The 144,179-nt window shown below is 43.1% G+C and overlaps 2 protein-coding genes across 5 annotated transcripts in view; one reads left to right on the forward strand and one right to left on the reverse strand.

Moving 5' to 3' along the window:
* Positions 1 to 1,323: 1,323 nt before the first annotated feature.
* Positions 1,324 to 74,556, reverse strand: RBM25 (RNA binding motif protein 25). 3 transcript variants are annotated; one of them, XM_073610120.1, is made up of 19 exons: positions 74,335 to 74,556; positions 62,407 to 62,521; positions 55,320 to 55,369; positions 52,639 to 52,806; positions 50,988 to 51,054; positions 41,526 to 41,686; positions 40,545 to 40,733; positions 37,143 to 37,205; positions 36,955 to 37,041; positions 33,342 to 33,622; positions 32,865 to 33,039; positions 24,823 to 24,912; positions 24,663 to 24,736; positions 13,707 to 13,857; positions 10,605 to 10,932; positions 10,196 to 10,470; positions 4,993 to 5,091; positions 4,288 to 4,335; positions 1,324 to 2,911 (listed from the first exon to the last, which is right to left on the reverse strand). In XM_073610120.1, the coding sequence occupies exons 2-19, from the start codon at positions 62,504 to 62,506 to the stop codon at positions 2,819 to 2,821; spliced, it is 2,499 nt and encodes an 832-aa protein (XP_073466221.1). In that variant the 5' UTR covers positions 62,507 to 62,521; positions 74,335 to 74,556; the 3' UTR covers positions 1,324 to 2,818. The 3 variants fall into 3 exon arrangements, with proteins under 3 accessions (XP_073466221.1, XP_073466222.1, XP_073466220.1); XM_073610121.1 differs by having other exon boundaries at positions 50,997 to 51,054; positions 74,331 to 74,556; XM_073610119.1 differs by having other exon boundaries at positions 74,331 to 74,556.
* A 35,325-nt stretch (positions 74,557 to 109,881) lies between these two features.
* Positions 109,882 to 144,179, forward strand: part of ZFYVE1 (zinc finger FYVE-type containing 1) — an 82,867-nt gene continuing 48,569 nt past the window's right edge. The window contains exons 1-4 of one of the 2 annotated variants that reach the window (XM_073609295.1): positions 109,882 to 112,385; positions 120,998 to 121,502; positions 127,284 to 127,498; positions 130,587 to 130,693. In XM_073609295.1, coding sequence (XP_073465396.1) covers positions 111,894 to 112,385; positions 120,998 to 121,502; positions 127,284 to 127,498; positions 130,587 to 130,693 — 1,319 coding nt within the window. In that variant the 5' untranslated portion in view covers positions 109,882 to 111,893. The remainder of the gene's footprint in view (positions 112,386 to 120,997; positions 121,503 to 127,283; positions 127,499 to 130,586; positions 130,694 to 144,179) is intronic. The other variant, XM_073609294.1, reaches the window with a different exon arrangement.

Here is a 144,179-nt window from a genome sequence, read left to right on the forward strand (position 1 = left end):
CTCGCAAACAGGACTTCTTATATTTTTCTTTCAACAATAACGTTCTTCTTGCCACTCTTCCAGATTTGTGGAGTGCACAACTAATAGTTGTCCTGTGGACAGATTCTCCCACCTGAGCTGTGGATCTCTGCAGCACCTCCAGAGTTACCATGGACCTCTTGGCTGCTTCTCTGATTAATGCTCTCCTTGCCCGGCCTGTCAGTTTAGGTGGACGGCCATGTCTTCGTAAATTTGCAGTTTTGCCATTACTCTTTACATTTTCGGATGATGGTTTAACAGTGCTCTGTGAGATGTTCAAAGCTTGGGATATTATTTTATAACCTAACCCTGCTTTAAACTTCTCCACAACTTTATCCCTGACCTGTCTGGTGTGTTCCTTGGCCTTCATGATGCTGTTTGTTCACCAAGGATCTCTAACAAACCTCTGAGGGCTTCACAGAACAGCTGTATTTATATTAAGATTAGATTACACACAGGTGGACTCTATTTACTAATTGGGTGAATTCTGAAGGCAATTGGTTCCACTAGATTTTAGTTAGGGGTATCAGAGTAAAAAGGAGGAATACAAATGCATGCCACACTTTTCAGATATTTGTAAAAAAAAAAAAAAAAAAAAATGAACCAATTTTTTATTTTCCTTCCACTTCACAATTATGTGTCTTTTGTGTTGGCCTATCACATAAAACCTCAAAATACATTTATGTTTTTGGTTGTAACATGACAAAAAGTGGAAAATTTCAAGGGGGTATAAATACTTTTTCAAGGCACTGTAGCTGATCACACTGTTATTGTCCCTTTACCACGATCTGTCCAAAGGATACAGTGATCACAAAGCACGCCCGATGCCCTCCCAGAACAGAGCTGCGCTTCAGGTTAAATACATTTTCATAGAGAACCATATGAAATGTTATTGGTTACATCCAAGATTCTCTTATTGCACCTTTTTTAAAAAGATTCTATCCATGGGATTTTGGGGCAAACTGTGCCAGAGCTTGCTGCTTGGCCTTGCCTCCTACATTTTTATTGACTTGCCACTATGATGGGCAGCATCAATGGCCCATAGGAACGCGCAGGACACAGAGAGGGGGATAGGCAAGTTTCCGCATTGACTGAAGCTGTGACAGAAGGATTTGGGTGGCTGCTGCATGTAGGTGTCTGCACTTCATAACTGCAGCCGCATGCTCCCCCTTCTCCCAGGCAAAGTCTCTAACACAGAATTTTTTGTATAATTGTTTTAAAAAAAGGTACCTCTTATGATCTGCTTGCACTTGGTACGATTTTCAATCCCGAATTGAAAACCTTGTAAGACACTAAGCCCGCATATCAAATATATACACTTTAATGTCTGAATTATTTACAGAGCGAGCCTTTGATGGCTTAACACAGTTTGCAAATGCAAGGTATCTGGCAATCATAGATCACAGCTTCAACATTTCAGACAAACCGATGCCTTAAATACAGAATAGACTGTTATCGCAGCAATTACAAAAACAGCAGGTCATGTTCATTTGTTAATCAGTCCCAATGGTGAATATTGGTCAGATGTATATTAACCCTACACAAAGCTACACCAAGATTTAGTTTTGAGTGGATGGGAATAACTGAGTGCAACCCCTAGTATATATCATGACAAAGATAAGCAGTTATGCGTGTTCTTCAACAGACACTATTGCTCACTAGGAGAGCAACACTGAACTTACATTCAAAAGCATGTAGGTTATTTTTTTTATACATAATGTATAATGCCAGTGTTTTAAAGGTTTTATACATTTTCAACCATGTGCTGGATTTTTTTATGGCCTTGCTGAGAACTTAGAAATGTGCTTATGTGTTCAGCAATTATTGCTGATATACTTGAATCACACTCCTATACAGGTACAATTAAAATTAGATCAATGCAATCCCCTCAAATGTTAAATTGCTGCAGGATAAGAACATACATATAAAAAAAAAGTTTTATTGTTGGACAGCATGTTTTTAGTCTGCAATTAGCCAGTGCAGGAGTTTATTAAATAATGGACAATAAAAAAGGAATAAAACATTAGCACTGACAAAAGAGGGATGTTGCATCCATTTGTCACGCGTTCAAAAAGGTGCAATATGATAGGGCCTGCCAAATAGAAACTCAGCTTTTTATATGGGATATGGCTTACTAAAATTAAAAGGTGGGAAGGCAGGAGATGGGGGTTACTCGATAGCAGGAAATAGGAGCTCCCATGAGGAATTACAGATGAAAGCTTTTTTGTCTCCCTTTCAGATATGGGACCATAAGAAAAATATTTACAGCACGATACGGAAAAAAATTCTGCCAGGTAACCAGCCAGCCATGCCCATTTGTACAGAAAATAAATGTAGGTAATTTTGCAGCAATAAATATAGAAAAAGAAAAAGTAGACACTGACTTTTGTAAACCTAAATTTACAAGGAGATCAGCCATTCATCCTGCTGTTATCCAATAGGTATATAAGTGCAAACAAATTGCAAAAACTGGGTATTTTAATATGTACAAGAGTATGGACAAACATTGTTACCAGAGACAATTGTACAGCAGCTGAATATTTTAAACCGTACCAGTAAGCCACTGGTTTATTTTGTGCACCTATTCTGTGGTCGAAGATAACTTTAGTTAGGAGAAAGCTGAGAATCTAGAGAGAAAAACAAAAAAAATCACAATCCCTACAAATAAAAACAAACGTGTCTGATCACTTTGGAAAGTATCAATGACCTTGCTGGAATCTGGGACTGCAGTATACTGTTCAATGTTTTGTAGGCCCTAAGAGCAAAGGTTTGATGGTACCCAATGCATTTTGGCTAGGTTTTACTTCACAAGACCGATTTTCTTTGCTTCTGTTTCATAAATTAGTAACCGCCACATTTTCACTATGAATACTTCAGCTTCTTCATCGAGGACCTGAAGGAGAACATAAGATAGTATCAAATAAAATAAGGTCCAAATTGCAGAGAACACTGATGAAGTCAACATTGCCCAATCTGGCTTTAACAAAACATTCTCAACTTCTGTTCACAAAACATAACCTAAAAACTATTGACAAAACCATTCAACTGTATCAAGCAGCTGTTTTAACAAGCTAGACCTCAGTCAATTACCACTGTGATAAAAATTTCCAGTTTCCTTAAAGTGATATTAAAGGCTATGTTTTTATTTTTTACAAATAAGTCATTTACCTGCTCTGTGCAGTGGTTTTGCACAGAGCAGCCCGGATCCTCCTCTTTTTGGGTCCCTCGCAGGCGCTCCTGGCTCCTATCCTCCAAGCAGCTTGCTATAGGGGCACCTGAGCCACTGCTCTGTCTGTTCACTCAGACACAGAGCCACAGCTCGTCCCCCTTCTCTTCATTGGCTCACTGACTGACAGCAGCGGGAGTCAATGGCACCCGCTGCCATCTCAGTCAATGAGGAGGGAGAGTCCCCAGAGAGCAGAGGTTCTCCTCCACATCGCTGGATCAAGATGGAGCTCAAGTATTAGGGGAGCTGGGGAGAGCTGCTGATGCATCAAGGTAAAAAAAACCTTCTGCCTTTATAACCATTTTAAGGTATAATTTTCAGGAGAGCATTTAACCTCTCATTTAGAGAACAATACTTGGGCTTCTATGCTTATTGAAACCTCGGCGCATAGCATAAAAGGAAATTTTATGCTCTTTTTGTTTTTTCTTCTCCTAAACACTTACTTTTACAATGCATTTTCCAGGTCTAACTGCTGATGCCAGGCAACTTGCATTTTAAGGAGTCCTGCAAAAGCAGCTCTCATGTGTCATGTGACAGGTATAACTTAATGATTTAGGGGATTAGTGGGAGGTAGGGCAAAGGGTTTTTAGTACTCATCCCCAATCTTTTGTCCTAAAGCCCTGGCGTGGTTTTCAGTGGTTCTAAAGGGACTAACAAAACAGGGGAGAAATAAAGTGTGTGCTGGCAGTGGATTACTGAAGGGATAAGTACTTGCAGGTGACCCCAATTCCTCCTATTTATCTACCCTGACCTCCTATTTCACTTTAAAGGATATGGCGGGATATAGCTATTTAAGAATGTAATAAAACAATAACTTTTCCCCCAATGCCAACAATCACCAGCACTGGTTGTAGTCATTTACCAGATTGCCATTTGGCAAAAATCAAGATTATATCCTGTACAAGGTTTTAGAATAAAAGTACACCCGTAGTTTAACGTGGCGGTCCACCTATATAAACTGTTTAACTTCTCTTGACAAGAAATATGAACTGGAGGGAGTTGCCCAATTTATTAAATATACTGAGTAATAAATGTGTACTCACCATTGCAACATCGTCCAATATACTTTGTGGAGAGCTGTGTGCCATTACCTAGTAAAGAACATTGAATTTATTAGTTGGAACATATGACTATAATAATGTGAGATTTACTGCAGAATACAAAATAAATTCTGCAAAAAGGAATGAATAACTGTTTTGTACATATGTACTACTACAAAGCAGATTTCTTTGGAATCTTCTTGAACAGATTAAACCTTTACTTATAAAATAAACTTATACAAATTGAGCTTGACACTGGAATAATGACCACTGCGATTTTCCAATATCTGCTTTTTAAAGGTCAAAACAATGTGCTTATCTGAGTACTATTGTGCATTTTCCTTTTTTACAGTTTAAACACCCAAAGTAAAAGATAAAAAAACAAAAACCTAAGTTGAGTCCTGTAACAGCACCAATGCCCTGAACTGAATTCTTACCTGGGGAACTATCTGCATGGAGTTTCTATGCAGTCTCTATATCTGCATAATTTTTAGGTTTTTCAAATTCCTGCTACAGTACAGATACCCGTAAAATAACTGACCTCCACTTCCAGTGTGCCTGTCGAATTACTATTAGGAACACTAGACGCAAATTTCTTTATGGCAAGGAAATGCAAATGGTCTCCATAATCTCTTATCCTTTTTTATCAGTGCTATATAAAAGAGTGAATCTACATTAGTTGACCCGCACAGGTTTTAAATTCCTTACCTTTGAACATACGAAATCAACCAGCGTGGCTTCTTCTTCACCAATGTACTCTATGATTTTCTTATTGATCCAAGGCCTAATTCTTCGCTCCATTAATGTCTGAAGTAGGAAGACATTGTGTGTTATATAGATATAAAACTCACAAAATTAGTCCATGTATTACAATTTCTCTTTATACATTACACAAAATACTGAATGTATGCTACTCCTTGTACATCCACATCCCACAACTGTGTTAGATAAGTACAGTAAAAAATGCAAATCTGACAGGACTTGAAAGTACACACAACTTATTTTTTTGGTTTAGCTGTGCATGAGAGATGTTAACCTAATGTAATTAGTTAAAATGTGTGCAACGGTATTAAAACCATGCTTGTACATTGAGTTTGTAATTCTATATGGATAACACAGCAAAAGAAAAAATTTGATGACTTGCTTTTTAGATCTGTTCTTGGGGTTATTTGGGGCGCCGATTCAGAAAATTGCATTAGCTAGACTGTATCAGCTTTAGTTTGTTAGATATGGTCAAAATGATATAACCTTTTTATTTCAGCTTTTGAAAAGATCTTGATCAACGTGCTCTTCTGTTACCTAGTGTTTTTGCACACAAGTTAGCAGATATAGTGAGTGTTTACATACTTCCGACTATAATTTGACATTGAAAATGCTGAATTCCAAAGTCCAAGGTAATAGTTCTGATATAGGTGGTGTGTATATATTGCCACCCGTATCGTTTCATTTTTGCAGATTGAGCATTGTAGAGGTTATAGCTACTTCCCAACAGTGCTGCCTGAATCACCCCAGTATATTTTGCCATATTTATATCCTGATTTCTGATGTGTGACCAGACTCAAAAACTAGAGCGGATAGGGAATTTGCCATTTTTGGAAACAGCAGGTCAAATATACCCAGGAACAGGTCTAACATTCAAGGCACCAAAAAACATGTGTTGGCCTGTGTAATCATTACACAATGGTCTGTAGTCCCTAATGACATGAAACACAATGCTCCTTGTCACCTACGCTGTCCAAGCTTTCAGTTACAAGTCAGCAGAAATAGGACATGGTTATGAACTTAGTCTGAGTCACAGATCTGAACACTTGCTACAGGTCAGTGACTAAATTATAGTCTGAATTAAAGTGAGATCCAGGCAACTAGAGTTGTCAGAGAAATTCACCATCAACGTTTTGTGTTTTTCAATATAAAAAAAGCCTGATTCCTCTACAGTACTAATTATAAAATGTATTAAGCAGATTCTCGGTTTCACATACAGTGGGGAAAATAATTATTTGACCCCTGCAGATTTTGTAACTTTGCCCACTTACAAAGAAATGAAGGGTCTATCATTTTTTATCAAAGGTGTATTTTAAATGATAGAGACAGAAAATCAACAAAAAATTAAATCCTGCGGCGCCCACAAGGTCCCTCTTCCTCAAGAAGGCACATGTACAGGCCCGTATGAAGTTTGCCAATGAACATCTAAGTGATTCGGAGAAGGATTGGGAGAAAAAGTGCTGTGGTCAGATGAGACCAAAATTGATCTCTTTGGCATTAACTGGACTCGCAGTGTTTGGAGGAATAAAAATGCTGACTATGACCCCAAGAACACCATCCCTACAGTCAAGAACATAGGTGGAAACATTATGCTTTGGGGCTGTTTTCCTACTACAGGTACAGGCTGACTTTGCATTGAGGGGCCAGTGGGTGGGGCCATGTATTGTAAAATCTTGGATGAGAACCTTTTTACCTCAGCCAGAACACTGAAGATGGGTCATGGATGCGTCTTCCAGCATGCCAATGACCCAAAACATACCAAAGGCAACAAAGGGAGTGGCTCAAGAAAACACATTTAGGTCATGGAGTGGCCTAGCCAGTCTCCAGACCTTAATCATATAGAAAATGTAGGAGCAAGCCGAAACAGAGTTGCTAAACGACAGCCAAAAAACCTTAAGGATTTAGAGAAGATCTGTAAAGTAGAGTGGATCAAAATCCCTCCTGAGATGTGTGCAATCCTGGTAACCAACTACAAGACCCTTGCCAACAAGGGTTTCTCCACCAGATACCAAGTCATGTTTTGCTTGGGGATCAAATACTTATTTTACTCACTGAACTGCAACTCCTTTTATAATATTTGTATCATGTGTTTTTTCTGGATTTTTAGTTGATATTCTGTGTCTATCATTTAAAATACATGATAAAAATTATATACCGTTAATTTTTTGGTAAGTGGGCAAACTTACAAAATCTGCAGGGGATCAAATAATTATTTTCCCCACTGTAGTCAGGGAAATCTCATTTAGACATTAAGGACCCAATTGATAAAAAGACATTACCAGCAGACTAAAGATGGCTCTGTAAGCCTTCCAGCTGCTTGAATAACAAAGTACAGATTAAACTGAAAACCTTTTGTTCAATACAATTTAAAAATTAAACTTTCTCCAAAAACTGCAAACGTACTGCCTATGAGAAGATGTTACAAGATGCATGCTTGCTATTACCTTCATTGATTTAAATTTCACATTAATCAGGGTCTGTCAGTCCCCAACTTCAAGAGACTGTTCACACTAATTGTTTTCAACACAATGCATTAAGACAGGCTATTCATTTTCAATAGACTACCAATGCACATAAACCAGGCAATGCAGCACTGCAGAGGGTTCACAAGTGGGCACTGCTGCCCCCTTAATGTGAGTTGGGATGCCAATTAAAATGAATGGCACTGCAAAACACAATCATGTTTGCCTTAGGGGCAAAGCAAGATGGCAGTTAGGGAAATTGTAGCCCATAACATAGCAAAATCAAATCAGAAAGGCAAAGAAGAGGTGTTTTGACTAATAGGTTAAAGTAGAACTATGAGCAAACTTCTTTTTTTTTTTTTTGGATAGATTTTTGTAGATCCCCATACACACTATTAGATTTTCTGCAGACTTTGGCCTTCAGATTTACCAAAACCATATAATACGAGGTCAGACCTTAAGAGTTTCAATTTGTATGCAATCAGGCAGGATCTTGCACTACATGGTTTTGGTAAATCTGAAGACAAAAATCTGCAGAAAATCTAATAGTGTGTATGGGGCCTAAGGGAGGGACATAACCCGTCAGATTGTTTTCGCCATCTGTTTCATTGCGGACATTTCCCTTCACTTCCTGTCCCAATATCCAAACAGGAAGTGAGAGGAAATCCATGCAAATTAATGGGAATTTCTTGGGGACCCCCAGGCCACCAGGGCTAGGCGAATCTCGCTAACAGGGGCACAGTGAGCAGTAAAAACGGACAAGTCTTCCAATCCCTCTCCAAAATTTAAAAAAAAAAAAAAAAAAAGTTTTGCCTTTAGTTGTACTTAACCACTTAAAGACCGCCCACCGCATATATACTGCGAAAGGGCAGCTCTATTGAGCGAAATGACGCACCTGTTCGCAGTTTCATGCGATCGTATGGGCGTGCGCCTGCTGCACGTAGGAGGAGCCGATGTCCACTGGCCACCCACGATTGCAGTAAACAAGGCAGATCCCCATTCTGACGGGGATAACATGGAGATCTGCTGTTCCTAGTGATCAGGAAAAGCGATCTGTGTTTTTCCTTTCAGAACTTCCCCCACGCAGTTAGAAACACACCGAAGGAACACAGTTAACCCTTTGATCGCCCCTGTAGTTAACCCCTTCCCTTGTCAGTGTCATTTATACAGTAATCAGTGCATTTTTCTAGTACTGATCACTGTATTGGTGTCACAGGTCCCCGAAGTGTCACTTAGGGTCAGAGTTGTCCACCGCAATGTTGCAGTCCTGCCCAAAAAAAAAAAAAAAAAAAAAAAAAACACACAGATCGCCACCATTACCAGTAAAAACAACAAAAAATTCTATCCCCTATTTTGTAGGCAATATAACTTTTGTCCAAACCAATATAAGCTTATTGCGATTTTTTTTTTTACCAAAAATATGTAGAAGAAAACATGTTGGCCTAAATTGATGAATAATTTAGTTTTTTTCATTTTTTTTTTTGGATATGTATTATAGCAGATTGTTTTTTTCAAACAGGTCAATCTTTGTTTATAGCGCAAAAAATAGAAACTCCAGAGGTGTTCAAATACCACCAAAAGAAAGCTCTATTTGTTGGGGGGAAAAAAGGACATCAATTTTATTTGGGTACAGCGTCGCATGACCACACAATTGTCAGTTAAAGTAACGCTAATTATGTTGTATAGAGAATATATGCAAAGAAAAATTTCAGAACTTGCTTTGGACTGACCCTATATGTGGTTTTAAAAATAAGGAAATGATATATTAGTTTAATAAGGAGATATATTTTCCAATAAGAATGTATACTGGTCTGAAATGATGAAATTCTAGAAGAAATATAGTGTAAAACAAAAGTAACGCAGTGCCGTATCGCAAAAAATGGCCTGGTCTTTAAGGGGGTAAATCAATCCGAGGCTGAAGTGGTTAAAGCATCTTGGTGTTGGATTATAATTAGGATGCCTATATTTAAAACCAAAATTGAGTTACTTTTTTTTTTTTTGTTTTAATCTGTACAAGGGACAGTACTTGCATTCGACGAGAAGTGTCCTTTTTGCTGGCAGCTGGTCTCTTAGTTGAAATCCTCCAAGCCTCCTCTTTAGGTCATAGGCACTCAAAAGTGCTGACTATGGCCACCCTTTTCACCCCCCTCTCCTCTGATAGAAGTTGCACTATAGCTCCCATCATTGAAAAGTGCTCTATGAATGGATAACTATTCACTTATCTGTCCATCCTCCAATCAGAGGACAGAAGATTACAACCAAGAGACCAGTCATCACCACAAGAGACACTTCTCATTGAATATAAGTACGGTCCCTGGTACTGATAAAAAAAAAAAAAAGTAAACTTAAGCTTAGGAGTGTTGGTTAATTATAAATACAAGAATAAAGTACTGCGATAGGCAAAATGTTTTTCATTTTGGAAAGAGTAAGGGGGGGGGCTTATAACCCCTATCTGTGTTTCATTTGGGAGATTTACCTCCACTTCCTATTCTCTAGCCAAAACAGGAAATGAGGAAATCCTGCAAATAAAGGGATGATTATAACTTGATATTAAATGAAAAAAAATATATATTTGTAGATTTTGATCCTCAGACTACTTTTGTAGATATTTCCAGTTTAGAAAGCTTGGCCAGATGAAGATTTCCATCAGCAATTGCTATGAGTAGCTGAAAGCAGAAAACACTCACAGTGTCTACAATGGACCAGTCCAAAGGATAAGCAAACAGCTCTGGTTTAGCTGTAGGTATTTTTTCAATAAGACTCTTGATATGTTTGCGTTTCTCTTCTGTGTTCACATTATTTTTGGCTGAAGATTTGTCATCATCGCCATAATCCAGTGGAACCAGTTTTCTTTTTCTTGGCACCTCATCACTATCTTCATCCTCAAATTTATTAAATACACTGTCTACTGGCAGTTTCTTCCTTTTTGCAACGTTTGGCTGACTCGGACTACTGGAGGCTCCTAAAGATTAAAAAAACAAAACAAAAAAAAAAACCAATAAGTAATGAGACTTCAATATTCAGAAAACAGCTGCAAGAAAAAGTCACACACACACACACACACACTAGTCAAGTACCTAGAAACAAACCACTCACCTAATTTGAGGCTCAGGCCTATTTTTGGCCGGTACTCCTCTTGTGGCTGCTGCTCTGGCGAATTTTCATGTGGAATGATGATTCCACATGGAGACTCATCCCCTGGAGAATTGGGGGTTGCATGTCCACTACCAGACGAGACAGATGGGGCAGAGCTAATAGGCCTCATGGTGGGCTTAAGGCAAGGCTTTGGTTCAGGCTCCTCCTCCTCTTCCATTTGTTCCTCAACTTTTACTTCTCTTACAGGTTTTTCCTCCTCTTCCTCTTCAGATTCTGGCTGAGGCTTAATCTGTGGTGGCTGTCGTCGCCTTTCTGCCTCTTGTTCCATCTAAGCATCAGGTATAAAATCAATTCATGCAGATTAAAATATACAAATGCACAAGCAAAATTCTAAACATTTAAATACTCTGCTGGTAGAAGACATGTCCAATGTCTCCATGTACATTTTTATAAGATACTTTGAACATGAAATACTTCAAATGCAGACATTTGGTACTTTTGATTCCAAATCATGCTTCCTAAAAGTACTGCCTTAAAAATAAAGATGCTTATTAATGTTCCAAACAGCCTCTCAGACAACTATAGTAAAAATGTAGAAAAGAGTGTGAGGGATAGGCCAGCCAGAATCTATGGGACATTGGCAAGTATTTTCTGGGGTCTAGCTCCACTCCATCCAAACAAAGGTATTAAGAGATAAAAATTGTATACTAATCTCTTTTGCAGGTTATCTGCAGCCTTGAACGGTCCAGTGCAATACCCTGTTTTTAAGTTATAATACCACTCCATGATTAGTCAGTCATGTGCAACTCTCAGGAATGACAGCATGAAAAAAGTGTCTACACCTTTGACGATTAAACGGTTCAAGGAGAGACAGAAAATTCTACACATGGAGAAGTTCGTCAAAGTGCTGCGAACATAGGAGAAACCTGTTTATGAAAAATATGAACTGGGAACAGTGGTTCTCCTCTTCTAGTCTTATTCACCAAATGTCTGACTGCAAGCCGTATATACTGCCAAACATAAAGGACATCAAAGAACTCAGAAAGGATCAGTACATACAAAAAAATGCTGGCATTTCCAAAACGTGCAAGTCAACCGGTTCCCGACCAGCTCACGCAGATATACTGCGGCAGAATGGCTCTCCTGGGCGAAATCCCGTATATATACGGCTTTGCCCAGAAGAGCCACCAGAGGGCGCGCGAGCGGGGGACCCGACGTGCGTGGCCGGCACACGCGATCACCGCCGGCCAAACGCGACCATGTGTTTGTGTAAACACACAAATGTTGGCACACCCATGCTGGCTCTCAGCATGGGTGTGCCAACATTTGTGTGTTTACACACACAAATCCCTGTGCTGTCAGAGGACAGAAGACAGATCATGTGTTCCTACAAAGTAGGGACAGGGATCTGTCATCTCTCCTAGTTAGTCCCATCTCCACACAGTTAGAACACAGTGAGGGAACACACAGTTAACCCCTTGATCACCCCCTAGTGTTAACCCCTTCCCTGCCAGTGACATTTATACAGGAATCAGTGCATATTTATAGCACTGATCGCTCTATAAAATGTCAATGGTCCCAAAAATGTGTCAAAAGTCTCTGATCTGTCCGTTGCAATACCACTAAAAATCGCAGATCACTGCCATTACTAGTAAAAAAATTAAAACGCCATAAATATTTCCCATAGTTTGTAGGCGCTATAACTTTTGTGCTCACCAATCAATATACACTTATTGCGATTTTTTTTTAAACCAAAAATATGCAGAATATATATTGGCTTAAACTGATGAAGAATTTAGTTTTTTTTTTTTTTTTTTAAATTGGGGGATATTTATTATAGCAAAAAGTAACAAATATTGTTTTTTTCAAAATTGTCACTTTTTTCATTTATAGCGCAAAAATAAAAACCTCAGAGGTGATCAAATACCACCAAAATAAAGCTCTATTTGTGGAAAAAAGGACACACATTTTGTTTGGGTACAGCATTGCATGACCGCGCAATTGTCAGTTAAAGCGACGCAGTGCCAAATTGTAAAAAGTTCTCTGGTCAGGAAGGGGGTAAAATCTTCCAGGGCTGAAGTGGTTAATGAAGCCTGGTTCTACTATAAGAAAACAGAGGATAATGAGCAGGAAGTGGTTCCCCACTTTTAATGATTAGCAAAGAGCTCAATGAATTGAGGGGAAGGATTTGCAGTCCTCTATGTTGTCATGACCATTATAACAAAAGGATTATAGTTTCTTATTAGGGCAGCACCTGAATGGCAGCTCCTCAAGTCAATTTGTAGAGAATCCTTTGGACCCCTTTACTTGGGCAAGTTCAATTCATAAAACTTGTAGGATGTGATGTGAAAAGGTGTCCAGCAGAGCCCTATTTTTTGGCACTCAATCATCTCAAGTTAGACTAATTAATCAACTTCAGTCACCCAGTAGTCAAATTGTTAACATCTATTCTGCAGAGGTCCCACCAGGCCCAACCTACAGTGAGAATATAGAACACCTAACTGTGGCGGGACACACCCCTGGTCTAAGCAATACAAAAGTTAACCAGGGCAGAACTGCATTCTCATCTTCCACGGTGGTAGTAAGTAAACACTATACTTAAGGAAGAACTTCAAGCTAACAGGGGAGGTTCTGTTTTAGGTTTTCCTCGCCCCCTCCTCTAACACTGATAGACATTCTTTTTTGTTGCATTGCACTGGAATTTCACACCCACCCCCCAACCTCATCACAGGTCCCAGGTAGCTGCAGGACCATTCATACAGTGCAGCTAGTGCATATGCAGTGTGAAGCCACAAGGAGTCACACCCGGCTTCCCACACTAAACATGCTGTCGCCGGGGACTGGCGAAGAACCGGATCGGGGGTGAGGACGCTGGATCCTTAGACAGGTAAGTTTCCCCAATAAAAGTCAGCAGCTACAGTATCTGTAATGGCTGACTTAATATTTTAAACAGGTTTTAGGAAAGAGGTGAAGAGCTTAAGTGGATACTGATTTAAATCCTAGCTTAGCAGGACAACAAATGAATCCAAGGTTCTGCACACCGGGAGGCGTTTTTGAAAATGAATGATAAGCCCTGAAAAAAAAAAATAACACAATACTGACTCTTTGAAGTTCAGCATCTGGGTCTGGGTGTCCTTCAGCCAATAACCTCTGTCTGATTTCCTCAAGTTCTTCTTTCTCTCGTTTTCTATCCCGTTCATCTGCTTCAATCTCCTTTTCCCTGTCCCTTAACCGCTTCTGGAGTGCACTCCCTCTACAATACAAGTACATAATTTTATGGAGGTGCAGTATTATAAAAGAAATAAGTTTATAAAAGGTCAACAGCTGTAAAAGAACCAGCAGTTGTAAAATAAAATTGAATGCACGCACATCCTACAGAAACGTGTATTACTCATACAATTCATCTTAGTAGGAAGAGAAATTCTAATACTTATGCAAATTAGGAATTTTGACTAACCTGTAAATTCACCAATCTTGGAGTACAGTACAGGACTTGTATTTACAGATTATAAGTTATATATTGCAACCTTCAGGTGACTGGATACTAGAAAAAACTAGGACGAAGCCTGCCCTTAGAATGTACCTATATAAACCCTGCCCACTTTGAGAGGCTTTAGTTTTTTAGCAAGCAGTGAGGAGAGATCAAGACAGAGGGGAGACACACTCAAGGGGATGGGCGTGTGACGTCCGCACGAGGGAGGAGCCCAGCGTCAGCTCTGGCGGAGGTGCAGCGACAGAGTGCCCGGATGCTTCGCCGTGTGAGAGACGGCTGAGACACGGTCCGGGCTAGGCACAGTGGCCGCTTCCTGGGCTGTTCCGCCTCGCCTCCCGTCCCCCCCCCCTCCCCCCGTCCCCCCCACCGCCGAGGAGATTGAGGAAGACGCCATCTACGGACCCCCCCTCCCTTCCATGCTGAGGAGCAGAGTTTAGGCTGCACACACTCAAGCAGCATATCGGGCAGATGATCTCTCTAGAGACTGACACCGTGAAAGACTCTGAGGCTGGGGATCCTAACTCAGGCTGAGATCCCGCGACTCATCACTGGTACGGTAGGGAAACAACGCATCTGATTTAACCCCGAGTCACATGTAATACAAATTGGAAAACTGTGGACAAAAGAAGCAATGATTGAAATGCTGTAAAACTAACAATATAACCCCGGTTTCTCAAACCCAGCACTAGCAGCTTGATTTCTGATTACCGCCTAACCAATGAACTGTGTTTTCTCTCATGAATACTAGAATGGAGTACTAGTAGGAAATATAGGAAAATAGAGGAAAATTAGAGGATGTCTAATTTTTCCAATATGGCTGGGTACTGATAACTTCCTTCCCTGGGGGGTAAAAAGTGGGCCAAAAGCCTGCTCTTCATTCCTACTTTGCCTTGTTTACTTTTTGCTGTGAATAAAACCCCATAGGCTATCTTTTATACAGAGGGGAAGGCCTGGAGGAGGCGGGGATAAGGGGGAGAGGAAGGAGGTAGTTGGGAAAGAAAAGGGGAATGTAAAAGGTACAGCAGCCACAGCAGAGGAGCAACTAAATCTTCCTTAAACTTAACATCCCCTGTGAATCGTACCAAGGCCAGCTGTGAGCGGGACCATCTCTCCCTGGACTGTAGACTGGTCGGACGGTTGGAGCTTTGAGCTTTGCGGACGACACGGGGCGGCGGGGTGTATTACCCCCCCCCCTTTTTTACTACCCTCTTCCCCCCTCCTGAACACCACACTGGGACCGTCCCACCACCCACCCATACATCGAGGGTTTAATAAAGGACAACTTCAGCCCTTTGGGCGGACATTAGGCCCAGGGCAAACAGGCCTGATCAAGGGGTAGCTGTAATCGGCAGCTGGAGGTGAAAGTATGAGAGGCCGCTCAACGCGAACAACTGAACCCCAGAGTACCAGAGATAGCCTCAACACCAGCTCCATCCAAAAATATTTAAAAGAAGCAAGCGCCAAAAGCCCTAGTATGGAGACAAAACAAACAGGGTCAAAAGATAAAAAGAAAGAGCAACAGAAGCAAAAAGGGGGCCAGGGGGACAAAGTCCGCGAAGAATCGGATATGGAGGGGGCATCTGTCTGGAGCTCGGCGGAAGAACAGGGGATAATGGCGCTCGTACCAAGTAAAACAGATCTCATTGAAATGTTTACTAAGTTAGAAAGTGTGATAAAATCTGAAATATCTAATGTCCGAGCAGACATGGGTCACCTCCTGCGTCGGGTGGAGGAGGTAGAGGAGGTCACAGAGCGCCATACCAAAGAAATCTCCGAATTAAAAGAGCAACTCAGCAAACTGCGGATTGAAAACCGCAACATGATATTTCGATTAGAGGAACAGGAGAATCAAAGTCGGCGACAAAACCTACGCATCAGGTCAATCCCAGAGCAACAGGGCGAGGATCTAGGGGAAAAGATGAAAAAAATCTTTAACCCTATAATGGGAAAGCGAATAGAAGAGCCCATCTTGATAGACCGGGTACACAGAGTAAGAAGGCCTACGCATGTAAAACAAGACTCTCCTAGAGATGTGATTGTTAAATTCCACCAATACGAAGATAAGGAGAAAATATGGAAGACTTTAAAGGGAGCCCCCCCCCATAATGTTCGAAGATAAAGAGCTACAGATATTTTCCGACCTCTCTGCAGGAACACTTGCCCGTAGAAGACAGATGAGACCAATCCTGGAGCAGTTAAGGAAAGCAAATCTCAAATACAGTTGGGGGTTCCCAACATCCCTGATTGTCCTAAAGGACGGCAGATCAAACAGGATGAGATATATGGAGGAAGCACGGGACTTCTGTGACAGCCTGGGCATCCCCGTTCCAGATATGTCTCAGGTTAAACTTGATTGAGAGACTCAGAGGACTAAAACACTAGAGTGTCTTGCTGGGGTGGTGGGGGGGGGGGGGGGGGGCGGGACGGTAGAGAGGGTTTTGTTTGTTTTTTTTTTTTTTTCCTCTCCCGGTCGCCCCCCCCCCTCCCCCCCTCCCTTCTCTTGTCTCTTCCCCTCTCCGGTTTGGTTTGCAGCAGGGGGAGCGCCTCGAGCCTTAAGCTAAAACGGGAGTTGGGGGGATGCTGGGTGGTGTTGTGACTTGTTGTACTTGGGGGGTGTGGGGGGGGGTGGGGGGGGGGGCGGGGGCTCAGGGGCGGTTCTACCGTATTAAGGAGACAAGATACCTCTCATACACTCTCCTCCATCGGGAGGGAGTGTAAATGCTAGAGTTCTCGTTGGAGCTTCACCCTGAGGAGGGAGTTCTGAAGATTGGAACGGGAGAAGTTCCAACCTGGGGGACTCAGGGTGATAATTCCACCACGGGGGGGAGGGGAGGGGGGGGAGGGTATTGGGTGGGTGGGAAGAGGGGAGGGGGAATGGGGAGGGTTCCGCAGGACGTGCTAAGATCAAGGGAGGACTCTACAGATGAACCAATCCCCAGTTATGCTGGAACTTAAATTTATCTCATACAACGTGAAAGGCCTAAACTCGCCCTGTAAAAGACATAAAATTTTAAAAGAGCTGGAACGACTAAGGGGAGATGTAATCTTTCTACAAGAGACTCATCTGACCCTTGACACTAAAATTAGGCTCTTCTCAACTAGGTTCCCTCAGTGGTTCTATGGGGACTCCCCTGATAGGGGGTCGAGGGGAGTCGCCATTGGGCTTTCAAAAGACATAAACTTCTCCCTAAGAGAAAGATTGGCAGATCCTGATGGCCGCTTTATCTTTCTAAAAGGCAACTTAGGTCCTAAACTGGTCACCCTAGTAAATGTCTACTGTCCCAACAAGAAACCGACGGTCTTTTTGGGTCAGATCTTGAAAAAACTGTCTGAGTTCGGAGAGGGCGTGGTGATCTTGGGAGGGGATTTAAACTTCTGTTTGGAACCGGAACTGGATGGTACGTCCCGTGCACAGGGGACAGGGAAGGTGTTACTCAGGGCTATCAGGCATAAGCTACACCAAAGTCAGTTAATGGATGTCGAGGCTTCAGCATCCTAAAGAGAGAGACTACACGTTCTTCTCCCCTGTGCACGGGACCTACTCCAGGCTAGATTATTTCCTTATTGATCATAGCCTGTTAGATTGGATCAAGGAAACAAAAATAGAGGTAATGACCCTATCAGACCACTCCCCGATCGCGATGCAGATTAGAATACCAGATGGGCAAGGGCGTCCCTATTCATGGAAACTGAACGAGGATCTATTGAGAGATCCTGAAATTATGGAGAGACTTCAAGAAGAGGCAGACTTTTTCTTTAAAGCAAACGACACGGGGGATGTGTCACCAGCCTTACTATGGGACACACACAAAGCCTATATAAGGGGTATCCTAATCTCAATAGGAGCAGGTCTGAAAAAAAAGAAAAGAGAAGCTAGAGGAAAACTGATAGAGGAAATCTTTTCCTTGGAACAAGCACATAAAAAAGCTAAGGGCCGGGATCTAGATAGCTACCATGCACTAGTTGCCAAGAGAGAGGAGTTAAGAGACACGATGGACCTAGAAGCCAAGAGAGCTATAAACGCTATAACCAGGAACAACTACTTCTGGGCCAACAAGCCCAGTAAACACCTGGCTAGGATAATTAGGAAAAAGAAAAGCAGGAACTTTGTGGAGAAAATACTTAGCAAAGAAGGGGCAGTAAGAGTGACGAACAATGCCATAGCAGACGAATTTCAAAAGTATTACAGGGATCTATACTCTCTAGGGCAACGGGGAGTAGAAGATTTATCTCGCTCGGACAGGAGTAAGGAGTTCCTGAAGGAGGCGGGACTAGGGGGTCTATCAGCAGAGGACAGGGAACTACTGGATAGACCTTTTGTAGAAGAAGAAATCTTGGCAGCATTAAGGGAGTCTCCGAAGGGGAAAAGTCCAGGCCCGGACGGTTTCACCTCTCTTTACCTCAAAAAAATGAAACATATCCTGGTCCCGAGGCTTTGCCACTTTTGGAATGGCCTTGGAACAGGAGGTGAACTGACAATAGAGGCCTTGACTGCTACAATCACACTTATTCAGAAGGAAGGGAAGGACGTCAGGTTGTGTTCTAGTTATAGACCAATCTCCCTTCTGAACGCAGATGTCAAGCTCTACGCAAAAGTTTTAGCAAACAGGCTTAAAGAGAAAATGATGGATCTTGTGCATCCGGACCAGGCAGGTTTTATCAAAGGGAGACAGTTTAGGGACAATGGGGTTAGGGCGGTGCTCCTATCAGAAGTATGTAAACAAGGTGGACCCCCAGCTCTATTCCTGTCAATTGATGCTGAAAAAGCTTTTGACAGGGTAGACTGGGGGTTCATGTTAAACACTTTAGAGGCCCTAGGGTTTGGTCAGAGGTTCATCTCCTGGGTCAGGGCTTTATACAGTAACCCGGCAGGGATGGTGAGAGTAAATAGGACTACTTCTAAGCCATTCAGGATGCTCAATGGAACAAGGCAGGGTTGCCCCCTGTCCCCTCTCTTGTTCGTCCTGACCCTTGAATCGCTGCGGTCTACCATCCGCAAAAATGTGGACTGTGGAGGAGTAAGGGTTGGAACGGAGGAGCATAAACTAGCGGCTTTTGCTGACGATATTGTATTCTTCGTTACCAACCCTAGAATAACCCTGCCCAATTTACTCCACATTATTAAAAAATATGGAGAAGTTTCGAATTTTAAAATTAATTCCAGTAAATCCGAATGTTTAAACATAAACATTAGCAAACAAGAAGAAAGCCATCTGGCCGCAGTTTTCCCTTTCCCTTGGAAAGAGGAGATGGAATATCTGGGGATAAAACTTGCCAACTCCTTCAATAGAATATTTGTAAAAAATTTTTTACCTATGCTTGACGATACCAGACGAGAAGTGAGAAGACTCCAGACCAGACCTCTCTCGTGGTTTGGGCGAGTCAACACGATAAAAATGAATCTAACACCCAAGATCCTGTTTAAATTTCAAATGCTGCCCATCCCTCTACCCGGGTATTTTTTGAAGGCCCTTAGGAGGCTAATAAGTGGGGCAGTTTGGGGGGGTAAAAAACCACGCATTGCCTACACAGTTCTTAGCAGGGGGAAGAAAAAAGGGGGAATTGCTTTACCGGATTTTAACAGATACTATAGCGCTGTAGTGCTATCTAGGATCACGGAATGGAACAAAAAAGACACAGACAAACGTTGGGTTCACATTGAACACTTTTTGAGCAACACAAATTTAGGACAGGCACTTTGGAATCCCCCAAAATTTAGATCACTGAGCACTCAGACATCACAATTAACGCAAAACACATTTAAACATTGGGATAGGATACACTGTAAGAACAAATGGTCATATAACTCACCACTGATACACATGAAAGATAATATTTTTTTCGAGCCAGGGAGGAGGGAGGTAGGAGGAAACTGGCTAAAGGGAGACACGGTTCAATTGAAACACTTTCTACACAAGGGGCAAATTCGCACATTTTCAGAACTAAGTACAGAATCTAATCTCTGGGTAATGAATAGATGGAGGTTTCTTCAGCTCTCCCACTTCATAGAGAGACTTCCCAAACCACTTAGGAGTATGGAAGAACTTAGACCTTTTGAGCAGCTCTGCATAAAGGAACAGACAGGAAGAGCAATAACACAAATTTATAGGATCTTGGGAACTGAGGAAGAATTGGAGACACCCCCCTATATTAAAAAGTGGGAACTGGAATTGGGGTCTCAATGCAGCGAAGTTGGGATAGAAAAGATTTTGAAGATGGCCCACTATGTAGCAACAGACACCAGAAGAACAGAAAGCCATTTTAAATGCCTTGCGAGATGGTACGCTACCCCAGATAGGGTCAGCAAAATGGATAGGACTAAACCAAACACCTGCTGGAGAGGCTGCCCAGTTTTAGGAACAATGGCCCATATCTGGTGGGAGTGTCCCGTTATAAAAACCTTCTGGGGAAAAGTACTAAGGTTAATAAAAGTCATTACTGGAATAACATTAGACGAGGACCCATGGGTCTGTCTCCTCCACAAGACCTCGGACTCGTTAAAAAACTATAAGTCTTCCCTAGTCCCTATTTTGTTGGATGAAGCCAAGAGACAGATATCCTTGAACTGGATGAATGTCTCGAGGCCTTGTACTCAAGACTGGTTGAACAGTCTCAATGATATATATAACATCGAGCAGCTAGACAAGGGAGGAATTGAACCTAAAGAAGAAGAGCAATCAGGGAGATGGGCCGCTTGGACCAAGTTCAAAGGGACTTGGGATTATCTGAAGGAGGTTGCTGATTTATCATAAGCTAAGGTATATGGACTCATACTCCATTGGACTAGCACGGTCCTGAGGGGGGGGGTAGGGAGGATGGGTTGGGGGGTAAGAGGGGATATTGAGCTTTGTTTAAAAAAATTTGACAGCGGTTTTGTTTGAAGACTTTTCCCCTCAGGGATTGTATTGTTATATATATACAAAATGATAAATAAAGAATAAAAAAAAAAAAAAAAAAAAAAAAAAAAGACAGAGGGGAGAGACCTGTGTCCTGTACACCAATATAAGGAATTTACATTAAAACTTGTCTTAATAGTACAGTACTTGTATTCATAGACCATGGGACATACCCAGGCAATAAAACTGAGGGGTGGACAACATAGCAACATAGAACTGCCAACAGGCCCACAAGAAATACCCAGGGGTTTAGAAAACCTGAACAAAATATGCCGATAACTTGAAAGACACTGTGGCCCATTCTTTAATAAACTGGGGCTCGAACGTCCACCTGTTAAAACAATGTGTGAACAGAGGATTTGTCCTCACTGAGAAAAAATACTGCCTTGGGGTAAAAAAAAAAAAGTTTTTGGTTTCAAAAAGACCTTGTGTCTTCAAAGCAAGAAAAAGTTCTTTACTAGAGAGCTGCTACCTTGGAAATATGCCTAAAAAAAATAGCAACCAAGAAGGCAACCTAAAAGGTCTTCAAGCAGAACGTCTCTAATTGGTTCAAAGGGGTCCTCTGAAGAACAGAGCACCAGGTTTAGAGGCGAATGTGACAAAGTCAAATAAGAGCAACTTCAAGTAGAAAACGTTTGATAAGGAATTGAGAGGCAAGAGGTTTCTGGAAGAATATGGATAAGGCAGAAACCTGTCCCTTAGAGGGTACTTAGGGTCAGCAACTGGTCAAGACTAGAATGAAGAAAGGCAATAATACGAGCGAGTCTATTCCCTAAGGTTAAGCCACCTGTCCTCGCACCATGCAAAGAATATCTTCCATGAGCGAAGGTAAGTCTTGCAGAAGTTGGATTTCCTTGTTCTTAGCAAGGTGGAAACAACCAAATCAAAACACACCACTTATACTTTAGGACTTGAGTTTCAACAGGCATGCCGTTAAGTCAGTGACTGAGCTGCAGGATTGAACAGGGGGCCTTGACCAGTAAGTCTGGCCTGTTTGAAAGCGGCCAAGGGTTGTTTTCCAGAAGTCTGAGCATGTCTGTGTACAATGTTCTTCTGGGACAAATTGGTATGAGAATCACTGGGACACTCCCTTTGTCTTGCACAGCAGTTGAGGGAAGGTCAGCAGAGGGAAGTCATAAACCAGTTCAAATCAAGGCCAGAAATATCCAGAGCATCTACTGTGAAGGCTAGAGGACCTCTGCCTTGGCCATGAATTGTTTCAGCTTGTTGAACCTGGAAGCCTGAATGTCCACAACTGCATTTCCCATTGAAACCTTTCTTGTAAAGGAACTGGTACAACCTCTCCTCGCGCCCAAAGTTGGTGCAAGGCAGTCAAATGCCCCTTCCTTAGGTCTGAAGCTGGCAGAGTTGATGGTAAAGAGAGAGGGGGAAATTATTTTTTGTATCCTTTAAAAAGATATAACATTCTTTCAGCAGTTAAACTACAGTCTTCACAGACTGCAGATTAAACCTTAGTACCCACATAGGGGTCTGCTTTGGTTGTGTGAAATTAGGCAAGTGCAAACCACATCAATTAGTGTGTCCACAATGGAAAGCATTTGGTGCAGGCCATACCTGGCATCTCATAAGCATCAGGGGAAAAAAAAATCCTCTGCTACAAAACCAATATCCTCAATACTTTCGTCTACATCTTTGGCAAAGGTGGTCATGCTTCTGATTCATGAACAGAGCCAGGGGGAAGAGAGGATGCTATAATTTCTAGCTTCTAAAACCTGAAGGTTCTAGTAGTGAGGAGGTTTAAGTCAGCAGAGGGGAGCAGAGGGGAGCAGTGTTGATATAGGACATTGCTTTAGGACAAGTGAACAGCTATCAACCCTGAGTGTTCTGTGTCTCCTGTAGGCCATCAACAGAATCCATGTTATTCTTCCCTTTTATCCTAGCTCCTTTGCACCTGTGTCGGCCATTCATAGTGAGGGAATCCCAAGCGGGTACACATGGTGTACGATTGCAGAATGGATGGCGTTTTTCATATCCAGAGAAGGCACCACTATAACCCAGGCACTTAGTTCCTGTGGTATTGCCTTTGTAAAAGATGGCTGCAGAAATGCAGCAACGAATTGAGTGTGTTCTCAGCATAACAGGCATGTGGAAACATGTATTCTAGGAGGCACGATGCAGTTACCTCATCCTTATGAGATAAAAAAAAAAAAAAAAAAAAAAGGTACAGATATAAGATGATAAAACTTCATACTTACCTGCTCTGTGGTTTTGCACAGAGCAGCCCCGATCCTCCCACCGGCAAATCTGGCTTCTCCAAGGGACCCCACAGCAAGCTACTTGCTGTATGGGCACTAGTGCATGCTCACTCCCAAGCCTTGCTCTGTACTTCCATAAAACAGGGCTCAGCCCCCATCCCCCCTCACTGGTTGCGATTGACAGCGGCAGAAGCCAATGGCTCCTGCTGCAGCATCTCAGCCAATGAGGAGGCAGAGACCTGGGAGAGCAGCTGCTCTTGTGCACATCGCTGGATTGGGTTAGTATTAGGGGGGCTGCATGCTGAAGGTTTTTTTTACCTTCATACATAAAGGTAAAAAACCTTCAGTCTTTACAAGCACTTGAGGTGCAGATGGGAGTGAAAAACACCAATATTAAATGTGCTTGTGGTGAGAAGCGCGAGACACAAAATGACAATTTTTTTAAATAAAGGGATTAACTCCCTATCCTCTGCTCACTAAACTGCAGGGTATGCTATGCCCTGCAAATTAGTGTTATTTAATTGCAAGGAATTATAGTCCATTATACATGGAAACCTTATCCAAGCCACTGGGCCTATTAAAAAGGTACAGACACCATCAGTCACACAGAGTATATAGCCCTGAAAGGGGTCTTCAGGGTCTGGGAACCATAGAAATGAACCACAGCCCTGGACCTGTAATAGCACTCTGTTGCTAACTTCAAATTGCCTTTTGTGCCAAGGTAAGCACTAAAATGAGGATCCAGTGCCCAAAGCAAACATTACAGACTGGCACCACAGTTGGAACCTGAGAAATCCTCTGTAGTACACACCGAGGGGATAACCGATCTAGAAACGGTTAGGTTGCGCAAGGTAGTAAGCAGTCAGTTGTTGATAGACATTTCAAGTGGAAAAAAAATTCAATGGTTTTAAAAAAGAAAGCGCTCTCCAGAGGGGAACAAGTCAATTAGGAAATTAGGAAAAAACTAGACCCTCACAGAGTGGGAGGGGTTATATGTGTAGTTTCTAGGGGTGGCCCTAGCAAAAGTTTTTGCCAATATCGAGTCGCCTAAAGGTAGCAGCATATAACCTCTGGTCTAAAAATACAAGTCCAGTGTGCTGTATGATTACAGTAAAAAGCTTTCTAAAGGCATTGAGCTGAACACTGTAAATGTTCCAGGATTGTTAAAAGTATTTTTTAATTCTTTTGACATCACTTCCATGTAATTAGCTTGAGCAATGTATGGTCCATTACAAAGTCTCCGATTCTGCATGTAGCACAGGACATTTCCTTTTTTGAACAAAATGGGTTTGAGGGTTTTTTCCCTTACATATGCAAAACGCTAGGTGCTGTGTAAAGCACCAATGAAGACAGTTACAGGCATTCTCCATAGCATAACATGGTTGTACTGCAAGCACTATATACCTGTTTATATAATGGACTGAACTGACTGCATGTAATTGTGTTAAATTACCTGTAATACTTTGGATCATCTCGGTCGTCATCATAATCTTCCAAAAACTCCTTCAACCTTTTGGCTTCTTTTGCCTATTATAGGCCAGGTAACAGAAGATTAGTTGCCATAAAACAAATTAAAATTAAGAACCTGGGTTAGACAACCTTACAAAACATACCATGTCCCTTCGTCTTTCCTCCTCCCTTTCTGCGTCTTTCTCGTAATCTCTGGCTTTTTTCCGCTCTCTGATTTCCCAGTTTTTGAGACGCTGAAAAACCAAGAGGCAAAATTTGTAAAAAAAAAACAAATAAAAATACACCCTTTAAAGTGCTTATAAAGCCTAAAAATTTTTTTACCCAAATGCATTTCTTACATAAGATGAAAAAGGTTTAGGCATCAGTATCCCTTCACCATGCCCACCTGCAGCTCTTCTCTCCCCTCAGTTCCTGGTCTCACTTGCATTGCTGAGGGAGGGGGAGCCACTGCCCAGCTACGAGGGAGCGGGGGTTGGGGGAGGGCGCCTGAGTCCCGTTGTCTGTCAGTAGATGCAAACAGTGAGGCACGGTGAGTGACCCCACACAAGTGCCCCCATTGAAAGCAGCTTTCTACGAGAACACTTGGTGGAAGGGAGAAGCCAAGAGCGCTAGCGGGAGAACCGAACAGAGGTGGTTTGGGGCAGCTCAGGTAAGTACTATCCGGATTACGTTTTAAAAAATAGAGAGATTTTACAATCACTTTTGGTGTATTTTCTTCTATCTACACAATCTTGAATTGTAAGTTAAGTACTTATTTTAAAGCAGAAGTATAGGAATTGAAAAAAAAAAAAATATATATAAAAAAAAAAAAAAAAAAAAAAAAACACAACATACATACTCATCAGTGTGATGCTACAGCTGCCCCACATCGGGTTCTAAGACACAGAAATCAGCATTCACATGATAACCACTGGTAACTCAGGTCTCAGTCTGCTCAGAGTGACTGTCAGTCATCACTCACCGCTCTGCCCCTCCAGCGCTCAGCCGTGCGCTCAGAGATGGAGCCAGCAGTCAGGCAGAAGGGTGGATCCAGACAATATGGTTGGGATCCTTCCAGAGCCTGAGGCAGCTCATTACATCTGCTATGAGAGGGCAATAGCCCACTATCAGCTGAGTCACAGAAGAGCAAATGTAAGCGCACTTCCTTTGAATCATAAGAGAAGTATGTCCAAAACAAGCTTTTGCCATACTTCTTTTTTACAGTGGGTATAGAAAAGAATCCCCCTCCCCTTTAACATAAATAACATTCTGTTGCTTTGCAGCCTGAAATGAAGACAGACATTTTTTGTTTTATCCAGCTGTGTAACTTATAACATTCAAATGAAAGATATCAGGAAAAAAATAAATTCAACAGAATCGCACATTTCAGTCCCTGGTAGTGCAACTGAAGCAAACAATCTGTGGGTGGCAAGGCACTATTAAAACATCTCCAGAATAAAGTTGGACAGGCACAAGTCAGGAAACGGATACAAACAAATTTCAAAAGCTTTATCAATGCCTAGAAGCACAGTGAAGTCTAAGAAGTGGAAGGTATTTGGTACAACACAGACCCTCCCTGGATCAGGATGAAAACTGGACAAAAGAGCCAAGAGGCCTAAAGCAACTCTGAAGCAGTTGCAGGAATTTATGACAGAGTGGTCATTGTGTGCATGTGACAATAATAATCACAAATTCTCCACAAATGTGGCTTGTTTGGGAGGGCTGAAAGAAAGTCACTCAAGAAAAGCCACATCCAGTCATGACTGAGCTTTGCCAAAACGCACCTCTAAGATTCTGAGGCAACATGGAAAATCTGAGTTAGATTTACTGGTAACTCATTTTCTAGGAAGTCTTCCAGGACAGCCTCTGAGACCTAGGGCTCTTCCCTCTAGACAGGAAACACGTACCCCATTCAAGATAAAAGGCGGTCCTCAAGGACCTTAGGAAGGCACTGGAAGACAAAAAACACAATCACCACAGAATGATAAAATAACGCCAGAAAAAACATGGAGTGGGAGGGGAATCCTGCTGTCCTGGAAGACTTCCTAGAAAATGAGTTACCAGTAAGTCTAACTCAGGTTTCCCCCAATCGTCTTCCAGGACAGCCGACGATTCTCAAGAACTTACCATTTAGGGTGGGACCACCGCCTGGAGGACCTTACATCCAAACGCCTGATCTTTGCTTGCAAGCAGATCCATGCGATAATGCTTCGGAAAGGTAGAATAACTGGACTAGGTCGCAGGTTTGCATATTTGCTCTGGTGAAGCACCAGCTCTCTCTGTCCATGATGCCGACAAGGCTCTGGTTGTGTGCGTTAACGGAGACGGGGTTCCCTGCCGGCTATACATTTCCGCAAGAACTAATTTAATCCATCTGGCTATAGTGGATATAGAAGCTTTTGGAACGTTGGGTGCACCGGCAAAAACTACAAATAAAGATTCTGACTTTCTAAACGCTTTAGAAAAATTAATGTAACATAAAAGACTTCTAACTAATTGAACAACTCTTCCTTTTAGCAGAAGTGAAATATGAAGTGGGTAAAACAATATCCTGGGAAATATGGAAGGCCGAGGATAACTTTGGGAGAAACACAGGATCTGTCTTAAAGTGGATGTAAACCCATTTCCTGAGATTTGAGCTAAGCACATACATCTGCAGGGTTTTATTATCGTTCTCCAAAGCCCCAAGTCCTGTGGCTTTCTCCTGCTCCGTTCTTCCAGTATCAGCATGATAACTTCTGACAAGTTCTGACCTTTGGTAAAATCAGCCTGAGTTTGTGTCAGGGCAGGTGCTATAAATAGATTAGCAGACAGCTGGTCAATTAGCAGCACAGCTCTACAAGTCTGCAGTAAGGCTTTGCAGCATAGAGAACCATAACCTTTTGGGCCAATAAGGGGCCAACCAAGATGATGTTGGTCTTCTCTGAGATGAATTTCCAAAAGAACAGAACTTCACTGGGGAAAAGGCAAACACAATGCTGAATCCCCAAGGATTGGCTAAAGCGTCTATTCCTATCGCCTGATCCCGCGGATCTAGAGAAAATAACTTTTCAACCTCGTTCTTTTGGAATGCGAAGAGATCCACTTCTGGTATCCCGTATTTCTGTACGATGGCTTCGTCCTGAATCAGCCGCTGATGACTGAGGAAGTCAATGAATTTTGAGACCCCTTGAGACTGAAGCCAACTTCAGTTCTGTAACGCAAAAATGCTGTTTGCGATTGCCTGCAGCCGCTGACTCCTCGTACTAATCGTGGTTACATTGTCCAAGCGGGTCTGAAGATGAGAACCCTCCAAGCTTCTTTTGGGGACCAAGTCCCCTGGGCTACTCTGCTTCCCCGATGCACTCCCCAACCGAAATGGCTGGTATCGTGGTTAGAACCTTTGTCTGCGATTATACCGGTCGGGTTGAGCTTGCTGCCTTTGGCCACGAAAGCATCTCCAGCTACTCGTTTTCATTTTAGATTCCAGGAAGGCCTTTTTGTCCACAGTACATTCCAGCACCTCCTCTAGGCCCGATCCAAAAAGATGATGCTGCAAAGGCGTAGTTTAGACGCCGAGTCCTCTGTCCATGTTTTTAGCCACAGGGCTCATCAGGCTGAGTTCCCCAGGGCAGCGAATCTGGCTAACTTTGACTGACTTTGCCAAGGCATCCAAGTTACCTGCTGCCTTAACCACTTAAGGACCGAGCCTCTGAGATTTGTTGTTTACAAGTTAAAAACATTTTTTTTTGGCTAGAAAATGACTTCGAACCCCCAAACATTATACATTTTTTTTCCTAACACCCTAGAGAATAAAATGGCGGTTGTTGCAATACTTTGTCACACCGTATTTGCGCAGCGGTCTTACAAGCGCACTTTTTTTTTTTTAAAAATACACTTTTTTGAATTAAAAAATAAGACAACAATAAAGTTAGCCCAATTTTTTTGTATATTGTGAAAAATAATGTTATGCAGAGTAAATTGATATCCAACATGTCACGCTTAAAAATTGCGCCCGTTGGTGGAATGGCGACAAACTTTTACCCTTAAGAATCTCCATAGGCGACGTTTAAAAAATTCTACAGGTTGCATGTTTTGAGTTACAGAGGAGGTCTAGGGCTAGAATTATTGATCTCACTCTACCGTTCGCGGCAATACCTCACGTGTGTGTTTTCATATGCAGGCGCTACTCACGTACGCGTTCGCTTCTGTACACTAGCTTGGCGGGACGCATTTAAAAAAAAAATTCTTATTTTTTATTTTAACTTTTATTTTTGCACTTTTTTTTTTTTTTTAAAAGAACAAAGTGTCACTTTTATTTCTATTACAAGGAAAGTAAACATCCCTTGTAATAGAAAAAAAGCATGACAGGACCTCTTAAATATCAGATCTGGGGTCAAAAAGACCTCAGATCTCATATTTACACAAAAATGCAATAAAAAAGAAAAAAATAAATTTTGTCATTTGAATTAAAAAAAAAAAAAAAAAATAGCCCTTTAAGAACTATGGGCGGAAAAGATGTTTTGATGTCTCCTCCGCCCTGCAATGGTATGGAAATGGGTGGGCATTGGCCATCTTCTCCTCACTCGTCTCCATACCACACATAGAAGAGGACCCGATCGCCTCCGCCGACGGCTCTGGTAAGCGGCGGAGGGCACTGGAGGGGGGCCCCTCTCCCGCCGTCGATAAAAGTGATCTTGCGGCGAACCTTCCGCAGAGACCACTATTATCGGAAACTGGCCTGCCCGCTGAAGACGAGGATACCAGGGTTATGGCAGCTAGCTGCTGCCATAACAAAGATAGAGGTGTGAGAGCTGGAGACACTGCTGGTTATACACCTCCATATGGCGGGTCAGAGCTTATTCCCACAGTGGTCTTCTCATCCCTTGTGTAGGCTGACTGCTTGATTGGTGATCCACATCCACTGTGTGCAGCTTGCAAGATACTTTTATTCTCCCCTTTCTTTTCTTTTGGCATTTATGCATCAATTTTGCTGGAGGTGTGGAAGCACTACATAACTGCTCTATGTAAAACGATCCTGGAACAGCACCTTGTGAAACACTTCGCCAGCTGGTCATCCAAGCAGGAGGCTGATGTCTTTTCCCAGCAGTGTGTCCTGGAGTATTCCTGTGATGATCCACTTCTACTAAGCCTGTTTTGACCCCCTCTGAGTAAGGGCGGTCACAGGCTTTTTGGTAAGCCTCCATTTTTACCATTAGGTGGTGGGCAGCACTGTATGGTGGAAAACTGATCCCGGATCCTGTATTGAATTTTTACACATCACATTTTTGGACTTTATTGATTTATTGCTTTTCTTAAGACTTAATATTTTTTGAGCACTTAATTACTGTTAATTTCTTATCCTTGATTGGAAATCATTTACTGTGGTTTATTAATTTAATTAATTGAATAATTGATCTATTATCATGCACATATGTTTTTGTCATAAGTCCAGCGCTGCACTTTCTATCTTTACATTTGTTCTATGTACCCTCATATCGGGGTTATAGTGCACAGCAGCAGGACCTTCTTCACAATTTTTTATTTTTAAAATCTTTTCCTTTTTTCACGCACTGAGCGCAATTCTTTTTCTTTATTTCATAACAAAGATATCCCTCTTCAAACAGCCAACATATTCCAGCGTGCGGCAGTCCGGAAGTGGTTAAAAAGCAGGTGGGAATGATTTTAAAATCTGTTGCCTTGAGGTCCCAGCCGACAAGTGTGGCTGAAGCTGGGAAAGCCAACACTCCAGATTTCTGTTAACGCAAGTTGCCATCAAGGCTGCTTTTAAGCTGACAGAGGTAGAATCCCAAGCTCTGCAAAGTAGGACATCTCCCCTTTTGTCCATCGGGTCCTTTAGAGCCCCCATATCAAAGGCCAAGTTAGATTTTTTTTTTTTAGAGATCTTGGAGAGGTGTGCTTCTAGCTTTGGTACTTTATTCTAAGGTTGGGAAGCAGCTTCCTCAAAAGGGAACCTTTTCCCACGCAGAGCTTAGCCTAGCCTCACAAACAGCACATTTTCTCTTGGGGGGCATCACCTCAGTCTTATCCTGGGCTTTAACCTATGTTAAGATATGAGACAAATGCAGAGTATTTAAGGCCCAGCCCTATCCCATTACACCTCTGTGCAGTGAAAAAACAAAAAGGTGCTACTGACAGCTGAGACTATACCTTACAGCCTATAGCCCAGTAAGAAAAAAATCCCCCCCCCGGTACCGCAAAAGGGGCCTGACCTCCAGCTTACATGAGAGGAGCTGGTGCCTGCTGTAGCAGATTCTCCTGCCTGTGAGGGTACAGGGTTGTCCATGTCGCTTCCTGAGTGTTTTATTGCAGCCTCGCTGGATCACACTCCAGCACCAGTAACCCAATTTCCTGCTGTCTGCGTCACTTTAAGAAGCCGGAACCACGAGCCTCCGGCGCCTGCTGATGACGTCACTTGGCCGGACTGTATGGCCTATGCAATTTCCTGTTTAACCAGCATGGAACACATAGGCCCCCCACCGGAAGTGACGCCACACTCTTCCTCACACAGCAAGGCATGCTGAGCCGGCCAGGACACACAGGGGGAGCAGGGAGTCAGCCATCAGCAGTCCACTCTCCCCAAGGCAGAAGATGCACAGCCCTGCTCCACTTCTCCAGGGAGGGATCGTGCCAGGCAAAAAAAAAAAAAGGTACAGATTAAATTTTACAGGAAGCTCCATAGCCAGCCTCTGTGACCTAGAGCTGTGGGTCTGGAGGGACCGCCTTTTATCTTAAATGGGGTACGTGTTCCCTGTCCGGAAAGGGGGAGCCCTAGATCACAGAGGCTGTCCTGGAAGACGATTAAAGAAAAAGGTGTTCTGGTCAGATGAGACTTAAGTTGAATTGGCCTCAACACGAAAGGATAGCAGAACTCAAATACAGCTCACCATCCAAAAAACACCATTCCTACAGGGGTGTTTCTCTGCAGCATTAACTGGAGAACTTATCGGGGAAGAAGGAAAAATGGATGGGGCAAAATACTGTCAAATTCTTTAGGAAAATCTGCTGCACTTTGCCAGAAAGTTATCAACGGGAAGAAGGTTTACCTTCCAACAAAACAATGACCCAAAACACACAGCAAAAAGGACCACAGAGTGGTTGGAGAAAAAGTTCATGGTTCTTGCATGGCCTTGTCAGAGTTCAGACTTAAAAGCCAAAAACTGTGGAATGACTTGAAGACTGCAGTCCAAACGGTCACCATCAAATTTAACTGGACTTGAGCAGTTCTGCAAAGAGTGTGCGAATATTACAAAGTCTAGATGAGCAAAGTTAGTAGAGACATATCCCAAAAAACAAAGGCCTTTTTCACACTCGGGCAGGGGGTCCGTTAGCTGCACTACAGGTGCTATATTTAGCACCAAAACGCCTGAAAAACGCCTCAGTGTGAAAGGGGTTTAAAGGCTGTAATTAAAGCAAAAGGTGGTCTTTTTCCAACTTCGTGATTCTGATTATTATTATTTTAATATTTTTCTGACAGGTTGGTGTTCTTTCACTTGAATGTTATAAGTTGCACTGAGTAAAGAAAGCTGCATAAAACAGTAATTATTTTCTATACCTACTGTAAACTAATATCTTCTACACATTTTCTACAGATTTGCCATGATACAAAAAGTAATACATAGTAATAAAAGTGGTTTCCAATAAGTTCCTGCATTCAGTTTTTACACAACCATTAGATTCTAAATTTTGTTTTCAGTGCTTGGAATACAGGTTAAGGTAATGCTGCTGCAGAGTTACTTTAGTAGTGTAATAGTGTTTAGTTTACCTGTTAAGGTTACATTTTAGGTTGCGTTTAGCACTCATTTTGTCACATTTGAATCCCTTGCTGTTATGACAAGTTCTGATACTTGTGAGTAATGCTGGAGCATTATGTTAAGCCAAGACTCCTCAAAATTTCCAGTAACACACCACTATTATGGGCTGTTTCACTGGCCAACAGGAATATGTAGGAGGAAGCAAAGGACACACAAGCTTCAAAACCACCAGGAAATGCCTGCCTAAGATGCTTTAGGTATGTGGAAGCACCTTTATATGCCGGCACTTTATTATATCTACCACAGTTCATAAGGGAGGGTTTAGAATTTACAACTCTTGCCTCCAGAAACCACTGTCCAACACCCTGGGTGAGGAACTAAAATGTTAGATTTTTAAGTCCTGTCCACTCTCCCCTGCCCCCTATAACTCCAAGACTTTTGCATGCGATTACCTCTTGATATGCAGCTTCCTTTTCACGCAACTTTCTTTCCAGTTTTCGACGTTCATAGGCTTCCTCTTCATCTTCTTCTCTGTCTCGCTTTTTCTCTTTATCTCTATCTCTATCTCGTTCTCGCTCTCTTTCACGCTCCCGTTCTCTCTCTCTCTCCCGGTCTCTGCTTTTCTCTCTTAAAAAAAAAAAAAAAAAAAAAATCAAAGGGGGGGTCTCACAATTGTGAATAAATAAGAAGCAAAACCCAGATAAAACCTCAAGTTTTCCTACAGACAGACATTACTGAGCTGGGCATGAATCCAGTATTGATTTCCCCACTACATTCAATCTGTATATTTAACCAGCATACATTTATAGCCATGCACATTATCAAAGCTTATGTGCTGTAGATAGTGAGAATGTCATGAAATCATCCCCCAGATACTATTCCATCAGGAACCACTGAACACTGCAATAAGCAATATTTTATGCCCATACCTTGATCGGCTTCTGTCTTTACTGTGGTCTCTCGCTCGTTCTCTCTCCTTCTCACGATCTCGTTCTCTATCACGATCTCTGTCTCGTTCTCGGTCTTTATTCCTATCACGATCTCGTTCTCGCTCTCTCTCTTTCTCCTTCTCACGCTCTCGCTCACGTTCTTTATCCCTTTCCCTTTCCCGTTCTCTCCTTTCTCGTTCCCGTTCTCGCTCTCTTTCACGCCGCTCTTTCTCAATTTCTATCCTCTCCTTTTCCTTTTTGCCCTTTTCTTCCTCCAGTTTCTATAAAAAGAGATAGAAAGTATTAATTCACTGAGAATGAAAGCAAGGGATCAAAAAGAAAAAAGAAAAAAGACAATCAAAATGTGTAGCAAAAAGAAAAAAGGCACAAGACTAGATTCCGTGCAAGAAGTAAAGTAGCTACAAGGAACAGCAATCTCCAACCATGATTTCTGTGAGGGGACTTGGGCTTAAATTAAAGCAGCACTTCATATTTGAGTGAAAAAAAAAACTGAAGTGATGTGCAAGCTAATAGATACTATGTGAATGAAAAATGACCGGTATTCAAGCATCTGCTTGTTTCAGTCTATTATTCAAAAAAAAAAATAAATAAATAAAAAAGCTAAACTATTTTATTAACAACTTAATATTGGAATGGGTTCTATTAAAATAATTTTATTAGAATAGAGCTTACCTGCTGAAGAAGCTGCTTCTCTCTCTGCAGCTGTCACTCTCCGATAACACTAACTGCTCTGGATTAAATCGTTTCCCATGGATAAGTGTGGTGGGTGCCATGGAAAAGTTAAAGCTACTCCTTCAACCAATAAGCTCAACTGTAATACAGCCACTGAAGCAAGGGAAATACTACATACGTAAAAACATTTGTGCTACCCAAGAAGTAGCCCAGCCTGACCTCTTAAATAAGAGAACCTGTAACTCCTATCTATATTCTCACAAAGAACAACCGAAAGGCAAGAGGAATGACCTGAGGCTCAATATGAGCTGGTCATATGATCACTATTAAATTGTACTGATGGATGAGATTTTTTAGTTATTTGCTTTCAGTTTAACACCCACTAGATCTTTTATTAAAAATGGCTACATAAAATGATCACATTTTGGAAGGAGGGAAAAAACAAACATGAAATGCTGCTTTGGAGCATATAAAAAGAAAAAAAAAAAAAGTGTGTACCAGCTAAGTACACAGAGTGGGGTCAAGTTGTACAAGAAAAAAAAAAAAATTGGTGGACATCGATTGAATGTAATGGCAACATTTACCTACAGCAAGACTAAGAATTTCAGCACTTACAAATGTTGGCAAAGCTCTTCACAGAGGTGATGCTAAACTTAGAAACAGTCAGGAAGGTTGGAAATCACTTGCAACATGGAATCTACTGGGGTAATCCATTCGTTCCATAGCAATGGCCAAAATATCAGTTTAATGTGGAAAAAAGAAAAACAAAAGTGTCTACGCCCAGAGTACCTTGAACACATTGGGAACAAGACATCCAAAGATCATATATTCATCCTGGTTAGCAATTGTTTGAATTAACTTACAGATGATGAGCTAGGACATGGCTCTCCAACACGGGATTAACTTTGCCTACAAGCTATGATTCTGGGAGGAAGAGCAAGTACATTTTCAAAGACAGACAAGACCATTCTAGGGCACAAATATTTTACACTTCATGGCATTTTTTAACAAATACTTAAATCCCTCCAATGGCATGTTTTTAAACATCACTGAAATGAAAATTTAAAGTAAACTACTGCAATACAAGCATAGCAAAACAAATTGTTTTTAAAAATAAGGCAATAAAATAAATTCTTTAAAACATCTTACCTTTATACCCAGCTGTATTCGGAGTCCAGGAGGAAATTGTGTACAGGTGAAAGGGACAGAAAGGTGAAGGCCTTCACAAGCAAATGTATGGGGCCACAAATGCAAGGTGGTTAGCATAGTGTGTTTTAGTGTTTTGCAAAGGTTACAAGGACAGGCATAAATGGCAAAGGAAAGGAAGGGAGAAGGAGAGTTAAAAGTACAAAGTGCTTCACACCATGGATAACCAAATTTATTTTATGTTATAGGTCTACATTAATCATTGCCATTTGGGATATTTTAAGCTAAAAAAAAAAATAAACTTACCTCTTTCAGATATTAAATTGAAAAGTTAAACTGAACCAGCATAATCAATACTTACATTACATGCACCAGGTTTCATGGAATGATCCAAAAATATTAGAAGGAAATTTTACCATCTAGGAACTAAAGGGTGATGTTAAGGGCTTTTTTGCAATTAATAAGACCTTCTGCCAGTCAGACAAAAAGCAGTATGGCAATCTATGGTAACAAATGTAAGGAAATAATTTGCTGAATATGCTACTAGGGCCCAATTAAATTTACTTGCACTTTGTTAAAGGAATGTGGGGAAAAGGGAAAAAACAAAGGGACAGGAAGTATAACCAGAGAGATAGAGGACTTAAAAACACTCTTACCTTATTGTCTTCAGATTCATCAGTGCTGTAAATGGACACCCCCTACATTACTGATACCCTGACAGCCCATAAGGAGGCTACAGTGTTATTTTAGACAGCCCTAACACAAACATGCAAAGGTTCACTGTGCTCTGGGAATTGGCTCTGGGAAAAATCACAACAGAGCATTTAAAATGAACAACCTATACCCCAAATTAATCAAAATGCCATTTGAATTATTTTCATTTATAAAACAAAAACAAATTTACATAATTCGAACCTTTGAGTGAAACTAAACCCTGAGCCTATAAAAAGATACCATACTTACAGAGTGCCTTTCAGGCAAAAACAGGTTCAAACACTACTATCACCAAAAAGTCACAAGATTTTCTTAGTTAATAAGGACATAAATAAAGCCATATCAATTAATGGACTCAAACTAAACAGAAAATCCTTCACTGAATGGGTTAAGGACACTGGGAGCCTACTATGTATATATTATACACTAGCAAAGCCAGTTGCCACTTTGCACATTTTTTTTCAGAGGGGGTATCCGAAATATATAGAATAAAAACAGGAGCTCATACTTACATTCATATTCCATGTTACTTTCCAAGCTGTGAGTTTCATCTTGCATTAGTCACCATATGATCTCTATCATAATGGTGGGGGTCAATGAATAGATTAGCTTTAAAGGGAATTTACAATTCTTCCATGCATCTTAATTGTGGCACATGTGGAAACCACTCATCTATTTTTAATCACTAAAATGTGTGTAAAAAGCTTTGAATTTTATCAGCTTTTTTTTTATCAGTGAAGTGTGATGGTGTTACAGATATGACAATGTATGGTAGTAAGATTAATTTAATCAAATGTTTAAATGCTGTATGTTTCAATTTGGAACACAAGTGTGTGAGACTGTTTGAATTTCTTGCGGCATAGCATATCAGCTGATAAACTACCATGAATTACTTTGTTCAAGCTGAACAATAATAAGAAAGTATATACATATACCGCTCAACCTCAATGCCTGCATTCATCTTCTCACATATAGGGATGATGCTTGTGCTACAACTATGTGGTTCTTCAATCTGAAAAAAGCACGTTCTTTTAAATGACAAAACAAAAGTGAAAATTACCTTGTGTGTATCTCTGAATTTACTGATCTCACGAGAAATAAGGTCTCTCTTATCTTCCTCCATTTCTATTGCATTTATGTCTTCTTGCTGGAAAAATTATCAGTGATTTTTTTCATTTAAATTTTTTATTCACTGGGTCTAACACAGAGACAGAGAGTTGAGGTATTAAAGTAAAAAAGAGTTATTACCTGATAACCCCTTTTCCAGTTATCGTCCAGGACTGTCGACAGAAGAGAGATGGCTCCACCCACCTGCAGGAAATAAAAGACTAGATAGTTTAAAAAATGGCCTCTAGGAGGCAGCAACCTCAGTAGTAGCAAGATAACTGTACTTTTAACCATAGAAATGCCCAGGACATCGACAATGCTCTAGTAGAGTGCTGTGATCCACAGGGGGCAAGGCCTGGCTGACAACAGTAAGTCACAGTGATTTCCATGCTATAGAGGCTTTCTATGCCCTTTTTTATTTGCTGCAACTGTTGAGCAGACTGAATAGAGGCTTTCCTGAAATGTCTGATATGCTTGACTTGAAAATACATCTGCGAACATCCAGTGAGGCAAACTATTTTTGGGTTTGCGGTATTTTCTTCAGAATGACAGTAAGGCTCCTGGGTTCTGTGGAATTTAGTGTCCAAACTGGTGAGGGAAGTGTGATGCATTTTAAGGATGACTGTCTTGAAGCAGGGCATAAAACCATACTTTCACTGAAAAAGCCTGGAGTTCAGACTCCTCATGCTGACATGGTGGCCAATAGAAGTCAGTTTCAGGGACGCCTCTTCCTTTCGTTCAAGAGAGCTTTTGGACATATGGTCTAGTATCAAAGAGGTCCAAGAGGGTATCATCTAACTCCAAGGAGGAGAGAGTCTGTGAAATGCTTTGAAGAATCTTATGATCATAATGTCTCTAGCCAGGTTCTGTCCAAGTATACTCATAATACTGTGAAAACAGAAAAAAGGAGAAAACAGACTTTGAAGGTTGCCACGATTATAGTGGCAACCTTCAAAAGTCTGTTTCCTCCTTTTTTTGCTCAATTATAACTGGATGTGGTGTCACGTTCTGCAATATGTCTCAAATCCCCCTTTTTTTTGTAATATACTCATAGTACTGCTACCTGCACTTTAAGGGTACTACTGATGGCAAGACCCTTATCCGGCTTCCCTCTGAAAGAAGTCTTGGGCAAGAGCAGTATCTGCTGGGTTGAATATGTAGTGCTTAGTCCAAGCAGAATACTTATTCCAAATCTTCCTGTAATCTACTGTGGCGACAGGCTTCCTGTATTACAAGGGGATGGGAATTAATTTGTCTGTCCTTTCTCTGAGAACTTTCCTTACACGATCTAGGCCAACAAATGTAGTTCCCTAATGTGTGGGAGTAAGTTCTGTTTTTGGGACGGGTCAAGTCTGAGAGAAAGGATCATTTGACATGTGCTGTAGAGCCAAGAATCATGTCCTCTGCAGACACAGAAAGGTTATTAGGCTTACTTTATAATTATATAGGCTGTTCTCCTGTACTACTTTGCCCAGGAGAGCTGCGATATATCCTACATGCTCAGGAAAGTCTATCTGTAGGAGGCCACAGCATCAGACTAGGAGCTGAAAGATCCCCAGGTGGGGCTGCCACCTGAGGGCTCAGGAGATACATAAAATAGTTCTCAGAGTCCTAGATGCGAGTTGCTATCAATGATTCAAGGCTTTTTTTTCGACACATCAAAGCAATAGGATCTGCAGTAGTTCTGAGAGATTTGATTTCTTCTTGGTGATTCAGGTATGTGAATGCTGTAGTGTTTTCTGAGAGAATCTGCTTGTTTCCTCCAGATCTTTGTTTTAAAGATAAACAGGGATTTCTCCACTGCTTTAACCTGCCTTATGGTTGGACACAGGGCTGAAAGCTGGGGCATACATTTGCCTTAAAGTGGATGTAAACCCTCACATATATCCAGTGAAGTGAACAGCCTCAGATGATACACAGAGATGAAAAAAAAATCTCCCTACATAGGTTTTACTTGTATATGTGCTGTCTTCAACTTTCTAGACTGTTTCGAAAGTGCAGGTCGTGTTAGAATTTTTTCTTCCTGTTCCACCACTGGGCGTGGATTCTTGGCACACGCTTTGTGACAGCTGATTGGAGAAAAGGCACACACACCCTCTCAACATAGGCAGAGGAAGGAAGAAATGTGCAGAGCTGTGCTGTGAATAGACCAGCTGTCTGCTAATCTATTTCTATGCACCATCCCCAACACAAATATCAGGCTGGTTTTATGTCGGTTGTCGGAAAGCTTGTCAGAAGTTATCATGCTGATAACAGAAGAACCAAACAGCAGAAAGTAAACGCTACCGATAGATGTGCCCAGGTCAAATTTCATGAATGGGGTTTACACCCACTTTAAAGTCTAAAAGATGTGCCCACTGGGAGCGCTGTACAAACTGTACAGCCATGGCCAAAAGTTGAGAATCACACAAATATTAAATTTTCACAAAGTCTGCCGTCAGTATTTTCAGATTTTTGTCAGATGTTACTATGATATACTGAAGTATAATTACAAGCATTTCATTAGTGTCAAAGGCTTTTATTAACATTTACATTAGGTTTATGAAAAGTCAATATTTGCAGTGTTGACCCTTTTTTCAAGACTTCTGCAATTTGCCCCGGCATGCTGTCAATCATCTCTGGGCGGGGGGTTTGTTCACCCGCCTCTTGAGGATTGACCTCAAGTTCTCAATGGGATTAAGGCCTGGGGAGTTTCCTGGCCATGGACCCAACATTTCTATGTTTTGTTCCCCAATCCACCTAGTTATCACTTTTGCCTTATGGCAAGGTGCTCCATAATGCAGGAAAAGGCATTGTTACTCACCAAACTGTTCTTGGATAGTTGTGAGAAGTTGCTCTGGGAGAATGTCTTTGTACCATTCTTTATTCATGGCTGTGTTCTTCGGAGAAATTGTGAGTCCACTCCCCTGGTTGAGAAGCAACCCCGCACATGAACCGTCTCAGGATGCTTTATTGTGGACATGAGACAGGACTGATGGTAGCACTCACCTTTTCTACTTCAAGGTTTTTTCTGGATGCCCCAAACAATTGGAAAGGGGATTCATCAGAGAAAATGACTATTCCAGTCCAATCCTTGTACCTTTTGCAGAATATCAGTCTGTCCCTGATGTTTTTTCTAGAGAGAAGTGGCTTCTTTGCTGTTCTCCTTGACAGCAGGCCATCCTTCAAAAGTCTTTGTCTCACTGTGCGTGCTGATGCACTCACACCTGTCTGCTGCCATTCCTGAGCAAGCTCTGCACTGGTGGTGCCCCGATCCCACAGCTGAATCAACTGTAGGAGAAGGTCCTGGCTCTGGATGGACTTTCTTGGGTGCCCTGAAGCCGCCTTCACAAATGCAGTGGAAATGTTTTTTTATGGGATTAAGTTCGTTTTCATGGCAAAGAGGGACTTTGCAATTCATCTGATCGCGCTTCATAACATTCTGGAGTATATGCAAATTGCAATTAAAATTTTTTTTCCCCAAAAGACAGTTCACTACCACTCTAAGCCTGTATCAGTTAATTCTACTTACAATGCAATGATAAAAAATAGTTAACCACTTACCGATAGTTCTTCTTTCTTATCCTTTCTTTTCTTTTTGGCATGTGAGTCAGCGTCCAGAGAAGGGGCATTTAGCTCACTGGAATACTCTTTTATTAAGAGTTCAATTGCACCTTTAATGATTCCATCTCGTCTTTTTGTTTCTTCGTCAAGGTCATCATCTTCCTCTGCTGTCGATTCAGGTCGGGGAGTCTACATATGAAAATAGACATTTCTTAAGGCTGGGTTCACACTATTGCAAATCGGATGCGGGTTTCCCTTGCTGAATGCAGCCATAACTGAAAATGCATTACTCATTAGTCATCACCAGCTGCAAATGGTTAAGAGAAAAGGCACCCATGGCTCAAAATCTTCGCACCTGCTTTATATGTTCTAGTACAGGGAAGAGGGTTAGAACCTGTAAAGTGCTTTCTTCTTAAGGGCTCATTCATACCAGATGCATTGGGGCTATGCTGGCTGCCATCACAGCCACAACATAAATAAGGCTAGAAGCCCTGCTAACAATGGTGTCAGTTCACACCACTGAACCACTGTGGTGTTCGCTGAACAAAAAAAAAAAAAAAAAAAAAAAAAGAAGTACTGCATGCATTTTTTTTTAGCACACAGATTCAATTCGGACAACTGCATCTCAATGCAGTTCCAATGAATGGAAATTATTAAAATGTCAGGAATATTTGAATAGAGCGCTGATGAAAAACGATAAAAAAAAAAAAAAAAACGTAGTGCACACCAGTGGCCATGCAATCAGCGCAGCTTGTTGGTGTGATCAAGTCCTTTTTGTCACCATCTTCCTGTTCCCCTGTACCATTTATTGAGCTGTTATCACAAATAAAATTAAAGAGGAACCTTCCCAGTGAAATGAGACAAAAATTGATGCCACACAGAAAAACTACCCCATCCTAACTATTAACAAAAAAAAAAAAAAGCTGAAGTTGTGTTCTATGGTCTCTATTATGCACAGGGGCAAAATAATGTGTTACCCACCCCGTTGGAAGCACGCCTGCTTGCTTTCCACTCATCCAACTGGGCTTTTGTCTTAGCATCAACCTTCACAAGAAGCTTCTTCTCCCCAATCTGCAGGTCATGAAGCAAACGCAATGCTCGAAGAGTGGATTCAGGTTCCTTATACTCACAAAACCCAAAAGCTATAATAAAAAAAATAAAAAAAACACAAATCAAAACACTCACAAATTAACAATATTTAACCACTTCCAGCCCAAGCCAATTCTGGCATTGCTCTCTTACATGTAAAAATAATAATTTTTTCTGCAAATATAATATATATATATATATATATATATATATATATATATATATATATATATATATATATATATAAGCAGAGACCCTAGGGAATAAAATGGCAGTTGTTGCAATTTTTTATGTCACACAGTATTTGCACAACAATTTTTCAAATGCGATTTTTTTGGGGGGAAAAAAAACGCTTTCATGAATTAATAAAAAGGAAACAATATTTACCCCAATGTTTTTGTATAATGTGAAGGATGAGGTTATGCCGAGTAAATAGATACCCAATATGTCACGCTTTAAAAAATTGTGCACACTTGTGGAATGGCACCAAACTTCCGTACTTAAAAATATCCATAGGCTACGCTTTAAATTTTTTTACAGGTTACCAGTTAAGAGTTACAGAGGAGGTCTAGTGCTAGAATTATCGCTCTTGAGCCAACGTTCGCAGTGATAGCTCACGTGTGTGGTTTGAATGCTGTTTACATATGCAGGTGCGACCTATGCATGCATTCCCTTGTCTGAGCGAGCATGAGGGGAGGCTTTAATAAAAAAAAAAAAAAAAAAGTTGTTGTTTGTTATTTTTTATACTTTCCCTTTAATTTTTTGATCACTTTTATTCCTATTAAAACAGTGGTTCTCAACCTGGGGGTCAAATGACAATTTGCCGGGGGTCACCAAATCCTGGGCTGTTCCTGAAGCCCGCTCTGCTCTCCCAGCCTTTTCGTGGCCGCCCAGAAGGGCTGTCCCTGGAGCCCGCGGCCACCCACTCAGCCTCTTCGCAGCCGCCCACTCAGTTCACAGCATGGCTGGGGGGCAGAGACTAGAGGTCAGCTAACTGGTGAGGAATGAAGTGGGTGGGGCTGGAGGAGACCCTATCTCCTGATTTCAGCATAGGTGTCACTGCTACGACACACCACAAAGTCGGGGACACAGTAAGTAACACTACCTGCGATTATAGTTGCCATTAAAAGTCCCCACTACAGTTCTCAGATCAGCAGATTATCTTAATCAAGAGCACCTAAGTTGGCTGATCAGAACCCCCACCAGCACTGCTACTCATCACATTACCCCCACCAAGGAGTAAGGGAAGGAATAAAATTAGAGAATACATGGAAGGGGAAGGAAAAGATGGGGAGGAACAAAGAAAAAGGGAGAGAGAAAGAATAAGAGAAAGAACAAGAAAGACGGCTAGAGAGAGGGATGGGGCGGGGCACAAGAAATTAGGACAGAGAGATAAAAGGGAAAGAAAGGAGAACAAAGAGAAAGAGTGGTACATCCTAAAATGTACCATAAGGGGTTTTAATACTGTACGAGTGGAAGGGACTCAGGGAGCGCTAAATGTCCGTGGGTTAGGGGCACAAATTACTTGTCTTGCCTTGGGAGCTGACAACCCATGCTACGAGAATAATTTTACTGTTAGGGGTCCCCACAACTTGGGAAATTTTATCACGGCACTAGAGAGGTTGAGAACCACTGTATTAAAAGGAATGTAAACACCCCTTGTAATAGGATGCGACAGGTACTCTTTACAGAGGACACGCTTTATTAGGTACACCTGTTCAATTGCTTGGTTAAGACAAATTGCTAATCAATCACATGGCAGCAACTCAATGCATTTAGGCATCTAGATGTGGTGAAGAGGACTTGCTGAAGTTCAAACTGAGCATCAGAATGGGTAAGAAAGGGGATTTAAGTGACTTTAAATGTGGCATGGCTGTTGGTGCCAGACTGGCTGGTCTGATTATTTAAAAAACTGCTGATCTACTGGGATTTTAACGCACAACCATCACTATGATTTACAGAGAATGGTCCGAAAGAGAATATCTTGTTGATGATAGAAAAGCAACAGAAACTCAAAAAGCCACTCATTACAACCAAGATATGCAGAATACCATCTCTGAACGTCCAACGCATCAAACCTTGAAGCAGATGGGCTACAGCAGCAGAAGGCCACACCGGGTGCCACTCCTGTCAGCTAACAGGAAACTGAGGCTACAATTTGCACAGGCTCACCAAAATTGGTGAATAGAAATTTGGAAAAACGTTGCCTGGTCTGTTGAGTCTTGATTTCAGCTGCAACATTCATATGGTAGGGTCAGAATTTGGTGTAAACATGAAAGCATGGATCCATCCTGCCTTGTATCAACAGTTCAGGCTGGTGGTGTACTGGTGTAGGGGATATTTTCTTGGCACACTTTGGGCCCCTTGGTATCAATTGAGCATCATTTAAATGTCATGGCCCACCTGAGTATTGTTGCTGACCATGTCCATCCCTTTATGTCTACAGTGTAACCCATCTTCTGATGGCTACTTCCAGAAGGATAACGCACCATTTCACACAGCTCAAGTCATCTCAAACTGGTTTCTTGAACATGACAATGAGCTCACTGTACTCCAATGGCCTCCACAGTCACCAGATCCTAATCCAATAGAGCAACTTTGGGATGTGGTGGAACAGGATATTCGCATTGTGCAGCCAACAAATCTGCAGCAACTGTGTGACGCTATCATGTCAATATGGACCAAAAAATCTGAGGAATGTTTCCAACACCTTGTTGAATATATGCCACAAGGGATTAGAGCAGTTCTGAAGGCAAAAGGGGGCCCAACCCAGTACTAGCGAGGAGTACCTGATAAAGTGGACGGTGAATGTATATATTTTGGGCATTTTCTCCCATTCTTTGCAAGACTTCTCAAGCTTCATCAGGTTGGAAGGAGAGTATCAGTGCAGAGCCGTTTTCAGATCTCCGTTTTCCGTCTGGCCACTCTACCATACAGGCCTGATTGGTAGAGTGCTGCAGAGATGGTTGTTTCTTCTGGAAGGTTCTGCTCTCTCTACAGAGAAACACTGGACCTTGAACTCTGAAGAACCTTTCTGTGTACCCTTCCCCGGATCTAGGCCTTGATACAATCCCCTCTTGGAGGTCTACAGACAATTCTTTGGCCTTCATGGCTCAGTTTGTGCTCCGACATGCACTGTTAACTGTGGGACCTTATATAAACAGATGTGTGCCTTTCCAAATCATGTCCAATCAACTGAAATTACCAGGAGGTGGACTCCAATCAAGTTGTAGAAACTCAAGGATGATCAGCGGAAACAGGATGCACCTGAGCTCAATTTTGAGTGTCATGGCAAAGGCTGTGAATACTTATGTACATGCGTTTTCGTATTTATTTTTTATAGGTTTGTAAAGATTTCAAACAAGCTTCTTTCACGTTGTCATGAAGCACTGTGAATACTTTCCAGATAGTGTGTGAATATATATATATATATATATATATATATATATATATATATATATATTATATATATATATATATATATACACACACACACACACACATATACACACACATACATTCCGTTAGGTCCATATATTTGGACACAGGATCAATTTTAGTTTTTTCGGGTATTTACCAAAACATATTCAAGCTATAGTTAAATAATGGATATGGGCTGAAAGTGCACACTCAGGTTTGAGGGTATGTACATCCAAATCGGAGGAAGGGTTTAGGAATTACAACTCTTAAGAATAGTCATCCCCTTTTTCAAGGGACCAAAAGTAATTGGACAATTGAATCAAAAGTGGTTTCATGGCCTGTGTGGGCTACTCCGTTATTTCTTCATCAATTAAGCAGGTAAAAGGTCTAGAGTTGATTCTAAGTGTGATATTTGCATTTGGAATCTATTGCTGTGAACCTACATCATGCATTCAAAGGAGCTGTCCATGCAAGTGAAACAGGTCATTGTAAGACTTCAAAAACAAAACAAATCCAACAGAGAGAAAGCAGCAACATTAGGAGTGGCCAAATTAACAGTTTGGTACATTCTGAAGAATGAAGAACACACTGGGGAGCTCAGCAACATAAAAAGGCCTGGACATCCACGGAAGACAACAGTGGTGGATGATCACAGGATTCTCTCTATGGTAAAGAAAAACCCATTCACAACATCCAGATAAGTGAAGGACACTGTCCAGGAGATGGGCGTATCATTGTCAAAGTCTACAATCAAGAGAAGACTTCACGAGAGCAAATACAGAGGGTTCACCACAAGGTGTAAACCATTCATAAGCCTGAAGAAGAGAAAAGCCAGATTAGACTTTGCCAAAAAACATCTAAAAAAGCCAGACCAGTTCTGGAAAAGCATTCTATTGATGGCTGAAACTAAGATTAATCTGTACCAGAATGACGGGAACAAAAAAGTATGGAGGAGGCTTGGAACAGCTCATGATTCAAAGCACACAACGTCATCTGTAAAACATGGTGGAGGCAGTGTGATGGCATGGGCATGCATGGCTTCCAGTGGTGTTTATTGATGATGTGAGAAAAGACAGAAGTAACCAGATGAATTCTGCAGTGTTTGAAGATATACTGTCAGCCCAGATTCAGCCAATGCAGCAAGGTTGATTGGACGGCGCTTCACAGTACAGATGGATGATGATCCAAAGACTACAAAAGCAACCCATAAACTTTTGAAGGAAAAGTGGAATATTATGCAATGGCCGAATCAGTCACCTGATCTCAACCCAATTGAGCATGCATTTCACTTACTGAAGGCAAAACTAAAGGCAGAAAGACCCACAAAGAACAACTGAAGAGAGCTGCGGTTAGAGCCTGGCAAAGCATCAGAAAGGAGGAAACCCAGTCTTTGGTAATGTCCATGGGTTCCAGACAGGCAGTCATTCATTGTCAGTAAAGGATTCTCAACAAAATATTAAAAATGAACATTTATGATTATATTCATTCGTCTAATTACATTTGAGCCCCTGAAAATGGGGGGATGGGGGGCAGCTCTGTTTACAAATGGTTGCAGTTCCTAAAATCTGTACTCTATGTTCAAACCCATGAATTAAAGATGAAAGTTTGCACTTTAAATTAATTTGGATTGTTTCATTTTCATTTTATTCTGGCGGCATACAGAGCCAAAAGTATGAAAATTGTGCCTGTGTCCAAAAATATACAAGTGTGTGGGTATATATATATATATATATATATATACATATATATATATATATACACATATACACACATATATACACACACACACACACACAGTGGGGATGGAAAGTATTCAGACCCCCTTAAATTTTTCACTCTTTGTTATATTGCAGCCATTTGCTAAAATCATTTAAGTTAATTTTTCTCCTCATTAATGTACACACAGCACCCCATATTGACAGAAAAACAGAACTGTTGACATTTTTGCAGATTTATTAAAAAAGAAAAACTGAAATATCACATGGTCTTAAGTATTCAGACCCTTTGCTCAATATTTAGTAGAAGCACCCTTTTGATCTAAAACAGCCATGAGTCTTTTTGGGAAAGGTGCAACACCTGGATTTGGGGATCCTCTGCCATTCCTCCTTGCAGATCCTCTTCAGTTCTGTCAGGTTGGATGGTAAACGTTGGTGGACAGCCATTTTTAGGTCTCTCCAGAGATACTCAATTGGGTTTAAGTCAGCGCTCTGGCTGGGCCATTCAAGAACAGTCACAGAGTTGTGAAGCCACTCCATTTTAGCTGTGTGCTTAGGGTTATAGTCTTATTGGAAGGTAAACCTTTGGCCCAGCCTGAGGTCCTGAGCACTCTGGAGAAGGTTTTCGTCCAGGATATCCCTGTACTTGGCCGCATTCATCTTTCCCTCGATTGCAACCAGTCATCCTGTCCCTGCAGCTGAAAAACACCCCCACAGCATGATGCTGCCACCACCATGCTTCACTGTTGGGACTGTTTTGGACAGGTGATGAGCAGTGCCCGGTTTTCTCCACACATACCGCTTAGAATTAAGGCCAAAAAGTTCTATCTTGGTCTCATCAGACCAAAGAATCTTATTTCTCACCATCTTGGAGTCCTTCAGGTGTTTTTTTGGCAAACTCCATGCAGGCTTTCATGTGTCTTGCACTGAGGAGAGGCTTCCGTCGGGCCACTCTGCCATAAAGCAACGACTGGTGGAGGGCTGCAGTGATGGTTGACTTTCTACAACTTTCTCCCATCCCCCGACTGCATCTCTGGAGCTCAACCACAGTGATCCTTGGGTTCTTCTTTACCTCTCTCACCAAGGCTCTTCTCCCCCGATAGCTCAGTTTGGCCGGACGGCTAGCTCTAGGAAGGGTTCTGGTCGTCCCAAACGAGCTCTTCGAGCCCTTTCACACTGGGGCGGGGGCGGTGGTAAAACGCCGCTATTATTAGCAGCGTTTTACCATCGGTATGGGCCCCTAGCGGGGCGGTTTTACACCCCGCTAGCGGCCGAGAAAGGGTTAAATACCACCACAAAGCGCCTCTGCAGAGGCGCTTTGCCGGCGGTATAGCCCCGCCGTCCCATTGATTTCAATGGGCAGGAGCGGTAAACACACCGCTCCTTCACCGCTCCAAAGATGCTGCTGGCAGGACTTTTTTTACCGTCCTGCCAGCACATCGCTCCAGTGTGAAAGCCCTCGGGGCTTTCACACTGGAATGAAAGTAGCGGCACTTTTGGGTCGGTTTGCAGGCGCTATTATTAGCGCAATAGCGCCTGCAAACCGCCCCAGTGTGAAAGGGCTCTTTAGGCTGGGTTCACACTGGTGCGACACGACAGCCGTCCTACTTTGGATCCGACTTTGCCCTGCGACATGAAGCCGGCATGTGTCCGACTTTCAATGAACGGGGATCCGACTTGGATCCCCGCCAATGCCGGCACTGTGTTTGGTATGAATCTTTAGGGGGGAACTCCGCGCCAAATTTTAAATAAAAAGCCGGCATGGGTTCCCCCTCCAGAGGCATACCAGGCCCTTGGGTCTGGTATGGACCTTGAGGGGAACCCCCTACGCCGAAAAAACGGCGTGGGGGGTCGCCCCCAATCCATACCAGACCCTTATCCGAGCACGCAGCCCGGCCGGACAGGAATGGGGGTGGGGACGAGCGAGCGCCCCCCCCCCCTCCTGAACCGTACCAGGCCGCATGCCCTCAACATGGGGGGTGGTGCCTTGGGGGAGGGGGGCGCGCTGCGGCCCCCCCACCCCAAAGCACCTTGTCCCCATGTCGATGAGGACAAGGGCCTCTTCCCGACAACCCTGGCCGTTGGTTGTCGGGGTCTGCGGGCGGGGGGCTTATCGGAATCCGGGAGCCCCCTTTAATAAGGGAGCCCCCAGATCCCGGCCCCCCACCCTATGTGAATGAGTATGGGGTACAGCGTACCCCTACCCATTCACCTAGGAAAAAAGTGTCAATTTAAAAAAAAACACTACACAGATTTTTAAAGCATTTTATTAGACAGCTCCGGCGGTCTTCTTCCGACTTCGGGGGTCTCTCCGGTTCTTCTCCACGCTCTCCGGATCTTCTGCCGGGCTCCTCCGCTCTCTTCTGCTCTTTTGCCGCTCTTTTGCTAAAGCGGAGGAGCCCGGTCTTCAATCTTCTGCCTTCTGCCTTCTGCCCTCTTCTCCTGATGTTGACACGACGCTCTCTGGGGCTAGAATGCTCTCTGTGCGCTCTGCTCTGACTTATATAGGCGGTGACCCCGCCCCCTTATGCCGTCACAGTCCCTGGGCATGCTGGGACTGTGACGTTTTAGGGGGCGTGGTCATCACCCGATGACCACGCCCCCTAAAACGTCACAGTCCCAGCATGCCCAGGGACTGTGACGGCATAAGGGGGCGGGGTCACCGCCTATATAAGTCAGAGCAGAGCGCACAGAGAGCATTCTAGCCCCAGAGAGCGTCGTGTCAACATCAGGAGAAGAAGGCAGAAGGCAGAAGATTGAAGACCGGGCTCCTCCGCTTTAGCAAAAGAGCGGCAAAAGAGCAGAAGAGAGCGGAGGAGCCCGGCAGAAGATCCGGAGAGCGTGGAGAAGAACCGGAGAGACCCCCGAAGTCGGAAGAAGACCCCCGGAGCTGTCTAATAAAATGCTTTAAAAATCTGTGTAGTGTTTTTTTTTTAAATTGACACTTTTTTCCTAGGTGAATGGGTAGGGGTACGCTGTACCCCATACTCATTCACATAGGGTGGGGGGCCGGGATCTGGGGGCTCCCTTATTAAAGGGGGCTCCCGGATTCCGATAATCCCCCCGCCCGCAGACCCCGACAACCAACGGCCAGGGTTGTCGGGAAGAGGCCCTTGTCCTCATCAACATGGGGACAAGGTGCTTTGGGGTGGGGGGCCGCAGCGCGCCCCCTCCCCCAAAGCACCAACCCCCCATGTTGAGGGCATGCGGCCTGGTACGGCTCAGGAGGGGGGGGGGCGCTCGCTCGTCCCCACCCCCATTCCTGTCCGGCCGGGCTGCGTGCTCGGATAAGGGTCTGGTATGGATTGGGGGGGACCCCCACGCCGTTTTTATCGGCGTAGGGGGTTCCCCTCAAGGTCCATACCAGACCCAAGGGCCTGGTATGCTCTTGGAGGGGGAACCCATGCCGGTTTTTTATTTAAAATTTGGCGCGGAGTTCCCCCTCAAGAACATCTGAGCACAAGTCGCGTGCCAAAGTCGGATCATGCAAGACGGCAATCCGACTTTGATCCGACTTCAATGATAGTCAATAGACTGAAGTAGGATCAAAGTCGGACCAAAGTAGTACAGGGAGCATTTCTAAAGTCGGAACGACTTGTGTCGGACCAGTTAGGACGGCTCCCATAGGGAAACATTAAATTTCACACGTCATGCGACATGAGCTCCCAATGTCGGAGCGTTTGTCGGACCAGTGTGAACCCAGCCTCAGGCAGTTCCTTTGAACTCACGATTTTCATTTGCTCTGACATGCACTGTGAGCTGTAAGGTCTTATATAGACAGGTGTGTGGCTTTCCTAATCAAGTCCAATCAGTATAATCAAACACAGCTGGACTCAAAGGTGTAGAACCATCTCAAGGATGATCAGAAGAAATGGACAGCAGTTACTGATTTAAATATGAGTGTCACAGCAAAGGGTCTGAATACTTAGGACCATGTGATATTTCAGTTTTTCTTTTTAATAAATCTGCAAAAATGTCAACAATTCTGTGTTTTTCTGTCAATATGGGGTGCTGTGTGTACATGAGGGAAAGAAATGAACTTTTAGCAAATGGCTGCAATATAACAGAGTGAAAAATTTAAGGGGGTCTGAATACTTTCTGTTCCCACTGTATACACATACATACACTGTATGCATAAATACACATTAGCATACATTCATTTTATGAAATACATACCTATGGAATTCAGTAACAGAAGAGGAATGAGGCTCATACATACCACACTTACCTTGAAGCTTCCCAGATGCTCCTTGCACACGTTTCCAGCTTAAAACCAAGCCGCATTTCTATAACAAAATTAAATGTGAAAAAATGCTTTTAAAAAAACCTAAATAACACTTGTCATGTAAAATAATAATGCATTGCTATTTATTCCAAAATGTTGTGAAACATGTACAACAAGCGGCTACTACTAAATTCAGTGCTTAATTCATACACTGACAGTCTAACTTAAAAGAACAAGTTCCCGGTTATGTAAACACTCCCAGCGGCCAATATATTTCTTTAACCACTTAAGGACCAAGCCTCTTTTTGAGATGTGTTGTTTACAAGTTAAAAACAGGTTTTTTGCTAGAAAATTATACATTTTTATTTCCTAACACCCTAGAGAACAATATAGTGGTCGTTGCAATAATTTGTCACACCGTATTTGCGCAGCGGTCTTACAAGCGCACTTTTTGGGAAAAAAATACACTTTTTTGAATTAAAAAATAAAATAGTAAAGTTAGCCCATATTTTTTTTTCATATTGTGAAAGATAATATAAAGCTGAGTAAATTGATACCCAATATGTCACACTTCAAAAATGCGCCCGCTCACGGAATGGCGACAAACTTTTACCCTAAAAAATCTCCATAGGCGACGTTTAAAACATTCTACAGGTTGCAAGTTTTGAGTTACAGAGAAGATCTAGGGCTACAATTATTGCTCTCGCTCTACCGATCACAGCGATACCTCACATGTATGGTTTAAACACCGTTTTCATTTGTAGGGGCTACTCACGTATGCGTTCGCTTCTGCACACGAGCTCGGCGGGACAGGGCGCGCTTACATTTTTTTCTTATTTATTTTACCTTTTATTTTAACACTGTTTTTAAAAAAAATTAAAAATTGTGTCACTTTTATTCCTATTATTCTTTATTCCTATTATTGTATTATTAATTTATTCCTATTACAAGGAATGTAAACATCCCTTGTTATAGAAAAAAAGCATGACAGGACCTCTTAAACATGAGATCTGGGGTCAAAAAGACCTCAGATCTCATATTTACACTAAAATGCAATAATAATAATAATAATTAAAAAAAAAAAAAAAAAAAATGTCGCTTTAAGAGCTATGGGCGGAAGTGACATTTTGACGTTGCCTCCGCCCTGCAATGTTATGGAGACGGGTCTTCCCCTCACTCATCTCCATACCCAGCAAGGGGTAACATTTGATCGCCTCCACCGCTGCCGACAGCCCCCTCTCCCGCGCAGATAAAAGTGATCTTGCGGCAAATCCACTGCAGAGACCACTCTTATCGGAAAGCAGGCCGAAGAGGAGGATACCGGGGTTATGGCAGATAGCTGCTGCCATAACAACAAAATTCCTCTTCAAACTTAGGACGTATATCGGAGTGCGGCGGTCCGTAAGTGGTTAAGAATAGTTTTGCATTAAACACATTATAGGGCTAAATGAGCATCAGTGCTATAGTGTTTAATTGAAAAAAAAAAAATGGCCTTCCACATAAACGGGAAGAAAAGTGCACTTGCTTACAGCAGCTACATGCTCGTTTCATCTTCTAACCAGTATAATTTATTCTTCATTTCGAATGCCCTAAAAAAGGTAAAAAATGCACACTTACTGGTGAATGTGTTTAAAACTTTACTTACTGCTAAAAGTTGTCTTATAAGCATATCAGAGGCTTTCTCAGAAATATTGCCAACAAAAACAGTGGTTGTTGGTCCGCTGTTCTCGTCATTTTCTTTGTTCTTAAGACCCATCAAATCCTTCCGAGGCCCGAGATGTTTTCCAACCATAGATACTGTGGGTAGCAAAACCTTGCAATAGAAAAAGAAATAAAGACCAATATTTTAACCACGATGGATCAACAGAAGATGCATTTTTTAATTTTACAACGCAAGCCAAAGAATGGAAGACAAAAAACTTGATCAGGCCGTTGAAAACTGGCCCAATGCTAGTTTATGACTAAACAAACATGGAAAAAAAAAAAAAAAAACCTCAAACAAATAATTTGCTTTGGCCAAGCTGGCCCAAACCATTTCTTTATCAATTGCTGTAGTTGCTGTCATTTCTGTATAAAACTGTATCAAGCATCAGGTACTTATAGTATACAGCGCTGTGTTCCCATCTGCTGTTGGAACTAAATAAAGCTGGGTAGACTGCTGCTCAGCCATTCACAGGAAGCATTGTATGTTATCAATACAATGCTTCCTCTGAGGCTGAGGTGGAGATCATGCCCTCATCCACCCACCTACCTCTCCACCTCAGCCAACCAGAATCAAAGTGTAAAACATGCCTGCAATACAAACGTATCTTCCACATGTGACTTGCTCCATCTATGAAAAGCTGTCACAGACACGAAGCATTGTGATAAATTATTTGTTCTACATTTGATGTGTACTTCTAATGCATGTAAACATAGGAAAACAAAGCCCATCTACACGAGCCCTAAAACTTCCATAGCAGACCTGCATCTGGTCAGCAGAGGAGACAATCTTCTTATAAGTAGACAACACCTACGCTTAGCTGAAAAACTGAATTATTGTGTGTAAAAGCCGTTTTGGTTGTTTCAGTGTACAACTGGCCCTCCATAACTGAATGTTAGTCACAGCTACGTTTAAAAGTTTTTAGCAGTGAGAAGTGTGTCAGGGTTTTCATTTCTGTCACCACTGCCAAAGAGTATCATTCTTTCTGTTTTGGTATAGTCTAATGAGTAGAAGTGCACCAAAATTTCGGCCGCCAAAACATATCGGCCGAAAACTATGTTTTCGGCATTCAGCCGAAAAAAAATTTGCTGATGGCACCGAAAAGGGGACGAGTTCTGCCCCGGGGGCCATACATTGAGGGGGTGTCAATCCTGGATGCTTAGAGTCCTCCCCTCCCTCCTCCTCACTCAGAGCCATGATCTTCCCTGTGTCACGAAGCTGAATTGTCCGGGCGGGCGCAGTAACAATGTCCCGCCTCCTGTGAAAGACCGCACGCTGATACAATGCCAGGACATTGAATCAGTGTGACGTATAACAGGAGGCTGGACATTGTTACTGTGGCGGCCTGGCCCAGGAAATTCAAACTCAGCTCCGTGGCACTGGTGAGGCTGCATCTGACAGGCACTGGTGAGGCTGCATCTGACAGGCACTGGTGAGGCTGCCTTGATCTCTTGTACCATGTCTGCAGTCTCTGACCATCTCTTGTACCATCATATCTGCTAGAGGTGCACCGAATGGAAGTTTTGCTAATACTATTAGCAGTGTGTTTAAGTAAGATTGCAGACATGATACAAGAGATTTTTTCTTGAGCTTTTCTTGCACTAAAAGGTGCCAATAATGGCCAACAATAAATTCATATTAATTTAAATTGATATTAATTAAAAAGTCGAATATAAATACATTTTTAAAAACTGTAATTTTCGGCTAAATGCATCCTGCATTTTCCGTTTCGGCACCAAAATTTCCATTTGGTGCACCCCTACCAATGACGACACCAAGCATGGCCGATTCAACGCCACAGTACTAAAAATTTAAAACCATAGAAATGTTCTACAGTCACCAACATGCAGTCGCATACCATTTCTGCTCAGACTTGGATTATGTTACTTTAGATGTCTTTATAAACTACAGAACACTTTGCCAGTACTGGTATGATGTATAAAAAGGATAGAAAAGCTGTCAGTAGTTTGCAATATTAAAGGATAGGTGTACATGCAGTCAAAAATCTTTTTTCATTTGGAAGGTGTAAAAAGGTTTAAACATTTGTTGGGTTTTACTTCTATCCAAGTAGCCTTTCACTACTCTACAAAAAAAAAATGCATTTTTATTTTGGTCCGATGCTGTTAAAGATTTCTTCACGTCTGGTTTGATAAAATTGTCAAGACAGTAGGTAAGGGGGGATTGCCAGATTGAGATAAAAACTGATGGGAGTTCTCTTTCTAAAAGTAAAGAAAGTTAGCCATACATTTAACCCTTTCACTGCCAACATGTGTCATACATCGGCAGCAGTGGGGGTTTTACGCATGCACCCAGCTGCTACAGCAGGCGGGAATATGTGTAAATCTGACAAGCGGACTGTCAGACGAAAGCATTTGGGCATTTGTTTCTGTGCATCTTGTTCTTATTTCTTGTCCACGGTACGATGCAGACAAGCTGAATATAAACAAACAGATCAATGTTTTCAGTGGTTTGGGCCTTTGGCAACTCTCAAAAGAGAAGATACAAGGGTATATTTTCAAAGCTGTGTGATATTGTTGGATGTATAATGTATTTTAAATGCAGTTAACATAGAAGTATCTTTAACATTTAGGACTGAGAGTATGGTACAGTAGAAAAAGACTTACAGTTGGTCCTGGAGCCATTAAACTCATTGGTACAGGAATCATTGGAGTTCCTATAAGAAAAAAAAAAAAGTATTTATATGAATACGTAAAAAAAAAAAAAAAAAAAAAAAAAGGCACAAAAATGTATTGCACTTTACGGGTAAAGTAGAATAAAAAATATAGTGCTTTAAAGGGTAATGAAGAAAATTTCAAAACTGGTTGTCCCAAAAAATCCAATATTGTATTGTATCTAATACTGAGTCCTCGCTTCTTCTGCAGCTTAATGAGAAAGCATAATGCTTAGTACCCATCCTTCTTATGAAATGGTGTATGTCCCAGTTGTCTGCAGGGGTCCCAATAAACGTTCAGATAAATCTCATGTTTTGTAAGGTTCACACTGATCTGATAAGTAGTGGTGCACCAAAATGAAAATTCCGCTGCCGAAACCTAAAATTCAGGATGCACTTGGTCGAAACCCTAATTGACGTTTTAAAAAAATATATATTTTTTACAAATGATTGAATTATATTCGACTTTTTAATATCATGAATTGAAATGAATATGCATTTATTGTCGGCCATTATCGGCACGTTTTGAAGCAGTGTTAAAAATCCTGCTCGCTGCTTTTTTGGTGCATATTTGGCAAACTGCACTAAACGCATCTCCCCACTGAAATGCATTGAAAATGCAAGCACGCATCAAAAATGCAAGTATGCATGTTTTGAGTCACATGAACTACGAAAAACAACCATAAGGTAAAATTGCTGGCAGTTTCGGCAGCCGTCATCAGCGCTTTTTGTCCTTTCGGCACAAGACTGAAAACCCTATTTTCAGTCGATAATTTTCCGCGGCTGAAATTTAAGTGCATCACTACTGAGAAGTGCTAAAATTGCTCAATTTAGGCGACTGCAGCAAAGCATTAAAGGATAAGTTCACCCCAACATTAAAATCCCTGCATCTACAGACATCCACGATCTAACACTAACCTATCTAACCCTGTAAAGAAGAAATGAGCATACATATCTTTTTTGAAGCCGGTCCGGTCTTCATCGACAGAAGCTCTGCAGATGACGCAACCGACAACGGCTGTGAAATTAATGGGGAGTGACGTCATCCATAGACTTACTATGGGGCTTCCGTTGTTGGCTGTGTCCTCTGCACCCGCCTCCACAGCGAAGCCGCAGCTGACAGCTCAGCATTGGATCAGGATGCATCGGCTTCAGAAAAGGTAAGTATACTCATTTCTTCATTACAGAGTTAGATAGTGTTAGACCGTGGATGTCTGTAGATGCAGGGATTTTAGTGTTAGGGTGGACTTATACTTTAGGAGGTAAAAAAGAAAAGAAAAAACACCTAACGAAGCTCCTGTCTAACTCTACTTTGAAGGTGGCAATGTTTTTCATCACTGGTATCAATGGATGAGTTGAAAAGCAGAGTTTTCTTTACTCAATAATAGGATTTTTATAACAGCTTACCTGTAAAATCCTTTTCTTTGAGGTACATCATGGGACACAGACCCATAGTAGTTACTATGTGGGTTATAGGCCACCTTCAGGTGATGGACACTGGCATGCCCTAAAAGTAAAAAGTACACTCCCTATATAACCCCTTCCACTGGTGGGTGGGAGTACCTCAGTTTTGTAGCAAAGCAATACATGTGTACCAAGAAGGGAGGGACCTCTGTGTCCCGTGATGTACCTCAAAGAAAAAGATTTTACAGGTAAACTGTTATAAAAATCCTATTTTCTGATCGTACATCACGGGGCACAGAGCCATAGCAGTTACTATGTGGGATGTCCCATAGCAATGCCAACTGAAGGGAGGGAAACACAACAAAGTAGGGCACCAAGAGACTAGAGGACTCATACTGCAGCACACTGAGCCTAAAGGCGATATCCTCATTATCTTTTACATCTACTTGATAGAATCTGGTAAATGTATGGACTGAAGGCCAAGTTGCAGCCTTGCAGATCTGAGCCATGGAGGCTTGGTGATGCACTGCCCAAGAAGCAATAACCCTGGTGGGGAGCGCTTTAATATGAAAAGGAGGAATTTTCCTCTTTAAACCATAAGCTTGAACAATCACTTGACGAATCCATTTAGAAATGGTAGATTTCTACACTGCCTGTCAACACAAAGAAAACATCTGTTTTACGAATCTGAGCGGTCATTTTCAATAGACCTTGATCGCTCTCACCACATCAAAAGAATGTAGTGACCTTTCTTCCACAGAAACGAGGTTCTGGAAAAAAATGAAAACCTGATACTACCTTTGGTAGGAATTCAGGATGAGGCCGCAATACAACCTCATTCTCATGAATAAACCAATATGGCTCTTTACAAAAAACAGCAGCCCACTCTGATATTCTTCTTGCAGAAGATATGGAAACCAAAAAAAAAAATTATATTTTTCCCCCGTCAAGAGGACCAAGGGAATATCACGTATTGGCTGAAAAGGCCACTTCCGTAAGCCGACAGGACTAAAATTAAGTCCCAAGGGTTATGGGGTGACTAAACTGGGATGACTAATCCGCGTTACCCCCTGAACAAAGTTACGAACCAGAGAGAGTGAAGCAAGTGGTCGTTGAAAAAAAAAGACCGATAAGGCCGACATCTGGCCTTTGATAGTACTCAAGGCCAGCTTCATTCCTAATCTGTAGGAATTCAAGGATCCTACCTATGACATATTTCCTGGGGTGCTAACCCCTGAATTCACACTAGGAGACATATGCTTTCCAGATTCTATAGTATAGGACTCTGGAGGCCAGCTTCCTAGCATTAACCAAGTAGAAACTACTGAAGCCAACAGCCCATGATCTTTCAGAATGTGGGTCTCAAATAGCCAAACCTTGCTTGCTTGATCCTGCGAAAAGGCGCAGAAGCGGCAGAACAGGAGGGAACGCATAGATCAGTGAAAAACAGATCCCATGGAAAAACTAAGGCGTCTGTTCCATATGCCATTGGATCCCTTGCCCTTGACACAAAGTTGTCGATCTTGTTGTTGAACCTGGACGCAAACAGATCCACATCCGCAATTCCCCATCTTTGACATATTGACAGAAAGATGTCGGGGTGAAGGGACCATTCTCCCCTGTCAATTCCCCATCCCTGGAATAAAAAATAGCTGACAGGCAAGGAATGTGGTTTTCTGCCAAAGATAGAATGTGATTCACCTCTTTCTGGGCCGCACGACTTCTCGTGCCCCCTTGGTGATTGATATAGGCCACAGCTGTGGCATTGTCGGATTGGATCCTGACAGGACAATTCCGTAGTCTGGGTGTCCAGGCCTCAAGGGCCAGGCGTACTGCCCGAATCTCTAGAATATTGATGGGCAAGGTCATCTCTGATTTGGACCATTACCTTTGGACAGATGCTTCTTCCAGGACTGCTCCTCAGCCCAGAAGGCTGACATCCGTTACCACTTTCCAGGTAACTGGTAGAAAGGATTTTTGCTTTTTTGAAGGTTCTTGGATATCAACCACCAATTGAGGCTCTGGCGCACATCAGGGGATAAATACATTGGAAAGTTCAGAGCTTGGACCCTTTTGTTCCAAGTTGACAGGATACTGTTTTGCAGCAGTCTTGAATGAAACTGCGCATAAGGAACGATTCTTCTTTGTTTTGAACTGAATCAGTTCCCTTGTGGAACTGATCCTTTCCTGGGGCAAAAAACACTCTTCTGAGCTGTATCTATGATCAGCCCCAAGTACTGCAATCTCCTTAATGGTTTTAAGGAGGATTTCTCCAGGTTGAAAATCCAAACTAGGTATTCCAGGTTGTTAACTGCGGTGACCAAAGATTGGTTTAAGCGGGCTACCGATTGATCTATTAGGAGAAGATAGTCTTAAGTAGGCTAGTATTGTTATACCTTGAGCCCTTAACCTGGCCAAAGGTGGAGCCAGGACCTTTGAAAACACTCAAGGTGCAGTAGCTAGACTGAAAGGCAGAGCTACAAACTGGAAATGAAGATTTTCCACCTCGAAGCGTAGAAATTTAAATGAGCCAGGAAAATCAGCACATGGAGATAAGCATCTTCGATGTCGATTGACGGCAGAAGTTCTCCCCCTTGTAGGATGGAGACTACTAAATCGGATTGACTCCATGCGAAAAGAACGGATATTCAAAAACCGGTTTAGATTTTTGACACCTAAAATGGGTCCGACAACCCCGTTTAGTTTTGGGACCGTTAACAGGTTTGAATAAAACCATAAACCTTGCTTCTTCCAAGGGGACCATTGATATCACGCTTTGAGACAAGAGATGATCCAAAGCTAGAAAGAGAGACTTCTTTTTCACTGGATCTCTGGGAACATTTGATCTGAGAAAACAAGGAGACAGAAACTCTCTGAACTCTAGTTTGTAACCTAGAGAAATTGAAGAAGCCACCCATCAGTCCTGACATTGTTCCTGCCAGACCCTTGAAAACTATAGAAGCCTTCCCCCCACTCGAGCGAGCGGGGGCGCCCCTTCTTAAGGAGGCTTTAATATTCTGTTTTGTGGGTTTCCTCCCCCAGGGCTTACTTTGACCCTGGGACTGACCCTGAGGTTTACCTCTTGAACCTGACAGTGGAGGCCATCGTGACTGCCTGGAGGCTTATGCCCTTGGCACTGGAGAAGAAGCACGTTTAAAAGAAAAAAAGCTTCCTAACCAGTAAAAGGGAACTTTTCTCATTAGAAATTCTTTGTATATACTTATCCAGATAGTCTCCAAATAACCATTCACCATAAAAAGGGAAACTAGCCAAGAGCTTTTTGCATGGCGATTCGGCTGACCAATTTTTCAGCCATAGGATTTTACGCACATGTACCAGCCCTAGCATGAGCCGTGAGGCCTGGAGAATAGAATCTATTATATCGTCCACTGTAAAACACAACGCTTCTGATATCCCAGCCAAATCCTGGGCCTGTTGATCAGGAATAACTGAGTACCTCTATAAACTGGTCCTATAAGGACTGAGATACTCTGATCGCTGCCAGCACTGACTGAACCTGCTAGCGAAATGGTTTTTTGTTTATTTAAAAAGGAACTCAAACGTCTTATCTGTTGGATCCTTTAGTATATGAGCATTGTCTACTGGACAAGACATGATTTTGTTTACAGAGGATATAGCAGCGTCAATTACTGGAATTCCCCATTATAAAACTCTTCTTCCATAGGATAAAGTATTGAAAACTTTTTCGGAGGAAAAAACTATTTATCTGGGTGCTCCCACTCAAAATACATTAGCTTCCATAGCCAAGAATGGATAGGAAAAACATGAATCAGATTGGGGAGGCTTTAGTGAACCCAAACCAGAAGTGGGCTCATCCACTGACTGCGTTACTGGCAGGAAAAATGTGGAGCGGACCAATTCAGTGAGAGACTGTACCAACAACCTTTCCTGTGAACCTGACACTTCCGTATCAGGTTCTTTGGAAGAGGAGGCATCAGCCTCTTCCTGGTCCTTTGAAAGAAATTCGTCATCTCTTGCTCCATGTTCCTCAGTAAGAGAGTCCTGAGCAATGGACAGGGACCTGCTACGCTTAGTCCCACTCTGGGATGCGATTAAGCATCAATCTTTTGCTTCAAACTTAAAACGGTTGAAGAAAAAACCTCCTTAGTAATATACACACAGGGGCTGCAGTGTTTAGAGCAGCTGCAACACTTGCCCCTCCTGATGGCTCACTTTAACCAGCTATATTACTCTCAGGGGAGGATGCCATCTTTACTGGGATGGATCCAGGCTTCCGTCTGACTTGTAAAAAGTCTTTCTAGAGCCCTTTTTGAGGTGTTTTGCACCCCCCCTTCTGAACATAGCCCGATGCACAAAGCAGAGGTACCATCAGAAGGAATGTATCCACTGCTTGAGCAATAGCCCAGCTCTGTCACTGCTATTAATGCTCGGCCTGATGCAGTAGTAAATGTGTCCAAGGAATGCCTGTGTCACCAAACTCTTATATGCAAACAAAAAAACATCAGTTTTACCTTAGCTCTTGTGCCCCTCCGCAGCTTGCAACAACACACATGGTGCCTTTTAAAAATATACCATCCCGCGCTGGACACCAACGCCACAATAAGCCCCAGCCCCCCCGCGTCGCCCACGGCCCTTCTCACCTTTTTTTTTTTGTGTTTGCCGCCTTTTTTTATATTTGTGTTTCTTTTTTTTCAAATCTTGCAGCACTCTTTCCCCACAGAAGAGGGGAAGAAAACCGGCACAGGGGGCATCTGTTGGGGAGAGGGAACCCCCCCAGCTATTTGGCCAGACGAAGAAGCATCTGCAGTTTTCAAGACACAGTGTGGGCTTTCTGAGCAGCATGAGACGGTGAGGGTGAGTGCTCAACAGCCCCCAGTGGTGACACATAGGCATGACAGCATTTACTACATTAAAGGAGACATTCATAAGAAAATTTTAAAAATTTCTTAGAAAACTCCACTTATCTTTCCCGCCGCAGGGTTTTCTGTGGTAAACCAAAAGACCCAATCTTCACCCTTCACCGTGGGTTCCGTTAAACCTTCAGGAGCTGGGGGATCCTCGAGGAAACCCACAATCCCGGACCTGTAATAGCACCACTTTATGGACTTAATACTAAAAGTACTGGATCCCGGGGTCCAGTTCCCTAAAAGAGAAGCGTTACAGGCAAGACCTCGTTTCTTCGGATACGAGGCCCGGGCACCATTCAATTCCGCCAAAAAAACACTTTGAATGGATCCGGCTGCAAGGATTGCTCCAGTGGAGCTCAGCACAGCACATCTTCACCTGTGACCAACACCTTAGACCAGGGGTCTCAAACTGGTGGCCCTCCAGCTGTTGCAAAACTACAAGTCCCATGAGGCATTGCAAGGCTTACAGTTACAAGCATGACACTCACTGGCAGAGGCATGATGGGACTTGTAGTTTTGCAACAGCTGGAGGGCCGTCAGTTTGAGATCCCTGCCTTAGACACTGGCGAAAAAACTGAGTTACTCCCACCAGTGGGAGGGGTTATATAGGGAGTGATCTTTTTAATTTAGGGCGTGCCAGTGTCCATCACCTGAAGGTGGCCTATAAGCCACATAGTAACTACTATGGCTCTGTGTCTCGTCATGTACGATAAGAAATGCATTTTGAACAACATGAAGTGTACTTACCAGGAGGTGGAGGGAATCCTGGAAATTGTGGAGGAGGTATTCCCGGAGGAAGAGTCGGAATCCCCATTGGGGGTCGATTCAGATGCGGTGGGTAAGACATATTAGCAATAGCAACCTATTTAAAAGTAAAAATAAGCATAATTTAAAATATATATTCATATTATACTGAGTCCTAGAAACAAAATAAAAGTTGTAAAAGCAAAGCAAAAAGTCTTGTTTGCATATGGTTAATTTTGCCAGAAGCAGAAATTGCCATCTCATTTATCAAAGTGAAATATTAGGGTGCATTCACACCTGCAAATGCATCCTGCCAGCTATTACACGCGCCCAGTGATTAGCCACGAGTGGGCAGCCCCATTGAAAGCAGCGAGAGGTTTCTGGCTTTTGTAAATTTATCGTGCCCACTCACCTGTCACATATCCAAAGCACATTTCTGTACACATACTGTATATTCCCAACATCCCACAGTTTGAGGGCTGTAGCCCTTTTAAAAGCTTTATAGTAATATAAATTGCATTATGCGCTTTTACCTCAATGATAAAAAGTTGATTTCGGTTAATTTTGAGATGCGTCTTTCATACTCAGCCGCATGTGCTTTTTCATGCTGTAATCGCATGCGAGTGATCGGTACTAGGACGAAGGTAGGTCTTTCAGATTATCTATTTGAACATAAATGATGCTGTGGTGTTGTAGGTGGCTTCACACAAATGGTTTATTCTGCCCCTTCCCATCCTTTTTCAGTGCCCTGATCTATTAAAATCTTCCATTAGCCTTCATCCCAGGGCTTCACAAAATGGAGAATCAGACGTTCCTCTTCACTCTGAAGTGGCTTGGAGTATTGGTGGTGACATCACTCCCAGTTTTACGGAAGAGAGTTTCAGCAGTGGATTGAACATTTCCATTACTCCACACTTGGGCTGTCAGTACAGTGACATTCCCCATTTGATTGGCCACAAGATTTTGGGACTGCATTGCTCAACGTCACAGCACTGCTTGGTGGGCATGCACTAGAGTTTTTTCTTCCCTTTCCCATGTGAGTGGATTTTATGCCTATTTTACAATAAAGTGGACATATTAATTTACTTTGAGCCGGACTTGTGCCACTTTAATTGGGACCCACCCGCTGGGACTGTCTATACTTTGATTTTCAGGTGCAGCACATTATGATTCTCAACGGCATACAAGGACATTCAATAGGCTGGAGGCTCCATGCTGTTCTGGGAGCACAGGTATGTAGCCCACATTAAAATATCCATATACTGTGGCTTCACATTACCACACATCCTGGTACTCTGTGCACTCCTCTTTGGTTTTGTTATCACTCTTCCGACTACAAGACTCAGTTGGCGTTTATAACAGCATAAGCACAAGATGGCCTTTTTATCCCCACAGACTGAGTCTGTTAGCGCCTAGACAGAGATTGTTTTCTTTCAATGGAGCTGCCTATTCTGCTGGGGTTCTCACATGTAATCGCCTGCAGAGTGCATTCATAGGTGTGAATGCACCCATAGACTAAGGTTCTGTGGACACCATACCAGCTAGCACCTGAGCATCCCATCCCAGTGTTTTAAAGTGCCAGGAGGGGAGCATATGTGCAGCATCCAGCTCTGCTACCTGCAGCACGTCAAAGCCTGTGGCAGGTTGCAACTTGACAGGGCTGAAGCTGCAGTGAGAGGAACTCATTTAGGGCCCTACATGTTTGAGAACAAATTCCCTGAATGCATGATATCTGTATTCGTCCTTGAACGCTTAGCACCCTGAACATAACTACCACCAAGTAAAGTGTTAAACCCCGGGCAGCGGGGCTGTACGCTGATCCTGTGCCTCCCGAGCACACTAAAACTCAGGGATGAGACACACAGATGCTAGATGCCCTGGGTGCAAAAGGCTAAAGTCTGCATTGGATTTGTGTGCTGCCAACCATCACGTCAAAAGATCCTGCTCCAAAGACCATCTAATGGTCACACATCTAAATCTGTCAGGTTCCTTACCAGGGGCATTTGAAGCCTTGGCTAAAGAAGAGGTACTGGAGGTTACCTATGTAACCCCAAATTACTGTGTGAATCACATAATGTTAATTATTTTCAATGAAAAACCTAAAAATGGAAAGGTGACTCAAATTTAGATCTACATGAGCATGTCGTTACCATTTACGAACACCAGAACTTCTATACAAGTGCACTTGCATTAATAAAGACTCAAACGGTTAAAACTATCGTAAGCAGAAAAACTGCGGGACACCAGAAAGCTGGTCAAAGATATAGAATAGGCTGAACATGCAATCATAATTGAATGGCAACATTTTCTCTTTATACCAAGTAAAGACATGTTTCTCTACTTTGTAGACCCCAACCAGCCAAATAAAACACCGCTAATCTCTCAATAGCCAGGTATGTCAAGCCTAATTCAGACCTTAACCACTTCAGCCCCCGAAGGTTTTACCCACTTCCTGACCAGGCCATTTTTTGTGATACGGCACTGCGTCGCTTTGACTGACAATTGCGCGGTTGTGCGATGCTGTACCCAAATAAAATTGACGTCCTTTTTTTTTCCACAAATAGAGCTTTCTTTTGGTGGTATTTCATCACCTCTGCAGTTTGCAGTTTTAATTTTTTGCGCTATAAAACAAAAAAAATATTTTTGATAAAAACAATATTTTTTACTTTCTGCTATAAAACATACAAAAAAACTTTCAAAAAAAGTCATCAATTTAGGCCAATATGTATTCTGCTACATATTTTTGGTAAAAAATCCCAATAAGCGTATATTGATTGGTTTGCGCAAAAGTTATAGCGTCTACAAAATAGGGGATATATTTAGGGGCTTTTATTTTGTTTTTACTGGTAATGGCAGCGATTTGTGATTTTTAGCAGACAAATCTGACACTTTTTGGGGACCAGTGACACCAATACAGTGATCAGAGCTAAAAAAAAAAAAATGCACTGATCATCGTATAAATGACACTGGCAGGGAAGGGGTGGACTACAGGGGTGATCCAGGGTCATCCAGGGGTTAAATGTGTTCCCTGGGAGGTGTTTCTAACAGAGCAATGGTGTGTTTTGCTCACAGCTGCTCCGTCTCGCCTGTGAACAATCGGCGGGTTGCAGAGGCCGCCGGACCTGCTAATTGGTTGGACACAGAGGGAGCGGCACGCCCACTAAACCGCGTCCACGAAATCATGTACAGGTACGTGATTTTGCGCACCTGGGCTGCCCTGCCGCAGTAAATGTACGTGGGGCAGCCAGGAAACGGTTAAAGTGGTTGTAAAGGTTGAAGGTTTTAGGCGGACCCAAGGTTCACACAATCATACACCATTGCAGTGGGTTGGAGAGTTTAAATACCTTGGGGTTAGAGTGTCTAGGGATGTCAGTCAATATTATGATCTAAACATGCTCTCCTTGCTTCGACTCCTGCGGGAGAAATGCCAGTCTTGGTCCGGACTTCCACTGAATTTACTGGGCCGTATATATTCTCAAAATGATCATTTTACCCAAATTCAACTATTTTTTCCGTAATAGTCCGATCTGGATATCGCAGATCTTTTTTCAAGAAATTGATAAATGCATCACCTCTTTTATATGGAATGGTGCTATACCGAGACTGGCAAAATCCACACTGCGTTCACCGACGCACCTGGGGGGTTTGGCCCTCCCAGACGTCAGGGTTTATTACTGGGCAGCAATGCTGGTTACTGTTTACTGGTGGTTTGAGGCGAAGAAGTCTAACGCTGCGGTTTGTGTTAAGGCAGCCTGGCTAGGCTCACTACAAGAGCTACAAAATCTGGCGTATAGAGGAACGGTAGCCTATAGAGATCTCCCTGCCCCGACTAGGGCGACGATAAGGGTTTGGATTGCGGCTAGACGTAGGTTCCGCCAAGTGGGTCGCTGGTCTCCAGTCCAGCCTCTCTGGGGAAACCCTAACTTGCCTCATTTTAGGTCAATACCAGATCCCCAGGTTTGGGCGAGATTCGGCGTTAAGACTTTAAGGGATATTATGCCCACGGGCATACTAATGTCATTCTCGCAATTATCCAGGAAGTATGATCTTCCTGGGTGGATGTTCTTTCGCTACATTCAGCTGAGACATGCGGCCAGGGCTCAATTCCGCACACCACCTGTTCTACAATTAGACCCCATAGAGAATCTATTGTCCTGTGAAGACCTGAAAAAGCCACTGTCGGCTCTGTATGGTATCTTGCTTCCAATTGACAGCGTAAAAATGGATAGACTCTGGGAACAATGGAGGGCTGATATCCCATCAGAGAAGAAGATTGGGAGGATAGTCTTGAACAGGGCCCCAAACTAGTTATAGCTGCAAGTGATAAACTTATACAAACCAAATTTCTCCACAGGGTTTACTTCACCCCGGTACGTATGTCTAGAATATATCCTGACAGAGACCCACAATGTCCCAGATGTTTGACACACCCGGGCACATACCTACACATGTTCTGGGATTGCCCTATGCTATCGACCTTCTGGGCGGAAATATTTGACCAGTTGAACGTTCGCCTTGAGTTGAATGTCCCTGTGACGCCTGAACTGGCCTTACTAGGTATACATGACTATGATCAGCGATCACACCACAGCAAACTGTTAATTTCATATTTGCTCTTTATGCTAAGAAAGAAATATTGTGTAAATGGTCCTCTTCTACCCCCCCCCCGGATATAGCTACATGGGAAAACAAAGTCAATGCTGCCCTCCCATTGTATAAATTGACGTACATCAATCGTGGGTGCCCATAGAAGTTCGACAAGGTGTGGTCCTCATGGGCGTCGATTTAGGTAATGGGATAATGTCAACAGAACCATAAGACCTACTAATTGCCCCATGCTCTCTTATGTCTCCCTGAACTCCATCCCCCCCACACACACACACACACACACACACACACACACACACACACACACACACAGAGCTTTGTTTCGTGTTGGTTTCCCCCTTTATCTCCCCTTTTTTGTATTCTCCCCCCTTTCACTCAGGAACTACACCCCTGAACAGGGAACTGGAAAATTTACTACTTTAAATACTGATTTATGTTTTTTCTTCTGACAATGATTTACGATGTATGCACTATGTGATATGGGTAATCTTGAAACAACTGAATGTGAACCTATAATATTGTAAATATCATTTTATACAATAAAGCACTCCTGGTTGGAAAAAAAAAAAAAAAAAGGTTGAAGGTTTTATACCTTCATGCATTCTGTGTATGAAGGTAAAAAACCTTGTGTGTTCTGCTCCCACAATACTCATCTGAGCCCCCCTTATGATCCAGCAATGTGCATGGGAGCCTCGGCTGTCCCAGGCCTCTCTGTCACTGGCTGAGACAGCAGCGGGATTAGCTCCCACTGCTGTCAGTCTCAGCCAGTGAGCCAATGAGGAGAGTGCAGGGGAGGACCGAGCAATATGAAGATCACGTGACCCTTTTTTTGAGAATCAGAAGAGTCAGTTCATCAAAGTAAAGTATCAAATGTGAAGTAAATACAGCACATTTGTTAAAAATTTTAAATACAGCAAAAAAATAAATAAACCATTAAAGTGGATGTAAACCCAATGTCATCCTTTCTAAACTACTGCCATAGGGGTTATCTATAAGGATATACATGCCTCCTGCATGTATCTTTACCTGTCAAATGTCTCCCCTCTGTTATGAGAGCTGAAAAACTGCATATTCTGTGGGTGGGTCTGTTGTCTGGAGCTCGGTGGGTGGAGTCCTGATGTCAGTAGACTCCCCGCCCACCTCTACACTCCCCTTGTCAATATGCATTTTCTCCTGTGTATTTCTAAGACTAAACTTCTGCTATGATCTCTAACATCCAGTGAAAAGACAGGAAAGTAACCACATGACTTCAGCATGCCAAATCATGCTGAGGTGTGGAACAGCCAATCCTTGCAGAGCTGCTGAAGAAAGGAGTGGGGGAGGGAATTAAAAAATAATGCATGTCTTAGGCTAGTGCACGAGATGTAAATCACCTGTCACTCACAGCAAGGGGGAGGATTTGACAAAGTTTTTCTCAGTTTGTCAAGATTTTTCTCACTGAACAATAAGAGGATTGCTCAGAGATGGATTAACTCTGTGTGGCAAGACTGGGCTCAAATGATAGGAAATCTTATACTCTACAGTATGACATAAAAAAAAAAAAAATTTCGGGTTTACATCCACTTTAAAGAGGAACTGCAGTCCGCTCACATAATTTGTAATAAAAATATCTTTGCCATTCTAAAGCTTCCCTCCAACCACTTTGCATATTTTCTATATACTGTGATTCTGTACTTGCCAATTATGCTTCAGAAATCTCCCCCCACTGAGTCTGGTGGCAACCATTTTAACTGTGAGCAGCTGAAACTGCTGCCTGTTCACTTCCTGGATTTACACACACACACACACAGAAAGAGAGGTACCTCCAGCTCTCATTGGCCCTCTTATGACTCATCCCCCCTCCCTTCCTGGCAAACTCTCATGAGTGTGAGAGATTGATAGAGAGCTGTGCATAATGTTATAAGCCTAGGCTTTTTAGCAGAAAAGAAACAGGAAGTGGGCCTGCATAAGGTATATACTGGCAGAAAAAAAAAGTGTTTTACTATCCAAAGTTAAAATAACAAGGGCAGATTTAAAGAGGAAGTAAACCCCGACTGTCATGGCACAGGCACTACAGAAACGGCACGATCGTGCCCTTTCTTCTGTGCGCATGCGTCGATGACCTCGGTGCAAGGGTATATGGGTAATATCTCCTAAACCGTACAGGTTTAGGAGATATTTCCAGTACCTACAGGTAAGCCTTAGTATAGGCTTACCTGTAGGTAAAAGTGATGTGTAAGGGTTTACAACCATTTTAATAGATGGAAAGTTGAAAAAAATGACTGAAGTTCCGCTTTAAAGTAAATTCACTAAAGCAGGGGTCTGCAACCACCAGGCCGTGGCCCATTACTGGGCCCTAGCGTCTCTGCAGCCGGGCCACAGTGGGCCGGCAGCGTGGCATTCCTCATCTGGTGGCAGGCAGCGTGGCAAGTGGGAATCCTCATCTGGTGGCATTCCTCACCTGGTGGCAGGCAGGGTGGCAAGCGACGTGCCTCACCTGGTGGCAGGCAGGGTGGCAAGCGACGTGCCTCACCTGGTGGCAGGCAGGGTGGCAAGCGACATCTGGTGGCAGGCAGCGTGGCAAGTGACACTCGGGACTCACACTGATTCTGCATTATGGCGAGCTGAACTTTTGCATTTATATTACAATGTAATATACTGTAAGAAATAATGTGCTTCAATCATTCTGACACCATACCAACCATGGTGCAGTGATGATTGAAGCGCCAACACCAGCTCTTGCCCTCTCCGGCTCCAAGGTTTTTAGATACATTCAGATAAAACAAACATTTTTACACCACCAGGCATCTGCCCCAACACTATGACTACATACGAACGTCTGTACATCTGACCAAGGAGTAATAACCAAACTTCTCTGCTTTATTAACCACTGCAAAGCCCCTTCTCCCAGCTTACACCTCCAACTGGGCAACTGACTTTGAACCTTACGTCGTGGACTGGTCAGACATCTGGCAAGCAAACCACAAGATATCGCTCTATCTTGGCCCTGGAAACATCCTATAAAAGCATTATCGAGATAATTACCTAGTACCAAATCGGATAGCAAAATATGTCCCGGGTTACCCGTCGGCCTGTTCTTCGGGGTTGCGGAGAGCCCAGCACAAACCTTCAAACTTGATGGACTTGCCCATTAGTGAAGCTTTTTAGGTGGAAATTTCCCCTTTTTGCCCCCACTTATTTGATAGACCTCTGCAACCTGACCCTCAAAGTCAGGGTCTACAGCTATCTATGAGATAAGCATGTCCAAAACCCAATAAAATCCTTGAATTGGGGGGGGGGCCTGAAAAGAAATGTTAGTTGTCCATAGCAACAAATACTACGGTTTTATTGCCAGTGTCACAATAAAAGATGTTTTTAATGGGCTGCTATGGGTTAAGCCCCATACACATGATCAGAATAATCGTACAAAAAATACTGCTTTCGAAACGATCGTATGATAATCTGATCGTTAGTACACAGCTTATGTCCGAAATTTTCTAAAAGGGACAAACATTTTCCCCTTAAGATACCAGGTCATATGATTTTAGTTTAATCAGTACAGCTTTTGTCCGAAAATGCAATACAAATACACTACATAGCTTCCAAATTTTTATTCTGTTGTATGAGAATTTTCATACATTAGTAACCTATTCGTTTTTGATATGAGATTAGCGTACAAAAAAAAAAAAAAAAAATGGACGATCATCATCTCGTGTGTACTAGGTATAACATGCAATAACATCATTCTATCATCATTTACAGAGTAAAATTGGTAGTAAACTCAGTTCTACCACTTGCACCTAAAGGCAAGCCTATAGTAAGGCTTAAATGTAGGTACTGTGAATATCTCCTAATTCAGAGTGAATGCAGCAGATGACGTTACCGGCGCATGCGCTCTGAAGGGGCGGCATAGAGTGCTGGACCTTCAGAGCCCCTACCATTTCTCTGCCTTCTGCTGACAAGTCCCCAATCCATGGGTGATAACACTGCTCTGTACTGTAGTCTCCATAGTACAGGAAACTTGTTGATGGCAGAACTAGCAGTTGAAAATAAAGGAAATAAAATGTGAAAAAAGACGACAAATGCAGCCACCACTTCTAAAGACCAGGAGTGCTGAAATACTATCAGTTTTTTTTCTTGGGTTTAGAGACATTTTAAACTGGTATTAAACCCATAATTAAAAATGTAAAAATGTAATGTAAGGGGGCCCAAGACTGTGTTGGGGAGGTAGGTAGAGGGCACTGTGATGGGGGCTACCTAGGCCTGTATTTGGGGGGCTGGGTAGAGGACACTCTGATTGGGGGGTACCTGGGTCTGTGTTGGGGAGGTAAGTAAAAGTCACTGTGATGGGGGTACCCCGGGCCTATGCTTGGGGGTAGAGGTCACTGTTATGGGGGGTAGGTAGAGGGCACTGTGATAGGGAGGTAGGTACCCAGGCATGTGTTGAGAAGGTAGGCAGAGGGCACTGTAATGGGGGTACCTGGGCTTGTGTTGGGGCGGTAGGTATAGGGCACTGTGATAGGGAGGGAGGTACCCAGGCATGTGTTGGGGAGGTTGGTAGAGGGCACTGTGATGGGGGGGGGGTAAAGGGCTCTATGATGAGGGGTACCCGGGCATGTGTTTGGGAGGTAGGCAGAGGGCACTGCGATAGGGAGGGAGGTACCCAGGCATGTGTTGGGGAAGTAGAGGGCCCGTTGATGTGGTTACCCTGGCATGTGTTGGGGAGGTAGGCAGCAGGCACTGTGATGGGGGTTACCCGGGCATGTGTTTGGGGGGGTAGGTAGAAGGCACTGATGGGGAGTACCCAGGTATGTGCTGGGAGGGTGGAGGGCTATATGGGGGGGGGGGGTACAGGGCACTATAATGGGGTACCCAGGCATTTGTTGAGGGTAGGTAGAGAGCTCCATGATGGGTAGATCGAGGGGTATCCGTCCATGTGTCGGGGGGCGCTATAATGGGGGGCTACCCAGATATGTGTTGGTGGGCAGGGGGCGCTATAATGGGGCACTATCCAGACATGTGTTGGTGGGCAGAGGGCACTATAATGGGGCACTATCCAGACATGTGTTGGGGGGGCAGAGGGCACTATAATGGGGCACTATCCAGACGTGTTGGGGGGGCAGAGGGCACTATAATGGGGGGCTACCCAGACGTGTTGGGGGGGCAGAGGGCACTATAATGGGGGGCTACCCAGACGTGTTGGGGGGCAGAGGGCACTATAATGGGGGGCTACCCAGACGTGTTGGGGGGCAGAGGGCACTATAATGGGGGGCTACCCAGACGTGTTGGGGGGCAGAGGGCACTATAATGGGGGGCTACCCAGACGTGTTGGGGGGCAGAGGGCACTATAATGGGGGGCTACCCAGACGTGTTGGGGGGCAGAGGGCACTATAATGGGGGGCTACCCAGACGTGTTGGGGGGCAGAGGGCACTATAATGGGGGGCTACCCAGACGTGTTGGGGGGCAGAGGGCACTATAATGGGGGGCTACCCAGACGTGTTGGGGGGCAGAGGGCACTATAATGGGGGGCTACCCAGACGTGTTGGGGGGCAGAGGGCACTATAATGGGGGGCTACCCAGACGTGTTGGGGGGCAGAGGGCACTATAATGGGGGGCTACCCAGACGTGTTGGGGGGCAGAGGGCACTATAATGGGGGGCTACCCAGACGTGTTGGGGGGCAGAGGGCACTATAATGGGGGGCTACCCAGACGTGTTGGGGGGCAGAGGGCACTATAATGGGGGGCTACCCAGACGTGTTGGGGGGCAGAGGGCACTATAATGGGGGGCTACCCAGACGTGTTGGGGGGCAGAGGGCACTATAATGGGGGGCTACCCAGACGTGTTGGGGGGCAGAGGGCACTATAATGGGGGGCTACCCAGACATGTGTGGGGGGCAGAGGGCACTATAATGGGGGGCTACCCAGACATGTGTTGGGGGGCAGAGGACACTATAATGGGGGACAACCCAGACAAGTGTTGGTGGGCAAAGGGCACTATAATGGAGGGTACCCAGACATGTGTTGGGGCAGAGGGCACTATAATGGGGGGTACCCAGACATGTGTTGGGGCAGAGGGTACTATAATGGGGGGTACCCAGGCAAGGGTTGGGGGAGAGGGCACTATAATAGGGGGGTACCTAGACAAGGGTTGGGGCAGAGGGCACTATAATGGGGGGCCACCCAGACAAGTGTTGGGGGCACCCAGACAAGTGTTGGGGGCACCCAGACAAGTGTTGGGGGCACCCAGACAAGTGTTGGGGGGGCAGGGGGCAATATAATGGGGGGTACCCAGACATGTGTTGGGGGTAGAGAGCACTATAATGGGGGGTACCCAGACGTGTTGGGGGTAGAGAGCACTATAATGGGGGGTACCAAGACATGTGTTGGGGGTAGAGGGCACTATAACGGGGGGTACCAAGACATGTGTTGGGGGTAGAGGGCACTATAACGGGGGGTACCCAGACATGTGTTGGGGGTAGAGGGCACTATAACGGGGGGTACCCAGACATGTGTTGGGGGTAGAGGGCACTATAACGGGGGGTACCCAGACATGTGTTGGGGGTAGAGGGCACTATAACGGGGGGTACCAAGACATGTGTTGGGGGTAGAGGGCACTATAACGGGGGGTACCCAGACATGTGTTGGGGGTAGAGGGCACTATAACGGGGGGTACCCAGACATGTGTTGGGGGTAGAGGGCACTATAACGGGGGGTACCCAGACATGTGTTGGGGGTAGAGGGCACTATAACGGGGGTACCCAGACATGTGTTGGGGGTAGAGGGCACTATAACGGGGGGTACCCAGACATGTGTTGGGGGTAGAGGGCACTATAACGGGGGTACCCAGACATGTGTTGGGGGTAGAGGGCACTATAACGGGGGGTACCCAGACATGTGTTGGGGGTAGAGGGCACTATAATGGGGGTACCCAGACATGTGTTGGGGGTAGAGGGCACTATAATGGGGGTACCCAGACATGTGTTGGTAGGATCTCCCATACAAAAGATGGGGTGAGCCGTGTGTGTGCCATGAACACCCCAGCATTAGTAGGGGACAGGGGGGTCTCCCACACTGGGGGGTGAGTGGACGGCCTGCCCCTCACACACACAGCCGGGCTGTAGATGGATGGATGGATTGGGAGGTCTTCCCGCCATGCCCTCGGTCCGGCCAGGTGGTGGAGGAGAGGCCTTTCCCCTCACAGACAATACACATTCCCCGCACACTGCTAGGAGGACAAAGCGGGACAGCCGCCCCTCTCCGCACCACTCAGACGCCCCGTCCCCCCGGAGCTCCCCTGCCCCCCGTATACGGGCACACTGCGGCCGCCAGACTCACTCACCTACCCCGGTAAGGATGGGGTCGCCTGACTGAACAGAGGGCTGAGCGCTTCTTCTCTTCCCTGAGGCTCCACAGGTCACCAGCGGGAAAGTTCGGTGTGTTGTCAGCTCCGGGATTCGGTCGGTATTTTGTCCTGTGAGGCGGGTCCCCGATCCACAAACTAGGCCGCACTCACGCCGCAGCGCTGCTCGCGAGGGCCAGCATGCAACGCGCGAAAGAGGGCGGAGAGCGCGTGTGCACTGGTAGGGGCGGGGCTACCGGGGCGCCATCTTGGAAAAGGAGGGGCAGGCAGAGCTGTGTGCTGAGATTGTAGGCATGTTAGTGTACATGGAATAACAACAGCTATGTATTGCCCATGAAGTTTACTTTAATGTACAACATTAGATTGATATTTAGGGAGAGCTTGAGGGGTGTCTATCCCCTTCATCTGAGATCGTTTCCCTAAGAAGAGGATAGACACCTGAGAGCTTGTCCTCAAAATTCCAGTCAGTGCAAAGAAAATGGACAGAACTCAGCTGAAGTACTGAAAAGATTTCTGTCCCAGATATTATACAGCGTGTTTCCTAAAAGAATGACCCCATTTCAAATAGTTGAAATTCAATCATGGATATGTTCCAGTTACCAACAACCTTGGGGATGTGAACTATCTGTGGAGATGACATGGCGGATTGGCAGATTATGCTCCAAGCTGCTTCAAAGAGTTCCAGAAATGCAGTCATTCTAGAAAATGCTTATAAGGTCATATATCCCGATGGTACTATAACGCCTGGCCCGAATAATTCCCCAATACCCATCAACCTGCTATCACGGATGTTGCATATCTGGTGGTCACTGCCATATGGCGACCTGACTGTGGATCCAGGTTTTACACGCTTTTATGAACATCACTTCATTCAGATGTAAAGAGAAACCCCTGCGAAGCCCTTCTCTTCCAACCTATAGAATCCTTATTGCGAGCAGAACGCAAGCTGGCAACGCACCTCTTTGTTGCGACCAAACTAACTATAGCGAAAGCCTGGAAAACTCCTGCAGTCAGTTGTGAAACATCGCATCAACAACACTATGGTCAATGAGAGATTAGCAGCTATACTCTCTGATACCCATGACCAGTTTCTACAAGTTTGGCAACCCTGGATATCCTACGCTCATCCTTTACACTTTGAACAAACGCTACTGACACTGTGATAATTTTAGATTAGGCACATTGCCCTCTGAGACCTCTCTCTCTCTCTCTCTCTCTCTCTCTCTCTCTCTCTCTCTCTCTCTCTCTCTCTCTCTCTCTCTCTCTCTCTCTCTCTCTCTCTCTCTCTCTCTCTCTCTCTCCGCTCTTTCTTTTTTTTTTCTTCTCTTTCTTACTTTCCTTACTCTTTTACAGCATTCTCACTCTTCTTCTTAACCGAAGAGGTCCTTCTCATACCATGTCTCTTTCTACACCTCAACTGACTGACATCCTCCCGGCTTAGCAGCCGAGAGCGGGCTATAACTCAGTGCCTCTCTTGACAGTTTTGAGGCTTGGCTGCCTCTAGCTCTTCTGTTTTTCGTTTTTTGTTTCTACTGATCATTATGCTTCTTTTTTTTTTTGAGAAATGCTAGAACACTACAGTGGTTCAGTTTACCTATTGTAATAATTTACTTACTGTAATTGCCTTTTACTCCATTGTATTTTGAAATTGAACCTCAAGTTATGTCACATGTATCAGTTTCTAATACTTGTCAGTCGGTTCTGTATACCTATGCTATTTGCTAATAAAAACCTTTGTAACAAGAAGATTTGGGGCCAGAATTTTTACAATGATTAGACAAACCACAGGCTTATCTATTCCCAAGTCCCCTCACATAGCTTTACTAAACTTCCCACCGGAAAAAACACCAAAAAAACAAACGGAGACTTGTTCTCTTCATCTTATTAGAAGCTAAATTGACAGTAGCAAAGGCGTGAAAACAGCTCAAGGTCTCCAGTACCTTGGCAAAACAAAAGATCTCATGGATCATGGCCCAGGAAAAGATGGTCAGTATTCTACAAAATACAGCCGAGAAGGTCAAGGCCACCTGGAAACCGTGGGCTGACTACATGCATATATCCCTGTCAAACACTTTAAGCTGATTTGAATCTTGCCAAAAGGGCTCTCCAGTAGAACATCTATCTAGTCTTTTAATCTATCCCCTCATTTTCTGAATCTCTATTTCCTTCTACTGTTTCCCTCCTTTATCCTCCTTACCTACACTCCTTTCTCTTTATCCAATTATCGAAAGGATTATGCGTTCAGGAAACAAGCTCACTATGTACTGTGGGAAAATACAAATCAGAGCAAATCCAGATAGTAAGTAAAACTATTCTCAACACCGTTCAGGAACAACATGTACAGAATGTAGTAAGATTACCTATAGATAGTCTAACATCATCCCCTGAGGGAAAATCTACAACATATTACTTTCAATACATTGATCGTTTACATACCTGGTTACCACCAAAGTCTTACATAGAAAAGGAATCCACTCGACATGCCACATCATTTGTATCTTTTCCTTGCTAGATGGAATTATGCTCATAGATACTCTTATGCCCTGTACGCACGGTCGGACTTTTCGGATACAAAAAAAGGACAGCCCGTCCGACAGACTTTCGACAGACTTTTGGCGGACTTGCGGCAGACTTTCTAACCAACAGACTTAACTACATACGATCACACAAAAGTCCAACGGATTCATACGTGATGACGTACGACCGGACTAAAGTGAGGAAGTTGATAGCCAGCAGCCAATAGCTGCCCTAGCGTGGGTTTTTGTCCGTCGGACTAGCATACAGACAAGCGGATTTCTGGGTCCGGTGGAGTTACGACGTAAAGATTTGAAGCATGTTCCAAATCTAAAGTCTGTCAGATTTGCGACGGGAAAAGTCCACTGAAGGTCCGGTGAAGCCCACACACGATCTTATTGTCCGCAGGATTTGGTCCGTCGGCGTCTGTCGGACCAGTCCGGTCGAAAAGTCCGACCATATGTACGCGGCATTACTATCTGTATTTGTATACCAGTATCCTACACTATGCAATAACACAGTTTGTATGTTTTTCAACCCTAATAAAAATCAATTGAGAGAGGAGGAGCTGCCCCTCACTTTGCCGCCACAGCTCGATCCCTTGAGGAGTGTCGGGAGTGAGGAGCCCTCTCCTCCTTCAGAGTTTGCAGATGTACTAGAAGCCTCATTGAGGGTTCATAGGATCTCGTTGTTTTCTGAAGCATTGTGTTATGCTATGTTTTTGTGTACCTGATGTAAGGAAACCCTTACACGAATACCTGTGTTACAATGCTTTCACTGAAAATTCAATAAAAACTATTGAAAACAAAAAACCTTTGTGTTAAAATGTGTTACGGTTACATAACAAATTACAAGCTATTAAAGCGGTAGTAAAGCCCGCTTGGTGATTTTTACCTACAGGTATGCCTATAATGAACCTTACTTGTAGGTAAAATGAATATTCACCCCTGAAGCAGCCGGTGACATCACCAGCCCATGCGATCAGAAGGTCCGCATACCGTGCTGGACCTTTAGAGCTTCATGCAGGAACCGAGGGCTCCCGCACGCATGTGCGCAGTGATGTCATTGCGGCTCCGGCCACTCAGCATTGGAGTCCATTAACCAGGATGGAAGACTGGGGAAGCTGTCAGCAGTGACAGCGCACCGCTGGAGGGCTTTATTGTAAAGTAAGTATTTCATTTTCATAATTAGCTTCTTTTTTTTTTTCTTAACTCTGAGGCAGTTTTCTACCGCTTTAAGTAAGTCCTCAAGCCATGTTATAAATGTTCTATGTTCCCCCCACCTGCTGCATGGATAAAATTTAGACGCTAGCTGAATTTGTCCCCAACGCATCTGAGAGTGTCTATTTCCACAGAAGTTACAGCAGCCATGATTCTGTTTTTGAGCTCATCCGAGTCAGTGGGTAATGGTGGAACATAATGTCTGGAGATCTTGGGAGCCAAGAGTGTAGTGCCAGATTTTGGGCTTTCATAGCCTCCAACCATCCCTGATTTCCAGGGACTGTCCCTAATTTGGAACCAAGTCCCTCTGTCCCTCTATCCTCCTCATTTGTCCCTCATTTTGGTCTGATCTATATTTGTATATAAAATGCACTTTTTTATCTTTCAAAAAAGTGCTTCCCAGTGCTAATAGCTGGTTCACACCGGGACGACTTGTCAGGCGACTTAGTCACCTGACAAGTCACGCTCCGTTCTGTACAATGGAACCGTTCTAATAGGAGCGACTCAAGTCGCTCCGACTTAGAAAAAGGTTCCTGTACTACTTTGGGGGTGACTTGAGGCGACTTGCATTGACTTCTATATAGAAATCATTTTGCAAGTCGCCGCTGCTGTCATGTGCAGGTCGCCTGAGGCAGTTGCGCTGCAAGTCGTGTTGCCTCAGTGTGAAACGGCTCTAAACCTTTCATTCAATTTCTAAATTGCTCTATTGTAAATTTCAAAAGCCAATATAAAAGAAGAGTAGTGGTAAAAAAACAAAAACAAAAAAACATTGCCTCAACGTTGGATACCCAAGTGTTTTTTTTTTTTTGTTTGTTTGTTTTTTCACCACTACTCTTCTTTTATAGTGGCTTTTGAAATTTATAAATAGAGAAATTTTGAAATTGAATTGATCTGTCTTATGCTGGCAAATATGTACATTAATTTACACACAGAGCGGTGGATTGGCCCGCCCCCTGTAGATCTAAATTTATCTCCCTTTAAGATGCAGGGGCAACATGGACAGTTGTTAACCCCACACTTATAATTACCTGTAAAATCCAACCAGGTTCTCCTCTGTGTCTTAGAATGAAAATCACTGGGAGATGGAAATCTACCTAGAGAGGGAGCCTGGCGAGAAACTATCCTAATACCCCTGGATAATATCTTAGCATAGGTTTTATCCTCATATAGTATTGGAATACTTCTCTCAATTATACTTTTTATCTTTTTTTTTTTTTTTTTCAGGGGAGAGAAATTCCATGTGAGGAGGTTTGATGATGGCGAAGGTGAACGGTAATGGCCAATTCACACCAGTGCGTTGATCTGTGTTTTAGCACAGCTGTAAAATGCAGATCAACGCAAGGAAATCTAAAAAAAATCTGAAAAAACATCACTTCCAATGTGTCCTATTCACACCATAACACTCACATGCATGTCAAAGGACATTAAAATGTATATCAGCGCCTTAAAACGTGACTAAAATGGATGGAAATGTACATGAATTTTCTATACACTTTAGAGCAAGTCAGTGTGAATTGGCCCTAAAAGCTGGGCCCCTCTTAGCAACGTCCTGGGAGTTTTCCAGTCAAGCTTCTAGAGGTACGCAAATGGCTAAACTTATGGAACCAAGGGCATTATTCAACTTTAGTTTGAGTTTGTTTTGTCTACAGACGCCCCTTATCTGCATAATCTGCAGTTTTAAAGGTGGACTAACCCGTTAAATCCTTCAAATGAACTGGCAGTCCCAGCCATTATACACAATAACAAATTAAAGTGATTCTTAAGCCTAAACATCCTGATGTTTCCCTGCATTAAGGTAGAAATTGTTCCAGTGGCACTATCGCCTCCTCAACCTCCTTATACTTACCTGAGCCATCACTCGTTCCAGCACTGTGCCTGTCTGTAGGGGCTCTCTCCCTCACTCCTATAGGCTTTGTTGCGGAAACAGGAGCCATTGGTGGTCAGTCAAATCCTCTGAGGAAGGAACGGGGGGGGGCGGGACCAAGCCGCACTGTGTGTGTCTATAGACGCAGCAGTGTGGCTCGAGATCAAGCTTGCACATGCCCCCCCATAGGAAGTGGCTTTCTATAGAGGTGCATGGGGAAGAGGTGGAGCCAGGAATGCTGGTAAAGGACCCCAGAAGAGGAGGATCCGGGCTGCAATTCCATTGCACAGAGCAGGTAAGTATAACATGTTTGTTATTTAAAAAAATAAAAATAAGACTTTACAATCAGTCCTTTTAAGGGGATGACAACTCCTAGTGTGCAACAGAAGTCAAATATAAATAAAATAAAACTTTCATGTTTGTGTCTTCATGTATGTGAATATTACTTTATATGAAAATGAATCGCAATAATAACACACATATATGGTGAAACTTTCTGTTTTATCATTTATGCAATTATATAACAGAACATTTGAGTTTTGCTGTAAAAGTTACAAGTGCTTTCATGAAGTTTTGTGGTTGTAACAAATGTGTCCAAATTAAATACAATGTAATTGGAAAATGAAACACTGATAAGAGACCTAAAGTGTGTCCTTGTTCAAAATGACACATGAAACAATGTCTGCTGGTAATAACAAAATCCTGTCGTTGTTGTTAGAGATTACAGATGTTTATCCGTTTAGAGCCTTCACTATGGTCATATTAGATAGCATACAGAAGACTAGAAGCAGCCTATACTCCCCTAGATGTACTATGCTACTGGGTCCTAACGTTAGCAGTGAAGAGGGTTTGGCCTCCCTGTTGCAGTTAAAAGCGATACAAACAACTTTTTAAAAATAAAATTCAAGTATGTATTCCTAAACCAGAGGGTTAGAGAGGGAGAGGGAAATGGAGAGGTTTGGGAGCTCACAGAGGACATTATAAGGAGGCAGAAATAGATTACAGGGCCATTAAAGTGGGTGTAAACTCACTTAAAAAAAAAAAAAAAAAACTAACACCTGCAAGACAAAGGCATAATGAGCTAGTATGCGTAGCATACTAGCTCATTATGTAATACTCACCTGAGATCGAAGCCCTTGTTGCGGTGCCCGTACACAGCACTGGCCGGCGACATCACTCCCGGGGGTTATTTCCGGGTATTGCAGGTACGGCGCTGTGATTGGCCAGAGCCACGATAACGTCACGGTAACGGCACACTCACTGAAGCAACGGCACATGCGTGCCATTGCTTCAGTTTGTGTCAGTGCGCATGTGCCGATGACGTCGGCACATGCAAATACAGGGGATATCTCCTAAACCGTGCAGGTTTAGGAGATATCCTGGGTAGCTACAGGTAAGCCTTATTATAGGCTATTATGCCGCGTACACATGATCAGACTTCTCGTCGGAAAAAGATATGACGGCTTTTCCGACGGGATTCCACTCAAGTTTGCCTTGCATACACACGGTCAAGCAAAAGTTCGCTAAACTTACGACCATCAAGAACGCAGTGACGTACAACACTACGACGAGCCGATAAAAAGGAAGTTTAATGCTTCCGAGCATGCGTCGAATTGTTCCCGAGCATGCGTAGGAATTTTGCGTGTCTGAATTGCCACAGACAATCGCATTTTCGGATAGGAACTTTTTCCGACCAAAAAATTGAGAACATGCTCTCAATCTTTTGCTGGCTGGAATTCGGCCAGCAAAAGTCTGATGGAGCATACACACAGTCGCATTATCTGACGAAAAACTCTCATCGGTCTTTTGCAGGCCGAAATTCCGATCGTGTGTATGCGGCATAAGGGTTTACAACCACTTTAAAGAAATATTAATCCCAAAATATTTCCTTGTCAAAAGAAGTTTATTGAGTATACAATATTATAAAGATGCATAAAGTAAGTTTACAAGGATCTATAAAGTAAGCTCATTGTTTTACAGTAGGGATTATATAGGTAAATATCATGAAATTTCAAATATTAAACATTGGGTTCACGTAAACATAAATTAAAGATATATATAATTTCCTTAGTTACTTTTGTAGGTATTTAAATGATTTATACCTACTATACATATTGTTTACAGGTAGAGTGTATATAGGTCAACTAAATTCTGATAATGAGCTTTAATCGTAAGGTGGAGAAAAGGAAAGAGGAAGAAGAAAAAGGGTAGAAAGGCAGAGGTGTGGTCCACAAGGTTGTCCCACTCGTCAGTATATTATTCTTTTTAGTTCTCTTTGAAGCCTTAGAATGGGTGTCTCTGTAAGACATTTAATCTGTTACCATGGCAACAGGACAGAGTCATTGAAATTTGACAGGAACTGTTGTTTTATCCAAGGATGCCAAAGTTTTTCAAATTTTGGAATTTGATTTTGATCGATGGCTACCATCTTAGCATGGGACATTGTATTATTCATTCTGTGAATTGTTTCTGCTAGTACCAACGTAGGAGTTTTCCATGCCTTGGCCACTGTTTGTTTTGCAGCCGTTATTAGTTGGATCATAAGTTTGAATTGAGAGAGTGTTAACCATTCCGGTTTTAGATTAAGTAAAGTTATATATGGATCTGGTTGTATTATTTTTTTAAATATTTTAGATGCAATCACGAAGACTTCCTTCCAGAAGGTTTGGATTACTGGGCACGTCCACCATATGTGTAAATGTGTGCCTATTTCTGGGCATCCTCGAAAACAAAGAGCTGAGGTATTAGGTGAATATTTTGCCACTCTAGCGGGTACAAGGTACCAGTGAGTTAGGACTTTATAATTTGTCTCCAGTGCTAAGATGTTGGGTGAAGATGACTTAGATGTGAGCCATATGTTAGACCAGTCCGTGTCTTCTAAAGTTCGTCCCAGGTCCTCCTCCCACCTCTGAACGTAAGAGGGTCTATTAAGATTTACTACTCCATATAATTGATTATAAAGTGATGAAATTGTACCTTTAGCAAATGGATCTTTTGTACAGATTGATTCAAAAATGGATAGTTGGGATAATGGTGTATCCCCCTTTAGGAATGGTGTATAGAAATTTTTGATTTGGAGATATCTAAATATCTCAGAGTTTGGTAGATCATATTTTTCTCTAAGCGATGGGAATGAAAGGAATGATTTAGATGCTATGAAGTCATTTAGTGTCTGAATGCCTGATGTTGTCCAAGCTTTAAAAGAATTTGGGTAGATCCATGCCGGATAAAAGGCCGGATTTCTGATAAAAGAAAGGAGAGGATTGTGTGGAGATTGTAACTGATATTTGGTTTTTAGTTTATCCCAGAGAGATAAGAAGTGTTATGGGATTATGAATTTTAAAGCGGTCTTTAGGATCAAGCCATAACAAGTTTGATATTAATAGAGGGTCATTTTCTGAAGCCTCTATAAATACCCATAATGGGATTTCCTGTTTTGCATGGTATTTGGACAGACTGGCCAAATGTGCTGCTCTGTAGTAGTTAGTAAAATTAGGGTATCCCAGGCCTCCTTTATTTTTGGGAAGATGTAGTGTGTGTATAGGTATACGTGGTTTAGAAGAGCCCCATATAAATGAAGTTGCTCTTTTTTGTACTGTTCTCAAAAATAGGAAGGAATTGGAATAGGGAGGACTCTGAATAGATAAAGCAATTTGGGTAGAATAGTCATTTTGATTGCATTAATCTTCCCTATCCAGGATAAAGGAAGTTGTGACCATTGTTTTATTAGATTTGTGATCTGTCTTAATACAGGAGGATAATTGATTGAGAATAAGTCAGAATGAGATGCTGTTAAATGAATTCCAAGATATGGGATTGATTTTTCTGCCCATGTGAATGGGAGTGCAGCTCTAGCCGGGATCAATTCCATGTTTGTGAGCGAAATATTAAGCACTAGGCATTTCTTAGGATTAATCATAAGGCCGGATAGGGCTGCAAATCCATCAAGAGCTGGTATTAAGTTAGGACCAGAGACCTGTGGTGATGATAGAAAAAGTAATATATCGTCTGCAAATATACATAATTTGTGTGTAATACCTCCTACTTCAATGCCAGTTATAGTTTGGTTTGTTCTGATGTATTGGGCCATGGGTTCGAGTATAAGGGCAAATAATAAGGGAGATAATGGGCAACCCTGTCGGGTACCTCTTTCGATATTAAAGGCATCAGATTTGTATCCAGCATATTTTATATAGGCTTTGGGTTTATTATATAATGCTTTGATCCATGTTAAAAAGTGGGGTCCAAAACCCCATTTTTGTAATGAATATTGCATATATTGCCAGGATACTGTGTCAAATGCCCTCGTAATATCGAGAGATAGAAAACATAAAGGGATTTTCCGTTTTTTAGCAATATGTGCCAATAACACTGCCCTGCGTATATTATCGCCTGCCTGTCTATTTGGCATGAAGCCTACTTGATCTCTATGTATTAATTTTCCTATAATGCTATTGAGGCGTTTTGCTATTATTTTTGCTAATAATTTAATATCAAGGTTTAACAGAGAGAGATAGACCGATAATTCACACAGGAAGTATCATCAGAAAGGGGTTTTGGGATCATACAAACAATTGCCATTAGTGTTTCTTGCCGAAAAGAATGTCCTTCTAGAAGTTTGTTAAAAGTTTCAGTGAGAATGGGAGAGAGTATTTCTGAGAATGTTTTATAGTATAAAGCCGAGTAGCCGTCTGGGCCTGGTCTTTTGTTAAGTTTTAGGTCTTTTATGGCGTTAGCAACTTCATCTATAGTTATAGGCTCATCCAAACTGCTTTTTTGATTCTGAGACAACTCAGGTAAGGTTATTTTTGAGAAGAAGGATTCAGCCTCTGTAGGATTAAATTCATTGTTTGTCTTGTATAAAGTTGCGAGATGTGAGTGAAATTTATGGACTATTTTAACTGGATTACAAGTATAAACATTTTTTGATAATTTCAAACGTATTGGTTTGAAAGATTTGTTAGTTGAATTTAATGCCCGAACCAAATATGTACCTGGTTTGTTTGTATTCATGTAGAAATTGTGTTTGAAGCGTTTGAGGGATTTATCAACTGACTCAGTGAGAAATAGATCGTATTCCAATCTAGATTTTTCCAGATAAGATTTTGTACTCTGAGATGGATTATCTTGGAATGATATGTAGGCTGCATTAAAATTGAGTTCTAGTTTTTTTGCTAGATTTTTGCGTTCCCGTTTAAATAGTGCCATTTGTCTTTGTATTGTACCACGCAAGACAGGCTTATGAGCTTCCCACAGTGTTATTGGGGAAATGTCTGTTGTATTATTAATTGATATGTATTCCTTTAAAGCTTGTTCAATGGCCATCTGATGTAGTGGGTGTTTGAGCATTATGTCCGGTAAGTACCACGTTGGGTCATGCGCTTTTTGGTATGGCTGAGGCTATAGTAGTGTATACTGCATTATGGTCAGACCACGGAATCGGAATTATATCTGATGCAATAATTTCTGGTATCATTCCTATTGTTAGAAAAATATGATCTATTCTGGTGAAGGTTTGATGAGGGTGCGAGAAATAAGTGAATTTCTTTTTCATTGGGTTACTTTCTCTCCACGAATCTACCAGATTGTATTTGGAAAGAAGTTGAGAAAAAGGTAATCTAGAGGTTATTTTGGATGGTGTAAAAGGTGATTTATCTAGAAATGGGAGGAGGACCTGGTTCGAATCCCCACACATTATCACTGTTCCTATTTTGTGTGTATTAATCACTTGTAATATATGTGAGAGGAATGGTGTAGGTTGTTTGTTAGGAGCGTAGTAGGAAATCACCATGATTGCTGTATCCATTATATAACCCATGAGTATCAGGTATCTACCTTCTGGGTCTTTAATTTCTGATGATAAGGTGAATGGTGTGGATCGGTGAAATGCAATTAGAGTTCCCCTTTGCTTGGTACAGGCAGAAGCCGTGTAAATTTGTTGATAAAAAGGAGAAATATATTTTGGAGTAGAATCTTTGGTGAAGTGTGTTTCTTGGAGGCATACTATGTGAGCCTTCTTGTTATGGAAAGTACGGAAGGCTTTGGTCCTTTTTTGAGGGACATTTATTCCCTGAACATTCAGGGAAAGTATATTCAGTGGTGCCATGGCAACAGATCAAATAGTTTTGACTTACTTTTTGTTATGCAGAGCTGACTGCGCAGATCAACCTGTGTGGACTGAAGAGATGAAAAGATAGAAAAGAAACCAGTGAATTCTGGAGTAAAGAGTAAACAAAAAACATATGAGATTAGATGATACATTGTATAAATTATTTTTTGCAAGTAATCACAATTTACCTGTGAAAGAGAATAAATATCTCTCTCAGGTGAATAAGTGCCTTCGTCACACTCCCACATAATATGGTTGGGAGAATGAGGAGGGCTAATGGGGGTACACGGATCTTCCACTTACAGGAGAGAAGTGCTATGTCAAAAGACATCAAATTGATGATTCATTAATTGGAGTGCAGAATATAGTTTTTGTTGAAATTATTTATTCCAGGGTGGTTGTATATGGTTAGTCTTGCCCTAGGCTAAATAATTCAGTTAGAAAGGTACTGTTAATAACTTTGGTATTGATGAAGATAGTTTGAATTATTTTGGGATTTTAACCCTTTTAGAGTAAACAATTACATATATTATTCATATGTAACTGTTTAGATATGTTAACTCATAAAATTGAGGTTGTATTGCTTCAGATTAGAATAAACAAAAACATAGTTCTAGGAACTAGTTAGGTAATAATATATTTGTTTTAAGAAAAGAAAGAAAAAGCTTCCATTACTTCTGGATTATTGAACATATTTGTCCTAAAAAGTAATAAATCTATTGTTATTACCTGAAAATATATAACTGAACAAGAATTTCCTTATTTCACTTATATATATTCTAAGGCTATATGAATCAGAAGTAATAAGAAATATAACTGGAATGTAACATGATCCCACACAGTGTGTGATTATCAGAATGCAGTTACATTCAGTTATAAATACAGGTTTTTTATAGAGAACCATCTCTTAGTATAATAAATGAAGAGATATCAGGAATTAGGATGTCAGTCCATTGAATCTTCTTGGTCCATGGATGATGTGGCATAACGGCCTCTTTTGTGAGAATGATGATTCCCATTTTGTTCTGAAATTTTCTGGGTGCTGCCTGAAGGTGAAGATGATGCCATTCTTCTGCGTGTGGGAGTGTTGCTGCTTGTGGGTTCTGTCAGATTTAATTTTAAAAGGGTTTGTTGTAGTTCATCTGCTGATCTGCTTCTGTAAATTGTACCTTGGTAGTTAAATCTGACTGAAAAGGGGAAGCCCCATTGATACATAATGTTGTGGCGTTGCAGTTCCATTAGTTGGGGTTTCATGGATCGTCTTTTAGTAATAGTAAGTTGGGATAGGTCAGCAAAAATTTGATAATTGTGTCCTTGAAAATTAAGTTCCTTTTTTTCTCTTGCAGCAATTAGTATTTGTTCTTTCGTTCTGTAATAATGAAAATTTGTGATTATATCACGTGGGGGTCCATCTTTCTTTTTGGCTGTGAGGGCTCTGTGTACTCTGTCCAGTTCTAAACGTTCAATAGGGATATCTGGCTTTAGTTCTTGTAATAGAGCAGTAATAGTAGATTGCAGGTCTGTCACAGTTTCAGGTATTCCCCTTATGCGCAAGTTTGAACGTCTGGCTCTATTTTCGTAATCTTCGAGCTTAGTTTGAAGTATTAAATTCTCTTCTTTTAATTGTTCCAATTCTGTTATATTTTCTTGGGTTGTAATTTCAATTTCATCCATTTTTATTTCTAAGGCTGCGGTGCGGTTTCCCAGCTCTCTTATTTCTTTGGTTAGGCTGTTTGTTATTTGGTCTGAGGTTTGTTTTAAAGCCTTATGAAGCATCTTTTCAAATTGTAATAATATTACTGGGGATGCTGAGGAGGCTTGTGGAGAAGTTTGTGAGAGGATTTGTTCTGTATCTGACTCAAATGGAGAGTCTTGCTGTGACATTTTCTGTCTGTGAGAGCGCCCTGATGCTGTATATTGTGAGGTGACTGGAGCTGCTTTAGTTGCAGTGAGTGCCTGTGAGCTCTTTGTGAGGTGATTTTTATTTCTGCCACGGCTTCCTCCCAGTACCATATTTCCTGCCCAAACTTTCACAGTTTGTTCCCTGGGGCAAAAAGGTTCAAATGGATACCTTTTGAGCCTGCAGGCTCCGCTTTGTCCTTCTCTTCTCTCCTCAGCGGTGCAGAGCTCTAACAATGCATGTCTGCTCCGCTAGACTCCGCCTCCTGTCCTCGATCCCAAAATATTTCAAAGCTTACCAATCCTTAGACGTAGTGGCTGCAACCAGCATTCAAGCAGCCACTTCAGCCAATGACTGCAGCACTAATGCTGTAAGAGTACAACAGCAGGGAGATCCCTGCATCCGCATATTGTGTGGATGTGGGAATCTGTGAGTTTTGTTTTTTATTTAGCCCGTTGGTTTTAGGAAAAAAATCCTAGTTTATAACCAGCTTAAGTCATTTATATAATTTTCTGTTATATTGTTCCCACAACCATCTCCATTGCACTTTATAATTATATGGATTGCATTGCATCTACTGCAGACGTTTTGCTGTTCCTTCTTTGAAGACGGCCCTGCCTCCCAACTATGCACACTTTCTGTGTACCGTATATACACTCGTAGCCAAAAATATTGGCACCCCTGCATTTCTATCATATAATGCACCACTTCACCCAGAAAATTGTTGCAATTACAAATGTTTAGGCATTCTGATGTTTATTTCTTTTGTTTGCATTGGTATGACAGAAAAAAGTGGAGAAACAAAAAGCTAAATCTGACATATTCTGCCTGCTCGCATTTAGAGAGTGGAAATAAGCTGAGGGCAAGTTCCAGCTCGGCTCGGGGGAGGGGGCGCTTCTGTTCGGCTCAGGTGGTGAAGGGGGGTCCGGTTGGATCGGGTGGGGGGCAGGCCGGCTCAGCTTGGGCGGTGGGGCAGACCGGCTCAGCTTGGGCGGTGGGGCAGACCGGCTCAGCTCGGGCAGGTCTACTGGGTTTTGGGCGGGGAGGCAGGCCAGCTGGCCGCTTGTCTCAGGCAGGGGGCAGGTCCACTTTTCTTGGTCCTAGGGGCTGGAAGCTAAGCAGGGTAATAGAGGACAAAAGCCCAGGCTACAACAGTCTCACAGGGGAGTAGAATGAAGAGGATCTTTGCCCATTGCAAACACATGTAGTCTAAGAGAGGATACTGTGCTGCACCCGATCCCTGTACTGCTGAGCTGGGTGGACAGAGGAGACATGTTGGCTGCTAGACTGAGGGCCTACTACTGCCATTGAATACTGAGCTGCTGTGAAACTACAAAGCCCAGTCTGCTGTACTGAATTCAAGTTTGGTCCCAGAGGATGCCATGTCCAGATACCGGGGTTCCTGATCCTACTGTTCCATACGTGGCTCTAGACCTGCCACTTGAAAGGAAAATATTGATGAACTTGGGAGTACACAGCACATTGTACATAGCGCACCCCTCAACCCTGCACTCTGTATGTAGCGCATCCCTCAACCCTGCACTCGGTACATAGCGCACCCCTCAACCCTGCACTCAGTACATAGTGCACCCCTCAACCCTGCACTCAGTACATAGCGCACCCCTCAACCCTGCACTCGGTACATAGCGCACCCCTCAACCCTGCACTCGGTACATAGCACACCTCTCAACCCTGCATTCAGTAGATAGAAGACCCCTCAACCCTGCACTTGGTACATAGCGCACCTCTCAATCCTGCACTCTGTACGTAGCACATGTTTACTTAAAAAGGCAGTAATCAAGTGTACAGTGCCTATAGTAGCCAATCATAATGTATTCTAATTTTATTTATCTCAGTCAGATCAATGAAATATGCTTTATGTTATTATTGTTAAAGTTGTTAATATTTATTTTTGTAAGTAAATTTTGCATAAAACATTTAACAGTGTCATTTCATGAAATAATTTACGAGGGCATGTTTAGGGGCAGGATTAGGGGTGGGGCAGGGTAGGGGTTGGGTGGGGCAACTGGTGGCAAGTAACTCTTAAGACCTGGCTAATAGTTTAGGATTTGAAATTTTGAGCCGTGAATTATGGTATTAAGGTTTGAAACATGCACTACAGACACAGATTTAGGCTGGCCCTACATGGTCGAAATTCCAAAGAATTTTCTTTTGAAAACCAGAAATTTTGTGCGTTTTGTGATCCGATGGTGCCACCATTGATTTCTAAACTTGACCAACCAAACCCTCAATTTTACCTTATGTAGCTACAGAAAATAATTATCGTGGCTGGGAATCTTTTTTTCTTTCCGAGAATTTTTTTTTTCTTGCACTAATGCGCATTTCTTTTTCGATTACATTTTTTGCACGATTTTCCCATTGTTCATTTTTCAAAAACTTTTTTGAAAAATTCTTTTGAAATTCAACCCATGTAAGGCCTGCCTTAGCCGTTGTGATATATAACATATTTATAAATAAAACCTAGTTTCTTAAACAAGAAGTGCAACTTTAAAATATATATATATATATATATATATATATATTTATATATATATATATATATATATATATATATATATATATATATATATATATATATATATATATAAAAAGTAAATTCTATTGGATGTAATGCACATATTACCTGAATATTGAGACCAGACTTTTTCTGTCACCTTTTGTTTACAAGTTTAAATCAGTATTTTTTGTTAATCATTATACATTTTTTTTAACAGTGACCATAGGGAGAAAAATGGTGATTGTTGCAATTTTTTATGTCACATGGTATTTGTGCAGCGGTTTTGCAAACGCAATTTTTTGGGAAAAAATACACTTAAATAGATACTTAACATGTCACGCTTTAACATTGCGCACACTCGTGGAATGGCGACAAACTACAGTACTTAACCACTTCCCGCCCGGCCTATAGCAGGATGACGGCCAGGAAGTGGTTCAGTTATCCTGACTGGGCGTCATATGACGTCCAGCAGGATAACTGCCGACACGCATCATGGCGATCGTTGTTGCGGCGTGTCAGCCTGACACACCGCAACTCCAATCTAGGCAAAGAGTCTCTGACAGAGACTCTTTACCACGTGATCAGCCATGTCCAATCACAGCTGTAAACAGGAAGAGCCGTTTATCGGCTTTTCCTCACTCGCGTCTGACAGATGCGAGTAGAGGAGAGCAGATCAGCCCCCCCTCGGATGCCCACCCAGGACCACCAGGATGCCGCCAGGACCACCAGGGATGGCCACCACACAGGACCACCAGGTATGCCACCCTAGACCACCAGGGATATGCCAATCAGTGCCCAGGCAGCTGCCAATCAGTGCCAATGAAAAATGCCAGTGCCAGTGCCGCCAGTGATGCCTATCAGTGAAATCTATCAGTGCCAGCCATTAGTGCCCATCATTGCTACCTTTCAGTGCTCATCAGTGCCACCTATCAGTGCCCATCATTGCCCAGCAGTGCCGTCTATAAGTGCCACCCATAAGTACCCATCAGAGCAGCCTTTCAATGCCCATCAGCGTCGCCTATCAGTGTCCACCAGTGCCACCTATGAGTGCCCATCAGTGCTGCCTATCAATGCCCATCAGTACTGCATATCAGTGCCACATATCAGTGCCGCCTATCAGTGCTCATCAGTGCTGTCTATCAGTGCCCATCGTCAATGCCACCTCATCAGTGCCATCTTATTGGTGCCACCTCTTCGGTGCCGCCTTATCAGTGCCCATCAGTGCAGCTTATCAGTGCCCATCAGTAAAGGAGAAATCTTTCTTATTTACAAAATTTTATAACAAAAACTTTTTTTTCTTCAAAATTTTCGGTATTTTTTTGTTCATTTATCAAAAAATTAAAAACTGCAGAGGTGATCAAATACCACCAAAAGAAAGCTCTATTTGTGGTAACAAAGTGATAAAAATTTAGTTTGGGTACAGTGTAGCATGACCGCGCAATTGTCATTAAAAATGTGACAGCACTGAAAGCTGAAAATTGGCGTGGGCAGGAAGGTGCGAAAGTGCCTGGTATTGAAGTGGTTACAAATCTTCATAGGCAACACTTTAACCACTTGCCGACCAGCCGCCGCAGTTGTACTTTAGGCTGATATACATATTGGCCTAAACTGAGGAAAAAATGTTTTTTTATATATTTTTGGGGGATATTTATTATAGCAAAAGGTAAAAAATATTGTGTTTTTTTCAAAATGGTCGCTTTTTTTTGTTTATAGCGCAAAAAATAAAAACTGCAGAGGTGATCAAATACCACCAAAAGAAAGCTCTATTTGTGGGAAAAAAATTATGTTAATTTTGTTTGGGTGCAACGTCAAACAACCGCGCAATTGTCAGTTAAAGCGACACAGTGCCAAATCGCAAAAAGTGCTCTGGTCAGGAAGGGGGTAAAATCTTCCGGGGCTGAAGCAGTTAAACGCCTTTACAGGTCACCTGTTTAGAGTTACAGAGGAGGTCTAGAATTATTAGTCTCGCTCTAACGATTGCGGTAATACCTTACATGTGTGGTGTGAATACCGTTTACATATGTGTGAACGACTTACATATGCCTTTGCTTCTGTGCTCGAGCACGGAGGGATGGTGGCACTAGTAAAACATACAAATCGGGCTTCTATCAGGGGGAGGAGCAGAGAAGATGGACAGCAAGGAATAAAGAAGAGATTACATTTTTTTTCTTATTTAATTTACTTTTTATTTATTTTTTTGACACTGTCCCTTTAAAACATTCTTTTGATCACTCAAAATATTTCATTAAAACCCTATTGAGATTTAAGTTTGAATCAACTAAACATAACAGGGTCCTTTTTTAAAGCATGTATCAGAGGACAGATTTTTTTCTAAGGTTACGTTTACATTTGCAGTATGGAGGAGGGAGGTAAAAACACATGGATGCGCCTTATTTATACTGCTCCCTAACTGTGCCCCCTTAAGCTTCAAAGGCAGCAGCCAAAGGTATGTACATGCTGCAGCTGCAATGCTTTGTATTGCGGCTAAAATTTCCACCCCAGACGCTTTTAGTACTAGCTGGCAATTGTGACCTATTCAACTGGATGGGGGGGGGGGGGTTGGGGGGCAAGCGCCCCCCAACTGACCTGAAACCATTTGCAATGGTGGTGCACAATTTAAGTGGTTAAAACAGGCAGTGAGGAGGCAAAATAATGCCTCTTCACTGCCTGTCAAATGCCCTTTGAAACATGATCTGCTGTGGACTGCCTTTCAGAGGGCACTACTAGCGTAAATGAGCCCTTAGGCCATGGCTGTTTCTAAAGGAAGCAAACAATAAGATTTTGCACACATTTTCTTTAGATGATTCAAGATTTAGCAATGCAAAAAAACTATTAAAAACAAGTAAATATGATACACTTTCCCATCTATGTACTAATGCTAAGAGCATAAGGATTCAAAATAGTCAATGTTGATTGAGAGAGTGAAGTTCCACGGTATTAAACACAAAAGCAAACATTTATTATACTGCAGCTTACCAATTCTTAGATGTGGTGGCTATGTTAGTTTTCTTTTTAGGCTTTCTTTCCTTTATTTCAATAGAACAAGCTGTCTTGCAGATGTAGCAGTTGGGTTGAGACAAACCATTAAACACTGACAGGGGTGCTCACAGTGATCAGCTTTTATTTATTTATGTAAAAATATTTTTAAAAAATGTGTTTCCCAAAAGAAAACAAATGTTTGCTGTAACTGCTTATAACATGTTAGCTGGAGTTTGCCTTCAATTCATTATTTAACTCTGCTACTATATCTAGCATGATTCTTGCGTTCCTTCATCCAGAGTAGACCATTCTAATACAGGAGGTGTGTTACTGGCCAGATCACCAGCTGAGAACAGAGGAAACCAGTCACTTTCCTGTCACTAAGTATGCAGAGGGAGAGGAGAGTCAGTTTGAGTTTCCTTGTTCCACTGGCTCTCTTTTAATTGGTTGCTAAGACACAAGTGGTTCCTTTCAGACAGCATTCTTGGTTGGTAGGACATAGATGGCCACCTGTGTCATAACAACCAATGACACTGTCCGACCAGGGCTGCCTGCATCTTAGCAAACAAGGACACTAGGCAGCTGAGGCTGTCTGCATCCTAGCAACAAATAAACAGTGGGTTTTAAATAGGGAGGCTGAGTGAGAGCCCTCTAACCAACACACCTAGTCCCCAGGCACACTCACTGAACAGGGGATAGTGGCAACCAAGCTTTGCCTATGATCAACACTAGTAAAATCTACAAATCAGGCTTCTATCAGGGAAGGAGCAGAGAAGATGGAAAGCAAGGAATAAAGAAGAGATTTTCTAAACATTTCAATACCATTCCCTGGGAGAAGCTAATAGATGTATTTCTACATAAATGTATAGACCTGTATTTAAATTTTGAATGTGTCTTTAAAGGGGAACTTTACCCATAACAACTTAATATAAAATAATGTTCTTTATCAAGGAACATACATTCCACATTAATAATTATGCTACCAAATTTAGTGTGTGCTGTAGCACTGGGAACATGTTACATGTCCACCCTAAAATGGGGTGGAACATGTAACATGTTCCCAAAGGTGAACTTATCTTTTAATTCCACTTTAAAGAGAAAGTACAACCTCCTATCCTTATCAGCCAAGGAAGCTGCCATGTTAGCCTTTGCTTGATCTGCAAATGCCATGGTGCTGCACATGTGATCAGTTATGACACCAGCCATTTGATAGTTTGGTTGAAGACACAAGCAAATGTGACAGTTATGCCCTGTACACACGGTCGGACATTGATCGGACATTCCGACAACAAAATCCATGGATTTTTTCCCGACGGATGTTGGCTCAAACTTGTCTTGCATACACACGGTCACACAAAGTTGTTGGAAAATCCAATCGTTCTAAACGCGGTGACGTAAAACACGTACGTCGGGACTATAAATGGGCAGTAGCCAATAGCTTTTGTCTCTTAATTTATTCTGAGCATGCGTGGCACTTTGTGCGTCAGATTTGTGTACACACGATCAGAATTTCCGACAACGGATTTTGTTGTCGGAAAATTTTATAGCAAGCTCTCAAACTTTGTGTGTCGGAAATTCTGATGGAAAATGTGTGATGGAGCCCACACACGGTCGTAATTTCCGACAACGAGGTCCTATCACACATTTTCCGTCGGAAAATCCGACCGTGTGTACGGGGCATTAGTATTCCTGACATGCCGGGAGTGTAACTGTTTTTTGAAACTGTTAAAATTATGGGTTTAGTTCCTCTTCAAGGCTGTCAGCAGATTGGCCTCTACAAATTCTGCACTGCCTAAAAAGGAGAGCAACTAAGCAAGTGCAGAGCAGGGTGAGACAGTGTACAGTATTCATGTATTTTAAACAGTATAGGTACTTATTTTTAATGTCTTACATAGCTATACCTGCAAACGGGGCCAGCATGAAGTGGTCTAGCAGGACTTTTCTAACTAAAGTTCGACTTATTATTATTATTATACAGGATTTATATAGCGCCAACAGTTTACGCAGCGCTTTACAATATAAAAGGGAGACAATACAGTTATAATACAATAAGATACAAGAGGATTAAGAGGGCCCTGCTCAGAAGAGCTTACAATCTAATAGGGTGGGGCAGGTGGTACAAAAGGTTGTAACTGTGGGGAATGAGCTGATGGAAGTGGTAGAAGATTAGTTAGAGACGTTATAGGCTTTCCTAAAGAGATGCGTTTTCAGGGATTTCCCGAAGGTAGCAAGAGTAGGGATAGCCGGACCGGTGGAGGTAGCGAGTTCCAGAGGATGGGAGAGGCTCTGGAGAAATCATGGAGACGAGCATGAGAGGAGGAGACGAGAGAGCTTGAGAGTAGGAGGTCTTGAGAAGAGCGGAGAGGACGATTTGGGTGATATTTGGAGACAAGATTGGTGATGTTGCTGGGAGCAGAGTTGTGCATGGCTTTGTATGTTGTGGTTAGTATTTTGAATTTAATTCGCTGGGTGATTGGGAGCCAGTGTAGGGATTGGAAGAGAGGGGTGGCAGACACTAAGCGGTTGGTAAGGTGGATAAGTCTGCCAGCAGCATTCATGATAGACTGAAGTGGGGATAGCCTATGGAGAGGCAGGCCAATGAGAAGGGAGTTGCAATAGTCAAGGCGAGAGATAACAAAGGAGTGAATGAGGAGCTTGGTGGTTTCATTTGTTAAAAAGGGGCGAATTTTAGAGATGTTACGGAGGTGTATTCTACAAACTTTTGACAACGATTGGACTTGGGGCTGAAATGACAAGTCAGAGTCTAGGATTACAACTAGTACCCTGGCGTGAGGGGAGGGACTGATGGTTGCATTGTTGATTTTGATGGAAAAGTCGTGGAGGGGAGCACGGGCGGGGGGGGGATATTAATAGTTTAATAGTTTAAGGAAGTGGTGCGACATCCATGCTGATATGTCAGTTAGACTTTATTACATAGTAATAAGTATTACATAATTTTAAAAAAATGACTATACTATAACAGAAAATGCACACCGCTAAAACACTTTATTTATGAAGTTCATTCACTTAAAGTCAAACTTTGGCTCAGAATAAAACATTTGTGTGCAGGAAGGTTTCTTATTGCAGAAGAGATGTTCTAAAAGCTCAGTTCAAAGAGCTAAAAAAACAGGAAACGAATCCTTAAAATAAGTTAACAGTTATTTTTTAATGGGATTTGACAATGAAAGTTACATTGCAAAAAAAAATCCCTATCCTTGTGTTATAGCCTAGTGACTTTAAACTCATGTCTTTCCTGCAATAATGTGTCCATAGGTTTTGAGCTTGTGTTGATGGCATCAGTCTGACATCAGTTTATACTTCTGAGATCATTCAATGTTCATTGACTGGTGTATTTGACCTGCAGCGGACCTTCTTCGGACCTGCTTCAGGTGGGTTTTGTCTTCCTATAGACTTGAATCTAAATCTGGAACATGTATGTTCATGTTGGAACATGTATGAAGTACCTACTTTCTATAAATTTGAATATAATGTACAAAATTGGATTGAGGCACTGAGGACTTTCATGGTACGGTATAAACTCACAATACAAATTTTTTATTTTATTTTTTAAATACATTTTTATTACATCAATGAATACTAAAACTTCACCCAATTGTAAAAAGGAAGGGACTGTAAAAAGGAAGACACAGTAGGGTATATTGTATGTATGTTCAAATATGGACATTAAACGATTCTAATACAACATCAATTCCTCTTGCCCAGATTGGAAATTGTAGAGTATCATTCCATCCAAGGATAGACCTCGATTGACATAATCCCAATCTTACACTCTATATGTTTCGTGGGGAACCCACTTCTTCAGGAGTATAGTTCGAGAGGAATATTAACCTGTAAAAATTACACAGAGCAGACTGCCCAAAAAAAAAAAGAGTATATTAATTCTAATTAATAATAATAAAGTAATATTAAGTATAACGAACTCTATATCGATTTATTTGGTAGGGGGGACATAGCAAAAAATCCTCCCAGAGGGGCAAAATAGCAGAACTGTACACAACTAAAATTTGCTTAGCGTGTTTGCAAAGAATAACATGGGTGGTGGAATAGGTGGCGGAACGAATTCGTTCAGATGTCTCTGGTGACACTCGAATACATATAAATGATACTAGGTAAAAGCATCCAGGTCCGCGACATACTCCACCGCCCATGTTATTCTTTGCAAGCATGCTAAGCAAATTTTAGGTGTGTAGGGTTCTGCTATTTTGCCCCTCTGGGAGGATTTCTTTATGTCCCCCCTACCAAATAGATCAATATATTATTATTATTATTATACAGGATTTACATAGCGTCAACAGTTTGCACAGCGCTTTACAACATGGGGCAGACAGTACAGTTACAATACAAATCAATACAGGAGGGATCAGAGGGCCCTGCTCATTAGAGCTTACAATCTAGAAGAGAGGGTCAAGTGGAACAAAAAGGTAATAACTGTGGGGAATAAAATAATAATTGGACATATTTAATTGTTTTATTTTTTTTATACTTTTTTGGGGTAACCCTCCTTGCACTTCCTGGATCCTTACCTAGGCAAGAATTATGTACTCTGTTGCCTGCAGCCTCCTTGTATACCCTTGTCATGCATCCCGGGGGATCTTGGGGTACTCTACAGGGAAGTAGGCTAGGGTGTGTCTTTCGCTTCCCGGTTCTTTCAGGCAGCTCACTGAAGACATGCCACTGTGAACCCAGAAAAGAGACAGCTGGCTCTTACTGATGTCAGTGAAGGAGACGATGGTGCAGAATCAGGTGTGCAGCAGTGGAGTGGCGGATCCCTACAGAGCAATGCTGGATTCACGGGGCCGGTGAGTATATATATTTTTGTGTATTAGCCCTGGTTCACACTTAGCTGAATGAAGCTCCCGCATGTCAGCCCTGATTTCGGTGGCCATTTCACAGACATCTGTGCGGGTTTCTGCACAGATGTCAATGTAAATTGCACCCTGAAATTGCAAAAAGTAGTACAGAAACGACTTTTTTTAAATTGGGTGGCGCCACCATTGCCAGCAATTGCCGCCGATTTTACATGCGATTTGACATGTCAAGTCGCATGTCAAAACACACCAATGTGAACCCAGTTATAATGGAAAGAAAGGAAAACAAAAAAACACAGAGATGGGGGGTGAAATTCTTCTTGAGCCTCATTTACGCATTTTTGCATGTGGATCTGCTTAAGATTGATAGATTGTTTTTTTTTTTATTCACACAAAATTAGAAGGCACCAACTATCTATCTATCTATCTATCTATCTATCTATCTATCTATCTATCTATCTATCTATCTATCTATCTATCTATCTATCTATCTATCTATCCTGTATATACAGGGCTTTTTTTCAGCGGGAATGCGGGGGAAAGCAGCTCCGGCACCTCCAGCACTGAATGTATGCAAAGGCAAGGGGTGCTGGGGTGTGATGGAGGGTCTACTAATGCTGGCTGCTGGGGTGCCTATTGTTGCTTGAGGGGATCTGTTTTTGCGTGGCAGTCTATTGTTGCTGGTGGAGGATCTTTTGTTACTGGAAGGCATCTGCTGTTTGGGGGGGGGGGTCTATTGCTGCTGGGGAGGGGGGATTTATTATTTTATTGCTTTTCTTGTTAAAATTATACTTTGGCTCTATAGTCTATAGTATAGGGTCGGTGCTCGGAGGTGGAGACACAAAGTGACTTAAAAGGGGGGAGTTCCTTCATCTATTCTCTGAGAAAAAACTGTACTGTATACTGTATATTTGTATTCGATAAAATAAGAAAGACTACTCTACAATACTATGAAATAAGTATAACACTCATTGACTGTATGTCTATATTTTGACCTAAGAAACCAGCTTAACCACTTGAGCTCCAAAAGGTTTTACCCCCTTCATGACCAGGCCATTATTTGCTATTTGGCACTATTTTAACGGGAAATTGCGCAGTCATTCAACACTGTACCCAAACAAAATTTGTATTATTTTTTCACACATATAGAGTTTTCTTTTGGTGGTATTTGATTACCACTGGGTTTTGTGTTTTTTGCGATATAAAGAAAATATATATAAGAAAAGACTGAAAATTTTGAAAAGAAAAACATACTTTTTTACTTTCCGCTAAAAAACATATCCAATCAAAAAAAATATATAATTTGTTCATAAATTTTGGATAAAATGTATTCTGCTACATGTCTTTGATAAAAAAAATCCCAATAAGTATATATTGATTGGTTTGCGTGAAAGTTATAGCGCCTATACATACTGGAAATTACATTTTTAAACTTTTTTTTATACTACTAAAGGAGGTGATCAGTGACTTATAATGGGGCTGTGATAGTGCGAAATCTGACTGAGACTGAATGGGAGCTAACTGCAACTGACATCACCATTGACATTAATACAGTGATCAGTGATAATACTATACACTGTAACTGTACTAATGACACTGGCTGGAAAGGGGTTAACATCTAGGGTGATCAAGGGGTTAAAAGTGTGCCTTTACATTACAGTATGTGTAACATGGGTACAGTGTGCTGCTTTTACTACTAGATGTCTCAGTTTCTCATCCCTGTATTTCAGGGATGAGAAACTGACAGATCGCTTCCTCCGGTGCTGGGTGGGGGGCTTGCATGAGCGCGCCCTAAACCTGAGAGTAGACAGCGATGTATGGGTATGCCACTTTCCCTACAGCGGCCGCTTGCCTGCAGTACATTGCGGGCAGGCGGGCGGCAAGTGGTTAAAGTAGAACTAAAGGAAAAATGTTTTCTTTGTCATTTTGGGTTAGAGGAAGCATAGGTGTGTGCACAACCTATTGCTTTAGGGTGTGCACCCCAAAGCTCAAACACACATGCATGCGTGTGTGTCTACATATACAGTATATGACCCGGCACATTGATCTCCCTCCCGGCACAGTGAAGGAGAAGTGCGTAAACACTTCTCTTATGCTGGCCATACATGGTCGAATTTCGAAAGAATTTTCTTTTGAAAATCAGAAATGTTGTGTGTTTTGTGATCCGATGGTGCCACCATTGATTTCGAAATTCGGCCAACCAAGCCTTCAATTTCACCTCATGTTGCTACAGAAAATAATTTTCGTAGCCGGGAATCTTCTTTTCTTTCCGGGAATTTTCTTTTCTTGCACATGCGCATTTCTTTTTCGATTACATTACTCGCACGATTCTCCCATCATTGATTAGAAAATCGTCTGCTTTTCAAAAAATTTCCAACATGCCCGATTACTCAAATTCGATGGTGTGTTGCGTTTGTTAAAATATGATTTTTTTATATTAATCAGACATAACATTACATATAGACAATATTACAATAGTAGTTGGTCATAGAAATCTGATTACTGTCAGGTTTTGGCTTGAGTAGATGTTTCTCAAACAAATGCCTTGGTAACAATGGGAACTGTTGACAGATGGAAGTTTGGTTGTTTTGTAACCATTGTCAACATACTGGTAAACAAAAGCCCAAATAAAAGGAGCAGTAGGGTGCCACTTCATCATGCTTTAACACCAGAAGCCACTCATCATGCAAGAAGGTGCCTGATCTCTAGGAGAATCGTTATCAGTGAAGATCATGAACATACAATAACCAGAGTGAAGTACAGCAACTTTTAAGTGTATTTCTACTGTTATAGACCATAGGCTGTTTGTTTGCTAGGTATTTTGCTTGTTATAGATATCTGTCAGTCTTGTATTGTATTCCTAATCTTGTAATAGTTTTGTATGTACAGCATCTTTGTATAGTAAAAGCACATTTACACACTGCAGAGGTCTCAGCTTCCTTGCTTATACCACAAAGTAACCTTGCTCGATAGACGCAAGCAAACAATTTGGGGGCTCGTGCCGCGATCTGTGCTATAATTCAACTGAAGCAGACCTGTTTTTTGTTTTTGTTTTTTCTGTGGTGTTTTGTGTAGCTTGTGCTAGGTAAAATTCTGTGTAAGCTGTTTAGGAAAAGCAAGGCTGCAGAGGGTTCTGATGGCCAGAACAAAGTGTGCAGCTTACCTGTCTGGGCCAGAGATAATGAGTGTGAGCCTCTTGCTAAAGAGTTTGTGAAGTATGCTTCTCCCTTGAATATGACTTGGTGTGATAAAATCTCAGATCATTTTGTAGATTTTAGCCTCAAGGGGTTGGATTTACATAAAAAAGAGAAGAGGACAGTGTCCACAGTGAGTTGGTACTTCCTTCATGCTATTTATACCGAATTGCATAGAAAGGAGAAGGCAGAGGCAGAAGTTAAGGTATTAAAATTCCAGCTAGCAGTTGCTTCAGAGTGTGTACGTTCAACTGCTAGTCGGGCTGATGATTTGCAAGAGCGGAATGCAGCTCTCATGACCAAATCAATTAATGCCTTAAGGAAAAGGAAGGGGTGTAAACCAATCAGGGCTTTTTTTCAGCAGGAACGTGGGGGAACACAGTTCCGGCACCTCCAGCACTAAGTGTATGCAATAGTAAGGGGTGCTTGGGTGTGATGGAGGGGCTACTGAAGCTGGTTGCTGGGGGATCTATTCTAGATGGAGGGGATCTATTTTTGCAAGGGGGTCTATTGTTGCTGGTGGGGACCTATTGTTGCTGGTTGCTGGGGCTGGGTCTTATATTACTTGGGGGTCAGTTATTGCTGGGAGAGATCTACTGTTGAGGGATGGTCTATTGTTGCTGGCTGCTGGAGAGTCTATTGATGCTGGCCGTGGGGAGATCTGTTGTTGCTGCTGGGGGACATTCTGTTTCAGGTGGTCCATTGTTGTTGGGGGGGGGGCTTTTGTTGCTGGAGGGGGCTCTATTTTTACTGGCTACAGTGGACCTATTTTACTGCTTTTTCTGTTATCATTAACACATTCCATACAAATTACTGATCAGCACAAAATACTTGGTTCTGTATTCTCTAAAAGGGCAGTATGGGAGGTGTGTAGAGGGTGGAACCAAGAAACGGTGCTCGGGGGTGGGTAGGGGCGGAGAAAAGGAGGAGTTCCTGCACCTTTTCTCTGAGAAAAAAAGCCCTGGGGGCGACAGCGCCTGGATAGTTTGCACAACTGTCTCTGGAATTTTCCTCTGCGGCCCAGTCCACATCATTCCCAGGAATTTCACTACAGTGGCAGGTCCTTGGACTGTCTTTGCCAATAGCCCACCCTCTGTTCTCCATGTGCCGTATCAGCAGGTGCAGTTACATCCTTTTGTTCCAGACAGGGCCGTGAAATACATTCGAGATACGCATATGAGAAGGAAGGTCTAATGCATAAGCCACTGGGTTAATCCTGCAAAGAATACGGAAAGGCCCAATAAACCGAGGTGCGAACCTCAGAGAGGGAACACGAAGTCGGAGGTTGCAAGATGACAGCCAAACCCTATCCCCAACCTGGTAGGAAGGCACAGGCAGGCGTCTGCAGTCAGCATGGAGTCTGTCCCTATCATTAGCATGTGGCAAAACCTCCTGGACTTGTGCCCAAGTGGAACGCAGGCCACGGAGATGCTCCTCTAATCCAGGAATACTCTGCAGAATAAACGAGTCAGGCAACATGGAAGGTTGGAAGCCATAGTTCGCCATAAACAGGGACAATTAGGGAGCAGAATTCAAGGCACTATTGTGAGCAAACTCCACCCACGGCAAGAGGTCTGACCAGTTGTTATGATGGTCAGAAATATAGAAACGTAGGAATTGCTCCAAGGACTGATTAGCTCGTTCTGCGGCCCCATTAGACTGCAGGTGATACGCAGAGGAGAAAGCAAGCTGAATTCCCAACTGTGCACAGAGGGCTCACCAGAACCGGGACACAAACTGACTACCCCTGTCCGAAACAATCTTCTTGGGTAGCCCATGTAAGCGAAAGATCTCCCGAGCAAAAATGGAAGCCAGTTCCTTAGAAGTGGGCAACTTCTTAAGTGGAATACAATGGGACATTTTCGAGAACTGGTCAACCACCATAAGGATAACTGTGTTGCCCTGGGAGTTGTGTAACTCCACAATGAAATCCATAGATAGGTGGGTCCAGGGCCTCTCTCCATTGGGTATGGGTTGTTGGGAGGCCCACTAGAAGGTGTCGTGGAGTCTTACACTGAGCACATACGGAACAGACAGCTACGAATGCGGTTACATCAGCACGTAGACTAGTCCACCAGAATTGTTGGGAAATGGCCCAAAAGAGTTGATTCTTCCCAGGGTGGCCAGCAGTCTTGGGAGAATGGTAAGTCTGGAGCACGGCAGTACGGAGACTCTCTGGGACAAGTGGTCACAAGGTTTCTCAGGATGAGCATGGACCAGAGGGGCAAGAATTTTTCCACCCAAAGGAGAAGTGAGACTGGTAGCCAGAATATGATCAGGAGGAATCACAGGAACCAGAACTGACTCCATCTTGGAAGTGGAGGAAAATTGTTGTGACAAAGCGTTAGCCTTTACATTCTTAATACCGGGTAAGAATGAGATAATGTAATTGAAACTAGACAAGAAAAGAGCCCATCGATCCCTTCTGGGATAGAGGCATTTAGCCTCAGACAAGAATGTGAGATTCTTATGGTCAGTAAGAATGAGAACCGACACAGTGGTACCTTCGAGGAGATGTTTCCATTCTTTCAGGACTAAAATGATCGCTAACAGCTCCCTGTCACCAATCTCGTAATTGCACTCCGCAGGTGACAATTTCTTGGAAAAGTAGCCACAATGATGCATAGCGCTCTCAGAGGTAGGACGTTGAGACAGAAGGGCCCCAACTCCAGTCTCAGAAGCATCAACCTCAAGGATAAAAGGTAACGTAGGATCAGGATGTGTCAACACAGGAGCAGAAACAAAGGCAGCCTTGAGACTCTCAAAGGCCTTAATGGACTCCGGAGACCAACTCTGTGGGTTACTGTCCTTTCTGGTCATTTCAGTCAGGGGCTTGACCAGAGACGAGAAGTTGTGAATAAACTTCAGATAATAGTTGGCAAAGCCAAGAAAACGCTGCAGAGGACATAAACCCATGGGTCGGGGCCACTGTAGGACTGCTGAAAGTTTCTTTGGGTCCATCGAAAAAACCAGCAGTGGAAATTACATAACCCAGGAATTTAACCTGTTCATGATGGAATTCGCACTTCTCCAATTTACAATGGAGATTGTTCTCTCTTAGTTTATGAAGCACACGACAGACATCTGTGTGGTGGCTCTCCAGGGACTTGGAAAATATGAGGATATCATCGAGATAAACCACCACACATATCTGCAACAAATCTCGGAGGACATTGTTAATAAATTCCTGGAAAACTGCCGGGGCATTACAAAGGCCAAAAGGCATTACAAGGTACTCATAATGGCCTGTTCTGGTATTAAACGCAGTTTTCCACTAGTCGCCCTCCTTAATTCTCACGAGATTGTATGCCCCTCTCAAATCAAGCGTTGTGAAAACCGTTGCTCCCTTGAGGCGGTCAAATAACTCTGTAATCAACGGGATCAGATAGGCATTCTTAATCTTGAAACGATTGAAACCCCTATAATCAATACAAGGTCTCAGTTCACCACTCTTCTTCTTCACAAAGAAGAAACCAGCACCAACAGGAGACGAGGATTTGCGGATGAAACCTCAAGAAAGTAGATCTGCAACATACTCCTCCATGGCCCTATCCTCCAAGAGCGACAAAGGGTAAACCCGGCCACGAGGGGGTATGGCACCAGGTTGAAGGTCAATTGCGCAATCATACGACTGGTGTGGAGGCAAACTACCCGCTTGACCTTTGTCAAAAACATTGCTAAAATCGCGGTACTCCTCCGGCAGGGAGGAGAGTGAAGAGGTGCACAGGACCTTGGCTACCTTCTGGAAGCATGTCTTATTGCATTGTGTCGACCAGGAGAGAACCTCAGCAGGGAGCCAATCAAAAGTGGGGTTGTGCCTCTGTAACCAAGGATAACCAATAACCAGCAGAAACTTAGGTGAGGAAAAAACCTAAGTTTGGAATTGTATTATCTCATGGTGAAGAGCCCCTTTGGCCCTGGACAACGGAACAGTCTCATGAGTCACATGGGCAGGCTGTAGAGGTCTCCCGTCAAGAGCCTCAATGGCAAGTGGAGTGTCATGCAGCTGCAGCAGAACCAAGTGCTTCGATAGAAAGGCAGCATTAATGAACAGGCCTGCAGCCTCAGAGTTGATTAGAGCCTGCATCTCGATGGACAACTCAGCCCATGAAAGGGTAACCGAAAACAGTGGCTTATCCTTCTGGATAACTGGGGATGAAACAACTTCGCCTAAGGTCTGTCTGTGACAGGACCTCAAAGTTTGGGTGTTCCTTGGACGGGTAGGACAACACTTCAAAAAGTGACCTGCCTGGCCACAATAAAGGCACAATCTCACCCCACTCCTAAGGGTTCTCTCATCCACAGCGAGACGCGTGAAGCCCGAGTGCATGGGTTCATCTTCACAGACCGACTCGCTACCAGGAGCCATGGGTGGGACTGCAAAGTTCGGAGACAAATGTACAGGAGGCTTCTGCAAGCGCTCCTTAAAAGGAGGTCTTTCTCTGAGTCTGAAGTCAATAAGAATGGCAAATGTGATCAACTTCTTCAGCTCAGTGGGTATATCTCGGGCTGCTATCTCATCCTTGACATGGTATCCGAGAGACCATGAAAAAAAGCAGCCACAAGGGCCTCACTGTTCCAAGCAACCTCTGCTGACAGAGTATGGAATTCAATGACGTAATTGGCAACAGTTCTCGTACTCTGTTTGATGGACATGGGGCACTTGGCAGCAGAAGCGTGCAGGAACATCAAATACCCTTTTAAAAGAAGCTAAAAACTCTGGGTAACTCAAGACAACAGGTTTTTGCATCTCCCATAGAGGGTTTGCCCAGGCCAAGGCTCTCTCACATTATATGGAAAAGTTTTCCCCAGCGGGGCTTTAAAACAGCAATATGACAAGGACAAAGAAATTTTTCTTAATTAATATATAGAGAGTTGTTTATTTGAAAAATGTCCAATATCATGGTATAATTAAATACGATATGTACAATATAAAATCTGGTCCAATAATACAATACATGTTTCACAATGCAATAAACAAACACATTTGTGCACATCATTACATTACATGCTGTTATATGGCATGCGAGCCCCAACGCGTTTCGACCTATGTACGGTCTCTTCATGGGGACAATTGGATCTAAAAAATATTACATATATTCAGAATTAAAGAAGCATGTCATCATACAACACATTAAATAAGCCATAGTGGTATATTTCTCAAAGGTGGAATGAGTGTTCTATAACCAGAAATAGTAGGAGCCGTTGAAGAATCTGGAGGGCTTAGAGGCCACCCCCACCCCCCCAGGAGAGAAGAGCCCACCCCAAGGAGCCACACTGTAAACGCCCTTTGAGGGACGGAGGAGCACACGTCTGCAATGAATACCCAGTGATAGCCATTTATTAATTAGGAAAAATTCAATTTGTTAGTAATGAAGTTATTTTCTGTATGGAGTCTGAAAGAAAAAAAAAAGCAAGGGCGGAATGTGCTGGGTTTGTTAAAATATGTTTTTTTTTATATTAATCAGACATAACATTACATGGGACAATATTATAGTTGGTCATAGAAATCAGATTACTGTCAGGTTTTGGCTTGAGTAGATGTTTCTCAAACTAATTCCTTGGTAACAATGGGAACTCTTGACAGTTGGAAGTTTGGTTGTTTTGTAACCAAGTCAACAAACTGATAAACAAAAGCCCAAATAAAATGAACAGTAGAGACTGATAGGAAGCCACTTCATCATGCTTTAACACCAGAAGCCAATCAACATGCAAGAAGGTGCCTGATCTCCAGGAGAATCACTGTCAATGGAGATCATGAACATACAGTAACCGGAGTTAAGTAACTTTTAAGTGTATTTCTACTGTTATAGACCATAGGCTGTTTATTTGCTAGGCATTTTGTTTGTTATAGATATTTGTCAGTCTTTGTCAGAGAGGTTCCCAGGGTAGACGCTGTGCTGGTGTGCGTCGGTGTGCGCTGGGGCACGCTGGTGCGCTGGTGCATGCGTGCCCGTTGTTGTGGGTGCCGTCGTGGGGGCGGGCACCCGCGCTTATTGGCGCGCGCGCCGCTTGGCACCAATCAGCCTATTTAACTTGTCAGCACATTTGGCCCGGTGCTGTCCAATCTGCAGCTCCCAGTATCTCTGCTCCTGCTTACCTGTCTGAACGTCTGATCTCCTGATTACCCGGCTTGCCCTTTGGATTATCCTTTGTCTTCTGCCTGCATCTGACCCCGGCCTGGCTTAACTACGAACCTGCCTGCTCCTCTGTACTACGCTGCTCGCCTGTTGCCGACCCTGCCCGTGACCTGACCTGCCTACTCCACTCCTGCTCTGCACCTGCTGCCTGTGCTTCAACTGTCTAGTGATCACCAAGCCACCTTCACCGGCATCCTCCTGCTGCTGACCCGCCAGGCCCTCATACCACTCTGTGCTCCCATGCCTCCTGTCCATACTACCAGGGGCCAGGAACCAGATACGTAAGGGAGGCCTTCCCCTGCTATATCGGGCTCATCGGTCAAGTACGTGGAAGTCTGACAGTCTTGTATTCCTAATATTGTAATAGTTTTGTATGTACAGCATCTTTGTATAGTAAAAGCACATTTACACACAGCAGAGGTCTCAGCTTTCTTGCTTATACCACAAAGTAACCTTGCTAGATAGATGCAAGCAAAACAGATGGGCGCACGAAAACCTGCTGTTGCTGCAGCCCACTAATGGTGTGAAATTTGATTGAAAATTCTTAGGTAAGATTTTCAAAAGAAAATTATTTAGAAATTTGACCCATGTATGGCCTGCCTTATGGCAGTGTTGTTAAGAGGGAGATCTTTCCCATCCCCCTGAAAAGAAAAAAAAGGCGCCTCTAAGTGCAGAAGTAAAACTTTATATTTCCCAAAAGGGTTAAAAACAATTACAAAAAGCTGGATGGGTAGAAACACATCATATTAGTAATATGGCAGGTAGTCTGGCTTTCTGGTAGACCCAAGGAGTCTCAGTGATATCCGCAGGTGTGATTCTATGACAGCATATTCTGAAGTGGCCGACAGATGGAAGCCACAACTCTCCTGGATACTGGGAAGACAGCTAGGCTATCTGAGACAGCATAGAAGCCGAATCCAGGAAGTTAAGTCAGCAGGAAGGGACCAGCAACCGGCACCAAAGTGATGTTATCAATGTGCTACGCGTTTCGGAACAGCTGATTGGTTCCTTCTTCAAGCAATGACTAAAGGTTACTAGAAGCAGAGCTTCTTATAGTCTGTGGGCAGGCTTTGGACGGGACTATGGGTGGACTTGAGCAGGACAAAGGGAAGCACTGAGCTTATAAAATGACATAATGAATATAAAAACTGCGTACTGGGGACACAAAAAGAAAAAAAACAGAAGACTGACATACAGGGCAAACTGATGCATAGACATGATGCAAAAACAGCAAGAGTGATGCGCAACGCAATTAGTTAATATCACCGCATGCAGATGAAGCATAGCAGCTTGATGGCACGTCACTCGCTAGGTATGAATACATCAACAATAAACACTAAAATGGTGAACAATATACATCAATGGATCTATGGTATATTATATTGAGTATATATGATATTATATATATATACAATATTATGAAAGGAGAACCATATAAAAAGGCTATATATATATATATATATATATATATATATATATATATATATGATATCTGCTTGGTTTGTTACTCAGAGTGCCCATATACACACTTTCCCATCTCCCTGCCTGCACCATAGAGTGATAATGCTTAGGGGTTACCCTAAGGTGATTAGGGTGTACCCTGTGTGCATGCCTATGAAAGTAAGGGAGGATTATAACCCTGGTCAGTTTTTTTGCCATCTGTGACCTATTAGGGAGATTACTCTTCATTTCCTGTCCCGTAGCCAAAACAGGAAGTAAGGGGAAATCCCCCCAAAGTGATGGGATTCCTGGCTGTCATCCAGATCACCAGAACTAGTGCCCCCATTTGAAGACTTCCCCTCTATTCCTGTTCTGGGGACGGCCCAAAATGTGGGATTTTCTTTTACATCCACTTTTGATGAAAACAGTAAACAGGACATATAGAAAAGATGACTAAAGTGGCACAAACAGAAATACAAACCCGACAGGGGTTCTAATCTCTCCCCACTCTATCCAAAATGAAAAGAAAAGTGTTGCCTTTAGTTATACTTTAATTCGTTAAAGCCATGAAGGATTCTCCTTTATACTTGATGTGTTAGTACCACTGCTGGAAGCAGTTCTGTATCAATACATTGCACAGGACAGTATAGAGAAGAGGGTTGGATGATGACATCTCTGCACCTGACAGCCATTGGTCAGGAGAAACTAACATTCCCATAGGCCTCTGCTGGCCGCATGGCATGATGGGTAAGGAAGTCCGCAGTGTTTATAGATCACACTTAGGAAGTGGAAAAGAAAACTACAACTCCCGGCCATCCCTGGCCCCGCCCTCCAATGACGTAACGTGTTCAATTCTGTCACGGTAAATAAGCTGGAAGTTCAGAACGATCAGCTGATTGGAGGTGTCAGGGGGGCCCTGACCTGGGAGCAGCTGTCACCCCCTCTTCAGGACGGTGCGCGCTCATCGCCCGGTAACGTTGTGCCCATTGTAGGCGGGAAGCTGTGGCCCGTGTCCAGGAGAACCTTGTCTGGGATTCCTGAGTCACTGCCGGCTTCTCTTGTAAACAATAGCTGTGTGCGGCGACTCGTTCCTCTGGAGGGGATGCCGGGGCTCCCGGCTCAGTCTGATAGGGAGCTTCCATCATAAACCCATTGTGGCCTATGCTACACAGCCTGCCCTCTCCTCATTGTTTACCTCCCACTGCTGTCACTGATACCCCCCAGCCCTACATCACCATAGGTCACCTGTCTGTCCTGGATTGTATCTAGGTGGGGCTGGATTCTCCCCCTGACCCTGTCCAGGTGACTGCGTGACCCCACACCCCCGCCTGCTCTGGGACAGAGACCTCCCTAGGCTCCCGCCTGCTCTGGGACAGAGACCTCCCGAGGCTCCCCCCTGCTCTGGGACAGAGGCCTCCCGAGGCTCCCGCCTGCTCTGGGACAGAGGCCTCCCGAGGCTCCCGCCTGCTCTGGGACAGAGGCCTCCCGAGGCTCCCGCCTGCTCTGGGACAGAGGCCTCCCGAGGCTCCCGCCTGCTCTGGGACAGAGGCCTCCCGAGGCTCCCGCCTGCTCTGGGACAGAGGCCTCCCGAGGCTCCCGCCTGCTCTGGGACAGAGGCCTCCCGAGGCTCCCGCCTGCTCTGGGACAGAGGCCTCCCGAGGCTCCCGCCTGCTCTGGGACAGAGGCCCCCCGAGGCTCCCGCCTGCTCTGGGACAGAGGCCTCCCGAGGCTCCCGCCTGTCTGGTACGCAGACTTCACAAGACCCCCATTTGTCTGGGACCGAGGCCTCACAAGACTCCCACCTGCTCTGGTACGGAGACTTCACAAAACTCCTGCCTGTCTGGGACAGAAGACTCACAAGACTCTCACTTGTTTGTTGATGCATCTCAAGGAAATCACCATTTGATTTTTTCTTTCTTTAATTATTTTTGTATTTATTTGCAGTGACTACAGACAATTCTGGTAGATCCAATGCTCCTCTCCACCAGTCCGTCATATTTTTAAAGGGTTTTCTTGAAACAATTTTATCGCCTCTGTGCTATAGCTGGAGTCAGATAGACACATTGGCGGTATAGTAGATGTCACAGGTGACCTTTGATGCTAGCTGGACTACCATCCCCCACCTTTCCTTTTATTATTGCAGTTTGATTATCCAATATTATTATTATTTTTTTTAACTGCTTTATGTTTTGAAAGGAAAACAGTTTTTGGCCCAGAGGAACACGTCTTTACCAGCAACATAATAAATACCAATTAGACGACGCCTCTTCCTGGTAACACTGGACTTGCTGCCCAATGACACATTTGTTGTCATAGCAGAAAGTCTCATCTCAGGTGTCACTACTCCAATTAAAGCCTTGTTTTTGTCACATGTCCTTTTAATACTCTGCATTGTTTTTGTTTTTTATGAAACCCTTGGCATTTTTTTTTCACTCTAAAACTACATCTGCCCTATTGTATTCCTTTGTTTATCGCCAGTTTTTGAATTTTGTTATTGTTGTTTTAAAGACTTATTCATTTTAAATTTTTTTTTTTTTTTTTTTTGGGGAGGGGGGCATTTGATAATGTCAGTGCCAGTTTATATAGCCAGTCTCTATTTTACTGTAGCTGTCTAAAGTTTTCAGAAGCAAACTGAATAGGAAATTATCATAATTCCAATCTATGATTCTCACTTTAGTTATAATTCTATAACTGACATCGTGGTTAGGAATTTATGATTATCAGCACAATTAGGATCAATTTTCTTTAGTTAAATTTGCTTAGATAGCCTTTAAATCTGGGCGTAGTTCCTCTTAACAGCCTGAATTCATCTACGTGTTTAGCCGTAGATAGAAGATGAGCACCCAGGGGTCGACGACTGAAAAATCTGTTGTAGCCGGATTGACGTGCCAAGAAAACTTTGCCTGTTCTGGCAATAATGAAGCCGTATTTGAATGTGATGAGTGTAATACCTTACAGTGTCAGCAATGTGAGGAAGCTTTGCACAAACAAGAGAGACTTCAAAATCATGAGCGAAACCGCATACAACCTGGCTATGTCCCTTTCTGCTCCTCTTGTAAAGGAGTGAATACTATGCACAATAGCACAAACGGCACTAGACAGCGGGCAGTGGTGAGGTGCGCCTCTTGTAAAGTTGACCTCTGCGCTGACTGTCAAAAACGTACTCATTCTGGGGGGAACAAGAGAAAGCATCCATTGACCTATTACCAAACCATGAATGCCCCAGAACCTCAAGAAGGAGGAAAGATGGACGAGGAAATTAGAAGAAAAAAGATGACGGAGAAAGTTGTCAGTTTCCTTCTAGTGGATGAGACAGAACAAATTCAGGTAAGTGCTTATGGATCCCTTCAAGCTTTTTCTGTGTCAATCTTCTTTTTATAAGGGTTTTGAACAAGATGAGGCATTGTTGGGTAGCACAAATTAGTACCAAATAGAACTGTCAATATGGGCAGTGTACAATAAAGAAAAGGTTCAAGCTTTTTCATACATTATGACATTTAACCAGTTCCAGACTGCCCACTGTGTGTGTTGTATACCGTTGTTATGGCAGCAACTAGCTGCCATATCCCCGGTATTTCTTTATACAGTTGGTGATCCTCTTTCACATAAAGGTGGTCCCAGTGGCAGTTTTGCCACAAGATCGCTTTTATAGGCAGCGGGAGAGGTGCCCTCCCGCCGCTTCCTGGTTGTTTCCACACTTTCCCAAGTGCTCATTAAAGGTGGAAACGATTGGATTCTATGGAGCGATGGGCAGGAAGTTGAGTGAGGGCAAGATGGGGCCCCCCCCCCCTCGACTCTATGCCTTTGGAGGATCAGAGCGACGTCTGCCGACCCTTCGCCTAACGGCCTTAAAGCGGTTTTAAACTGTTTTTTTTTTTTTACTTTTACCTATAGGTAAGCCTAGAATAAGGCTTATCTATAGGTAGTGGAAATATCTCCTAAACGTACACCGTTTAGGAGATATTTCACCTGTAGTGCACTGATGTCGTCAACGGCGCATGCGTTGTGAAGAAACGGACCTTGGTGCCGTTTCTTCCCCAGCGTGCGCCGTGACTGACGGATCCCGCGCGCATGCGCGGAGTGATGTCACGCGGCTCCGGCCAGTCACAGAGCCAGAGTCTGCAGCCCCGGAAGGAAGAGGGGTCAAGATGGAGGCGGCCTGCACAGGGGACAGCGCGGGCTTCGTTTGCAGGCAAGTGTCACATAATGGGCTAGTATGCATTGCATACTAGTCCATTATGCTTTTAATTTGCAGGGTTTTCAGCGAGCAAAAGAGGAAGTAAAACCCATCAGGGTTTACTTCCTCTTTAAAGGGCCAGATTTTTTTAATTTATTTTTTGGTAAATGTAAAATGACTTTAAAATGATTTAAATCAAGCCGTTTTACTAATGATTTAAATCCATAATTTTTAAAGAGCAACTGTCCTCTCTGTCCCACAGCAGCTTCTCCTCTGACCCGCTATTGACTCACCGACAGTCTCATTCACTTTAATGGGATGGCTGGTGATGCGGCAGTGACTCAACAAGGTGAGGGACGTGGTGGCAGCAGGTGAGTGGATGCCCGCTAACGGGTGCTGCCATGGTGGATCTGAAATGACAGGTGCTCTTTAAATGTAAGGACTTATTCTTGCTGGTAGTTAGAATCTTCAATATTTGCAAACAAAATGAAGGTTTCCTATTTAGAATAAGCTGTCAGGTTAGTAAAACAGCGATATCAATCATACAGTTTGTGGTGTACATAGATTTACAAAACAATGGGATAAAGGAATATTATTGAACTGTTTTATCTCATGGTTACTGTGAAATTGTGTGAATGCATCAATGCAGTGCATGTTATCTCAGCTTGCAGAGCTTGGATTCATTGAATGAGTTTACTAAAAATGTAAATATTGCAGAATATACAGCCTCATGCTACGTAATTAAGCTCCATTTCATGCTGAATAAACTAAATTAAAGTATCTTAAATAGAAAACTATCTTTAGATAGATTATTACTCCAAAAGCATTTTATTAAAATTAAATTTGATAAAAAAAATCACAAAAATCCAATTTTTAATTTAAAAAAAAAATCAGATTTTGATTGTAAAGAAAAAAAATCATTGATTTTTTTTTTTTTTTATCCACTTTGTATCTATTACAAGGGATGTTTACATTCCTTGTAATAGTTATCGCATTTTTTTAAAGGGACAGTGTAAAAATAAAAAGTAAAAGAAAAACAACTTTAAAGCACCCTGTCCCTACACGTGCAGAAGGGAACGCATACGCAAATCGCGCCCACCAGTGTTCATTTTTACATCAAATTTCAATTCAGTCTTAGTTATAGTCTTTTGATTAAAATGCCATTTTAGTTTTAGTCGTATTTTAGTCAACTGAAATCTCCAGAACATTTTAGTTGACTAAAATCTAATGGGTTTAGTTAAATTTTAATGCATTATTTCTTTAGAACTGACAAACCTTATATACTACTGGAGTAAAAATCTAATAACATGTTTGGTATTTATGGTATGAAGCTTTGAACATGCACTACAGACACAGATTTAGCCATTGTGATATAAATTAAATTAAGTTTTACTCAGTCTTTTGCCATTTTAGTTTTAGTCTTATTTTAGTCTTTGACAAAAATGTAATTTTAGTCATCTGAATTGTTTTAGTCGACTAAAATGGTATTAATTTAGTCGATGAAAATATATTGGTCGCCAAAATTAACACTGACGCCCACATATGTAAACGGTGTTCAAACCACAGATGTGAGGTATCGCTGCGATCGTTGGAGCAAGAGCAATAATTCTAGCACTACTAGAGCTCCTCTAACTCTAAACAGGTAACCTGTTAACATTTTTAAAGTGTCGCCTATAGAGATTTTTAAGTACCGTAGTTTGTCACCATTCCACAAGCGTGCGCAATTTTGAAGCATGACATGTTGGGTATCTATTTACTCGTCGTAACATCATCTTTCACATTATACAAAAATTGGGCTAACTTTACCGTTTTTGTTTTTTATTAATTTATGAAAGTGTATGTTTCCCAAAAAAATTGCGCTTGAAAGACCGCTGCGCAAATACAGTGTGACATAAAATATTGCAATGACTACCGTTTTATTCTCTAGGGTCTCTGCTAAAAAAAAAAAAAAAAAGTGTATGTGTATATAGATAGATAGATATATAGAGATACAGTATATATAGAGATAGATATAGAGAGAGAGATAGATTAGATATATATATCTCGGACCGATGCGTCATCTGTCCCCCGGCGTCTCTGCACTGAGAACCGAGCCATTCTCTCGGCTCCCCCCCAGAGGAGAGCTGCTGACTGTCAATCAGCAGCTCTCCTGCTCTGCTCCTCTGCACTCACTGGAGCACTGAGCTGTGGAGGAGCAGGGACCAGCTGTCTCAGCGGCTCGCTGAGAGGCTGAGACACTTATCAGTCAAGGCACCTGGTGGATCCAGGGTTCGAGTCGGGATGACGCGGTTCCTGGCCTGATTTCTGTGACATCAGCAGAAAACTTCAGACTGCTCTCTGCTGAAAATGGGTCACAGGAGTGCCAAACGAATTGCACTTCTGTGACCTATGGGAGAAGCCCAGCCAAACAAGCTCAGGCTGGATTTGTCCTTTAAGCGATCTTGCATCACGTCCAAAGAACATTTTCTTTATCCAAGAGTGGCAATAAAGAGAAAATGTGCTCCAGCCACATAATATTTAATTATCTTTTAGTGTAATTGAACTCTCTATCATAATGTGGAATCCTACTATCTTTCATTCCTTCTGTAGACAGCAGTAAGATGTATATTCTGCTTTTGTTTACACCGATATAACAGGTAAATGCAAGGCCAAGAACCTGGGTGTCAACAGGGCCTAGAGACTCATTAGATCAAGCACTGGGATGCAAAGCACATTCTTCAGTACTCTCCTGAGTTTAGCAGGCATTCCTGATAGTGAGTATTTGATCATCAGCATGACCGGATCATAAGCCTGCTAACACTATATTTAGGCATCATTATTTTTTCCACGCAAATTTCACCCAAAAGTCACATTTTTCTAACTGGATTCAGATGGAAAAAAGTGTGTATCCTGGGTGAAAGTTGGGTGAATCTTGTGTGAAAACATTCATAAATAGTCCTCTTAGTGTTTAATACTGATTTGTTTGCCTCTATACAGAAACTCTGCCCCTTTGGCTTCAGGGGAGTTCATGAATGCCTGCCAATTTGGCACCCATGTGTACCAGACCTAAACCTGTCCTTGCTGATGTACCCAACCTAATATAAGACTTTATATCGTTGTGGACCAGTTTCTCTATAAGGCTGGGTATACACGAGCCGAAAATCGGCCAGAAACAGTCAGTTTGGCAGGAAGTGGCTGACTATCGGCCCATGTGTACTGCTCCAAGACCGGCCTCTGTCTAATGAGCATGCTGAAAACCAGCATCCAATCAGAGCTCGCAGCCAATGGCTGATCACACTGAGTAATGTGTTTTTGACAGGGGGGGCGGCAGTTCCCCTGTTAGAACACAGTGTTTTAGTGCATTTACAGACGTCAAGCACTTGGGCACTAATTCAGGTCATTAGCCAAAAGAATAGTTTATTCTGCCCATTGAAATGAATTACCGCTCAAGCGCTAAATGCGCCTAGCGTTAACAAGCGCTTAGACGGGTTTACACGCATCAAGCGTTTTTTTCTTCCAAAACTCTGCTGCTCTTGGATGCACTGGAAGTGGCATTTTTTTTTTCTGCCTCTAAAAGCCCCTGCTGCTAAAAGTCTGTGAGCATGGATACATAAGCTAACATGCAGTGGAATTTAGAGGCAGGAAAAAAAAACACCAGTCGCCCCTAAGAGCAGCTTCAAAAATGTCCACTGTGCATGAGGCCTTAGAGCAAATGGGGGACAGATGCAGCATAGGACTGATGTTGCATCCACTTAGGTGAGGATGAATGTTTGTTTATTTTATTTTTTTAAACTTCCATACTTCTCTTTTAATATTATAATAACATGGCTTGTGCAGCAATTGTGTGTATATGTATGTGTATATATACATTACGTGTTTACATGTAGTAATCACAATTAAAGTGGTTGTAAAGGCTGAAGGTTTTTTTGTCTCCATATGCAGTCTATGCATTAACATAAAAAGACTTCTGTGTGCAGCAGCTCCCCAAATTACTACCTAAAGGTCCATCTAGAGCCAGCGATGTTGTAGGAGTGTCTAGGCTGCCAGGGACTCCCCTCTCCTTATTGTCTAAGGCAGCAATGTGGCGCCATTGACTCCCGCTGCTGTCAATCAAAGTCAGTCAGCCAATGAGGAAAGAAAGGGGGCAGGGCCATGGCTCGGTGTCTGAAAGGACACAGGGAGCTGTGGCTCGGGTGCCCCCGTAGGGATCCCAACAGTATTGTTGGGATCCTACTGGCATGCCTGATTCCTCAGATAACGTTATTACACAAGAGGTTTTTTCAGCTTGTTGAAAAATGTATGTGTCTAAGCACCATTCATTTTTTTTTGTTTGTCAAGAAACTTAGGTTGCCATTTTGTGTGCTACATTCATGCCTATGGCTGAGTCATGGAGAGTATCAATAAATTTTCTGGTAAACTATTAACCAGATAGCTGCTCATTTACATATGAAAAGAGAAATTGTGCAAGGTTACCATTTCAGAGCAACTAATACAGTTTCAATTTACTAGAGACTGAGAGATGATTTTGGTTCCTATTGTTTTATTGAACATTACACATCTATGCATTACTTTGTTTAAATACATTTTTAACCTTTTATAAATGTTAGTTTTTTACCAAAAGACCATCCTATCTGCAAATGTTTTAACTATTGTAAGGGGTCATTCTAAATAATAAAAAAAGGAAAAAAAAGGCATTTGAGTTAATTCTTCTCAAAGCAGTCATGGCAAATCTTACCATTGAAATGTCAGAAATCTTTTGGGGTCCATTTACATGGACATATGTGTATCTTCTGCATGAACACTGGTTCTGGCTAGCAGAAGATCCTGCGTAAAATACATGCCCAAAGTATGTTTAGATGCGTTTTTAAATGTTCAATTTTTCTTTCAAATTAATGACTACAATTGTATGCATATACAGTGCCTTGAAAATGTTTTCATACCCCTTTAAATTTTCAAAATTTTGTCATGTTACAACCAAAAATGTTAATGTATTTTATTGGGATTATGTGATAGACCAACACAAAGTGGCACATAATTGTGAAGTGGAAGGAAAATGATAAATGGTTTTCATTTTTTTTTTTTTATCAAATATCTGAAAAGTGTGGCGTTCATTTGTATTCAGCCTCCTTTACTCTGTTACCCCTAACTAAAAGCTAGTGGAACCAATTGCCTGTGTCTAATTTATTCTCAGTATAAATACAGCTGTTCTGTTGTTCTGTGAAGCCCTCGGAGGTTTGTTAGAGAACCTTAGTGAACAAACAGCATCATGAAGGCCAAGGAACATAGCAGACAGGTCAGGAATAAAGTTGTGTAGAAGTTTAAAGCAAGGTTAGGTTATAAAACAATATGCCAAGCTTTGAACATCTCACGGAGCACTGTTCAATCCATCATCCTAAAATGGAAAGAGTATGGTACAACTGCAAACCTACCGAAACATGACCGTCCACCTAAACTGAAGAGGCCCATAGTAACTCTGGCGGAGCTGCAGAGATCCACAGCTCAGGTGGGAAAATCTGTCCACAGGGCAACTATTAGTCGCGCACTCCACAAATCTGGCCTTTATGGAAGAGTGGCAAGAAGAAAGCCATTGTTGAATGAAAGCCATCAGAAGTCCTGGTTGCAGTTTGCAAGAGGCCACGTGGGGGACACAGCAAACATGTGGAAGAAGGTGCTCTGGTCAGATGAGACCAAAATTGAAAGTTTTGACCTAAAAGCAAAACGCTATGTGTAGTGGAAAACGAACACTACACATCACCCTGAACACACCATCCCCAGCGTGAAACATGGTGGTGGCAGCATCATGTTGGGGATGCTTTTCTTCAGCAGGGACAGGGAAGCTGGTCAGAGTTGATGGAAAGATGTATGGAGCCAAATACAGGGTAATCTTAGAAGAAAACCTGTTAGAGTTGGCAAAAGACTTGAGACTGGGGCAGAGGTTCATCCTCCAGCAGGACAACGACCCTAAACATACAGCCAGAGCTACGAGTGAATGGTTTAGATCAAAGCATATTCATGTGTTAGAATGGCCCAGTCAAAGTCCAGACCTAAATCCAAATGAAAATCTGTGGCAAGACTTGAAAATTGCTGTTCAGACGCTCTCCATCCAATCTGACAAAGCTTGAGCTATTTTGAAAAGAAGAATGGGCAAAAATGTCACTCTCTAGATGTGCAAAGCTGGTAGAGACATCCCCAAAAAGACTTGCAGCTGTAATTGCAGCGAAAGGTGGTTCTACAAAGTATTGGCTGAATACAAATGCACGCCACACTTTTCACATAATTATTTGTAAAAAAATGTGAAAACCATTTTATCATTTTCCTTCTACTTCACAATTATGTACCACTATGTGTTGGTCTATCCCATAAAATCTCAAAAAATAAAATTGTTTTTGGCTGTAACATGACAAAATGTGGAAAATTTTAAATGGGTATGAATACTTTTTCAAGGCACTGTATGTGCGTAAAATCTGCAGATCTGTGCGGCTCTGTTTTTAAAAATTTATTTATTTATTTTTCTGTGGTTAAACGCAGCAAACCTTTTTTGAATGTAAAAGCAGCTGTATGTATGGGGTCGTTTGATTACTGTAGTGCAACCTTTTAGATGCTCACAAAACTATGTGCTGTGGCACTGCTAAATGCAGCATTTTTTTCATCCCGTGTGAATGAGCCCTGTATGACAGTTGACAGTTTTTGTATGGAATGTCTCCTTTAGGCCGTGTTCACACGGCTCTGACATGAAAATCACGCAACTTCGGATTCGACTTTGCCCTGCAACTTCGGTCCGACATTGATCTGACTTTAATGAACAGGACCTGACATGAGATGAGTGCGACTTGGGTCTGGTATGGATTTCCATGCCAAATTTACAAAAGAAATGGTGTGAAGCCCCCTCCTCAATCCATACCAGACCCTTTAGGACCCAAAATCCCATGCCAAAATTAAAAAAAACGAAAACAGCGTGGGATCCCCCCCAATCCTTACCAGACCCTTATCCAAGCATGCAGGCCCCCACCTCCTGAACCATACCAGGCCACATTCCCTCAACATGGAGGGGAATTCTTTGGGGCAGGGAGGCTCTGCCCCACAACCCTGGGCTAGGGTTGTGGGGGTCTACAGGCAGGGGGCTTATCGGAATCTGGAAGCCCCCTTAAAGAAAGGGGGCCCCCCCATATGAATGAGTACCCTTACCCATTCACCCCAAAAAACTGTGTAGTGTAACAAGAGGCAGTTTTTGACAAGTCCGTTATTAAAAATTAATAATGTCCCCGAATGTAGATCCAATGTCAGTCATGATGTCTTCCTCTGCCGACCCAATTAAAAAAAAAAAAAGGCCTCCTCCCCTGACGAATGCTGTGGGCTGAAATTGCACCCAAGTCGGACCAAAGTAGCACAGGAACTTTTTCAAAAGTTGGACCGACACAAGTCGGACGAGTTAAGACGGCTCTCATAGGGAACCATTGATTTTGACATGTCATGCGACTTGTGCTCTTGAAGGCAGAGTGTTTGTCACACCAGTATGAACTGGCCCTTAAATATGTATTTAGAATACATTTTACAAATATGTACTGTATGCAGGCAGCCCTGATTACTGATGTCTGCATGCAATGCTAAGTAATTCCTATTGTCCTTAACACTGTAGATACAGAATTTTGGATTTCATACATTTGTATTTATTTATTTTGTTTCTATATTTAAATGAATGTTTTGCTATATAACAAATAAGAAAATCATGGAAAGTTTTCATTTTTACAGTGTTGTTTAATTTGGCTTTTGCTTAAATTCTAAGGTGGAGGATGAAGATGAATTTGTGAAAAAACTGGATTGCAACGCAGAGGATTTACTGAAAGTTGTGTCAATATTCGGAAACACTGGTGACGGGAAATCACACACTCTTAACCATACGTTTTTCTATGGGCGTGAAGTTTTTAAGACCTCCCCAGCTCAGGAGTCATGCACGGTTGGTGTTTGGGCAGCATTTGATCCTGTCCATAAGGTTGTAGTCATTGACACAGAAGGACTGCTCGGAGCTACTGTAAACCTGAGTCAGAGGACACGATTACTGCTCAAAGTCTTAGCCATTTCTGATCTAGTTATCTATAGAACTCATGCTGATCGTTTACACAATGACCTATTTAAGTTTCTTGGTGATGCCTCCGAAGCCTACTTGAAGCATTTTACTAAAGAGCTGAAAGCCACGACAGCACGTTGTGGTTTAGATGTGCCTCTTTCCACGCTGGGTCCTGGTGTCATTATCTTTCATGAGACTGTACATACAAAGCTGCTTGGTTCAGGTAAGCTCTGAAGATGATACTTCACTTGACTATTTTCTGCCTCAAAATGGGTGTAAACCTCAGACGTGAAATCTGAATGAAGTATGTCCTTCTATATTGTGTACCTGTCTCAAACACACTGTGTCATTTCTGTCTGCTGCTGTATTCTGTCACTTTTCTCCTGACACCAAGAGAAAAATGGTGACGGGGGGGGGAGCCTCGGCTCTGTTTCTGTGAGCTGTGTGGAGGGGGTGTGTCTTTTCCCTCCAATCAGCTCTCAGACCTCTCTTCGCTGAGCTCTGCAGAGTAACTTCAGCTCTCTGTCCCCTTTTTTTCTGAACTCCTGATAAGTTTTATAAATCCTGGACTTTGAACAAATGTAGAGAAGAGAAGACTGCAGATAAACAGGTACAGGTTATGTAGGAAGATTTGATTAATCTGTGTATCACCTGAGGATAGTCCCTTCATTGGGTACATGTAAGGGTTTACCTCTGCTCACTTAAAGCCCAACTGAAGTTTCTGTTTACAGCCACTAAATACATTCTAGGTCGCTTTATAAAGAGAGCACCCATAGCCTGGTTGGCAAAGCTTATCTACAGCCAATATGCTTAAAGATCTTGTGATGGCAGCGGTTGCTCTACCCTCTTCCTCCCAGGTCAGAGCTATAGCTTTACAGTAGCAGGGAGCATGAGCATGGTACCAGAGTTATAGATCTGTTTCTGCATGCTTCCACGCAGAGGCCTTTTCCACTTTGGCTACTAAAGTAAACTAACTGCAAGACTTTCAACATCTTTTCAATGTACTGCAGGGGGTCATGTTTCCATTCTTCCATATAGTCCAGATCTCTAAAGAAGATGATCCAGTACAGGGCAAGTCGGTGTCTTCTCATGAGATTTGGGCTACATGGCATTCCCCAGATGACATGGGAGTAAGGTAAATATATATACAAACTATGTCTCCCTTTCCCCACAGGTTGCACTCACCCCCAAAGTCTGCATTAATATTCGTACTATTGACAAAAAAAACAAAAAAAATACATTTTTTGCAGTTGTAGGCTATTAGTACTGAATGGAAGTTCCTTGCTCTAATCTACTTGCTCTAATTGGTAAAAACTCATAGTAGTAAGTGGTTGCATATCAAACAAACATTTAATTCCTTAATAAAAATATTTAATAAACGCAGACATTGGCTTTTTAAAATTAGTTTATTTAGGGGATACAGTGAGGGGAGAAGTTTTTGATCCACTGCTGATTTTGTACGTCGTTTGCCCACTGACAAAGAAATGATCAGTTTATAATTTAATTGATGGTAGGTTTATTTTACCAGACAGAATAACAAAAAAATATCCAGAAAAACGCATTTCAAATTTTTTTTAAATAAATTGATTTGCATTTTAATGAGTAAAGTAAGTATTTTATCCCCCCCCCCCTATCAATCAGCAAGATTTCTGGCTCCCTGGTGTCTTCTATACAGGTAACAAGCTGAGATTAGGAGCACTCTCTTAAAGGGAGTGCTCCTAATCTCAGCTTGTTACCTGTATAAAAGACACCTGTCCACAGAAGCAATCAATCAGATTCCAATCTCTACACCATGTCCAAGACCAAAGAGCTGTCCAGGGATGTCAGGGACAAGATTATAGACCTACACAAGGCTGGAAAGGGCTAAAAGACCATCGCCAAGTAGCTTGTTGAGAGGGTGACAACAGTTGGTGCGATTATTCACAAATGGAAGAAACACAAAATAACTGTTAATCTCCCTTGTTCTGGGGCTCCATGCAAGATTTCACCTCACAGGGTTTCATTGATCATGAGAACGGTGAGGAATCTGCCCAGAATTACACGGGAAAGTCTTGTCAGTGATCTCAATGCAGCTGGGACCATAGTCGTCAAGAAAACAATTGGTAACCCCCTATGCTGTGAAGGGCTGAAATCCTGCAGCACCTGCAAGGTCCCCCTGCTCAAGAAAGCACATTTATAGGCCTGTCTGAAGTTTGCTAATGAACATTTGAATTATTCAGAGGAGAACTGGGTGAAAGTGTTGTGGTCAGATGAGACCAAAATCTAGCTCTTTGGCATCAACTCAACGCGCCGTGTTTGGAGGAGGGGGAATGCTGCCTATGACCCCAAGAACACCATTCCCACCATCAAACATAGGTGGAAATATTTTGTTTTGGGAGTGTTTTTCTGTTAAGCGGACAGGACAACTACACCGTATCCAAGGGACGAGCAGCGCAGGGAAGTGTCAGGGGGACACTAATGCATTCCAGTTTCAGATTTCCCCATGCTGCACCTGCACCCCACACATTGTAAAAGATGGGAAACATTGTTTGGTTCTCTAACTTTGCTGTAGCTGCGATTGTCAGCTTTTGTGATGGGGAAGAGATTGGGTGCAGTTCTGCTAGGAGGGGGCGGTTCCTGTTTCCAGGAGGAGGAATGTCTTGGCCATTGCTAAAGCCAATCACAGTCCTGCTAGCCCCGTCCACCTTTTGGAGGAAGATGACTCGCTTGGTTGCCACTACCAATATTCGAAAGAAGTGATTTCACTGTGATTGAGAAAACCACAATCAGTTGACAGTTTGTGGAATTTTTGTTGAGCTTCTGGGAACTTTGTTGAAATTTTATTCCTGAACTTTTGCGTCACTTACTACTGAACCCCTGCACTCTGTGTCCCTTTAAGCCACAGCCAGTATTCAGCGCAATGAAAATCACACCCAACCACTTTTTCTCAGCCGCGGGGGGCCTAACTTATGATCCTGCACACAGGCCCACTGATTTCAGAAAATGTCCCTGACCTGAGCTCATCATTGCGCATCCATTCCATATGCTTGTATGTGACATCACATACATCACATACAAGCACATGGGCTGGATGCAAGAGGTGGATCAGCAGGATGAGTGTGCCAGGACAGGTAGATGTGTCTCATCTCTGCTTCTTTTCACCACTCTGCATATTACGCATATCATAGATGAGAAGAGGTTACAGCGGTGGAGCAGATGAGCAGGAGGGGTTCAGAGGTGGGACAGAAGAGCAGGAGGGTACAGCGGTGGGGAAGATGTGCAGGGAGGTACAGTGGTGGAAGAGATGAGCAGGGGGGTTCAGTGTTTGAGCCAGGTGAGCAGGGGGGATTTGGTGCTTTGCCAGATGAGCAGGGGGGTAGATGTGAAAGGAGGTATATTGGTGGGGCAGATGAGCAGGGGGTTACAGTGGTGGGGCAGGAGAGCAGAGGGGTACAGAGGTGGGGCAGGAGAGCAGGGGGGTACAGAGGTGGGGCAGGAGAGCAGAGGGGTACAGAGGTGGGGCAGGAGAGCAGGGGGGTACAGAGGTGAGACAGATGTGAAGGAGGCACATTGGTGGGGCAGATGAGAAAGCTGGTTACAGTGGTGCAGCAGATGAGCAGATGGGTTCAGTGTTAGGACAGATGAGAAGGTGATTTCAGTAGTGAGACAGAAGAGCATGGGGATACAGAGGTGGAGCAGATGTGCAGGGAGGTACAGTGGTGGGGCAGATGAGAAAAGGGGTTCATTGATAAGTAGGGCTGAAACAACTGATCGATTAATCGACAACTAATTGATTATGAAATTAATCGATTACTATTTTCATAATCGATTAATCGGCCAGTAACATAATGGGGTTAAAAAAAAACTAAGATCAGCCCTTTATAGTACAAAGAGCAAATAATCGCTACTGTAAATATTACTTTCACAGTTCTACAGTAAAAAAGAACCCCTTACAGTAGTGATTATCTGATTTTTTTTTTTTTGTACTATAAAGGGCTAATTTTAGTTTTTTTTTAAACCCATTATGTTACTAAACGTCTTAGACTTGGTTCACATCATGTGTTTTTTGGTGCTTTTTGCAGAAACACACTACAGTTCATTTGCATGGTTTCCTATGGGACACGTTCACATCTATGCTTTTTTTCAGCTGCTGCATATTTGTAAAGGCTCAGGGACCTTCGAGCCTTATGCTGGCCACATGGATCAATTTTCACACAATATTCAGACGAAAAATCTTTGTACATTCGCTGAATAAAATAATGCTGTTTGAAATTTTCACTTGTTTTTAACATTGTTTTTAAAATGAATGTAATTTCTGAACGAAAACCACATACGCTGTCTGAAAATTCCTTTGACCAAGAAGTTTTCTATTTACAAATTTTCCCGTCACTGTGGTAGAAAGTGAACGTAGATTTTGACCCCACTAACGATTAGAAAATCGAACAAACGTTCTTAAAATGACAGTTTTTTTTGAAGGAAGGAACATTGTTTGTTTTTTTTTTTTTAAATAAAAAAAAATTGATCTCGGAGTCTGATATTTACCAGATTCACCCTTTAATAGTATATACAGTATATCTCTCCTCCTAATAGTTTATACAGTATATCTCTTTTAATAGTATATGCAATATCTCTCCTCTAATATTAGATTTAAGGTTATTAACCAATTAATCGAAACAATAATCTGCCAACTAATCGATTATGAAAATAATCGTTAGTTGCAGCCCTATTGATAAGGCAGATAAGCAGGGGGTGCAGTGGTGGGGCAGATGCGCAGGAGGTACAGTGGTGGGAGGGATGAGAAGGGGGTTACAGTGGTGGGACAGATGAGCATGGGGTTACAGCAGTAGGGCAGAGGAGCAGGGGGTACAGAGGTGGGGCAGATGTACAGAGGAGAAAGGAGGTACATCTGTGGAATACATGAACAGGGGGTTACAGTGGTGGGGCAGAAGAGCAGGGAGAACAGAGGTGGGACAGATGTGCAGGAGGTACAGTTGTGGGGCAGATGAGAAAGGGGGTTCAGTGGTGGGGCAGATGAGCAGATAAGTTCAGTGTTAGGACAGATGAGAAGATGGTTCAGTGGTGGAGCAGATGTGCAGGGAGGTACAGTGGTGGGGCAGATGAGAAAGGGTGAACATTGGTGGGGCAGATGAGCAGGGAGTTACAGTGGTGGGGCAGATGTACAGAGGGTTACAGTTTTGGGGCAGCTGAGAAAGGGGGTACAGTGGTGGAGCAGATGTGCAGGGTAGTACAGTGGTGGAGCAGATGTGCAGGGGGTACAGTGGTGGAGCAGATGTGCAGGGTAGTACAGTGGTGGAGCAGATGTGCAGGGTAGTACAGTGGTGGAGCAGATGTGCAGGGGGTACAGTGGTGGAGCAGATGTGCAGGGTAGTACAGTGGTGGAGCAGATGTGCAGGGGGTACAGTGGTGGGGCAGATGAGCAGGGGGGTACAGTGGTGAAACAAATTTGCAGGGGGGCTGTGATCTGAGGTGTGAAAGTGCATAAATTGGGGCTCATCTGAGGTGTGGAGTTGCAGGAATTGAAGCTGATCTGGTGAGAGTGAAGGATGTTAATTTCTCACTACTAAAGTAGTTTACAGCATTTACTTTATAAAAAATCCTTTTCGTGATTGAGAGTATGAAGTTGACATTTTCTGTTATAAAATCGGCATGCTCAATTTCTTTGAAAACATTTTTCGGCACACTGTGCTCAAAAGGTTGCCTACCCCTGGTATAGACTAATCATTTATTTGTCAGTGGGCAAACGTAGAAAATCAGCAGGGATCAAATACCCTTTTCCCTCACTGTATTTGGTTTTTCTTTAGCCTTTTAAAAATGAATTCCTTGTTTTTAAAGCGCTCCCCCTTTTTTTTTTTTTTTTTTTTTTTGTTTCTAGCATCAGATTTGTGGTTCTTTTTATCTTTTTAGTCTGTGTAGCATACTGTGTGCTGTTCATTATAGTTAATTAGCATTTTGTCTCCTACTAATGTTCTAACGTTTTTGTACTTGGATATTTATTTTGTTTTAGAGAAGGCCTCAGAAATACCAGAGAAAGTGATTCAAGATCGGTTCCGTAAACTTGGTCGCTTCCCAGAAGCCTTCAGTTCTATACATTATAAAGGGACACGTACATACAACCCTCCTACAGATTTCTCAGGCTTAAGACGTGCTGTTGAGCAACAGCTGGAGAACAACACCACACGCTCCTCACGCAACCCAGGTGTCATCTATAAGGCCCTGAAGGTAACATAATAATGGGGATGTATTGTCTACACATGCAAGGGGATTTATTTTATTCTTTAAAAAGAAGGTTACAGATATTTATTTTAAACTTTCCTTTTCTTCTTTTCATAAATTATAACATTAATTGGAACAACATGAATATGATATCTTTCTATTAAAGCGGAGCTCCACCCTATTTTACAAGTTTTGCTCAATCACATGCCATGACTGTATTCAGTTATAAACGGATATATAGATATATATATATATATATATATATATATATATATATATATATATATATTATTATTATTATTATTTTTTTTTTTCTTTTGTACCTGTGTTTTTTCAATGTTAATCTCTGCTTCCTGTCTTAGTTCTCTGCGGATATGGGTGGGTCATCTGCAGGTATTACGCAATTTCCTTTATTCCTGCAATGTCTCCTGGGAGCTACTGTCATTATTCCCAGGAGTCATTGCGGAGGCCTGCCGCGAGTTCTCGTGGGATTTCAACGCCGTCCGCCCGTTGTGATGGCAACCCTGAAACACTGAGCATGCGTGGGAAATAGCGGTGAATAATGGGAGCTCAGCATTCACCAGGTCCCGGAAATCCATGCTTGTGGGCTTCATATGCCACGACCACGGAACGTTTTATAAATATTTATTTAAAACGAAAACGGACAGCAGCAGCTTAAAACAACCGAAACAGTGAGTGTCACTTTATGATTGTCAGAATGATTAAAAAAAAAAAAAAAAAATGGGAATGGTCAGGGGAACCCCGATTTAAGGGTTTTTAATGTCTTTAGGCACATTTTAAAATCTTTGTGAAAATGTGTACTATTTCATGTAAATATCTCTTATCATTCCCATACTTAATTCCGTATCCAGTCAATTTAAATTCGATAACTGTAAAGAAATGTAGCGCTAACATAATATATGCTCTGTGGTGCAGTGCAAAAGGGAAAAAGGGGGAACAAATCAGGGAATAGACCCAAAATGAGACAATCAATCCCAGAGTGAGAAGTCCAAAATAAAATAAATCAATCAATAAATGAACAAAGTCCAAAGGAAGAGCGTGATAGTGAAGGGTCAATCTTCTATCGTGCACACGACCTTATGGGGCTTCAACAGTGGTGGATCCAAAAGATGAAAAAGATGAGGTACTCTTACCAGATAGGGTGGACCCAGATGTCAGCGACACTGGGTCAATAAGGCTTAGATGATCGAATCAGTGGCTCCCTCAGATGGAAAAGGAAGTCCGGGGTCTCCACGGATGTCACCGAACAGCCTCATGAAGCTCTGCAGGACTGGAGGCACAATGTATCCAAGAAAACACGCCACAGCAAATCTCCTCACAATGAATGTATATGAAAGAAGAGAGGGGGGGGCTCCAATAGTGCAGGTCAATTAATATAGGTTTATTAAAACCAATAATACATAAAAGTGATCACAATAATAAAAGCAATGTGGGGAGCAGATAGCAAAACCCAATTTAAATTCGATATTTCCAAAAATAAGGTTAAATGGACAAATTTGACTGCACCTTTTACTTAGTATGAAAGTTGTTGCAGAATCTTAAAGCTGTGCATAGAAATAAGATGATTATCACAGATTCTTGCTGATATCCGTGTTGATGGGCACCAGCAGATACCACCAGCTTCCAAATTTGGGTGAGTTGGATTGTGAACTTGTCCAGTTGCTGTTATTCTAACCGTGGTAAGCAGGCACTGAAAGTGTCTGCTTTTGCTGGTTCCTCCCTACTCTGAAGGCATGAATATGCATGCTTCTGTGCCCTAAGCTGTCAAAACATTCCTGCTCATCCAAGTGGCTCATAAAGGTCTATGACCACGTGTATGTTTTAGCATTGTTGCAAGCAGCCTTTTACAGGATTGTTTTCAATCAAACAATAGAGTAAATACTAAAAAGTCTAATGTTCCCAACTCCATCCATCTAAATGCATAGAGGTGATATGGCATGCACACCTATGCTGATCATGCAGAGAGAGATTTTTATAATTGTTATATTCAGAAAAATAGGACCCTTACACTAAATAAAATGAATGGCAAGAAGCTGCATTCCTATTTATGGACACTTTGAAAATCTGTTTCGATTTTGCTTCAAGGGATCACAGAAAATGTATATAAAACTCTAGTTATAGCTACACATCCATCCAAAGTTAAACCTTGAGGTGCATGGAAGCAGTACAACCTACCTGCTGACTAGTTGGGTTTTCAACCACTACACTAATGCACTAGTCCACCCTCCTTTGTCTATATTGTCATGATCCGGGAACACTCCTGCTGTTGATGCTGCTTATGAAATACAGCCTATTGGTACCATGAAGCCTTCCACAGCCACTAATCAAAATCTGCCTTGAAAACAAAAAAGAAGTTGCACAGCACAGGCTTTAGGAAGAACTCTCCTAAAGCTCTTTTACTTATCCTTTAGGCCCTGTTCACACCTGAGCGATTTTCTGCTTGTAGCTCTAAAACGCTCAACAAGCCAAATCCCATTCATTTCAACGGCCCCTGTTCATATCTGAGTGTTCTGTCACCTGAAGCAAAATGCCTGTTGCTCAAAAAAAGTACATGAGCTACTTTTTGGCAGATTACAGGCCCTTATAGACTTGCATAGTTACATAATCAATTCCCATATCCCTGTATATTGTGTTTGCTAAGATGCACATCCAAGAGTCTTTTAAATCTACCCATGCTTTCTGTTGACAATACCGATTATGGAAGAGAGTGCCACATCCTTACTGCCATGACAGTGAAAATCCTCCTGCACAGCTTAAGGTTAAACGGCTTCTCTTCCAGTCCCGACGTGTGGCCCCATGTCCTCTTACACTACCTGAGACTTAAAAGTTTCATACTTGAGCTGGGATCCCTGTGTAGATATATATGTATATCAACTTCAATAGAAATGCCTGACTTGAGATTTTACAAGCGCTTTCTGCTAAAATAGCTGCTCTCCACCCCTAATTTCCTCTCCCTCTTCAGTTACTTGCTGCATGTTATAATATGAGGTTGCTTATGAATTATTTTCATGTAGGTGGCATCGTGACTTTTTAAAAAAATAATTATTATGAGCCTTGTATACTTGGTTTTCAGGCATTGAGTGACCGATTCAGTGGTGAGATACCAGATGATCAAATGACACATAGCTGCTTCTTCCCTGATGAGTATTTCACCTGTTCTGCCATGTGTCTAAGCTGTGGGTAAGTGTTCACTTGTGTTCATAGATTTCTACCTTGAAAAACTAGAAATTAGGTTTTCTTCCACAGAATATTGATCATCCATCTTTTCTGTGAGAATTTTTTTTATAATTTTTTTTTTTTTATGACTGTACTCACAGGCTTCAAATTGTGTTCAGTTTTTACTGTTTAGACCCACAATGGGCATTTTTAGTGTGATGATATATTAAAGCTCAATTCCAAATTAGCCAGGCCTTTGTCTTCCTGTCCCTGTACCCTTCCCAGACCTAACCTTAAAAAAAAAAAAAAAGTGTGCGTGTATACAGTATATGTACAGTTTTATATGTGTCTGGGATGACAGGAAGGGGTTGGATGAAATTGGTCAGCACTCACTTTTTTTTTTTTTTAATTATTTATTTATATTAGAAAACCGGTTCACCGGGACATACAACAATAGTGTGGTTACGTTTAACAACAGTACAGGCAAAAGTACAGATACAGTAAGTTCAACACACTGACATAAAATGGTATAAGAGGCATCTCTTTTCTATAAGCTTGGAAGGCAGTGAAAGATATACCAGTATTGATTGACTTATAGGTTCTTTTACTATAACATAGTTACTGACCTATAACATAGTTATTGATATAGAACAATGTACCTATCCATACCATGTTTTCCACTGGACCTCAGTCTGACAGTGTGCCTTGTGTTTGATTTATGGTGTTGCAGGGTATCATGCTCCCAATTTGAGCGGTTCCCTATTAATTTTATTTTTTTGAGAAAAAGAAAGAATATCTAGCGAAAAGCAGATTAGTAGAGTGGGGTGGGTGTAGTTAAGAGTAAAAAGAAAGGAGGGGAAGGATGGGGGGGTGGGGGTGTACGAGGGGGGGGGGGGTGGAGACCAGAGTAGTAATTCACAAACATGTGTGTTTGCTTACGCCTATCCAAAATTATTCTTAAACTCAGATTGCAGTATAATATCACCGGCCTCGGAGGGCCTGTCCCTCTTCTGAATACTTGAACATATTCCATAATTGCCAAGTTTTGGAGTATGTTTCCTGTCTGTTTTGGCTTGTGAGGATTAAGTCCTCCATCTGGTTTATTTCTTTTGGAGCCAGAAGGCTATGGTCGGTGTTTGAGGGGACTTCCAGAAGAGTGGAATGCAAGCTTTTGCTGCATCTAACAAGTGGCGTACAACTGATTTCTTGTAAATCCGTGTGGGGGTGTCATTAGCATGTAGAAAGAAATACGCCGGGTCATCTGGCACAATGCGGTCCGTGAATTTTTGTGTTATCTGGCGGACTTCTCTCCAGAAGTTCTGGATCCAGGAGCAGGACCAGAAAATATGGAGGAGTGTGCCTTTTCTTTCTTGGCATCTCCAACACACATCTGATGTCGAGGGGAAGATCATGTTAAGCAACGCTGGGGTTCTGTACCAGTGAGTGAGGATTTTATAGTTTGTTTCCTGAATCTTGGTACATAAAGAGGATTTGTGTGTAAACCTCAGGATGTGTTGTTTTTTGCTGGTGGTAAACTGACAATTTAATTCTCTTTCCCACTTGGTGAGGCCCTGCAATTTACATTCCCCTGATGGAGCAATTAACATACTATAGGTTAGAGAGAGTGAATGTAGTAAGGTCCCTGTTCCCGAGCATAGTTCTTCCATAGGCGTGAGGGCTTAGTCAGTATCGTTAGGTGGTGGCATGCTGCGTAGAAAGTGGTGGAGCTGCAGTGCTCTCAAAAAATCTAAACGGAACTGTCCTTCTGGGTCGGACAGCTCCGTGGTAGTCTTCCATCTGCCCCTATTGTTGAAATGTGAGGCTTGGAATAGTCCCTCCTCCCTCAGCTCCAAAACCTCCCATCACGCATTCCTGGTTCAAATAAAGGGTTACCCAGTATGGGCCTAAGTGGTGAGTCACAAGAGAAGAGGGGAGATAAGTCAATCAGATGAGCACAGACACGGGCCGTGTTACCTATTAACGGGTGGCGTTTGAGATCCGTTGGGAGGGCGGCATAACACCAGGGGGTTCTATGTATGGGAGTCGCGCTTTGTGCTTGTTCAAGTTGCGTCCATAGTTTGGTATTTGTATGTCGGCACCAGTCGAAAGGCCTTCCTAGGTGTGTTGCTCTATAGTAGGTCTGGAGTTCTGGCATTGCCAGTCCTCCGTAGCGTTTGGGCAGTGAGAGGGTCCTCCGATGTAGACGTGTTTTTTTTTTTTCCCTGCCCAAAGGAATTTAGTAAATATTGCTCGTATTTGGTTAAAGTATTCTGCGGGTATATGTATTGGGATAGTCTGCAGGAGATACAGGAATTTGGGTAGGATTGTCATTTTAAGGATGTTGCAGCGGCCAAACCAAGAGTGCAGCCCCCCATTCCATTTATCTAGCATTTGTTGGACTTTTTTTTAACAGGGGGGGGAGTTAAGCTTGAACAATTGGGAGAATGTCGGAGGTATGTGTGTACCCAAGTATTTCAGGGCTGTAGTGGACCATTGTAAATGGAAACTAGTTTGAAGAGGTGTAAGCTGTGGTTGGGGTATTCCCAGTCCCATCGCTTCAGAGTTACTAAAGTTAATTTTCAGATTAGCAAGTTGACCATACGTGTGAAATTCTTTCATGAGGTTGGGGAGAGAGATGGTTGGGTTTGTGAGGGAAAACATCAAATCGTCAGCATATGCGGAAACTTTAAATTGTTCTTTATTTACTTCTACTCCGGTAATGTCTGGGTTCAACCTATGATGTGACATAGGAAGGGCTCTAGAGACAACGCGAAGAGCAGAGGTGACAAAGGGCATCCCTGACGAGTCCCATTAGTAATTGGGAAGGCTTCCGAGATTACCCCGTTAGCTCTCACTCTGGCCGTTGGGTCTGAATAAATTGCGGTAATCCAATTTATCATTTTGTCTCCTAGACCTATGTGTTTCAGCGTTGCGAACATGAACCTCCAGCTGACCCGGTCGAACGCTTTTTCTGCGTCTGTTCCGAGTAAGATGCATGGGGTCTTGGTACTGTTAGCCACATGTAGTAGGTTGAGGACTTTAATCGTGTTGTCTCTAGCTTCCTTAGTTGGGACGAAACCGACTTGATCTAGGTGTATAAGTGAAGTGAGGTGTTGTTGTAATCTGGTGGAGATGATCTTTGTAAAAAGTTTTAGGTCCGTATTCAAAAGGGGGATCGGGCGGTAGGACCCGCATTGGCCTGGGTCTTTGCCCTCTTTTGGTATAACTGAGATTTGTGCCTGTAACGTGGATTTATGAAGCTTTCCCCTTGAGCCCAGATTATTAGAGTCTGACCAGGTGTTGGCCTAGGGAAGGGAGTAGGGTCTTATAGTAAGATATGGTAAGCCCACCTGGGCCTGGAGCTTTACCCGATTTGGTATTATTTAATGCAAGTTGTAGTTCGGGCAAAGTGATGGGATCATCTAATAGTGATTTTGCATCGTCTGGGAGGGTCGGCATAAGGGAGGACGATATGTAATCTGCAGTTGTTTCTGGGGAAATTTGTGTCTCATTTAAGTTGTATAGAGAAGAATAGAAGGAACTGAACTCTTGCAGGATTTGTTGGGGTAGAGAGGCTTTCCGTCCCGTAGGGGACATGATGTGAGGTATGTATGAAGCTAATCTTTTTTTCTCGGAGTGATTGAGCTAATAGTCTCCCGCATTTGTTACTGGATTCATAATTTTTCCTTTTGCTAATTTGTATTGCCGCTTTCGCTTTATATCGTAAGAGGTCAGTGACCTGCATACGGACTGAGTCAAGTTCTATTTCCAGCTGTTTGGTGGGTGCCTGTTTGTGATGCACTTCTAACGTTTCCAGTTTCTTTAGTAGTGTATTCAGTTGTGCAGTCCTTTGTTGTTTAAGCCGTGAGCCATGTTTGATGAGTATCCCCCTAATGATGGCTTTGTGCGCTTCCCATACTAGTCCGGTGTCACAGTCAGGGGTGGTATTAGAGGCAAAATAGTGTCCTATTTCCCTAGTTACCTCAGCTAGAACCTCTGGGTCTTTCAGAAGTCCCTCATTCAGTCGCCATGGTGGTCTCTGTGTCAACCGGAAGTCTGAGAGAGCGTACCGCAATGTGATCGGGGCGCAATCCGACCACGTAATTGAGCCTATAGTGGTTTCTGTAATCGCTTGTAGATTCCTGTGAAGGATCAGGAAGTAATCGATTCTAGAATACGTCTGGTGTGGTTTAGAAAAGAAGGTGTAGTCCTTTTCTCCCGGATGAAAAAGACGCTAAGCATCTATCAGTTGCAAAGTATGTAGCGACGTTCCAATACGTTTACGCAAGTCTCGCGAGGTTGAGGACGTTCCAGTGGAAGTATCCTCCGTAGGAGTAAGGAGAACGTTAAGGTCCCCTCCAAGGATCAAATGCCCGTCTGAGAATTGCGAGAGTAGGTCCAAGTGTCGTTTGAGGAATGTGTCTTGGTGTGTGTTGGGAGCATACAAGTTAGCCAAAGTTACTTTTACGTCACCTATCTTCCCCTTTAGGAAGAGGAATCTACCTTCCCTGTCGTATTTTACATCTGTAAGTGACCAAGGGATTTTCGCCGAAATTAGAATAGAGACCCCTCTGGACTTAGCTTCTGTGTACCTTGAATGGTATACCACCGGGAAAAATCTGTTCTGAAGTGTCGGTAAAGACCCTTCCCTAAAGTGAGTTTCCTGCAAGAGAACAATGTCAGCGCCCATGCGTCGCATGTCATGGATCAGCATACGTCTTTTCTCCGGTGTGTTTAGACCCTTCACGTTAAAAGAGACTATGTTTATGGAGACCATGTTCGCGAGTTGTAAGTGTGTTGATGGTCAAGGGATATATGGGGAGGAGGGGGTGAGAGGTAAAGGGAAGGGGAGAAAAGAGCTAGAGGGGGAAAGGGGGTGGGGTAGGGTTAGTAGGAGAGAGTGGGTAAACTCAACTAAGAGTTTAAGAAGGAATTAGAAAGCTGTCACTAGAGTGTGCAGCTTAGTGCAAATACTAAAGTAGCCAAACAGGCTATTACGCTCCCCAGTCAATAAACTGGGAATGGAGCGCGGTCCTATGTGAGACGGTGGATAGACAGAGCCGGGAAGCGAGCTCCCGAGCCCTTCCCTCCACCTCTGGCTATTTGCAATTTTTAGGTGTGCTTGCGATGTATCACTAGTAATAATAAAGCAGGCTGCTGGACTGTAAGATAACATGTGTACTAGCGGTCTAAACATATCCAAGAGCAGGGGCATAAAGTGGAGCCAACATAACTAAAAACATATAGAACACAGTTTCATAAACGTACGAACTCAACAGGTGCAATGATTTGAGTCACATTCCCACCCCCATCCAGCGATATAAATTGGCCGAGCCAAGTGGAATGAGCTGACACCAAATAAAATATAAAATGAAAAAAAAAAAAGGGGGAAATAAAAAAAAGCAGTAAAGTGCCATAGAGTGAAATGTACGGTAAGGCGAGTAGCCTGAATGATCATAGCATTCCAATGCACAGGACAAGGCACAAAGTTTGTAGGTATTCTGTCCCACACAAGGAGGTATTTAAATGCTCTTCCTCTGTCATGGTACTTAATTTAGGGGTTAAACAAATGAGGTATCCCCACCACCCTCCTCCTATAACGATATAAAGCGTCAATGTGTATGTACCGGATTTCACATCGGTACAGTGTGCGCCAGGGTCCCTTAATAGTGACCGGGTCTTTCTACCGTGCATAGTTTCCTATCGTTGTACTTGTGGTTCTATGTTGCTCTTTCCATGAGGTGCAGGGCAGGGCATGGTGAGTTCCGTGTAGGTTACGTCCCCTGCCGCTCCTATATTACTCAGCCTCCTGCGACCTCATAGTAAATAAGGCTTCCAGCGGTTGGAGAGGAAGTGTCTCTAGGTACCTTTTTATATAGGGCTGTACCGGTGAGCAGGAAAGGGAAAGTTCAATAATAGTCTCAGCCAGGCCTGCTATAACATAAGTTTGAGATTGGAGCGGCCACTGTTAAGTACTAAATTTCTTTCTCGAACATCACGGGACACAGAGCCACAGTAATTACTGATGGGTTATATAGGTATCACTGGTGATTGGACACTGGCACACCCTATCAGGAAGTTCAACCCCCTATATAATCCCTCCCCCTTGCAGGGATACCTTCAGTTTTTACGCCAGTGTCTTAGGTGATGGACGTGTAAAGATGTCCTGTGCTGAGCTCCAAAGGGAATATCCTAAGATCCTATACTGGGGCAAGCCAGGCGAACCGGATCCATTCAAAGTGTCTTTTCATGGCTGAATTAAATGGTACCCGGGCCTCGTGTCCGAAGAAACGAGGTTTTACCCGTAATGCTTCTCTTTTTAGAGAGCTGGACCCCGCAGATCAGAAAATGGCTTTAAACTTCCTAATTTCTGGCGAGGTGCTTTACGGTCCCAGAACTGTTGGATCCCCCTACTGATGGGGGCCCCAGTCTCTGACGGTTTTTTCAAACGGAGCCCACCGTGAGAGGTGAAGATTGGGTCTGTGTAAACAGCACCCTGCGGCTGGATAAGGTAAGAGGAGATTCCACAGAATTTTTGAGTTCTAGTGGCTTTTCTCCTTTAAGGTAAATGCATGCTATGCCTATTGTGACCACCGGGGGCTGCCAAGAGCACAAACCTACACATGCTGACTGACTGTCTCAGGTGTTCAGTGCTGATTATGTCCCAGCATCTCAAAGCAGGCTGCAAGCAGGTAAGGTGGAAAGGGGGATTTCTCATGTTTGAATGTTCCCCCCGGCTAGAGAGGGGCCACAGGGGTCTAGAAAGTGGTTATACCACCCGGGCTCTGCGGCCTAATGGCCACCATCTCTGAAGATAGCCGTTCAGGCAGATCTTGTTACCAGTCTCCCTCCTTCCCCCCCCCCCCATCCCCAGCCTTTTCTCCAGAAGCATGACAGGAGAGTCGGCAGTGCGGGAAGCGCTCGTTTTTTTCAAAACTTGAGGGGGGGGGGCGGTAGAGGAGGGGGCGGGATGTCAGCACAGAGTGTTTAGACTCCCACTCAGGCCAGCTGCAGGCTATTAAAGGCACTCTGTACAGGTGCACTCAGCCTTCTGAGAGACACAGAGCTGACAGTCACATGTAAGGTGGGACACAGGCATTCTCCTAGGCAGCATTTACTGAAGTAACACCAGACTGAGCATTGGGTAGCAAGGCTTTTAGCCAGACTACATCGCTCAGCGGGCAGTGTTCATTTGTATACCTCACACCTTGTTGCTTTGCACTATGGGTAGAAGAGGTTCAAGCACCCCAGGAACCAGAGACACTAGGGGATCTCGTTCAGGTTCTGAGGGCCCCCTGTCGGCAGCATCCTCCCCCCCTAAAGATGGGCCAGGGACGGCTAGCCAGGGAGAGCCATCGGGGTCAGGGGCTACACCTGCTTCTGGCACTTCAGCCCCTGTATATATTACACAAGAGGTTTTTCCTCAACCATCAATGGTCTAGAGGAAAGATTAATGGCCGTGATTACGTCTTCACTCAGTGGAAGAAAACGCACTAGGCTTTCCTCTGTTCCCCAAGACCCTCAGACAGAGGAGCTCTGGGATAAAGGAGATGAATCCCTTTCAGAGGATCGGGATGGGATGGATGATTCCTCTTCGGAGGATTCAGGTGGAGAGGGACCCTCTGCGACTTCCCAAGAGGAGAAAGTCTTAGTGCAGATCCTCACTGGATTGGTCCGCTCCACATTTAAGTTGCCCATACCTGAAACTGCTAAAGAATCCTCTTCTGCTTTGGGGTCACTGAAACCTTTCCAAGCAGCACATGCTTTTCCTGTTCATACTTTACTTGAAAAGCTTATTTATTCTGAGTGGGATCACCCAGACAAACGTTTTTTTCCGCCGAGAAAGTTTTCAACACTTTATCCGATGGAAGAAAAGTTTATTAAAATGTGGGGAATACCGGCTATTGATGCCGCCATTTCCTCCGTAAATAATAGCCTGACTTGTCCTGTAGACAATGCTCAGATGCTCAGGGATCCTGTAGATAAAAGGATGGAATCCCTATTGAAGGATGTTTTCTCCTTAGCAGGATCAGTGGCCCAACCTGCAGTAGCAGCGATTGGAGTCTGTCAATACTTAAGAGACCATGTTAAGCAGGTCATCAAAGTATTACCTGAACAGCAGGCCCAGGGGTTTGCTAACCTTCCAGCGGCCTTATGCTTTGTGGTTGACGCCATTAGAGATTCTATCGTGCAAACCTCCCGTCTTTCACTGGGGTTGGTGCATATACGTAGAATCCTATGGTTGAAAAATTGGTCAGCCGAAGCACCATGTAAGAAGCTACTGGCTGGGTTTCCATTTCGTGGTGCAAGGTTGTTTGGAGAGGACTTGGATAACTATATCAAGAGAATCTCTTGTGGGAAAAGCACTCTCTTACCTGTCAAGAAGAAGAGTAAGCGTCCCTCTTTCAAACGGACTCTTTCCCCAGCGCCGGGGGCTTCAGCCTCCAGGCAGTCTCGACGGCCGCCTCCATCGGGGTCCAGAGACAAGAGTCTACCCCACGGACAAAAGAAGTCCTGGGGAAAGAAGCCTACTAGGCAAAACACTAAGACCTCTGCATGAGGGGGCGCCCCCGCTCACTCGAGGGGGGGGAAGACTGCGACAGTTCTCAGAGCTCTGGCACGAGGACTTCCAGGACAGATGGGTAGTCTCCACGGTAACCTTAGGGTACAAGCTGGAGTTTCAGGAATTCCCTTCTCCTCGGTTCCTCAGATCAAATGTTCCCAGAGACCCAGAGAAGAAGCAGTCGCTCCTTCTAGCGTTAGAGCGACTTTTGTCGCAGGAGGTCATTATGATAGTTCCCGCAAAGGACCAGGGATTGGGCTTCTATTCCAACCTTTTTACGGTCCAAAAGCCAAATGGGGATGTCAGGCCCATTTTGGACTTAAGGGATCTGAACCGATTCCTAAGGATTCAATCCTTCCGCATGGAATCAATTCGAACAGTAGTTCCCACCCTGCAGGGAGGAGAATTTCTGGCATCAATAGACATCAGAGATGCATATCTGCATGTGCCCATTTTTCCTGCTCATCAGAAGTTTCTGCGCTTCGAGGTAGGAGGGCGCCATTTCCAGTTTGTGGCTCTGCCTTTTGGGATAGCCACTGCACCTCGAGTGTTCACAAAGATCTTGGCTCCTCCTCTGGCCAGATTAAGGGCTCAGGGTATAGCTGTCATAGCATACCTAGACGACCTGCTCTTGATAGACCGGTCGGTAGCCTCTTTGAATGGAAACTTGAGGACCACAGTCAGGTATCTAGAACACCTGGGTTGGATCCTCAACTTAGAAAAGTCTTTCCTAAAACCAGTAAGAAGACTGGAGTATTTAGGTCTGATTATAGATACAAGCCAGGAGAAAATATTTCTACCCCAGGCAAAGATCACTGCTTTGAGAGAGCTGATTCTGACAGTAAGGACCAAGAAGGGTCCCTCAGTCCACCTTTGTATGAGGCTACTAGGGAAGATGGTGTCTTCATTCGAAGCAGTTCCCTATGCTCAGTTTCACTCAAGAATGCTGCAACACAGTATTCTGTCGACCTGGAACAAGAAGGTTCAGGCATTAGACTTTCCGATGCACCTGTCGCATGCGGTGCGTCAGAGCCTCAATTGGTGGCTCATACCCGAAAACCTGCAGAAGGGGAAATCCTTTCTACCGGTTACCTGGACGGTGGTAACAGATGCCAGTCTGTCAGGTTGGGGAGCAGTTCTGGAACAGGCTGCGGTCCAAGGGGTATGGTCCAAGACAGAGAGGACCTTACCCATCAACATTCTGGAGATCCGGGCGATACATCTAGCTCTAAAAGCCTGGACTATCAGGCTACAGGGTTGTCCGGTCAGGATCCAGTCCGACAATGCCACAGCAGTGGCTTATGTCAATCATCAGGGAGGCACCCGGAGCCGAGCTGCTCAAAAAGAGGTGAACCAGATCTTAGTCTGGGCAGAGATGCATGTGCCATGCATATCGGCAGTTTTCATCCCGGGAATAGAGAATTGGCAGGCGGACTATCTAAGTCGCCAGCAGTTACTTCCAGGGGAATGGTCTCCGCATCCCGACGTCTTTTGGGCCATATGCCAAAGATGGGGGGGTTCCAGATGTAGATCTCTTTGCATCCCGATTCAACAAAAAGACAGATTTGTGGCAAGGACAAAAGATCCTCTTGCATGCGGGACGGATGCGTTGGTGGTTCCGTGGCATCGGTTCTCACTGATTTACGCATTCCCGCCTATTCTGCTACTACCACGACTCCTTCGCAGGATCAGGCAGGAAAGGAAGTCGGTACTTCTGGTGGCCCCCGCTTGGCCCAGAAGGACTTGGTATGCAGAAATAGTAAGGATGACGGTGGGTTCCCCGTGGACCCTACCGGTACGCCCAGACCTGTTATCTCAGGGTCCAGTGTTCCATCCTGCCTTACAAACGCTAAATTTGACGGTTTGGCTATTGAGACCCACATTCTGAAGAGTCGTGGGCTCTCAGGTCCTGTCATATCTACCTTGATTAATGCAAGGAAGCCAGCTTCCAGGATGATTTATCATAGAGTCTGGAAGGCTTATATAACCTGGTGTGAATCCAGAGGTTGGCATCCCAGGAAATATGTCATAGGTAGAATCCTTGATTTTCTACAGATGGGATTAGAGATGAAGCTGGCCTTGAGTACCATCAAGGGCCAGGTTTCTGCTTTATCAGTATTATTTCAGCGGCCACTTGCTTCGCATTCTTTGGTCCGAAACTTTATGCAGGGGGTGATGCGTCTTAATCCTCCGGTTAAAGCGCCCCTAAACCCCTGGGACTTGAATTTGGTCCTGGCTGTGTTACAGAAACAGCCTTTTGAACCAATAAGTCAGATTCCTTTGGTCTTGTTGACAAGGAAATTAATTTTTCTGGTGGCCATCTCTTCTGCTAGAAGAGTATCAGAATTAGCAGCTCTTTCCTGTAAGGAGCCTTATTTGATTATACACAAGGATAGAGTGGTACTACACCCTCATCCTAGTTTTTTACCGAAGGTGGTTTCTGATTTTCATTTAAACCAAGACATTGTTCTACCTTCCTTTTTTCCAGATCCCTGTTCTCCGGAAGAGAGATCTCTACATTCGTTGGATGTAGTAAGAGCAGTTAAGGCCTATATAGGGGCAACTACTCAGATCCGCAAGACGGATGTTTTGTTTGTGCTGCCAGAGGGTCCCAATAGAGGACAGGCAGCGTCAAAAGCTACCATTTCTAAATGGATTCGACAGTTGATCATTCAAGCTTACGGTTTGAAACAGAAGATTCCTCCGTTTCAGATCAGGGCACATTCCACAAGGGCTATTGGTGCTTCTTGGGCAGTGCATCACCGGGCCTCTATGGCTCAAATCTGCAAGGCCGCAACCTGGTCTTCAGTTCATACATTCACCAGATTCTATCAGGTGGATGTGAGAAGGCATGAGGATATCGCCTTTGGGCGTAGTGTGCTACAGGCAGCGGTACAGGGTCCTCAGGTCTGATTGCACCCTACTTGGTCGTGGTTCCCCCCCCTCAGGTAGCATTGCTCTGGGACATCCCATCAGTAATTACTGTGGCTCTGTGTCCCGTGATGTTCGAAAAAGAAAATAGGATTTTTAAAACGGCTTACCTGTAAAATCCTTTTCTTTCGAAGGACATCACGGGACACAGAGGTCCCGCCCCTCTTCTAATACACTATATTGCTTGGCTACAAAACTGAGGTATCCCTGCAAGGGGGAGGGATTATATAGGGGGTTGAACTTCCTGATAGGGTGTGCCAGTGTCCAATCACCAGTGATACCTTTATAACCCATCAGTAATTACTGTGGCTCTGTGTCCCGTGATGTCCTTCGAAAGAAAAGGATTTTACAGGTAAGCTATTTTTAAAATCCTATTATTTGGGTCTCCCCTTGCGCTCCAAGGGTCTTACCAGCCAAAACACTGTCCGTTGGTGGGCCCGGTGTGCAAGACGAGGAATAGAGGAGGGGGGAGGGTGGGCATGGGACAATAGTACTAGCATTCGTCTAATCTTCCCCCTAAATTACGGGTAAAAGTGTCCGGGAGTCTCTTCCTTGTATGTGGGGACTGGGAACAACCCGCTTTGTCCTTAGCAAGTGTAGCTGGACAGGGATGGGTGGCCATTGGCCTACTCGCGTAGTTCTCCCTCTGAGGCCGTCCTGTGTCTCCTTCTGTTCCTTGGGTGGCGTGGAGGCAGGGGTCCATGGAGCCTCAGTGGTCCTGAACGTCCGGTTGGACGTGGCAGAAACTGGAGCCAGTCTGGGACTTGAATTGGTTCTGTGTCCATAAATCTGAAGAGCGCTGGGAGATCTTCGGTTCTTTGCAGAGAAAAGGTGCCTGTGTCCTTGCAGAACGTCACCAACAGTGGGTACCCCCAGCGGTACGTTAGTCCTTTCTGCTTTGCAAGTTCCAGGAGAGGATGGAGGAGGGCTCTGTGTCTCAAGGTGGCCCTCGATAGGTCTGGCAATATTTTAGCCTGCTTACCCCCCACTTCCACATCGCCATGTTCCCAGGCCCGGCGGAGGATACTTTCTTTTTGAGTGTAGCGGTGTAATCTGCATACAACATCTCGTGGTCTGTTCGGGTCTTCTGACCTGGGGCCAAGAGCTCTGTGCACCCTGTCTAGCTCGATAGTAAGATCAGGGTCATCCAACACGGTGTGGAATATCTCTTTCACTGTTCTCCAGATCTGTTTCTTCTGGGATCCCTCGGAGCCGCAGGTTGTTCCTGAGACTCCGGTCCTCGATATCTTCCAGGTGTAACTGTAAGCCAATGGTGGAATCCCGTTGTTGATCTCTAGCTTGCTCTAGCGCTAATACTCTCCCCTCTAGAGAGGATACCGAGGCTTCACCTGTGGTCATACAGTCTGCTAGGGTAGAGACTTCTCCCCGTACCTCTTGCATGTCGCGTCGGTGGGTTTCCTCTAATCTGAGGATGAGCGCCTCAATGTCTGCTCTGGTAGGGAGAGCCTGAAGTAGAGTGCGGATGTCTTGGTCAAGCATGATGGGTTCAAGAGGTTGTGGGGATGCCATCGTGTCCCGTTGAGATCCTCCGCTTGTACCAGGGGAGTTGTCGGTGGCAGCACGGAAGCTAGAAGAGACGTATTGACCGCTCCATCTGGAGGCCTTCTGCTTCTCCCCTCGTGGGAGGCCTCGTGGCGCTGTTACTGTGGCTCCGGGAGACGGGCCCTGTAGCTGCTTGAAATAGTGACGGATCTCTCCTGGGCTTCTGCCAACAGGTGTCCCCCGAGTAGTTGCTCTTGTCCTGTGCCTTTTGGTTGGTTGCATGCCTCTGGCAAAGTGTGTTTAGCCGGAATTTTCGGGACAAGGCCGGGAGCTAAAAAAAAAAGCAGCTTCACTCAGCCATGTCCGGGCCACGCCCCCAGCACTCACTCTTAACCACTTGAGCCCCGGACCATTATGCTGCCTAAGGACCAGAGGTCTTTTTCCAATTTGGCACTGCGTCGCTTTAACTGCTAATTGCGCGGTCATGCAATGCTGTACCCAAACAAAATTTGC

The sequence above is a fragment of the Aquarana catesbeiana genome, linkage group LG13 (assembly GCF_042186555.1).
Source record: "Aquarana catesbeiana isolate 2022-GZ linkage group LG13, ASM4218655v1, whole genome shotgun sequence".
NCBI classification, from domain to species: Eukaryota; Metazoa; Chordata; class Amphibia; order Anura; family Ranidae; genus Aquarana; species Aquarana catesbeiana.

What these genes read in the sequence shown, in the direction of transcription:
- RBM25 (XM_073610120.1), bottom strand. Translation starts at nt 62,506, where the DNA reads ATGTCTTACCCACCGCATCTGAATCGACCCCCAATGGGGATTCCGACT. An exon ending in TTATAAGACAACTTTTAGCA is followed by an intron (nt 51,055 to 52,638) that starts GTAAGTAAAGTT and finishes ATTTTGTTATAG; the next exon opens with AAATGCGGCTTGGTTTTAAG. An exon ending in GCAGGCGTGCTTCCAACGGG is followed by an intron (nt 40,734 to 41,525) that starts GTGGGTAACACA and finishes TTTCATATGTAG; the next exon opens with ACTCCCCGACCTGAATCGAC.